Source organism: Grampus griseus (assembly GCF_964374135.1).
Source record: "Grampus griseus genome assembly, chromosome: X".
NCBI classification, from domain to species: Eukaryota; Metazoa; Chordata; class Mammalia; order Artiodactyla; family Delphinidae; genus Grampus; species Grampus griseus.
This window is the reverse complement of record NC_138999.1, coordinates 92316569-92460747: the sequence shown is the minus strand read 5'-3', so window position 1 is coordinate 92460747 and position 144179 is coordinate 92316569. Positions and strand designations below refer to the sequence as shown.

At 37.1% G+C, this 144179-nt stretch overlaps 1 protein-coding gene across 1 annotated transcript; it reads left to right on the top strand.

The window, feature by feature from the left end:
• Positions 1-37001: 37001 nt before the first annotated feature.
• Positions 37002-106698, top strand: RBM41 (RNA binding motif protein 41; the record flags this gene model as incomplete). Its single annotated transcript, XM_082680943.1, has 8 exons — positions 37002-37219; positions 39397-39513; positions 40076-40268; positions 40962-41166; positions 43048-43119; positions 77353-77756; positions 98778-98925; positions 100915-106698. The coding sequence occupies 8 exons, from the start codon at positions 37002-37004 to the stop codon at positions 101079-101081; spliced, it is 1524 nt and encodes a 507-aa protein (XP_082537069.1). The 3' UTR covers positions 101082-106698.
• Positions 106699-144179: the final 37481 nt, after the last annotated feature.

Genomic DNA, 144179 nt, shown 5'->3' with positions numbered 1-144179 from the left:
ACAGCGTGTGACCTTTGGGAACTGTTTTTCCCACTAAGCATAATTCCTTGAGATAAAGTTGTCATGTGCATCAATAGTTTGTTCTTTTTTATTTCTGAGTAGTATTCCATGGTATTATAGATGTGCCATCATTTGTTTAACCATTCACCCATTGATGGACGTCTAGGTTGTTTCCAGTTGGAGACTATTATGAATAAAGCTGCTATGAACATTTATGTACAGGTTTTTGGTGAACCTAAGTCTCATTTCTCTGGGATAAATGCCCAGGTGTACAGTTGCTGGGTGATATGGTAGTTGCAAGTTTATTTTTTTAGGAAACCGCTGTAAATCTTTTCCAGAGTGGCTGTACCATTTTACCTGCCCAGCAGCAATGTATGAGAGATCCACCTTGTCCACACTGTTGCCAGTGTTTGGTGTTGTCACTATTTTTTACTTTAGCCCTTCTAATAGATATGAAGTGGTATCTCACTGTGGTTTTAATTTGCATTCCCCTGATGACTAATGACGTTGAACATCTTTTCATGTGTTAATCTGCCATCTGCATGTTTTCATTTGTGAAGTGTCTTTTCATATCTTTTGTCCATTTTCTACTTGAATTTGTTTTTTGACTGAGTTTTGAGAGTTTTATGTATTCTAGATACCTGCCCTTTGTCAGATATGTGGTTTACAAACATTTTTTCTAACTCTGTAATTTGTCTTTTCATCTTTTAAAGAGTATTTCACCAAACAAAACTTAATTGATGAGGTCTGATTTATCAATTTTTCCTTTAATGAATTGTGCTTTTAGTGTCAAGTTTAAGAACTCTTTGCTTAACCCTAGGTCCCAAAGATTTTCTCCTAATTTTTTTCTAAAAGTTTTATAGTTTTACATTTTATATTTAAGGTTGTGATCTCTTCTGAGTTAATTTTTATATAAGGTGTGTGTTTTAGATTGAGATTCTTTTTTTTTGGGTGGGGGGTCTATGGATGTCCAGTTTTTTCAGCATCATTTGTTGAAAGGCTATTTTCTTCCATCGTATGGCTCTTTCACCTTTGTCAAAAATCAATTGGACGTATTTGTGTCAAATGCTTTTTCTGCCTCAATTGATAGGATCTTTTAAGATTTTTGTTCTTTAGCTTCATGATATGGTGAAATATAGTCAATGATTTTCAAATGTTGAACCATCCTTGCATATGTGGAATAGATCCCACTTGGTCATGATGTATAATTTTTTAATACATTTTTGGATTCAGTTTACTAGTATTTTGTTTGTGGGCTTTCATATCCAAGTTCATGAGAGATATTGGTCCGTAGTTTTGTTTTCTTTCTTTTTTAAATTCTGTCCTTGGTTTTGATATCTGAATGTTACTAGCCTTATAAGATGATCTGGGAAGTATTCTCTTCTCTTCTATTTTATAGAAGAAATTTTGTAAAATTTGTGTTAATTCACTAAAAGTTTGGCAGAATTCTCCAGTGAAACCCCTTTTTAAGGAGCTTTTAAATTATAAATCAATTTCTTTAGTGGTTCTAGGACTATTCAGGTTATGTTTCATCTTCCATGAGTTTTAGTAGTATGTGGTTTTCAAGGAATTGGTCTGTTTCTTCTAAATTGTGGAATTTATGAGTGTAAAGTTGTACATATTTCCTTTTTGTCCTTTTAATAGCTATAGGCATACTCCCCTATTTCATTTCTGATATTGGTGATTTGTAGCTTTCTTTTATCAATTTTATTCATCTTTTCCCAAAGGAGTAGCTTTTATTTCATTGATTATTCTCTATTATTTTCATTTTCAATTTCATTGACGTCTACTCTTTATGAATTTTTGCCTTCTGATTGCATTGGTTTTATTTTGCTCTTTTTTCTTGAGGTATGAACTTAGATTATTGATTTGAGACATTTCCCCTTTTGTAATGTAAAGCATTTAGTGCTATAAATATCCTTCTTAGCACTGTGTTAGCTTTGTACTACATCTTCTATAATGTTGTATTTTCATTTTCATCCAGTTCTATGTACTTAAAAAATTTCCCTTGTGAATTCCTCTTTGACTCATAGATTATTTAGAAGTGTGTTAATATCCAAGTGTTTGGATATTTTCTTGTTTTTTATTTTTATATTGATTTCTAATTTGAGTCCATTATGATTGGAGAGCATGCTCTGTATGATTTCAGTTCTGATATATTTGTTCAGATTTGTTTTACGAGCGGGGATATGGTCTTTCTTGGTCAGTGTTCCATGAGCACCTAAAAATTGTTTTCTGCTCTTGGGTAGAGTGTTCTATATATGTCAATTAGATTCTGTTGCTTCACTGTATTTTCAGATCTGTATCCTTGCTGCTCTAGTGCTTCTTTTCAGTTGTGGAAAGTGGCTTTTTGAATTTCCCAACTGTAATTGTGGATTTGACTATTTTTCTCTTTAGCCCTATCAGTTTTGCTTCATGTATTTTGGGGTCCTGCTGTTTGGTTGGTACATATTCAGGATCATTAGCTTTCCTGGTGCTTTAATTCCTTTATTACTATGTAATGTTCCTCTTTGACTCTGGTAATTTTCTTTGCTCTCAAATCAACTTTATCTGATATTAATATAGCCATTTATTTTTAACAATTAATCTTGCATGTATATCTTTTTCCATCCTTTTACTTTCAACATGTGTTCTTGTATTTGAAGTGAGTTTCTTATAGACAGCATATTGATGGATCATAATTTTTATCCATTCTGCCAATCTCTCTCTGTTAGTTGGTATATTTAGCACATCTACATTTAAGGTAATTATTGATGTGTTAGGGCTTAAGTCTGCCATTTTATTATTTTGTTGTTGTTGTTTTTTGTTACCTCTGTTTTTTGTTTTCTGTTTCTCTTTTTTTAAACTTCCTGTGGGTTATTCAGACATTTTTTAGGTTTCCGGCTTGTTCTGTTTATAGTGCTTCTGAGTATATTGCTTTGTATAGTTTTCTTACTGAGTGCTCTAGGTGTTGCAATATACATATGTAACTTACAACCATCTAGCCATAATGACGTTTTACCACTTTGGGTAAAGTGTAGAAACCTTACTTCCGTTTAGTTCCCTTTATGCTTCTTACCTTTTAAGTATAGTCGTCTCAGGTATTTCCTCTATGTACTTTGAACACCACATTCCATGGTGTTATACTTTTTTGCTTCAACCATCAAATATGATTTACAAAACTCACGAGGGGTAGAATAGCCTATTATATTTACCCTTTTCCAACCATTTAGCTGTTCTTCTTTCCTTTATGAAATTCCATGCCTTCTTCTGTTTTCAGTTCCTTTCTATTTCGCCAATATTCAAGGGTAGTTTCGACAGCAACAAATTCTCTTTAGTTTGCTTTGCATAAAAATATCTTTATATTCCCTTCATTTCTCAAGGACATTTTCACCAGATATAGCAGTTGTGGTCAACAGTTTTTTTCTTCAGTACTTGAAAAATGTTGTGACACTTGCTTCTAGCCTCTATGGTTTAAGATGAGAAATCTCCTGTCATTCAAATTAGGGTTGTATTTTAAGTAATGTGTTGTTTCTCTCTGGCTGCTTTCAAGATTTTTTTCTCTATTTTTAGTTTTCAGAAATTTAAGTATTATATGTCTTAGTATAGATTTCTTTGAATTATTCTCTTTGGGATTTGCTCAGCTTCTTAAGTCTTTAGGTTTATATCTTTTGACAACTTTGGGAATTTTTCAACCTTTATTTTTCAGAATACTTTTTAAATCTCATTCTGTCTTTTTTTGTCTTTGTATAATTCTCTGATGATAAGTATGTTACCTCTTATTACCATCCTCCAGTTCCTTGAGATTTTTTTCATTTTTTGTCTCTATTCTCTCTCTGCTGTTCTGTAAGTTCTATTAATTTATCCTCAAGTTCACTTATTCTATTCTCTGTCATCTCTACTCTAGTATCAAACCCTTCAAGTGAGCATTTATTTCAGTTATTTTTCTTTTCTTTAATTTCCATCTGATTGTTTTTCATAACTTCTATTTCTTTGCTGAGGTTTTCTTTTTTTTCATTTGTTTCCCCAGACTTCATAATTGCTTGTTGGAACATTTTTTTGATGGTTGCTTTAAAATTCTTTTCAGATAATTCCAACATCAGATACCTCTCAATGTTGGGATCTCTAGGTTGTTTTCTTCTCTTTTGAGTTGTCATTTTCCTGGTTCTTGATATGATGGGTAGTTTTCGATTGTATCCTGTACATTTTATCTATTATGTTAGGAGATCTTGGTCCTATTTAAATCTTTGTTAATTAGGGAATCCTTTTGTTAAGGTGTAGTGCAAAAGTTGGGTACGTTTGTATGTTCAGCTTCCCACTGCACCCTGCCCACACCACCTCAGCCAAAGTGGTGCAGTGACTCACACTGCCTCAGTGCAGATGAAAGGTGTGGAAGTTCAGTTCCCCCTCCGCCCTGCTGACTCATTCCCCATGAAAGTGGGGGCATTGCATCGTACTACTTCATTGCCTCTAGTGGGGTTATAAGCTCAACTCCCATCTGGGCCCCAGGGCTCCCAGAACAAGAGGAAGCGGGGGACTAACTCATATTGCTTAGTTGCTGCAGAATTTCAGCTTCCTATTGGGCCCCACTGACACAGGCGGAGGGGGGAAGCAAGATGTCAACTACTCTGCCTCATATCACTTCATTCAGCCTCATTGATGGTGGGTTGGTATGGAAGCTTAGCTCACTACTGGGTCCCACTGACATAGGCTCTGGGAGACGGGGGACAAGAGTGCTGACTGAGGCTCTGGGAGAAGGGGCACAGAGTGCTGGCCCTGCTTTGCCCTGCCTCAGTCAGTCTTAATTTTTCCAGTGGATATAGAGGTTAAGCTTTCCACTTAGCCTTGCTGACATAGGGGTGGTGGGAGGTGGAGTCCTTATTAGCCCGAGTTGCATTACCTTGTTCAGTTTTAATGATGCCAGGTGGGTATACAGGTTCAGGTCTCCATTGGCCGCCACTGACACTGAAGACAAGGGGTGAAGCCTCATGGTAACTAACACTGTCTCACTCTGCCTTATTAAGTCTTGTTGCTGCTGAGTGGGGATTTAGGTTCAGCTTATCATTGGACCTCGCCAACAATGCCCTGGTGGGGTAATTGGAACACTGCCTGCCTCTGCTGGGCTGGGAATTGATGATCAGCTCTCCACCCAGCCCTCCCGACACTGCCCCAGCAGGGAATCAGAGCATTGCCTGGTTCCGCCAGTCCCTTGATGGAAAATAAGGTATCTGTTCAGCCTATTTGATACCACCTGGTAGGGGAATCAGAGTTCCCCTTAGTTCTGCCCAGTGGAGGGTGGAAGATCAGCTGCCTACTGTGCCATGGATACTGCTTAGATGGGGAGTGGATCACTTTGACTAAGAGCTGAGGGGAGAGGGAATCCCATCTCTTTGGCCGCATAAATGCAGAATGGAGCTTACGTCATGCTGAGTTGAGGGAGAAGGAAGGGAGCAGTTTGTGGCACAGACTTTAGCTGTTCTTACTGAAATTTAGTAGATATCTTAATAAATTGTTATTTGCTGTATTCCATTAAGATAATTTCCAGAGAGTTTGAATGGTTGTTTTTAAAATAATCTTTACCAGTTATGGTGGTTTTGTTGGGGAGCAGGTCTGAGAAACTCCTCATGTGCTGTTTTCTTCTTTAAGTCCTCATATGTTGCACTAAAGTATAAAAGAATCTGATCATACTTTTGAAAGTATGATCATATGATCATACTGTATCCTTTTTTTTAGTGAAATCATAACTCCTGTGATGACATATGGTCAGCTGAGTGGTCTGGTAAACAAATGGAGCCTTGAGTTAGAGGATCAAGAGAAACACTTTCTTCACCAGGTCACCCAGGTCAATGCTTGGGACTATACATTGATTGAGAATGGTGAGACGGTAAGAAGATATTCTCATTAATCTACCTGCATTGTACAAGTACTTTCAGATGAACACAGGAGAATAGACCTGTGTTTAGTGGTTAATTTTTCCTTCCAATATTGGTGATAAACTTAAAAATATTTTCTGTAGGTAATAAGTGCCCTGAATTAGGAACTCTTTCATACTTGAAGTGTATATGAGAAAAAAAATACTACTTTAAAATTACAATGTAAATTCAAATATTTACACTATTGTATTCTTATTTTCCTTTATAGATTATTGCTTTACATGGAGAAGTGCAAAAGGTGAAACAGGATCAGAAAAGGTAGAATCTTAGATTCCCTAGGTTGAAAGATTAAAGATCTATTTCTTTGTCCAGTTGTTTTTCCTTGTTATAGTTTATTGACATTTATTTTGTCATTCCACATTCCTTTCGTCAGCCCTTCTATTGACTTGTTATTTTTTTCAGGCTGGAGGAAGAATTGTATTTTATCCTGTCACAGCAGAAAGAACTAGAAGATCTCTTGACCCCTTTAGAGGAGTCTATAAAGGACGAGAGTGGGTCTGTTTGTCTGCAGCATACAGATGAGGAGCGTGAGAGGATGTAAGCAACTGAATAAAGATTGAGGAATGGGGCAGGACTTAGCTACCAAAAAAGGGAAAAAATGGTATTGAAAGGCAGGGAATAAAATAATTGGTAGAAAAGTGCAAGTTCTGGTAGTTGCCATTTATCACCTTATTTGACTATTATCTTTTCAGACTGCTTGAAAATGAAGTAATCATTCTGGCAATTTTGTTTTATAGCATTTTGTACAATGTTATTAATCTCAAGCTTATACATGACCACTTATATAAAGTTTTTATATTTGTCAAATTTGTTCTTAAATCAGAAATACCAATTTTATATATGTGGTGTCATGATATTGTGGAATATTTATGATCTCCTATTTATACCAACTCTTTTAAACCTAATGTTCCTTCAGTTGCTTCAGTGATAAATCCATTTCCTATTTTAAAGGCAATTAGTTAATCTGGGGGCAAACTGCATGGCTTTTAAACGTTGAATGATTTTGTCAATGTCTTGGGCTGGATATATTTTATTTGTGTGTGATTTAGTCTTCACCTTTGGTCAATATATTGCCAATGTTCCCACAGTAACTCTATCTCTTTGGACCTGAGATTTGTTAATCAGGCCAAATTATAAAATGCTGTTAGGAGAACTTGTATGAATGGCTACATAAACTAGATTGAGGTTAAATCTGACTCATTTTATCAATGGCTTATTAGTGAGTCAAGACTGAGCTTATTTTTTAAAACCTTGCAAGTTAGCTTTTTTGTAGGTGCATTAAATGTGATAAGTACAGCTAATCTGTATGGACCCTAGTTCTGTTTCTGCTTTTGTATTTCAGCCTTTGTGAATATTTCTTTCCTTTGCATTGACTATTCTATGCATTCTATCATTTTTGGGGGGAAACATAGATTTACATTTTCAGCCATGAGATCCTAACTGTAGGTTGAAGAAATAATTGAAACATTAGGTTCTTTCCAATTGCTTTTAGGTAGTCAGATTTACATTGTGTTGGAATCTTTACTAGAATCTTCAACAATCTAGGCAACCAATTACCTATAAGTACTTTGGGACAGAAAAGCAGTAGATGGTTATCAATAAATCTAATTGAATTATTTAATATTTATAGACGTTAAGATTGAAAAATCCTCTGGTCACTTTAATTCTTATAAACATATTCATTGACTAGGTTAAGAGTGTGTGTGTGTGTGTGTGTGTGTGTGTGTGTGCATGCACAAATAGTTGGTGTGGAAATCTTGAGAATTTAGTCAACTAATCAATTTGTTGTGAACTTAGCAGATTTATCTGCCTTTGATTATTGTGAATCTCATTTCTTAAAATATCTTTTGTTGGATGATGGAGGATATTTGTATAAGTTTTTACTTTGAAAATTTATGTATTCAAAATTGTTGAAGACATCTCAGCATTTACTAAATATTGCCAAACACCAAATAACTTCTCACATATCTAAGTGACCTATGGGTTTATTCTGATACCTAAAAAGAAAGTAAATAGGTGACTGTAAAAATGACAAGATGGATAAAAGCCTTCACCTATGGAGTCTTTTTAGAATATGGTCATGAATGCTACATCCATTAAAATGAGAAGGTAGGGGAACTGGGACAAATCCAGTTGGTGGTATCATTCTTTGTATGTCAGTAACAGTGCATAGTGGAGAAAACATTTCTGGTTAATCCCTTTATTTTACCTACCTTTTCAGTTACCAGTTAGCAGAAGATGTATATGCTCGGCTGAAACGAACGGCCCAAGATCTCAAGGACATTATTGAGTACCTGAATACATTTGGAAGTCCTGCTGACACTACTGGCCCGGTGTGTTAACTGTTTTATCTATTTAGGCAACCAGAATTTAGTATGAAATTAGCATTCTGTCGTTCCTTTAGCTAGTTACCTTCTCCTGTCCACTGTAGTGCTCCTTACCTGCCTCCAGACATATGAAGCTTTTGGGTGTAGTTAGTGGGGCAGGAAATATTTAGGAGCAGAAAAGGTTGTAAGTTTTTTTGGTTATTCCCAGGAGGGTAAAAGAAATTACTGTTCTCCCAAAATTTTCAGGGTTTTCTCTCTGTTCTTCCTATAAGTATGTCCTTGTTCTTTTTTTTTTTTTTTTTTTTTTGCGGTATGCGGGCCTCTCACTGCTGTGGCCTCTCCTGTTGTGGAGCACAGGCTCCGGACGCGCAGGCTCAGCAGCCATGGCTCACGAGCCCAGCCGCTCTGCGGCATGTGGGATCTTCCCGGACCGGGGCACGAACCCGTGTCCCCTGCATCGGCAGGCGGACTCCCAACCACTGCACCACCAGGGAAGCCCTGTCCTTGTTCTTATTTTTCTGTTCACTTACTCGTTAGCTAGTTTATCCTTCCTTTTACATATTAATCTATATATTCATATAACTGTAAGTGTGTATATATACATATATCTGTATGTATATACATGTTTGAGTCTGTTAGGTATATCCAGGCGATCCTTAACTTATAATTAGGATATATCTCAAAAGTTTGATAAGTCAACTATAAGACTTAAAAATATATTTTTCCATAGATATTTGTTAAGTATGCTTATTAGGTTTCCACCTGCCTTGTGGAATCCTAGTTAACTCATAATGTAAATTTATTGTAACATGAGAAAATACAGCAGAGACTCCAATTAGAGAGTTGAGATTTTTGAGTTAATTTGGAGGTAAGGAAGGACTGGTTTATTTTCGTTTTTCTATACTCTAATTAAAGAGCTTATTTCCTCAACCTTTCGCTATTGTCTTAGCTGCTAAATGGAGTCCTCCCTTTCCCCTCTCCCACCCCATGACAGTGACGGTTAGAGGAATCTCCCCTTGTGGGAGCTTCCATTGTACTTTCTATCGGTTGATTATAATTAGGAGTGGAGCCAGGAGCTGGATAGGCGAGGATGAGTGACCTATCTGTAAGTAGTAATTATTCTTTAGTGAGCTCTTTGTCAATTATACATAGACAGTTCTTTATCTATATACATATTACTAGCTTTTTTAATTAGAAAGAGAGCATGGTATAGTTGAGAAAGCACTAGAATTTTATTCAAGTCACTTAATCTCTCTGGGTCTTAGCTCCTTTTGCAGAATGTCAAGGGTGGACTAAATGATCTTGAAGTCTCCTCCAGCTATAAAAATTATGCCATTCCCTACTTTGCGTGAATCTAAAATTGAATAATTACAAATATAAATTAGTCTGGGATTATACATGCTACCATCTTCCTGTGTTCAGGCAGATGCAGGAGTTGACAATATAGGTTTTCTTTTTAGTGAAAGATTAGATCACCATTGTGATTCTAAAATTCAAAATTGTTTTGTTGTCATAGAACTTTGATGCATAGATAAATACATGCATACTTAGACATGAAGCAGAGTTGATGTCTAATCTCTCTGTGTTGAATTAATATAAAATGAGTGTTCTGAACAGAGTAAGTAAAAGGAGACTGTAATCCCATCCTTATCCTTTTTCTCTGCTTAGCCTTGGATTGTTTTATTTTATTTTAGTAGTGGGGAGTAAATGATTTGAGTCTTTTGTTTTTTGTTTTTACTGGCAAGGGTGATTGAGATGTTTAAGATGAGTGAATTAAAGGATAATTGCTTCTTGATAGCAGGACAAAAGAAGCAAGAGATCAGCAACAATTCATCTCTTTTCTCAGATAGCATAAATCATTGGACAGGAAGCAGAGAAAACATTTGTTGAACAATAATATTCTTGTAGATAATTAAGTGTAACCAGATCAACAGAGCTTTGTTATTGTGGACCATACACCAGGGTAGAAAAATACCAAGTATGTTCAACAGTATTCACGATGATGAGACTTACCTGTTTATTTTCACCATTTTTGAGGGGAGATAGGAAAGACCACCTAATTTCTAAAATTTTTATTAAGCAAGTTCATATTATGGTATATGATATTCAGCCTCATATTTTTATAAAAATTCATTGTTCCAACTACAAATTATATTTCTGTTTGTTATATTAAGATACACTGAATTTGCTGTTTTTATTACATACTGTTTAAGTGTGGTAACATTTTCATTTCTTCTTGTTTTCAGTATTGTCCTGGACTTTGCCAGAGTATTTGTCAAAAGTGTTCTAACATTTTTAAAAGGATTAGTATTTTTGTTACAAAGTTAATGCATATGCTTATTCCATGTATTAAGCTCGGGAAATATGGAAATCTGTAAAGAAAAGTAAAACACCTGTGTTACCAGTACTATGCTGATATATTAGTGTATTTCTTCCAAGTATTTTTGCTATGCTGGTAAAAATACTTATTTTCTTTTAAATAGCTTCGGAAACATACCTATATAAAGTTTTGGATTCTGTCTTCATTTAATATTCTTTCATAGTATTTTCCCAAAATTTTAACCATTCTTTGAAAATATGGTTTTAATGACTCTATAACATTTCATTAGAGATGACTTTACCATAATATATTTAATCATTTTTTATAGATGGAGATATTGTTTCAAATTTTTACCACTGTGAAATTAACCTGTAATGACCAGTTGTGTGTTTAGGTTTCATTACTTCCTCTGGATAGATTTCTAGAAGTAGAATATACTGAGTTAAAAGGTACGAATGTTTTAAGACTTTGGTATATATTGCAAAAATTTACATTTTGAAGGGCTGGGTCAATTTATATCACCATAGGCTGTATATGAATGTACCTATTTCCCCCACACACTTGACAACTGAGTATTACCGTTTATTAAAAATTGCTATTTGGAAATCTTGCCACTTGTGACAACATGGATGGACCTTGAGGGCATTATGCAAAGTAAAATAAGTCAGATAGAGAAAGACAAATACCATATGATCTCACTTAAATATGGAATTTGAGAACAAAAACTAAAACTAAACCAAGCTCATAGATACACAGAACAGATTGGTGGTTGCCAGCGGCTGGAGGTAGGTGGTGGGCAAAATGGCTGAAGGGGGTCAAAAAGTACAAACTTCTAGTTATAAAATAAATAAGTCATGGTGGCTATAGTTAATAATAATACTGTATTATATATTTGAAAATTGATAAAAGAATAGATTGGAAAAGTCCTCATCATAAAAAAAAACTTTTTTTGTAACTGTATGGTGGATGTTAACTAGACTTAATGTGGTGATCATTTCACAATATATATGAATATCAAATCATTACTGTATACACCTGAAACTAATATAATGTTACATATGTCAGTTATACCTCAATAAAAAAGTTGATTACCTTTTTTAAAAAGGTAATATTTTAAAAATTATTATATGAAGTTCTTGTCCTGTCAAATGTCTCTTAATGTTCTTTACTTATTTTTGTACTATAGAAGTCAGTGTTTTATTGAATTATAGAAGTTGAATTCTTGACAGTTACAAAATAGATTGAACTAATATATAGATGTAATGAACATTACAAATATAAAATAGCAAAAAAAAACCCATGCAATTAATATTTAGCACATTCTCAGTCAATTTCTTACCAGAAGAAATGAAAATAACTTCCTAATTTCAATTTTTTATGTTTTTTTTAATTTACCATATCAGAAAAATCATAATCTAAAAATCCTGTGTGTGTTTTTAGCTCCAGCAGATCTGCAAAATTCTGAATGCTCATATGGACTTTCTACAATGGATTCATCAGACTTCAGGTGGGAGTTTATTTGTACCCCAAGTTATCTGTAAGTAGAAAATGTGATACAAGTCAGGTTTTGTGCACCATGACCACACTCAAATAAGAGCTCAGTTGTAGGGGTATTAACACATGGTATGTCTATATTAATTCTGAAGAACCGTAATTGCTTATTTTTATAAAATGAAACACAGGAAGGATAAACTAGAAACTGATGAAAATAGGGGATGTTTAGGAATGAGGTGGAGGAGATAGGGATAGAAACAGTGCTTCTGTTATTTATACAATTTTGACTTCTGGACCATATAAAAGTTTAAATACTCAAAAATTTAAATTAAGCCAAAAATAATGGGAAGAAAGACAAATGCTAAAATTGAATACAAAATGAAAACAAATAAATCTGTGTAACTAATCTATAACATAAACGTGCAGCTCAGATAACTTTTGTACATAGTGTTCTTGATGATGCATCCTTGGTAGGATGTAATCTTAATGATAAAAAGAACTGCAAAGAAATCTTAAGCTATCTTAGTAAGCTTATCATTAGTTTCAGAATTATACTATGTATTATATATGCATGTGGTATAATATTACTACCATTATATATATTATAGTAGAAAGCAAATGCACAAGTATATTGATAATAGAAACCAAGATTTTCATTGAAAGATAAAAGAGATATATTTTTCTTCCTTTCATATTTTTATTATAAATTTGAATTGCAAACATCAGTATGAATTCCTATTTCCTTTTTCTGTACATGGAAGGGGCCAAGAAGCAATGACACATCCTGATAGCAGTGAGCACATCTAACACCTAGATCTTGGTTTCTAAATACCATTACGATTAAAAGGAACCTTGGAGAAATATCTGATCTCAGGTCTCAGGCAGGGAAAGTACAGGGTGAGTTTGGCACTTTTCATGCCAGAAAACAAAGATTGTTCAACGACTTATGAGATTATATCAGGATACAAGATTGTGCTTTAATGGGCTTCTACTGGCCAAATCAGGTTTCAGCATCAAAAAGAATAATGACAGTGATGGATTATAACACATGGAGGGAGAAAAACTCATGAGTCCACAGTGATACTCCAAAAAAAAAAAAGAGAGAGAGAGAGAGAGAGAGAGAGAGAGAAATGGAAGGTACAGGGAAAAGTCTTTATAGACCCATGGCAGCTAATAATTATAGAAGGAATGATAGGATTAGAGAACCACCATTAAAAACACTTTCAACAGAATACATTTATTAAGCTTTCCCTGATCTTGAGTACTCGGCCTCATTTATAAAATGTTTCAACTGTCAGTCATTTCTTGGCAGAAAAAATATACTAGCAGGAAATGAACCAAATATAAATTGCAAGTTACTGAATTATTTTTAAAATTTTATTTAGGTATAATTTATATACCTCATTTTAATTTAATTTATATACACTCATTTTAATTGTACAATTTAATGAGAAAGCCACCATGTTGTAGCCCCAGCTCAATGATTGAATGATTCAGGCAAGGGTCATCAAGGGATGCTAAAACCATTGAATTTAAAATTGTTGGGGAACAGGATATTTGCATAGTCTCAAAAATATTACTCTACACATTACTTAAAAATTACAAAGGAGCAAATGTACCTTTGCAACAGTGCTGACAAGTACCACTTCAATCAAGTGATCAAATCTAATATCACCAATAGTGGGATAATGACATTGTTTGCCTCTTGATCTGACATGAGAAGTGCACAATATCCCATATGTAGTATTCTTTTTAAAAATGTTTGACCTGAGTCTAATAATAAGAAAATAATCAGACATTCTATGTGTGAGACATTCTGGAAGAAAATGTAGTGTTCTTACCAAAAATGTTTAACTGAATCAAGTCACAAGAAAATAATCAGTCTATGCATGAGACATTCTGAAAGATAATTGGCTTGGACTCTTGAAAAATCAGTCATGGGAAACCAAAAAATTCAAAACAAAAAAATTGAGAGGATTTTGTAGATTAAAAGAAATATAACAATCAAGTCTACCATATTAACTTTGATTAGATACTGGATTAAAGCCAAGAAGACATTATTTAGAACAATTGGGGAAATTGAATTTGGACTACACATAAAATATTAAGGAATTTTTTATTTTCTTATATGTCTTACTGTGGTTATGTAGGAAAATATTTTTATTCTTAGAAGCTGCATGCTACGTTATTTAGAGAAGTGTCATATCTCTAGTTCTGTTTCAAGTGGTTCAACCAAAATCATTTGTGGAGAGAAAAAGATGGAGCGATTTGTGGCAAAATGGTAACAGTGGGTTAATCCAGGGAAAGGGTATATAAGTTTGTGACTTTTACTATTCTCTCAACTTTTTAATAGATTTAAAATAAAAATTGGTAGAAAGTGATTTTTATAGACTTTTGCCTAAATATGGAATATATTGAGACCTCAGTAATTGAGACAAATGGGGGCTAGTTAGCCAATCAGAGTTACTACTTTTAAAGATGTAGTATGAAAATAATACAAATCTTGTTTGGCTTTATAGATTCCTCATTCTCTACATTAATAGAGGTCATCAACCATGAACTTCCTTTGCTTCTTTCCCTTCCAAACATACCTATATCATCATCATCCATCTTTACTTCTTTCTTTCCTGTGTTCTATTGCTTTCTAAACTGTGTTTTGAATCATCAGAGGGAAGTTAAATTCTATATTGCTTTAGTATTAATTACCTGAGAGGGAGAGGTTTCTGAGTCAGACAGATATGGATTCAAGTCAAGGTATTACTACTTAATAGTTGTGTGAGCTCAACTGTTACTTAATCTCTCTGAGTCTGTATCCTTATTTTAAAAATGAGGGCCAATATTTACCTTTTAGGGCTTTTGTAAGGATTAAAGGAAGCAAAATTGAACTTTCCTTGAGCAGTGCCTGGCTCATGGTTGGTGCTCAGTAAATGACAGAAGCAGAACTGGTTGTCAGAGTTTACTGTACATAGGAGGGGCGGGGTAGGGAGAAGGACAAGAATGGTCATATGGTTCAAAAGGTAGCTATTAAATGAGTCTAGAGAAAGCAGTTCCGCATAGATTATCATTGAAAACCACTTACCTAGAGAAGTTGTTAAGGACAGCTGAGATGTGGGAGAATGTCAGTGGCTAGAAAACACTGAGGAATGAGATCATACAAAGTTTGACTCAGTTGTATTCCTCTCTGTTGCATATTTTCCTACAATGAGCGATGCTTCTTGGATAGAGTTGGGGGGGATGTCAAAATGTAATTAGGTAAAGAAAGATTATAGTGATTTTTTTTTCTCTTGGCTGAGATCCTCTTTGTCATAAATGAAATCTCAAGGCTCTCAGCCAGTGTTTTCCTACTGATAAAATTAAGGTTGTTAGTGCTACAAAGAACTTACTTTATTATGTAAATGAAGAAACTGTGGTTCAGAGAAGTTAAATGACTTCCCTAAGAACACACAGTTAATTAGTGGCAGAGCTAGGACCAGAATCTAAATTTCCTAATTATCAGAACAGTATTCTTTCTACTGGTATGCTCTTAAAACAATTCTAATGTAGGCATCACTGGATATAAAAACAAATCTTAATCATTTACCTAACAGTAGAGGACATGGGTTTTCAAAGTATGATAATGGTAGTACTTGAGTAGGATGTAAGTTCTAGGTGTCTGAGTAAAGTTTCAGTCAACACAGGGTAAAAAGGGTAAGACAATGGAGAGTAATGATTACTTGGAGGTACTTTTCTGCTAAAATTTGAGTTGAGATGGAGGGGCAATGAGAGCTCATACAGGTTCCCAAATTAGATGGGGAAGCCATGATAATGGAAAAAAGCCTGGTGATTCTTGATACTGTGGGCTCCTTTTTTGCTGTTCCCACAAGGAACCTTTCCTTTTCATATCAGGAAAAGACATGATCAAGGAATGGAGAGTGGCAGGATTTAATCATGCTAAGAGAAGGGTTTTTTTGTTGTTGGTTTATTTTACTTTTTAATAATTAAGGGGTCATGTCTGCTGAAATGGTCTGTGGACTGAGAAGTTTTAAGGTTAAACTTCTTAATGAGTCTCTTTATTCACATCCAAATAATAGTTATAAAAAAACTAATACATGTGTTATTTTAACAATAGAAATAATGTAATTTTTTAATTAAAGAGAAATCTCTAACAGTAAGGTTTGTTTTAAATAAAAATGGTTTTAAAGCCAAAATCTCTATCTTGGAAGGTTTCTGGGAAATATTTTTATGATTTGATATCTTTAATGACAGTACAAATTTTTTTCTGCTATAAAACATAACTGTTATGCTATGTACTTAACTTAAAAATCAGCTTATCTTTAAAAGTGATTTGAAAATCATACACTACAGTTTATATGTTAAAATATTACACTGTCCAATCAACTTTTCAATATCTATGAGTAAGCAGAGAACCAGGCCCCTTTTTTCCTCTAACCCATATAGAGAACTGACTGATGGAACCAAACTAGGAAGAGATAAGTTTAAGGGTATTGAATTAAGGGAGTGTCTGAACATGTACTGCTGTTGACCAGTTTTAAAATTTGATACTTATCCATTTTTTAACATTTTCTTTGCTTCTTTTCCTCATGATTAATATAGCTAATTGAGAGTTAATAGTAACTATAGTCAAATACTAGTTTCCTCTCTTGTCTTTCTCTTTATACAAATTTACGGCATTATTTCGAGGTTGGCTTGATGGCAACGCTGCAGTCACACATCTGTCTTCTCAGTTGGCAGTCATTGAAACTGCAGCAACTCCAGCTCTGCTGGGACCACTTATGACAGAGTTGAAAGTCAATCTGAGCCAATTTGTTATTCATTTTAAATATATGGAGCTACTTCTTTTAGAGGAGGGAGGTAGGACTGAAGGGTAGGCGTTTTTTGTTTCTTCATATACCAAACCTTGTCATGTCCGTTAATATTTATCAAACACCATGATAAAGGGGTGGGCAGTGGAAAATCTTATGCAAGTCGTTATTTGAAAGTTCCTTGAGTATTTTCATGGCATTTGTTTCTTTCATGAAGTGTCCCAAAGCTTCATGACTAAAATGTATTTCATCCATAATCATTGCAGTCTCCTATGGGTTAGAGCCCCATAATTATTTAATAGCTGCTCACAACATTTAGACTGCTATTTATGGCAGAAGGAGAAGAATCTTCAGAGTAACTAAAAATGCCATAAGGAATTTTGCGGTATTTCTACAATATAGTTCTATTAGCAGTGGTCTGTGAACACCTTATTTACTTTTGGCATAAAACATACTTAGTCGTCTAGCGTGACTCTACTACCTTGCATAAAACGCCTTCAGAATCATTTTAGAGAAGCAGCTTTTTGTGATACGTCATAATCATACTTCATTTTCACCCAATGTTAATATTTATTGTTTGCGGGATTATTTTAAATTAGATTTTTCAGGGCCGGGCATGTTGTTATCTTTTTTTAAAAAATTGAGGTATATTTGACATATAGCATTATATTAGTTTCAGGTGCACAGCATGATTCAATATTTGTATACATTGCCAAACCATCACCACAATAAGCCTAGTCAACATCCATCACCTTACATAGATAGAAAAAAAAAATTGTTTTTCTTGCAGTGAGAACTTTTAAGATCTACTCTCTTAGCAACCTTCAAGTATGCAATACAGTATTATTAACTATAGTTACCATGCTGTATTTTTTAAGAAGCTTTGGTCCAGATAAGAAATGCTTTAAAAAATTTTTTTATTAATTACTTTCAGCCCTCTCATATCTGAAGAGTATCTAATGCCGACATGCCAAAAGATGCCTTTGGATTCCAATCAAAGTGTCTTCTTCCTAGTTCATCTTTTATAATAGAATCTGATTTACTGATTAAGCTGGTTTCTTTTACCTCTTCTTTTTCTGAAGTTCTTTGGGAAATCTTGGTGACATTGGTTGATCGATGAGGTCATCTCTTATGTTCTGGAGTATAATGTTCCACTTTAGATACTTGAGAGGCTCTTGATCTGTCAGAGATGTGGTAACAACACAAAGACTCACTTTAAAGGTCTGTTAAGCTCAACAGAGACAGGTACTTACTTGCTTCTTCCCATTGCAGTTAACTGAAAGGTATTTTATTTCTTTTCATTGTTTAATGAGCTACCTGCTCATCTCTGCTCCTCTTTACAGACAAAATAGATTTATTATCACCCATTGTTCCTTAATTCTAAAGAATTTCTTGTAGGTTAGATTAGGATACTGAGATTAAAAATGATCAAGACTTCGGCTTCTGTTAGGAAAGAGTGCGTGATGGTTAACATTCTCAGAGCTCCTCTTCCCAAACTTCCTTTCTATATGTAAATCCAGATTTGAAATACACTCAATACATCTGCAAAATTAGATTTCTCACTAATCCTCCTTATGTACATTTTGTGCCCAAGTGAATTTCCTCAAGCTGGAGAGTCTCCCCAGATGAATTATATGTAACATGATTTAAATCACTCCCAAATAGCGGAATTTATATTGTTTGTGAGGTATACAGATTTTTCTCCAAAGCAATTTTCTTCCTGTTAGCGACTAAAAACTATAAATATACTGAAGCCTTGCTATAACGCAGTTTTGGGGCCCACGCTCTGTGGCTACCTCATAGATAAAGTGGCCTGATAGTATTTCACCAATGAAATCTCCCCAGTTGGGATTCAGATAGGCCTGTCTTATTTTGAGCACTTCAGTGTTTGAAGGGACAACAAACAGTGTTATGATGTGGTGCCAGATAGTACTTTTTATTTAAAAATTTCCCAGCATTTGACAAACAGATGCACTGTAACAGAAAAAGCGCTCTTAGATGGGAGTCTGAAGATATGAGTCCTAGTGTCAATTTTCATTAGTTTTGGCCTTTGGAAAGCCACTGAACCTTCTTGAGTTTTTAGTTATTCTCTTCATCCTAGGATATTGTGGGAATCAAATAAGGTAATATGCATAGACATTTTGAAAACTCAAGTGCCGTATAATGGAAAGTGTTATTTTAGATACAGGTCAAAACCAGAGAGTAGTGACTCTCGATACAAAGCACCTACTATGTGCCAAGGTGCTGTGTTAATCAGCGTAGGAGGTGTAAACATCAGTGGCATGCACCTCTGCCTCGAAAAGGTTCAAAGTGCATGTGTAGGGAGCAGTAAAGAAAGAGAAACCTATCTTTAGTTGGTTCCCTAGAAGAGCTAGAATTTGAAATAAGACTTGAACAGTAAGTAACATGTCAACAGGATGACTGCCTGAGAACGACTTCAAATGCAATAATTCTACTATCTTGTCCCCCTCCTGCCCATGCCTCCAAGAACTCACAATACCTTCACCATCTTTTATTTTTATTCCTTTCCTTTAAATGTATTTTTTATTAATTTTGTGTGAAGGGTAGTGCTATATACAAGAAGAGTGTCCTGTCATCACCAACTTTTTTTTTAAACATCTTTATTGGAGTAAAATTGCTTTGCAAAGTTGTGTTAGTTTCTGCTGTATAACAAAGTGAATCAGCTGTATGTATACATATATCCCCATATCTCCTCCCTCTTGCATCTCCCTCCGACCCTTCCCATCCCACCCCTCTAGGTGGCCACAAAGCAACCAGCTGATCTCCCTGTGCTGTGCAGCTGCTTCCCACTAGCTACCTATTTTACATTTGGCAGTGTATATATGTCCATGCCACTCTCTCACTTTGTCCCAGCTTACCCTTCCCCCTCCACATGTCCTCAAGTCCATTCTCTACGTCTGGGTCTTTATTCCTGTCCTGCCCCTAGGTTCATCAGAACCATTTTGTTTTTAGATTCCATATATATGTGTTGGCATACGGTATTTGTTTTTCTCTTTCTGACTTAGTTCACTCTGTATGACAGACTCTAGGTCCATCCACCTCACTACAAATAACTCAATTTCATTTCTTTTTATGGCTGAGTAATATTCCATTGTATATATGTGCCACATCTTCTTTACCATTCATCTGTTGATGGACATTTAGGTTGCTTCCATGTCCTGGCTATTGTAAATAGTGCTGCAGTGAACATTGGAGTGCATGACTCTTTTTAAATTATGGTTTTCTCAAGGTATATGCCCAGTAGTGGGATTGCTGGGTCATATGGTAGTTCTATTTTTAGTTTTTTAAGGAACCTCTGTACCGTTCTCCATAGTGGCTGTATCAATTTACATTCCCACCAACAGTGCAAGAGGGTTTCCTTTTCTCCACACCCTCTCCAGCATTTATTGTTTGTAGATTTTTTTGATGATGGCCATTCTGACTGGTGTGAGGTGATACCTCATTGTGGTTTTTTTTTTTATCATTGTAGTTTTGATTTGCGTTTCTCTAATGATTACTAATGTTGAGCATCCTTTCATGTGTTTGTTAGCAATCTGTGTATCTTCTTTGGAGAAATGTCTATTTAGATCTTCTGCACATTTTTGGATTGGGTTGTTTGTTTTTTTGTTATTGAGCTGCATGAGCTGCTTGTAAATTTTGGAGATTAATCCTTTGTCAGTGGCTTCATTTGCAACTATTTTCTCCCATTCTGAGGGTTGTCTTTTCGTCTTGTTTATGGTTTCCTTTGCTGTGCAAAAGCGTTGAAGTTTCATTAGGTCCCATTTGTTTTTGTTTTTATTTACATTTCTCTAGGAGGTGGGTCAAAAAGGATCTTGCTGTGATTTATGTGATAGAGTGTTCTGTCTAAGTTTTTCTCTAAGAGTTTCATAGTGCCTGGCCTTACATTTAGGTCTTTAATCCATTTTGAGTTTACTTTTGTGTATGGTGTGAGGAAGTGTTCTAAATTCATTCTTTTACATGTAGCTGTCCAGTTTTCCCAGCACCACTTATTGAAGGGGCTGTCTTTTCTCCATTGTATATTCTGGCTTCCTTTATCAAAGACAAGGTGACCATAGGTGCGTGGGTTTATCTCTGGGCTTTCTATCCTGTCCCATTGATATATATTTCTGTTTCTGTGCCAGTACCATAATGTCTTGATGACTGTAGCTTTGTAGTATAGTCCGAAGTCCAGGAGTCTGATTCCTCCAGCTCCATTTTCCTTTCTCAAGATTGCTTTGACTATTATGGGTCTTCTGTGTTTCCATACAAATTGTAAAATTTTTTCTTCTAGCTCTGTGAAAAATGCCGTTGGTAGTTTGATAGGGATTGCATTGAATCTGTAGATTGCTTTGGGTGGTATAGTCATTTTCACAATGCTGGTTTTTCCAATCCAAGAGCATGGTATATCTCTCCATCTGTTTGTATCATTTTTAATTTCTTTCATCAGTGTCTTATAGTTTTCTGCATCCAGGTCTTTTGTCTCCTTAGGTAAGTTTATTCCTAGGTATTTTATTCTTCTGGTTGCAATGGTAAATGGGAGTGTTTCCTTAATTTCTCTTTCAGATTTTTCATCATTAGTATATAGGAATGCAAGAGATTTCAGTGCATTAATTTTGTATCCTGCTACTTTACCAAATTCATTGATTAGCTCTAGTAGTTTTCTGGTAGCGTCTTTAGGATTCTCTCTATATAGTGTCATGTCATCTGCAAACAGTGACAGTTTTACTTCTTCTTTTCCAGTTTGGATTCCTTTTATTTCTTTTTCTTCTCTGATTGTTGTGGCTAAAACTTCCAAAACTATATTGAATAAGAGTGGTGAGAGTGGGCAACCTTGTCTTGTTCCTGATCTTAGTGGAAATGGTTTCAGTTTTTCACCACTGAGAACAATGTTGGCTGTGGGTTTGTCATATATGGCCTTTATTATGTTGAGGTAAGTTCCCTCTATGCCTACTTTCTGGAGAGCTTTTATCACGAATGGGTGTTGAATTTTGTCGAAAGCTTTTTCTGCATCTATAGAGATTATCATATGGTTTTTACCCTTCGATTTGTTAATATGGTGTATCACATTGATTCACTTGCATATATTGAAGAATCCTTGCATTCCTGGGATAAATCCCACTTGATCATGGTGTATGATCCTTTCAATGTGCTGCTGGATTCTGTTTGCTAGTATTTTGTTGAGGATTTTTGCATCTGTGTTCATCAGTGATATTGGCCTGTAGTTTTCTTTCTTTGTGACATCTTTGTCTTGTTTTGGTATCAGGGTGATGGTGGCCTCGTCGAATGTGTTTGGGAGTGTTCCTTCCTCTGGTATATTTTGGAAGAGTTTGAGAAGGATAGGTGTTAGCTCTTCTCTAAATATTTAATAGAATTTGCCTGTTTAGCCATTTGATCCTGGGCTTTTGTTTGTTGGAATATTTTTAATCACGGTCTCAGTTTCAGTGCTTGTGATTGGTCTTTTTATATTTTCTATTTCTTCCTGGTTCAGCCTCAGAAGGTTGTGCTTTTATAACAGTTTGTCCATTTCTTCCAGGTTGTCCATTTTATTGGCATAGAGTTGCTTGTAGTAATCTCTCATGGTCCTTTGTATTTCTGCAGTGTTAACTGTTACTTCTCCTTTTTCACTTCTAATTCTACTGATTTGAGTCTTCTCCCTTTTTTCCTTGATGAGTCTGGCTAATGACTTATCAATTTTGTTTATCGTCTCAGAGAACCAGCTTTAGTTTTATTGATCTTTGCTATTGTTTCCTTCATTTCCTTTTCATTTATTTCTGATCTGATCTTTACGGTTTCTTTCCTTCTGCTAACTTTGGGGTTTTTTTCTTTCTTCTTTCTCTAATTGCTTTAGATGTAAGGTTAGGTTGTTTATTTGAGATGTTTCTTGTCTCTTGAGGTAGGATTGTATTGCTATCAACTTCCTTCTTAGAAATACTTTTGCTGCATCCCATCGGTTGTGTGTTGTCATGTTTTCATTGTCATTTGTTTCTAGGTATTTTTTGATTTCCTCTTTGATTTCTTCAGTGATCTCTTGGCTATTTAGTAGCTTATTGTTTAGCCTCCATGGGTGTGTATTTTTTACATTTTTTTCCTGTCATTGATATGTAGTCTCATAGCATTGTGGTCAGAATGATACTTGATACGATTTCAATTTTCTTAAATTTTCTAAGGCTTGATTTGTGACCCAAGATATGTTCTATCCTGGAGAATGTTCCATGAGCACTTTAGAAGAAAGTATATTCTGTTGTTTTAGGATGGCATGTGCTATAAATATCAGTTAAGTCCACCCTGTTTAATGTATCATTTAAAGTTTGTGTTTCCTTATTTATTTTCATTTTGGTTGATCTGTCCATTGGTGAAAGTGGGGTGTTAAAGTCCCCTACTATGATTGTGTTACTGTCGATTTCCCCTTTTAAGGCTCTTAGCCTTTGCCTTATATGTTGAGGTGCTCCTATGCTGGGTGCATAAATATTTACAATTGTTCTATCTTCTTCTTGGATCGATCCCTTGATCATTATATAGTGTCCTTCTTTATCTCTTGTAATAGTCTTTATTTTAAAGTCTATTTTGTCTGATATGAGAATTGCTACCCCAGCTTTCTTTTGATTTCCATTTGCATGGAATATCTCTTTCCATCCCCTCACTTTAAGTCTGTATGTGTCCCTAAGTCTGAAGTGGGTCTCTTGTAGACAGCATATATATGGGTCTTGTTGTTATATCCATTCAGCCAGTCCTTGTCTTTTGGTTGGAGCATTTAATCCATTTACTTTTAAGGTAATTATCGATATGTATGTTCCTATTACCAGTTCCCAATTGTTTTGGGTTTGTTACTGTAGGTCTTTTCCTTCTCTTGTGTTTCCTGCCTAGAGGAGTTCCTTTAGCATTTGTTGTAAAGCTGGTTTGGTGGTGCTGAATTCTCTTAGCTTTTGCTTGTCTGTAAAGGTTTTAATTTCTTTGTCGAATCTGAATGAGATCCTTGCTGGGTAGAGTAATCTTGCTTGTGGGTTTTTCCCTTTCTTCACTTTAAATATGTCCTGCCACTCCCTTCTGGCTTGCAGAGTTTCTGCTTAGCTGTTAACCTTATGGGGATTCCGTTGTATGTTGTTTGTTGCTTTTCCCTTCCTGCTTTTAATATTTTTTCTTTGTATTTAATTTGTATTTAATTTGATGGTTTGAATAATATGTGTCTTGGAGTGTTTCTCCTTGGATTTATCCTGTACGGAACTCTCTGCACTTCCTGGACTTGATTGACTATTTCCTTTCCCATATTAAGGAAGTTTTCAACTATAATCTCTTCAAATACTTTCTCAGACCCTTTCTATTTCTCTTCTTCTTCTGGGACCCCTATAATTAGAATGGTGGTGCATTTAATGTTGTCCCAGAGGTCTCAGAGAGTGCCCTCAATTCTTTTCCATTCTTTTTTCTTTATTCTGCTCTGCGGTAGTTATTTCCACTCTTTTTCTTCCTGGTCATGTATTTGTTCTTCTGCCTCAGTTATTCTGCTATTGATTCCTTCTAGAGAATTTTTAATTTCATTTATTGTGTTGTTCATCCTTGTTTGTTTGTTCTTTAGTTATTCTAGGTCCTTGTTAAATGTTTCTTGTATTTTCTCCATTCTTTTTACAAGACTTTGGATCATCTTTACTGTCATTACTCTGAATTCTTTTTCAGGTAGACTGCCTATTTCCTCTTCATTTGTTTGGTCTGGTGGGTTTTTACCTTGCTCCCTCATCTGCTGCATATTTCTCTGTCTTCTCATTTTGCTTATCTTTCTGTGTTTGGGGTCTCCTTTTCTCAGGGTGCAGGTTAGTATTTCCTGTTGTTTTTGGTGTCTGCCCCCAGTGGGTAAGGTTGGTTCAGTGGGTTGTGTAGGCTTCCTGGTAGAGGGGACTGGTGCCTGTGTTCTGGTGGATGACGCTGGATCTTGTCTTTCTGGTGGGCAGGGATGCGTCCAGTGATGTGTTTTAGGGTATCTGTGAACTTAGTATGATTTTAGGCAGCCTCTCTGTTAATGGGTGGGGCTGTGTTCCTCCTTTGCTAGTTGTTTGGCATGGGGCATCAAGCACTGGAGCTTGCTGGCTGTTGGGTGGAGCTGAGTCTTAGCGTTGAAGCGGAGTTCTCTGGGAGAGCTCTTGCTGATTGATATTACATGGGGCCAGGAGGTCTCTGATGGTCCAGTGTCCTGAACTCGGCTCTCCTACCTCATAGGCTCAGGCCTGACACCAGGCCAGAGCACCGAGACCCTGTCAGCCACATGGCCAGGTACGTGGGAATTTTCTTGCCTTTTGGGAAGTCTGTGGTCTTCTGCCAATGTTCAGTAGGTGTTGTGTAGGCATTGTTCCACATGTAGATGTATGTTTGATGTGTTTTTGGGGAGGAAGGTGATCTCCACGTCTTACTCTTCCACCATCTTGAAGGTCTCCCCCAACACCACCTTAATGTATCAGTGGTGAGATCAGGATGAGAATTCTCATGGCAGAGTGGAGAGCTTCGTATGTTTCTAGAAACACTGTTCTTCCCACCAGATCACAGTTAACAGTAAGAATTCAAGTATATTTATTCTGAGTGTTACTTTAGTTTCAATAACCTGGGAATCTTCTTAAAAGTACCTATGATAAGTGGGAGGACAGTGTTCTCTCTCTCTCTCTCTCTTTTTCCCCCTCCTTCCCTCTCTTCCTTTCTTCCTCCCCCCCTTCCCCTCTCTCCCCCTTCCTACCTCCTTATTCCACTTTTTGAATGAGAAATAAACCTTAATTAGGTTAAACTTCTGAGATTTCAGGGTTGCTTTTTTTGGGGGGGGGTACATGGGCCTCTCACTGTTGTGGCCTCTCCCGCTGCGGAGCACAGGCTCTGGATGCGCAGGCTCAGCAGCCATGGCTCACAGGCCCAGCCGCTCCGCGGCATGTGGGATCTTCCCGGACCAGGGCACGAACCCGTGTCCCCTGCATCGGCAGGCAGACTCTCAACCACTGAGCCACCAGGGAAGCCCCAGGGCTGCTTTTAAACAGCAGCCTAACCTAATACTGAAGTATATTCTACAGTAACTAAAACCTTAAAATCTGTCTTTGGCTTAGCAGGCATGCAACAATGAGGAAACCCATATTGGAAGCTGAAACGATGGCCAACCATATTAAGCAGTGAGAATAAATGTTAAAACTCTTGCCTCACATAAATTGGGGGTCATATTATGTGCATACTCAGCAGGCACTTCTAGAAGAAATTGGGAATCAAAACCTTATTTGTGTGGGTTAGTTTTTTATACTAATTGAAATTTTTATTGAGGTAATTGTGGATTCACATTTAGTGTAAGGAATAATATAGGTCCTGAAGAAATAATATAGAGTTCCTATTTATAATTTACCTAGTTCTCCCCAGTGATAGCATCTTACAAAACTGTAGTACTGTATTGCAACTGGGGTATTAACATTGATAAAATTTGTCTTGTTCAGATTTCTACAGTTTTACTTGTGTGTGTGTGTGTGTGTGTGCGTGCGTGTGTGTGTGTGTGTTTAGTCATATACAATTTTATCACATGTGTAGGTTTGTATATCCACAACCATTGTAAAAATACAGAATAGTTCCATTACTACAAGAATTCCTCATATTCCCCTTTTATTGCCACACCCACCTCCCTCCCACCATATCCCCCCTACTCCCTGCCTCCTAATTCTTGGCAACCACTAATCTATTCTCCCTTTCTAAAATTTTGTCATTTCAAAATACTATATAAGATGAAATCATATAGCATGTAACCTTTAGGGGTTGGCTTTTTTTCACTCAGCATAATTCTCCAGAGATTCATCTAAATTGCTATGTGTATCATTGGTTTGATCCTTTTTGTTGCTGAGTAGTTTTCCATGGTTTAGATGTACTACAGTCTGTTTACACATTTACCTGTTGTAGTACATCTTAGATGTTTCCAGCTTTTGGCTACTTATGAGTAAAGCTTCTATGAATGTTTATGTACAGAGTCTTGTGTGAACATAAGTTTTCATTTCTCTTGGATAGATGCCCAAGAGTGCAATTCCTAGGTCATATGGTAGTTGCGTCTTTAGTTTTATTTTAAAAACGGTTACACTGTTTTCCAGAGAGACTGTACCATTTTACATACCCACCAGCAATGTATGAGTAATCTAATTTGTCTGCATCCTCAACATTTAGTATTTTCACTTTTTTTTTCATTTTAACCATTCTGCTAGATGTGTAGTGAGATCACTGAAGTTTTAATTTGCATTTTCCTAATGGCTAATGATGTGGAACATCTTTTCATGTGCTTATTTGTCATGAGTATATCCTCTTTGATGAAATGTCAGTTCTTGCCTTTTGTCCATTTTCTAATTAGATTTTTTTTACTGTTGTTTTGAGAGTTCATTATATATTCTAGATACTAGTCCTTTGCTAGCTATGTGGTTTGCATATATTTTCTCCTACTCTGTACCTTGTCTCTTCTTAACAGAGTTGTTCACAGGACAAAAGTTTTTAAAATTAAGTCCAGTTTATCAATTTTTCCTTTTATGGATCATGCTTTTGGTGTGAAGTCTAAGAACTTTTTGTGTAGTCCTATATACCCCCAATTTTCTCCTCTGTTTTTTCCTACAAGTTTTATTGTTTTATATTTTATATTTAAGGCTGTGATCCATTTTGAGTTAATTTTTGTATAAGATGTGAGGTTTAGATGAAGCTTTTTTTTTCCTCTATGGATATCAAATTGTTTTCTGGGATCTCTATTCCGTAGATCTATATTTCTTTCGCTCCACCAATACCACACTTTCTTAATCAATGTAGCTGTATAGTAAGCTTTAATATCTTGGAGAGTAATTTCTCCCACTTTATTTTTCTCCATCAAGGTTGTTTTAGCTATTTTAATTTCTTTGCATTTCCATGAAAATTTGCTGGGATTTGATAGGAATTACATTAAATTTATAGATCAATTTGGGGGAAAATTGACATCTTTACTGTGTTGATTCTTCTCATCCATGAACATAGTATGTCTCAATATTTATTTAGGTCTTCTTTGAGTTCTTTCACCAGCATTTTGTAATTTTCAGCACCCACATCATGTATATGTTTTGGTTTTGTCAGACTTATACCTAAGTATTTCATTTTATTTGTAGTGATTGTAAATGATATTGCGTTTTAAATTCTAGTTTCCACATGTTCATTTTTAGTACATAAAAACACAATTTTATATGTTGATCTTGTATGCCTGCTGAACTCACTTCTAGGAGTTTGGTATTTTGGGGTTTTGTTTTGTTTTTGATTCCTTGGGATTTTCTACATAAGTAGTTACATCATCTGCAAAAAGGGACAATTTTGTTTTTTCCTTCCCCATCTGTATGCTATTTATGTCTTTTTCTCACATTACACTGGTTAGAACTTCAGAACCATGTTGAATAAGAGTGGTGAGAACAAACATCTTTGCCTTGCTTCTGAGTTTAGTCTTTCACTGGAAGTATGATTTTAGGTATAGGTTTTTTTGTAGATGCTTTTTATCAAATTGAGGTAATTCCACTCTTTTCCTGACTTTTTTTATCATTAACTTTTATTATTAATGAGTACTGGATTTTGTCAAATGCTTTCTCTACATCAATTGATATAATCATATGACTTTTCTTCTTTAACTTGCTGATATGGTGGATTACATTGACACATTTTTAAACATTGATTCAACCTTACATTTATGGAATAAATTCTACTTGGTCCTGGTTTCTAGTTCCTTTTATATGTTATTGGATTTGGTTTGCTAGAATTTTCTTGAGGATTTTTAAGTGTTTGAGAGATTTTTTTTAATTGTTATTTTATATTGGAGTATACTTTATTTACAATGTTGTGTTAGTTTCAGGTGTACAGCAAAGTGATTTAGTTATACATATGCATATATCTATTCTTTTTCAGATTCTTTCCCATATAGGTTATTACAGAGGTTTGAGTTGATTTTTGTTCATAGTTAGTGGTAGGGGGTCAACTTCAGTTACATGTAGATATGCAGTTGTCCCTGTATTATTGGCTGAAAAAGACTATGCTTCCTCCCATTGTATTGTCTTGGCACCTTTGTTAAAAATGAATTGACCATAAATATAAAGTTTTATTTGTGGACTTCATTTCTGTTCCATTGATCTCTATGGCTATCCTATGCTAATACCATGCTGTCTTGATTACTGTAGCTTTGTAGTGTGTTTTAAAATTGGGTGGTGTAATTCCTGCAATTTATTATTCTTTTTCAGATTGCTTTGGCTATTTTGGGTCCTTTGTCTTTCCATGTAAATTTTAAAGCTTGTCTATATCTACAAAAGTAGCCTTCTGGAATTTTCTTAGGCATTGCATTGAATTTGTAGATCAATTTGTGGAGAATTGACATCTTAACAGTATTGAGTCTTTCAATCCATGAACATGGAATATCTCTTCATTTTTTTAGATCTTCTTAAGTTTCTCTTAGCAATGATTTATAGTTTCCAGTGTACAAGTCTTATAGTTCATTTGCTAAGTTTATTCCTGAGTGTTTTAATTCTTTTTTATGCTACTGTGAATGGAGTTGTTTTATTAATTTCACTTTCATATTGTTCAGTACAATTACTTTTTTAATAATGTCAAATGTATATGGCATAGTTCCCATCAAATTTTGACTATTACTAGCATTTTACTTCTAGTATGATGTATAATTTAATAGGCCTGCAGGGACAATCACTGACGCATATCATGGGACCAGAACTCTGGGCAGTTAAGTGCCTAGGTGCAGTTTCTGCCCTTAAGGAATGAAACTCCTGAAAAATGTAAAGTATGTTAATACAGAGATAGTCTTGAGAATTCAATTTGAAACCATGACAAAATATTTATGGTAAGCCTCTCTTAATAATGCTGACTTGTGTTTTTCGACATTTCATTGATTTTTAAAAATGTTTATAAAAGTACTCTTTTGCATTTAATATGTATCAATCAGCAAATTAAGTAGTTTGTGCTTATGTTGACACTTTTGGCCTCAAGTTAATGGTTTGTTGTAGTGCTCATTTGTGTTTCTGTCACATTGAAAAATGTTATTCAGGGGTAAAAAATTGGTCCCTGCAGTTAGTTATTACAACAGAAAGGAGTTGTGTTTTCCCAGACTGTTCTCCTAGCCTTTCAGTAGACAACCATCATTTAAATCACTTGTTCTTAAAAGGTGTGATCTTACGGAATGCCTATATGTCATAAGATAGAATGAGGTATTATACTTCAAAAACTGCAAAACATTGGTTCTTTTCCAATTGGCTGAAGAAAATTAAAGTATATTGTTCCACATTTTTTAGTTTTTCTCTTGTGAAGTTTTCCGTAAATTTTTGGCACCAGTTATTGCTTATCAACCAGTGAGCATTAATGAATACTAAAACAAATGACCAAATTTATTTGTGCACATTAACAGAAAAACTCAGATTATCACACTTACTTCAACAGCTTATTTTTACTGCAGAAAGTTACTGTTTTATATGGTGAAACTAATGGTATTTTGTGTTGTTCTGCCCCTGAGCAAATTAAGGACCACCAAGTTAAATAAATCATTAGAAAGGAACTGAAATGTGAAAATATTCAGTGTACTACTTTGCTTATAGGCAGCAAAGACCTACCAAAATCCACACATTCAATTTCATGACTATCCTGTATGACACCTTTAGGCTGTAATGAGTAAAAAGCAGTTAACACTTCTCTTCAACAAAATACAAATGTCAGGTAGACTGTTACTTCCCTGAAAGCTAGGGAGAGCCAATCAAGAACAGTCTTGTGCAATAGTTTCCAACCAGACAGAGGCATGTTTTTCTCTTCCTCTGTATTTTCTAATACTTAAAGCTATTAAAATTGACATGTATGGGACTCCCCTGGCTATCCAGTGGTTAAGACTCCGCACTTCCACTGCAGGGGGCACGGGTTCAATCCCTGGTCGGGGAACTAAGATCCTGCAAGGCGCATGGCATGGAAAAAAAAAAATTGACATGTAAAGTTTTGTCAATCATAGGTTGAAGGGAGAATGTAAGTTATGTTCCTGGGATATTTTGTCCTCTGAGTAATGATGTGTGCCTTTTCCCCTTATAGGCATGCTGCAAAGGAATGTAGAAGAGATAGAAGTTTTCGAGCATCGTCATTACAGGGAGCAGGAATGCAATGTCAGGATTGCTTTTGATTGAATGACCCTATCTTCAGCATGCTGTTTTTGGATTATACATTACCTACAAATTTTGATGGTGTTTGTTAGAGTAGTATTTACAGTTAATATTTAATCTTTGGTGGCAATAAAGGCTGCATGTATTTTTCCCCCACTTAAATATTGTGCTGTTGGCAATGATACTGTAGTTTGGCTTTTAGTATTAGCAACTCAAAACTATATCAGCTCTTCTGTCTAGACAGCAGCCTATTTGATGTTGACTCTGTGTGTGCAATTCATGGCTTACTCTGCTAGATTCCATATCTTACCGGCAGCACGCATTGTCCTTTTCACTCCAGCCAGATCATAAAGAAATGTTTGCCAAAAAATAGATGCCAACCAGTCTTGACTGGGTGCCTGTTAACATTCAACGTATAGTGTTAGCTACTGTAAAGTTTCTCTCGTCAAAAGAACTTACTGTCTACTTTGAGATGTACTTAATGCCTGTCTGTATAAAAAAACAGTATAGACAATACAAGGAAGTGTGTTATGAAGTACAGAAAGTATGCTATAGAAATTCAGAGAAGGGAGGAAGAGTTAGGATGGATTTGGGACTTGATTTAGGTTATTTAAAAAAGGGTATGGTTCAGGCAATTGGTTTATTTTTGATGTCCAGATAATCTGGTGTTTTACTTGGTTTTAGCATATGATTTATAGTTGTGGGTTTTGTGTATTTGTTTATCTGTTTTTCAAGAAAAAGCATTGTTCTTAGCTTGGAAACAGTCTGATTTCTTGTGTTTCATGTTTTACCTAAGTCATAAATAAAGACAAAGCTCTGAAAAATAAAAGTATAACACTAAAATAAACTACTTAAAAGTTTTTGAGTGACTAAAGCTTAATTGCCTGTAATTCCTGAGCTGAATTTCTGTTGTAGTGACTGAACATGAGCATCCTGAAGGGTACATATTATGGAAAGAATATATTTTTGAAATGAGTATTAGTGATTTACATCACCTTATGAGTAAACCAAATATCAGAACTTACATGGCCTCTTTCTTTCCTACCCACACTTCTCAAAGTAGCAGCTTCTAATCAGGTAAGTTTTCATTACCTCTCAAAATTACAGAGACCATTTAATTTTATGGATGATTTCTGTAGGTAAACAGCTTTTGAGTATTATCTTGAGTAATCTTTAATGTTTGAATACAATATTATTATCCTAGATAAAGACATTTCCCCTATTGTTTTTGGCAATTCAACTCTTGTAGTCTGTGAATACGTTAAGTTCCACATTCAGTAAAGAGAACATAGTATATAGAAGGAAATACTGGATTTATTCTTGTCCCTGCTTAATTAACTGCACAGATAATTTCATTTGGAGCATTATCTTTTGTCTATAACATGAAAGAGTTGGACCATATGAAGATTTTCCCAACTGGAAGAAACTAGTTTTCATTTCTCACAAGTTTTTTGATTCCTTTATGTCTTTTCACTACCAGTACTTGCTTACTGTAAACTTCCTCAGTAAAATAAAGAAAGAGGAGGCTACAGTACTCCTATTGACTTTGCATTGGGAGTTCTAATATTTTTTTTCCAGGACATAAAAGAGGCATGTGATACAGAGTAAAGTAAGTCAAAAAGAGAACAACAAATACCGTATGCTAACACATATATATGGAATCTAAAAAAAAAATGGTTATGAAGAACCTAGGGGCAGGATGGGAATAAAGACGCAGACCTACTAGAGAATGGACTTGAAGATATGGGGAGGGGGAAGGGTAAACTGGGACAAAGTGAGAGAGCGGCATGGACATATATACACTACCAAACATAAAATAGATAGCTAGTGGGAAGCAGCCGCATAGCACAGGGAGATCAGCTCGGTGCTTTGTGACCACCTAGAGGGGTGGGATAGGGAGGGTGGGAGGGAGAGAGATGCAAGAGGGAAGAGATATGGGGACATATGTATATGTATAACTGATTCACTTTGTTATAAAGCAGAAACTAACACGCCATTGTAAAGCAATTATACTCCAATAAAGATGTTTAAAAAAAAGGCTAAAAAAAAAAAAAGAGGCATGTGAATGGCAAGTGACTTCCAGGTCAATGCAGTAATACTGTGGGTTTACTGGTAGATCTCAGTGTACTGTTTGGAGCCTTGGACTAAATCGTTTTTAAGGTTCCTTCTGACTCTAGTTCTAACATGTGTCTAAAAGACATGGCATTGTTGAACAGATATTAATTAAAAGATCAGAAATAACCTATTCTTGCAAGTAATTTTAAGGCTACATTTATGTTAGGTACTGGAATCTTGAGACCCCTCTCCCCTACAGCCATTGTTAAAGACCAACTAAGATATTAGCTGAAGGAGAATTCTTAAATTTGTCATGCTGACACTTTCCCAGTGCTTATCTACTTTTTTTGTCCTCTGAAAAAGACAGCATTTATGCTATCTCATTTGGAGGATTTGAAAGACATGCACAGTTGTTTACTCTTAATATTAGATGAGTGATGCTATCCCTCTTCAAGAGAAGATTTTTGGTTTTAGCATCTTCTTTCATATCTGGAAATTATAATTGCTTCGTAATGTATTCATCAGAAGTGTGCTGTGAACAAAGCACCTAAAAAGGACAAAGCCTGAAAATATGTCTATGTTAAGGAGGAACTTGTGGCTTAATTAAACTAACCTTGTTAAATTGTCAGAAAGACACATGAGGCATATTTTTCAGTTTGTCATAAATTCTGGGGGCGAAATTGTGAAATTACCTCGTGCTAAGATCTCTGTGCCCATGAATAACATCTAGAAATCTCAAAGCTTTTAATATACTGTCTGATATCCTTTTGAAGTGGGGAGAGGATGCTGTGGGGAAATGGAATAGCTGTTATTCCACAGGTAATAAATTTGGCAGAGCTAGAAATAGCCTGGTTTTCCTTCTAGCGCAATTTTCTGAATATTTGTCCCTTGGTACCTACCACTCGGACTGGCTACAGTTATACACAGGTACATAGAGTACTTCCTTATGACCTTGCTTTGTAGTTGTAATTCCACTCCATGTATGTCTTTTTAGCCATTCATTCTCCACTCATCCCACCTAGTGGATTTGTAATGTAGTGTGTATCACTTCAGTACCAATAGAATGTATGTTTTATAGGAAGCTGTATACAAGTCTGGTGTGGTGGTCAGTGTAGTAATCTGTTCCACCCTTTGCCACCTTCCCAGGGGACAGACACACTAGCAACTTCGGTGTATTCTTCCATTTCCTTGTTGATCAATGTGTCAATTGGACAGTTTGGTTGAGCAGCAGAATTCAGCCCACCACCATATAGGATTTACTTAATGCAGGTTATGTTATGACCCACACTTTGTTTTTGCTTAGATTCCATCCCTGTTCTGTGCCAAACCCACAAAATGGTGCATGTTAGAGCTGCATTCATTCACCTGGGTGCTTCAAGAGCACAGTCATTTGCATATGCTAGGTCTTGGGTAACTCTAGTACTTTCCATGACATTCTCATCTGTTAGAAATTCTCAGGATAGGAAGTATGATGTCTTCCAGTAGCTGCTGTTTGGTCTTATCCTCTAACTTGAGTGTGGCAATACAGACAGTTTGAATAAGTCTGAACCTACTGGATAAACTTGGAATATTTGCTCATAGATGACCACGCTGCAAGTGATTTTAAAACCATTCTTTTGGGCTTCCCTGGTGGCGCAGTGGTTGAGAGTCCGCCTGCCGATGCAGGGGACATGGGTTCGTGCCCTGGTCCGGGAGGATCCCACATGCCGCGGAGAGGCTGGGCCCGTAAGCCATGGCCGCTGAGCCTGCACGTCCGGAGCCCATGCTCCGCAACGGGAGAGGCCACAGCAGCGAGAAGCCCGCGTACCGCACAAAAAACAAAAAACATTCTTTTGTATAGTACTTTATAGTCACCCTATTCTGAAGAATTATTCCCATTTTACAGATGAGGAAACTGGCCTAGACCAGTTAAAGAATCTTAATGAAACTTACATAGTCTTGTAACTTGCCAAACAAAAGTTCAAGTCCAGGTTGCCTACTATGTTATATTGTCAATAACTGTGGGAACTGAGAATCCAAGCAGTGTGACCCCCCCCAAACCCATGATCCTTTTCTTCTTTGGCTCTTTGTGATATAAGAAGGGTTCTCTTTAATTAAAAAATATATTGACTAGGTAATATAATCATGTGGTTCAAAATTCAAGAAGATAAAGTGAAAAGTTTTATCCCTCACCATCCAGTTCCCTTAACCCGGAATCATTTACTTATCACTGTCTTATGTTTTCCCAGAGGTATTTTATTGCCTATACAAGCAAACACATACATATATTCCTTCTTTTTTAAAAACTAAAATGGAAGAATACTATACACATCGTGCTGTACCTTGCTTTTGCACTAAATATATTTTAGAGATTGTTCAGTAGCAGTCCATAGAGAACTTTGTCATCTTTGGTACTGCTGCATAGTTTTCCATTGAATGGATGTATAACATTCATGGATATTTAAGTTGTTTCCAATATTTTGTTATTATACACAAGGTTGCATGACTAATTTTATATATATACAAAATTTTATAATATATATAGTTTATAAAATTGTATAGCCTATAATTAGATATGTACACATAAAATTAATTTCTTGAGGATACATAGTATTGAGGATAAGTTGAATTCTTGCTTTAAATTGTGCATTTATGATTTAAATTGTATCCTCAAGTTGCCTTCCACAGAGGTACCAATTTATGTTTCTACCAGCAGTGTACTGAGAATGCCTGTTTCCCCTCAATCTCAACAAAACAAGTGTGTTCTCAAACTTGTGGATCTTTACTAATCTGGTGGGTGAAAAATGTTATTTTAATGTACTTTTAGAAAATAAACTTTATTTTTTAAGAGAAGTTTTAGATTCACAGAAAAGTTGCATAGTACAGAGTTCTGTATTCCTCCACTCAGTTTTATTTAGTGTTAACATCTTAAATAACTCTGGTATATTTGTCACAGCTAATGATAGATGTGATAATGATAATGATAGATAGATTATTAACTAAAGTGCATAATTTATTGATATTTCCATATTTTTTTACATAGGGCCCTTTTCTGTCCCAGGATCCCACATTACATTTGGTCATCATGTCTCCTTTGATTCTTTTGTGACAGATGCTCAGACTTTCCATGTGTTTGATGACCTTGACAGTTTTGAGGAGTACACATCAGGTATTTTATAGTCAGTGTACTTTGAAATTTACATGTCACTTGTGAGATTAAACATCTTTCTTTTCATGTACTTAAGGACATTTGTATTTCCATTTCCGGGAACTAGGAGCCCATTCTCTTAACCACTGTGTTCTACCACTCTCTTGATTCATTGTAATTATCAATAAAAACATTCATGGGCCTGAATACACGTGGGTTTCTGATTCTCAGGATAGGAAGTACAATGTCTTAGCCTCTGTTAGAGACAGAGGAGAACCATTTGTGCTAGTGACGTGGTCAAACTTGAGTCTGATCACTCTGGTAACACTGCAGAGGATGAACCAGAGGCTCGACTGGAAACAGCAGGTAGGTGGGATGCAGGATAAGAAGTCCTTGAAAGCAGAAGCAGGGTTGATAGGGACACATTCGAGGGAAATTAGAGGGGCCAGGATTTGGTGATACTGGATGAGAGAGTCAAGAAGTCAAAGGCGACTCCTAGGCTTATGAGCTGGATATTTTGGATGTTACCTTTAACCTATACAAGAAATCCAAGAGAAATACTTGAACAATTCACAATATACCGGTTGCTCAGTACGTACTCTGGGTTCCTAGCTATGCGAGACTACAATTCCCAGAGCCCTGCGCTCCACCACAATCCCCTTAGAGTCGGCCGCGCAGAGTTCTGGGACTCGAAGTCCGCGGCCTATTTACCCAAGTTAGAGCTAGGGGCCTGTGGAAACATGAAGAGGTAAGGGCTTGTCTGAGAGCAGACGGCGAAGGGAGGTCTGTTCTATCTTTTAACTCTTCAAGTGGCTTTTGTTACTTTGGGTTTGGGGTTATGTCACGTTCTGGGGACGCGGTTTCGTGTGAGCGGGAAGACAAAGGAGGAGGGAAAAGGGGAGACGGGCTGGACAGGCCTGTAGGGCGAAGTTCAGGAAGGGCCGCCGCTGCTGCCGGTCCCCGTAGGCATGTCCTCCCGGCACAGGCACCTAGGCAACGGCGCCGGCCCCGGGACGGATGCCGTGACTCCTTCCTATTTCAGACGGACCTACCCAGGTAAAAGGGTCTTGGCCGCTTGATGAAACCGGCCTGCGCCGGAGAAACGCGGGCCAGCTCCTCCCTGTCCCGCCCTACCTCCACCCCATTCTCAGAAAGGGGCCCAGGGTGGGCGCGTTTATTCGCAGTGTTTGTGTGTTAAAGAGGACTTTCTCGGGCTCAGAGACCATGTAGTATTTTCAGGTCTTAAAGTAAGCAAGTGATACTTTGTTGTTACAAATTTAGAAGCAGGGTGCCAAACCGGTTCCACGTACTGTAAGAAAAGAAAGGCACCGCTGCGAGCGGTTCCCCCTACTGGTTCTGCAGGAAATGGCAGCTTTAACGTGGCTGGTCTTTGTTGAAAGCCTGAGCTTACAATTATTGACAGTACACAAAGCCTTTTTAAAGGATCCTCATTAAATTAGTTTTGTATTCATTCTGCAAGTAGAATAATCACTCTGGAATAGAGCGGTGCATTTAAATTCTTACTGGTATAATGCTCTCCTGCACTGTCAAGTTTCTGCCTCTTTTTCAAAAAAAGTTTCTGATTTTCCTTGTCTCAAAATGACTTTTAAAAAATGTTTATGATATCTTTCATACATGCAAAATAATGTATATATACAGGTTAAGGAATAATAATAGACTCGTACTCACTACAAGCTTTAGAAACAGAACATTACCAGTATCAGTAGCATGGATGCTGTATCATTTGATAACAGCAGTATCATCGATACGGTATTCATAGAACATTACCAGTATCAGAAGTCCCTTGTGTGCCCTTCCCTGAGTGCTTCTCTTCCCTCCCTGAGGGGATCACTAGCCAGCATTTTGCGTTAATCATTCCCTTGCTTTTTTCTTTTTAAATAGTTTTATCACATACGAATTTGTATCTAAACAAAGTGTTGCTAGTGTTATCCAATTTTCAACTCTACGCAGACACATATTACATGAATTTTTTCTGTGACTTGCTTTTTTTCACTCCACATTTCTTTTTGAAATTCATGTGTACTGATGTATTTAGCTATGGTTTATTCATTTCAAAGCCACTTTAAACTTAGCAGGAACTTTCAGAATTCTAAACAATAAGTAACGATTAAGATACTGAAAATGAATTTTTGAAAACCCTGGGCCTATGGATACTTTAGAATTTCCCAAAGTTGGTATAAGTCTGTCTAAAGCATGGGAATCTTGCTTATAATTATGGGAGATACATCTTTTACGTCTCATCATAACCCCAGTAGTAAAGGGCTATTTTTTAAGAAAGGTATTTAATATTTATTTTCCTCATGGAATTAACTCACTTTGCTTGATAAATTATAGTTTCCTAACTAGTTCTTCTGGTTTCTTTCTTACTATTCCATACTATTCCATAGGCTTATTATAACCACATTCATTTTCCTAAACCATCGCTTGTACCATGTCACTTAACTACCTAATAAATTGCTTTCTACTACGTGTACATTAAGGTCCAGACCTCTTAGTTGGTGTATTTAAGGCCATTCACAGTCTGAGTCTAATTACCCTTCCGACATGATCTCCCATGAATGCCAGCTAAATTGAACTTCTTATTATCCCCCAGAACGTATTTCTGTCTTTTCATACTCGTTCTCCCTGTTCTTTCCTTCATCATACTCAATCCTTCAAATGCCAGTGTAAGAATTACCTTTCCCAAGTCTTCATTTACTACCTTGCCTCCCAATTATCTTTCTTCTGTGAACTACTGATTTGGCATATGCTTCATAAAGAAGATATAAAAGATATAAAATCTTTCTTCCTCTCTCTCTCCCTCTGTCCCTCTCTCTCTCCCTGTCCTTTTCCCTCTCCCTCTCTCTCCCTCCCTCCCTCCCTCTCTCTCTCTCTCTCTCTCTCTCTCTCCCTCCCTCCCCCCCTTCCCCTCTGCCCCGCACATGCACTCAACACATACGTATCTGTTACCTTCCCCTAAATAAATTGCAAGTTTTTTGATGATAAAGACTCTGTCTTGAATATCTTTGACTCCATCAGTACCTAGCACAGTGCATTCATTGTGTGTAAACAGGTATTTAGTTAATGTTTGTGGAATGAATGATAAAGGACAACAAATAGAGAAGTGTCTTTGAACAAATGGGATCACTAATGGTAGATAATATAGATAAAGAATATATTTTGAGATTAACTGTCTCTTCTACTTTCCACATATATTCTTGTATCTATTCCAGGGTAAATAGCTGTGTGAAGAGTGATGAGCATGTCCTGGAGGAGCTGGAAACAGAAGGGGAGAGGCAGCTGAAAAGCCTCCTTCAGCATCAACTTGATACCAGTGTCTCCATTGAGGAGTAGGTATTGGTTTTGCAAACAGACGATCATAGACCCTCACCTCCAGGTGACAGACGCCTCTTGAAGTCTGGATGTAACACTCCTCTCCCAGCCCGCTTTCCTTGGCAAACTTCTACTTATTAGGCAGGGTTTTACTTCTGTGTCTCTTCCTCTAGGAAGCCTCCCATATCCCACTCCGTCTGGGCTAAGTACCTTTCCTGTATCTTCCTTTAACATACATAGCACTTATAATCCAGTATTATCATTGCCTGTTTACTTGCCTCTCTTCTACAGTTCTTCCACAAAAGCAGAAACTGTTTTTATCTTTTTTACTGTTTAATCCTCAGTACCTGGCACAGTCTCTGATGCGTAGTAGGTACCCAATAAATAAATATTTGATTCAGTCATTAGTCCTGGATTATTGGTGGAGTTCCATATCATTACAGTGGTGCTTCAGCCTAGAAATAGTATGTGAGAGAGAAATTGCCACTGAGTTTCATTGTGCCTCTTAATGGCGAGCCCCATTTCTGTGAATTGTGGTAACCTGAAGATGTCCTTACTCTCTTCCTGCTTGTTTTGCAGATGTGTATCTAAGAAAGAGAGCTTTGCTCCTGGTACTATGTACAAGCCCTTTGGGAAGGAAGCAGCTGGGACTATGACTTTGTCCCAGTTCCAGACACTGCATGAGAAGGACCAGGAGACTGCTTCTCTCAGGGAACTAGGGCTTAGTGAGACAGAAATCTTGATTTGGAAGAGCCATGTTTCAGGTGAAAAGGTGAGTGGGGCAAATTTTTTCTGGAGAACAAAAAGTAAGATCTTTTCATTTTGGTACTGAGAACCTTTTCATTTTTAGTTCTCACAACACTGAGCTTTGTGTCTGAATCTTCTTTGGTTTTTAGGATAGGGACCTTGGTAAAAGAGAAGCTGCTCCTTGACTTTTTTTTTTTTTTTTTTTTGCAGTACGCGGGCCTCTCACTGTTGTGACTTCTCCTGTTGCGGAGCACAGGCTCCAGACGTGCAGGCTCAGCGGCCATGGCTCATGGGCCCAGCCGCTCCGTGGCATGTGGGATCTTCCCAGACCAGGGCACAAACCTGTGTCCCCTGCACGGCAGGCAGACTCTCAATCACTGCGCCACCAGGGAAGCCCCTGCTTCTTGACTTTTTTCCCCCTAAACAAATGGGATTTTATTTATTTTTTTTAATTTTATTTATTTATTTTTGGCTGTGCCATGTGGCTTGTGAGATCTCATTTCCCTGACCAGATGTTGAACCCGTGCCCTCGGCAGTGAAAGTGCAGAGTCCCAACCACTGGAGCGCAGGGTATTCCTGCTCCTTGACTTCTTAGCTAACATGTCTGTAAATGACCATTTCTGGGCCCTGATCATTTTCTTTCTTGTTTAAGGCATCAGATTGTCACTTTTAGGGTGTGTCCTCTGTGATATATGCCGTCTCATTTCTCTTATTTCAGAGGGCGAGACTTAGGGCAACCCCTGAAGCGATACAGAACCGTCTTCAAGATATTGAGGAAAGAATCTCAGAGCGTCAGCGCATCCTTTGCCTGCCACAGAGATTTGCAAAGAGCAAACAGCTGACCCGGCGAGAAATGGAAATAGAAAATTCTTTATTTCAGGGAGCTGATCGTCACTCCTTCCTCAAGGCTCTTTATTACCAAGGTATGTGATCGCCACTGACTTGATATGTTCTTTCACTGACAGGAAGATTTAACATCAGGGCATTAACTATGAAGAGTTAGTGAAGGGAGTAGGGGAAAGATGAACTATTGCTACTCTTGAGGAATGTATAGTCCCTTGAGAAAGACAAATATGTACCTAGTTAGTTGCAGTACAACATGAAAATTGCTATTGTAGAGACGTGAATAAAATGCTGAGGGGACACAGGGATAGAACATCTAAGTCTAACTGGGGGAGTCAGGAGTTGACAATTGTACCAAGCCTTGACTGATCAACAGGCACTTGTCAGGTAAATAGTGGGGAGAGGGCATTACAGATAGTGGGTGAGTAGGAATAGGATTGTGAAAGAACCTGGTGTGTCTAGGGAACAGTGAAAAGTTCAGTGTGGCAGGAAGTATAGGACACAGTGAAGACTGACAGGAGATGACGCTGGAAAGGTAGGTGAGGCTAGATTGTGAAGGGTCTTTAGGTAGAACTATAAACTAGCACAAAATATATAGATAAATGGTGTGTGTCTTAACCAGAAAGAATGGGTTTAACAGGTAAGTTTTGCTAGGCACCGTGGAAGGTATGCAGAAGTTTAAGAAATGGTTCCTGACTTTGTGCCAATTGCTGGTTGGAGAGAGAAACATAACATTTAGTAACAATGCTAGATACAGTTGTTAAGGGCTGTAGGAGTTCAGAGGAGGGAAAGGCCACTGTGCATTGACTGGCATTACTGAACATGGCCTCTCAGAGGAGGTAAAATTTAAATGTTCTTATAATACCACCAAGTCTTCAGGAGAGGGAAAGGCATTTCACTAGCAGCAGTTGTCGCAAGCACTATGGCATGTTTGGAGTTGTCATGAGAGACAAGGTTAGAAAGGAAGCTAAAATTTTTGAACTTTATTTGGCAGGTAGTATAGACCTATACAGAGTTCGTTATTCAGTTAGTCATTTTGGATATGGTTAAAGGTCTTTGAGCCAGGGGTAACATGATAAAAGCAGTATTTGAAAGTGATTAATCTAGTGGCCAGTAAGTAGGATGCACGAAAGGGAGAACTGGAAGCAGAACAATTTAGGAGGCATTACAGTCATTTCAGCAGGAAGAGCTGACTAGGATGATGGCAATGGAATTGGAAAGAGAAGTAGGTATGATTATAAGAGACATTACAAAAGAAGAATTGGTAAAACTTGTTGACTGAGAATGAAGGTCAGTGGAGAGAAATGTGTCAAAGATAGCCCAGGTGCTTCAACGCTGTGTAATTTAACAGTCGGCAAAATTAAGGAAGCCTTTATGGGGAAATTTTGAGGAAAGATGATGAGTTTGATTTTAAACATGTTAAATTTGTGAGACCGCAGGATCATCAAATGCAGATATCGAGGAGGCTGTTGGAAATGCAGCAGTGAAGCTCAGGGGAGAGGGCACAACTAGATCCATAGAATTGGGGCTCATCTATGCTTAGACCATAGGTAAAGCCAACAGAATGAATGAATGATTTGTTAGAGACAGAGAGACCATAGACATGGAAGAGCAGTGGTGAAGGAAGGAAAGAAAGAATGAACAAACAGCCTTTGGTGGAGAGACATTTATAGCATACTGATTAAGAACATGGGCTCTGGAGGCAGACTGCTGGGAACATCCTGGCTCCCCCCGCTTACTAGCTATAAGATGTTGGCAAGTTACTGCTCTATGCTTCATTTTCTTCATGAGAATATTAATGAGAATATTAATAGTAGCTATGTTTTAGGGTTGTTAGGAGAATTAAGAGAGGTAATACATGTGAATCACTTAAAGCAGTACCTGGTATTTGGGGTGGGTGGGTGGTATATGAATCTGTTCTGTTTCCTATCTTTGAAACTCCTTGCTTTACACCTTCACAGCATACCACAAAAAGACAAGTGCAGACAAGTACATGACCTCAATGAAGAGGAAGATAAAATTAGGCACAAAAGGCAAGTCGAGAGTTTTCTTACAGTGTTAGATTTAGGAATGTAACCTAGGGTCCCAGACTTCTAAGTTGAGTTCTTATTTAATTCCATATTCAGTATATGACAATGTTTATAGGACATGATCCACAGGGAGCATATTATCCTGATACAGAATATTAAAGAGAGGAGTTAGTAGAAGTTGTAATAAAGCTTTTACATTTAGTGTTGTTGATATTTTTCTCTATACCTTTAAGTTATTATACCAGACATAAAATGACCTTAATGAATTTTAGATCCTATTTTGTAACTAATTCTGAATACTTTTATTAATCAGTAACGTATAACTATTGATGATGATATAATAGCTAATATTTTACTTTTGAAATGAACTTAAAATAAAATTGCCTGTTTATTTGGGGGGGGGGGCTATGTGTACAATTCTGTGAATTGTAAATCGTGTAAATCACATAGATTCATGTAACCACCACCACAATCAGGATAGAGAACAGCTCTATGGCCCTCAAACTTCCTCATAGTATCCATTGATAGTCACTCCCAACTCCACCCATAATCCCTGGCAATCACTGATCTATTCTCCATCACTGTGATTTTGTCTTTTAGAGAACGTCATATGAATGGAATCATACAATATATAATCTTTTGAGAGTGACTTCTTTCACTCAGCATAGTGCCTTTGAGATTCATCCAAGTTGTTGTGTGTATCATTCATTTTGCCGAGTAGCATTCCATTGTATGAATGTTCCAGAGTTTGTCTATCCATTCACCCATTCAAGTGCATTTGGGCTGTTTCCAGGTTGTGGTGATTATGAATAATACTGATATGAATACTCTTGTACAGGCTTTTGTGTGAACATAAAATTTTTATTTCTCTAAGGTAAATATCTAGGAGTGGGATTACTGGGTCATATGGTAAGTGTTTGTTTAACTTTATAAGAAACTGCCAAACCATTTTCCAGAGTGGCTGAACCATTTTGCATTTTCACCAGCAATGTATGAGAGTTCCAGTTGCTCTACATCTTTGTCAGCATTTGGTATTGTTGGTATTTATTTTAGTTATTCTAATAGCTGTGAAGTCTTATCTCATTGTAGTTTTAATTTGCATTTCCTTAATGGCTAATGATGTTGAACATCTTTTCATATGCTTATTTGCCATCCTTATATCCTGTTGCTAAAGTGTCAGTTCAAATCTTTTGCTGTTTTTTAACTGAGTTGTTAATTTTTTCCTGATGACTCTTGAGAGTTGTTTATGTATTCTAAACACAATTCTCTGTTGGATATATGATTTGCAAATATTTTATCCCAGTGTGTAGCTTGCCTTTTCATTCTCTTAACAGTGTCTTTTGCAGAGCAAACTTTCTTTTATTGTGGTAAAATATACCTAACATAAAACTGACCATTTTAACTATTTTTTAAGTGTATTAAGTATATTCACATTGTTCTGCAACAATTGTAAACATCCATCTCCAGAACTTTTTCATCTTCCCAAATGGAAACTTTTTACCCATTAAACACTAACTCCCCATTCTCCCTTTCCCTCATCTCCTGCCAACCCCCATTCTGCTTTCTGTCTCTGTGAATTTGAATCCTCTAGGTACCTCATGTAAGTGGAATCATAACAGTGTCTTTTTGTATCTGGCTTATTTCACTTAGCATAATGTCTTCAAGGTCATCTATGTTGTAGCATGTATCAGAATTTCCTTCCTTTGTAAGGCTAAATACTATTTCATTGTATGTATCTACCACATTTTGTTTATCCATTCATCTGTCAATAGACCCTTGTGTTGCTTCTACCTTTTGGCTATTGTGAATAATGTTGCTGTGAACCTGGATATACAACTATCTGTTCCAGTCCCTACCTTCAATTCTTTTGAATATATACACAGAAGTGAAATTGCTGGATCATATGGTAATTCTATGTTTAATCCTTTGAGGAACCACCATACTGTTTATAGAGGCTATACCATTTTAAATTCATACCAGCAATGTACAAGGGTGTCTTTTGCCCATTTTTTAGATGAGTTGTTTATTTGTTGTTGAGTTGCAGTTCTTTATATATTCTGGATATTACTCCCTTATCAGATATATGATTTGCAAATATTTTCTCCGATTCTGTGGGTTGCCTTCTTAGTCTGTTGATAGTGTCCTTTGATGCACAAAAGTTTTTATTTTTGATGAAGTCCAATTTGTCAGTTTTTTTTTTTGTTCCCTGTGCTTCTGGTGTTATATCCAATAAATCACTGTCAAATCTAATGTCATAAACCTTTTTTCCTATATTATCTTCAGAGAGTTTTATAGTTTTCGCTCTTATGTTTAGGTCTTTGATCCATTTTGAGTTAACTTTGTTTATGATATAAAGGGTCCAAATTCATTTTTGCATGTTTGATATCCAGTTTTTCCAGTACTACTTGTTGAAACGACTGCCTTTCCCCATTGAATGGTCCTAGCATACTCTCTGAAAATCATTTGACTATAAATGAAAGAGTGTATTTCTAGGCTCTCCATTCTATTCCATTGGCATGTATGTCTGTCTTTATGCCAGTACCACACTGTTTTAACTACTGTAGATTTGTAGTAAGCTTTGAAATCAGGAAGTGTAAGACCTCCAACTTTGCTCTTCTTTTTCAAGATTGTTTTAACTCTTTGGGTCCCTTGAGATTCCATATGAATTTTAGGATGGATTTTTCTTTTTCTTTTTTCTTTTTTTTTTCGGCCATGCCGGGCAGCTTGTGGGATCTTAGTTCCCCAACCAAGGATCCAACCCAGGCCCATGGCAGTGAAAGCACTAAGTCTTAACCACTGGACCACCAGGGAATTCCTGGATTTTTCTATTTCTGCAAAAAACGTCATTGGTATTTTGATAGGATTGCTTTGAATTTGTAGATCACTTTGGGCAGTACTGACATCTTAACAATATTAAGTCTTCAATCCATGAACATGGAATGTCTGCATTTATTTCATTTATTTGTATCTTTAATTTCTTTCAGCAACATATTGTAGTTTTCAGTGTACAAATTTTTTTGCATTAATGCAAATATTTTAAATTTTGATACAGTCCAGTTTACGCATTTTTTCTTTCATGGATTGTGCTTTTTTTATGTCTAAGAACTCTGTCTAATACCAGATTATGAAAAAGGATTTATTCCTTTACTTTCTCTTTTTTTTAAACCTTATTTTTTATTTTTATTTTAAATTTTTGGCTGCATTGGGTCTTCGTTGCTGCACATGGGCTTTCTCTAGTTGCGGCGAGCAGTGGCTACTCTTCGTTGCAGTGCGCGGGCTTCTCATTGTGGTGGCTTCTCTTGTTGCAGAGCACGGGCTCTAGGCATGCAGGCTTCAGTAGTTGCAGCACGTGGTAGTTGTGGCTCACGGGCTCTAGAGCATGGGCTCACTAGTTGTGGTACACGGGCTTAGTTGCTCTGCAGCATGTGGGATCTTCCCGGACCAGGGCTTGAACCCGTGTCCCCTGCATTGGCAGGCAGATTCTTAACCACAGCACCACCAGGGAAGCCCTATTCCTTTATTTTCTTCTAACAGTTTTATGGTTGTATATTTTACATTTAGATCTATGATCCACTTTGACTTACTTTTTACATAAGGTGTGAGGTTTATGTTAAAGTTCACTTTTTTGCTTATGAATGTCCAATTATTCCAGTACCAATTGTTGAAGAGAGTATTCTTTCTTCATTTACTTGCCTTTACATTTTTGTCAGAAGTCAGTTGACCATATATTTGTGTTAATAATTAACATGATAGTTAATGGTGAAAGACTGAAATCTTCCTTCCAATACCAGGAATAAGGCAAAGATGTCTACTCTCACCACTTCTATTTACAGTGGAATGAAATTAGAAATCAATAATAGAAGGACGTTTAGGAAATTTACAAATATGTGGAAATTAGACAACACTCTACTGAATAACCAAGGGATCAAAAAGAAGTTAAAAGGGACATTAGAAAATACTTTGAGATGAATGAAAAAAAAATAACAAAACTTAAGGAATGCAGTAGAAGCAGTACTTAAGGGGCTACCTAAAGCTGTAAATGCCCATATTAATAAAGGAGAAAAGTCTCAAATTTATAATCAAAACTTCCACCTTAAGAAACTACAAATCTTTGTCCAAACCCACAGAATATACAATACCAAGAGTAAATGGTAATGTAAACTATAGACTTGGGGTGATTATGATGTGTCAGTGTAGGTTCATCATTTATAACAAATGTCCCACTCAGGTGAGAGATACTGATAATGAGGGAGGCTGAGCATGTGTGGGGGCAGGGGAACATGTGGGAAATCCCTGTAACTTCCCCTCAATTTTGCTGTGAACCTACAGCTTCTCTAAAAAAATAAAGTTTAATGAAAACAAAACTACAAAAAGAAGAGCAAACTAAACCCACATCAAGCTTAAGGAAGGAAATAATAAAGATTAGAGCAAAAATAAATGAAAAAAAGAATTAAAAAATAGAGAAAATCAAGAAAACCATAAGTTGGTTCTGTGGAAAGATCAACAGAATTCACAGTCCTTTAGCTAGACTTACCAAGGAAAAAAGGGAGACTCAAATTTCTTGTACCCTGTTCTACTTTGATTCTTTTTTGCATGGAATATCTTTTTCCATCCTTTTACTTTCAACCTTTTTTTTTTAAAACAAAACAAACCAAAAAAAAGTGTGTCTCCTGTAGACAGCAAATAGTTAGATCATGTTTTCTTTTTTAAATCATTTTTTAATCCATTCTTCCAATTATGTAGAGTGTTAATTTATATTTAATGCATTTAAGTGGAGTCTGTTGTTAAGGTAGGATTTACATCTGCCATTTTGCGATTTATTTTCCGTATGTCTTGTATCTTTTGTTCCTCTATTATTCAGTTTATTCCTTCATGTTAAATAAGTTTTTACAGTATGTCATTTTAATTAACTTGTTGCTTCTGTTACTTTCTGTTACTCTTTTAGTAATTGCCCTGGGAATTATAATTAACACCTTAGCTTAAACAAATTTGTATTAAAGTGCCAACTTAATTTCAATAATATTAAAAAACTTTGTTCCTTTTTAGCTCTGTTCTCTCCTTCTTCCTTTGTATTATTATTGTCATACAAATGACATCTTTCTAGATTTTAAGCCCACCAACAGAGTTTTATAGTTATTGCTTTACACAGTTATCTTTTAAGTCAGATGGAACAAGAGTTACAAGGACAAAAATGTTTATAGTGTCTTTAATGTTTACCTATGTAGTCAAATTTACTAGTGTCTTTGTGTGAATTTGAGTTACTGTTTAGTGTCCATTTATTTCCGTCTGAAGGACTCCCTATAGTTTTTCTCATAGGGCAGATCTTCTACTGGTGAACTCTGTCAGTTTATGTTTATCTTGGGATGTTTTAATTTCTCCTTTAGTTTTAAACTATAGTTTTTTGCTGGACATTGAATTTTTGGTTGGCAATCTTTTTCTTTTAGCAGATAAAATATGTCATCTCACTGCCTTTTGGCCCCTTGTAATTTCTATTGAGAAGTCAACTAATAATCTCAGGACCCCTTGTCCATGGTGAACCTCTTTTTTCTCACTGCTTTCAAGATCCGTTTTTCATCTTTTGCTTTTGACAGTTTGACTACTTGTCTTAGTGTCTCTTTGGACATACTCCACGTAGGTATCTTCGTGTTTATCCTACTTGGAGTCTGTTGAGGTTCTATGATGTATGGATTAATGTTTTTCATCAATTTGGGGAAGCTTTCAGCCATTAACTCTTCAAATATTCTTTTTACCCCTTCTTCTTCTTCTGAGATTCCATTATGCATGTGTTGGTATGCTTGCTGGTCTCCCATAGGTCCCCAAGGCGCTATTATTTTTTCTTCATTCTTTTTTCTTTCTGCTCCTCAAATTTAGTAATCTTCGTCAGATGAGGTAGTTGACATATCTTCAGGTTTGATGATTCTTTCTTCTGTCAACTCAGATCTCCTGTTGAGCCCCTTTAGGGTATTTTTCATTTCAGTTATAGTACCGTTCAACTCGAAAATTTCTATTTGATTCTTTATTATAACTTCTATCTTTATTTTTATTCTCTGTTTGGTAAGATATTCTGAAATATTCTTTTATTTCTTTATAAAATGATTTCCTATAACTGTTTGAATAACTTATGATAACTGATTTAAAGATTTTTCCTGAGAAGCCCAATGTGCTTCCTCAGGGGAGTTTCTATCAGCTCTTTCTTTTTTCCTGTGTATGGACCATACTTTCTTGGTTTTGGGGGGTTTCGTTTTGTTTTTCTCAGTGTCTTTGTCTTAGTCATCTCAGGCTGCTATAACAAAGTACCATAAACTGGGTGACTTATAGACAACAGATATTTATTTCTCACAGTTCTAGAGGCTGGAAATCTAAGATCAGGGTTCCAGCATGAACAGGTTCCGATGAGAGCCCTCTTCTGGGTTGCAGACTGCTGAATTCTTGTTGGATCCTCACATGGTAGAGAGCAGAGAGAGGAACCAAGCTCTGATGACTCTTATAAAGGCACTAATCCCATTCCTGAGGGTTTCACTCTCAGGACCTCATCTAATCCTAATTACTACTCAGACATCCCCATCTCCTTTTATCATCACACTGAGGTGTAGGGATTCAAGATACGAATTTTGGGGGGACACAAATATTCAGTCCATTACAGTCTTATAATTTTTTTTGTTGAAAATTAGACATTTAAAATGATATTATGTGACAACTCTGAAAATCAGTCAACCCCTCCCCACCCAGTGTTTGTTGTTGTTGCTATTTGTTTGTTTAGTGATGTTCCTGGACCAATTCTGTCAATTTTGAATTCTTTGTCATGTAAAGCCACTGAAGTCTGTCCAGTTAGCATAGTGGCCCACTAATGATTGGAGAGTTTTTCTTAAATGTCTTGAATCAAGAACTCTACCAGCCTTTACCAAGGCGCTGTGTGTGTCTGCGTCTGTGTGTGTGTGTCTGTGTGTATCTGTGTGTGTGTGTGTCTGTGTGTATTGGGTCACTCCTTCAGTGCTCAGGCGGCCAGTTTGCAACTTGGTCTTCAACTTCACTTCCTGCTTATGCAGAGCCTCAAGATCAGTCATAAGTGAGAGATTAGTGACTTCTCAGGCCCTTACTTTCCTTGGCATATGCATAGCCCTGCACGTGTACCTTACCTTCTAGAGTCCCAGGAATGTGTCTGAACATTTCAAAGCCCCCTATGGATATCTCATTCCCTATTTTTCTTTCTTTTTTTTTAAATTGTGGTAAGAATACAACATGAGATCTACCCTCTTAACAAACTTTTAAGTGTACAATACAGTATTGTTAACTATAGGCATAATGTTGTACAGCAGACCTTTGGAACTTAAGTCATCTCATATTATTGAAACTTTATAACCATTGAATAGTAACTCCCCATTTTCCCCTTTCCCCTGGCAACAACCATTATACTCTTGGCTTTGATATTTGTGATGTCAATTCTTTTGGATAAATACTCAAAAGTGGGATTGCTTTATCATATGGTATTTCTATTTTTAATCTTTTGTGGAACCTTCATACTGTTTTCCATAGCAGTCATACTATTTTACATTCCCACCCAAAGTGTACAAAGATTCCATTTTTCCAGATCCTCACCAACGCTTGTTATCTCTTATCTTTTTGATAATAGCCATCCTTACAGGTGTGAGATGATATCTCATTGTGGTTTTGATTTGCATTTCCCTGATGATTAGTGATGTTGAGCACCTTTTCATATACCTGTCGGCCATTCATATATCTTCTGTGAAGAAGTGTCTATTCAAATACTTTGCCCATTTTTTAATCAGCTTTTATTTTTATGCCATTGAGTTGTAGGTGTTTCCTATATGTTTTGGATATTAACCTCTTATCAGATATGTGGTTTGCAAATACAGTTGACGCTTGAATAACACAGGGCTTAGGGGCACTGACCCTTCGAGCAGTCAAAAATCCATGTATAACTTTATATTCAGCCCTCCATATCCATGGTTTCACATCTACAGATTCATCCAACCACAGGTCTTGTAGTACTATAGTATGTATTTAGTGAAAAAAAAATCTGCATTAAGTGAACCTGTGCAGTTCAAACTGGTGTTGTTAAAGAGTCAACTGTATTTTCTCCCATTCTGTAAGTTGCCTTTTTACTCTGTTAATTTTTTCTTTTGCTATGCTAAAGCTTTTTAGTTTGACGTAGTCCCACTTCTCTGTTTTTGCTTTCGTTACCTATGTTTTGGAGGTTATATCCAATAAATCATTGCCAATACCAATGTCAAGAGGCTTTTCCCCTGTGTTTTCATCTAGGAGTTTTAGAGTTTCAGGTCTTATTTTTAAGTCTTTAATCCATTTTGTTTTGTTTTTGTGGTACGTGGGCCTCTCACTGTTGTGGCCTCTCCCGTTGCGGAGCACAGGCTCCGGATGCGCAGGCCCAGCGGCCATGGCTCACGGGCCCAGCCACTCTGCGGCATGTGGGATCTTCCCGGACCAGGGCACGAACCTGTGTCCCCTGCATCATCAGGCGGACTCTTAACCACTGCACCACCGGGGAAGCCCAATCCATTTTGAATTGAGTTTTGTGAATGGCATAAGATAAGGATCCAGTTTCACTTTTTTGCACAAGGATATCCACTTTTCACCATTTGTTGAAGGGACTATCCTTTCCCCATTGTGTATTCCTGGCACCCTTGTCAAAGATCAATTGACCATACATGTGTAGTTTATTTCTGGGCTGTCTATTCTTTTCTACTGGTTCATACATCTGTCTTTAAGCCACTACCATACTGTTTTAGTTGCCATAGCTTTGTAGTATATTTTGAAAGCAGGAAGTGTGATTTCCCTATGTTTCGTATTCCTTATGTTTCCTTTTAAGTTTTTTTTTTGTCAGCCTCTTGTTAGCTCCAACTGATAATGCCATCTCAAGCAGCTGCAGTGTTAAACAAGCCCCACTGATTGGTTTTGACATGATCTAGGGATGGGCTGTTCCACAGAGTGAGATATGAACCAAGTCAAAGACAAACCCTCGGAGTGTAGCTTTTCATTGAGGTGCTAGGAAAGTCAAACAGTGACAGTTCTCTGAGGATGGTGCTTTTGGGGAGCACCAGAACTGCTCTGCTTCCTCTAGTGTCAGTTAGGCTGCTGTTTTTCACAACTATCATAGTGGCTACTGAAAAACTGGAGAGAGGGAAATGGGATTGTGGAAGTTAAAGTGCCACAAATCTTACTATTCTGACTGCTACTCAGCTGTTTTTCTTGAATAACTGTTCCTCATATTGTTGCAAGCCTTTACTTAATTTCCAGACTTATCAAAAGTTTGATTTTGACAACTTTTGCCGGTGTTCTTTTTGCTTTTATGGAGCAGCAGATTTTCAGAGGTCCTTACTCCAACATTCCAGAATTGCTTTCTCTCCATTTTACTTTTATCCTATCTATATTGTTGTATTTGAAAGTGAGTTTCATATTTTGAAAAAAGCGAGTTTCTTAAAGAATGTAGGTGGGTCCTTTTTTTTCACTTCTTTATTGTGATGTATTTTACATACCATAAAACTCATTTTAAATGTACAATTCAGTGGTTTGTAGTAAATTTAACAGAGTTGTTCAACCATTACCACAGTCTAATTTTAGAACATTTTCATCACCCCAGAGATTGTTTTCAGTCACTGTTTCTACTTCCAGCCCAGGCAGCCACTGGTCTACTGTCTGTCCCTATGGATTTGCCTATTCTGGACATTGCATATAAATGGAATCATATAATATATGGCCTTCTTTAACTTAACACAATGTTTTAATTATGTCTAGAACTAGTACTTTTCCCAGTACTGAGGGATTTCCCAGTACCAATGGGCTTTGTGTGTAAGCTGAAGACATCTTCAACAGTCAGCTAAGCAGTTGATAACTCCATTGTAGCCTTTACTCCCTGCTTGCGCAGAAACTCAATATTAGTCAGTGGTGAGAGCTTACAGATTTTTCAGGTCTTTCCTGAGCACACACAAAGCTCTGGCCATGTGGACAGTCCTGTGCACATGCATGGCCTTCTAGATTCCTAGAAATATGTCGGAGCTTTTCAGAGCCCCCTAAGGACATTTTATTCCCTAGGATTTCCTTCTAAGCTTTTTGGTTAACCTATTGTTTGTCTCAGCTACACCACCTCAGCTAGCCAGAAAATTCAACAACTGCCTCTGATTGTTTTTGACAGAAGGTCTCGGGAAAAAGGCTGTTAGCACTGGATGAATTTTGAGCTGAGTCAGATAAAGAGAATGTTGCTTGTGTGATCTTCCAGGGAACCACTAGACAGATCAAGTAATGACAGTTCTCTGGGAATGGGGCTTTAAAGGAACTCCAACTCTGTTCTTTCTTCTTCAGCGGTTGCCAGGCTGCCGATTTCACTGTGATTTGGGGTTGTTGGTCTTCAGGGTTACTAACGACATGAGAGAAAGGGATGAGAAAAAGGCAAGTTAAAATGCCACAAAACTTATTATTCTGATATCCAGCTATGTTTTTTCAATAAATGTTTCCAAGATTGGTTAGTTTTCAGAGTTCTGAAAAAGTTGATTCTGACATTTCTGCCAGTGTTCTCATTGCTTTTATGGCAAGAGAAATTTAAGAGGTTCTTTTTTTTTTTTTTTGGCTGTGCTGGGTCTTTGTTGCTGCGTGCGGGCTTTCTCTAGTTGCAGCAAGGGGGGCTACTCTTCGTTGCAGTGTGCGGGCTTCTTATTTTGGTGACTTCTCTTATTGTGGAGCATGGGCTCTAGGTGTGTGGGCTTCAGTAGTTGTGACACGTGGGCTCAGTAGTTGTGGCTCGTGGGCTTTAGAGCACAGGTTCAGCAGTTGTGGCACACGGGCTTAGTTGCTCTGCGGCATGTGGGATCTTCCCGGACCAGGGCTTGAACCCGTGTCCCCTGCATTGGCAGGCGGATTCTTAACCACTGTGCCACCAGGGAAACCCCAAGAGGTTCTTAACTCTGTCATTTTCACTGACGTCCCCTTTCTTAACAGCATTTTCTGAAGCTTGAGAGTTTGTGATTTTGGTGAAGTCTAATTTTTTTTATGACTTCTGCTTTTGGTCTTGTAACTAAGATTTCTTTCTAACCCAAGATCACAAAGATTTTCCTCATATGTGTTCTTCTAGAAGATTTATGGTTTTAGCTCCTCATACATTTAGGTCTATGAACCATGTTGAATTAATTTCTGAATTACACATATGGTGTAAGGTTAGGGTTACATTCATCTCTTTGCACATGGATATCCAATAGTCCTGCCACTTTTCATTGAAAAGATGATCCTTTCCCAATTAAACTGTCTTGGTACTTTTTTAGAAAATCAATTAACCATAAATGTATGTGTTTTTAAACGTTTTCTCTTTATTCTTCTACTTGTTTTTTACCCTGTTTACTTTTCAGCAATTTGATTATGCTGTGTCTGGGCATGAGTTCTTTGTTATTTCAAATTCTAAGTTTCTTACCTATTCCAACTGCTGCTTTGTAGTTTTCATTGTCTTCATGTACTCCATGCAGTCTCTCTAGGTTTTATAGCTGTATTCAGTGGGAGAGGCAAAAGTGTACTTACTTAATCTTACCTGGAAACAATTCCTAATAGGGGGCTTATTTGTGCTACTCCTTATGCTAAGCATTTTGCACATTAACTCATTTCAGCCTTAGCCCTATAAGGTAGTGGCTGTATTACAATTAATGAAATTGAGCTTCTGAGGGGATAAGTGACTTTCTCAAGGTCAGTTGTTAAATAACCATGCTAGGACTTAAATCTAGGTCTGTTCTTACATAAAAGTCTGTGCTCTTGATCATGGCATTTATATATGTGGTTTGAAAAGATTTTTTGCCTTTTTAAGTGTGATTTTACTATATCTTGAGATAACTGTGTGTGTGTGTGTGTGTGTGTGTGTGTGTAATACATATCCCATTTTCTAAACTTAAATCAGTGGGAAAACAACATATATTATCTCTGGAAATATACTTCCTCTGAAATCTTAAACTCCAGTATACTACTCTTAACCACAACCTTTCTCTTATCCTTCTGACTCTCACAACTCTCTTACACTCATTTTACCATTTCTTCAACCCTGTTGAAATCTCCAGTTCCTTGACCTTTTAATTTTTTCCCAATCTGTCATCCCCTTCCTGTCTCCTCTTCCTTCCACATCTCACTTAGACTCCATCATCCATTATTTACCCAAGTTCTTGCCACTGAATCATTCTCCTTGCTTCCTTGTCTGCGTATCATACCCACCCAGCAAATCCTCTACCCAGAATCAATCCAACTAATTGCCTTCTTTATTTATTTATTCATGGCTTTTGAGCACTACTAGAGAAAAATAGTATAACTTTGTTGATTAGTGCCTCTACAAATTCCTCATTGCTGGTATTGTCTAGAACCTTCTTCTTTCTTCAGCAATCTACCTCCTAGTCCCTGGTCAGCTATTTCATTCCTTATAAATGCTATTTTAGATCTTCATTACTCTTTCCTATCCTACTGTTTCATTATTTTTAGCAGATAGTCTTCTTTCCTCTTTCAAAGAAAACAATGCCATCAGTAAGAACCTTCATCCACTTTCTGCCTGACTTTCTGATAACTTCCATATCTTAGCTATCATTTTCTTCAGTCTCAACTCAGTGCTAGGGACATCCTTTCTGCCTAAGGTTAATCTTTATTCCTTTGTGCTGGATCCTACCCCTCTTATCTCCCCAGGGACCTTAGTCAGTTATCCCCAGTATTACTTCTTTCCTTTCAAGATTTTAACATGATTTGTACCATTTGCCAGTGTCCATGGTGTATGTACTCCTACCATGAACTATCTTTAAAAAATGATAAAAACAAAAAATGCCCTTCAGTTGTTTTGCTACTTGAGCAAACAGTACATTTAGATTCTCTGCCTTCACTATATACCATAACGAGTAGCAATTGGTTTAAAAATGAAGTATAAAAATTGAAGCCCTAAAAAAGATAGGATTAAACTACATATGTTAATATTTTTGATATCCAAATGGGAAAATATTTTTCCAATATTTAATGAAAAATTTTAAACACAGAAAATTTGAAAGAATTTTATCACAAGCACCCAGTGATAACTGACTAGATTATAACATTAATATTTTACTTATTTATCACATCTGTCTATCCCTTTATCCATCTATCAAACCATCTTACTTTATTGATGTATTTTGAATAGATTGCCAGTGTAAATATATGTCCGCCTAAATATGTCAGTATACATATTGTTGACTAGAATTACATATTTACATTTTTTTCTTTTGATATAAAATTTCCATGCAATGAAATGCACACATCTTAAGTATTCATTTGCTGACTTTTAACCAATGTATACATCTTTGTAGTGATGTGTTGGTAAATGTTTAACAGCCAGCTCTCCAGAAAAAGAGACTCTTATATGTATCATTTGCCAGTTTTCGTGATGTACACATTCCCACCATGGCCAGTTTCAAGCTACCAATGTGTTATCACTGAACATGGAGTCGGGAAGTGATGCACACAATCATTGGGCCATGTTCAACACACCACTGCATTTGTGTAACCTAACCCTTATTAACACATAGAAGATTACCCTCACCCCAGAAAGTTCCACCATACTTCTCAGTAATTCCCATCCCACTCTCCTAGAGGCAACTAGTGTTTTGATTTTTTTATGCTATAGATTAGTTTTGCCTGTTCTAGAACTTCAGATAACCAAAACCATACACTATATATTCTTTGTGTAAGGCTTCTTTAACTCAGCATAATATTTTTGAGATTCATTGATATTGTGTGTATCAATAATTTTTCCTTCTCTATATAAAATAAAATTTCTTGGAAGACTTTTCTAAAATCACTGTATTATTTTTCTAGTGCTGCCATAACAAATAACTACAAATCTAGTGGCTTAGAACAACAGAATTGATCCTTTCACGGTAGCTAGAAGTCTGAAATCAAGTTGTTGGCAAGGCCATGTTCTTTCCGAAGGTTCTAGAGGAGGATAGTTCCTTGTCTCTTCTAGCTTCTGGTGATTGCCAGCATTCCTTGGTGTTGCAGATGCATCATTCCAGTTCTTGCCTCTGTCATTGCATGACAGTCTCCTTGTGTGTCTATGTTTCTGTGTCTTCACATAGCCTTCTTATTAAGGACACTAGTCTTTGAATTTAGGATCCATCCTAATGCAGTATGACCTCATCTTAACTAATTACGTCTGCCAACACCCTATTTCCAAATAAAGTCACATATTCAGGTGCTGGATGGACATGAATTTTGAGCGTACACTATTCAACCCAGTATAGTCAGCCCTGTGGCCTCCACAAATTCATATCTGTCTCACGTGCAAAATATATTCACCTCATCACAACATCCCCCAAAGTCTTAACCTATTTCAGCATCAAGTCTAAGTCCCAAATCTCATCTAAATATCAACTCAAAAAGTCCAAAATCTTATTATCTAAATCATCTAAATGAGGTGTAAGTGAGACTCTTGAGTATGTTCCATCCTACGGCAAAATTCCTTTCTGTCCAGAGACCTATGAAACTAGACAAGTTGTCTGCTTCCAAAATACAATGATGAGACAAGCATAGGGTAGGCATTCCCATTCTGAAAGGGCAAAAAGGAAGGAATAAAGGGGTTACTGTTCTAAAGCGAGTTAGCAGCCCAGCAGGGCAAATTCCATTAGATTTCAAGACCTAAGAGTAATGCTCTGGCTTCAACGCTCTGTCTTCTGACGCCAGGGATAGCCTTGCTCTCTGGGTCCTCTGGGACAGCCCTACCATCTTAGCCTACCAGGGCAGCTGCAGCCCCACCCTCTCTGGCTTTTGCACTTGTGACTTCATTTTACCTTCCTTCATTTTACTCTGTCTCTGTCACTTTTACATCAGGCTGGCACTGTTTCTGCTGGTATAAAATCCTTAAAAACCTTGTCAGTCTCTTGTGTATGTCAAGAGATCCACACGGTTAGATATGAGGATTCTTCACAGATCCTTTCTGGATAACCCCTTGTCTATTCCTGGCTTCTGAGGTGGTTGATTTGATCCATGCATCACACACCTAATCTCTTCAGTGAAAGTTTGTCCAGCCACACCATTGGCCCTTTTTCCAGAGCATGCTGTCTAGGTAGGCTGAGAATTCTCCAGATCATCAAGTGCTGATTCCTTTTTAAGCAGATATTTACTCAATTTAACTCTCTCCTCTCTCATTTTATTATAAGCATCAGTGAGAAACCTGGCTACATCTTTCACACTTTGCTTGGAAATCTCCTCAGCTAAATATCCAAGTTCATCATTTATAAGTTACACTTTCGACCCAACAGCAGAACTCAATTCAGCCAAGTTTCTGCCACTTTATGATAAAGATTGCCTTTCTTACAGTGTCTAATAACATGTTCATCATTTCCTTCTAAGGCCTCACCAGAAGCACTTTTAATGTTCATATCTCTACCAGCATTTTGTTCATGATGATATATGTATTCTCTGAGATGATAGAAGCTTTCTCTACTGTCCTCTTTACTTCCTTCTGAGCAGTCACCAGAACTGCTATTAACATTCATATTTCTGGGAGGGGGAAAGGTAAGCTGGGATGAAGTAAGAGAGTGGCATGGACATATATACATTACCAAATGTAAAATAGATAGCTAGTGGGAAGCAGTCACATACCACAGGGAGATCAGCTCGGTGCTTTGTGACCACCTAGAGGGGTGGGATAGGGAGGGTGGGAGGGAGACGCAAGAGGGAGGAGATATGAGGATATATGTATACATATAGCTGATTCACTTTGTTATACAGCAGAAACTAACACACCACTGTAAAGCAATTATACTCCAATAAAGATGTTAAAAAAAATCTCAAGAAAAAAAATTCATATTTCTACCAATGGTCTCTTCAAGGTAACTAGTCTTTTGCTATCAAGCACCTCAAATTCTTCTAGCCTCTATCCATTACCCAATTCCAAAACCACTTCTACAGTTTTAGGTGTTAGTTTCCCAGGGCTGCTGTAACAAAAAACCACAAACTGGATGGCTTAAAGCAACAGAAATTTATTCTTTCACAGTTCTGGAGGCTAGTTCAAATCAAGGTGTTGGCAAGGCTGTGAGGATGAATCTGTTCCATGCCTCTCTGCTAGCTTCTAGTGGTTGCTGGCAGTCCTTGGCTTATATATGTTTCACTCCAGTCTCTGCTCCTATCATCATATGATATTCTCCCTGTGTGTCTGTGTCTCTGAGTCTTCACATGGTCTTCTTAAAAGGACACCAGTCATTGGATTTAGGGCCCACTCTAATCCAGTATGACCTCGTCTTACCTAATTATATATGCAAATGCTCTATTTCTAAATAAGATTACATTCTGACGTCCTGGGTGGACATAAATTTGGAAGGGATAATGAAAAGGATCATGACAAAGAGTACTTAAAACATATGTTCAGTCAGATCAATAAATAAAACCTTGCTAATACTCCAAGAGTCGCCATATGCCCTTCAGAAATCACAATCCCTGTTAATTTTACTTACCCCTATGCTATAATCACACAACGCATTGTTACTATTATTATTTTGAACACTTATTGTTTAGATCAACTAAGAAAATGAAAAATAATATTTGATTTTACCTTATATTATTGCTTATTTAATACTCTTCCTTTCTTTATGTAGATCTAAGTTTTGCCCCTATATTATATTCCTTCTCCCCAAAGAACTTCTTTTAACATTTCTTGCAGAGTAAGTTGTTTTTGTTTGTCTGAGAAAATCTTTATTTCTCCTACACTTTTGAGGGATAATTTTTGCTGGATATAGACTTCTACACACCACTATGTATAACAACAAGGATTTACTATATAGCACAGGGAGCTATATTCAATATCTTGTAATAACCAATAATGAAAAAGAATCTGAAGCTATATACCTGAAACTAACACAATATTGTAAATCAACTATAGTTAAATAAAAAAATTGTAACTATGAAAAAAAAATGATATCACAACCCCCTGCCCATCAGATATAACCAGTGTCCAGACTTGTGATAGTAATTTCTATGTATTTCTTTGTATTTTTACCACCCATACGTACAGCACTAAACCGTGTTCAGTTTTACCAGTTTTTAAGCACTATACCAATGAATTTTACAATATGTATTCTATTGGGTCTTTCTTTCTACTTAACATTATATTTTTGAGATTTATTCATATTGAAATGTGTAGCCATAGTTCATTCCTCTTCATTGCAGTATAGTATTCCTTTATCTGAACATACCAACCTTTATCCATTCTACTGTGGTTGGACACGTGAGTTGTTTCCATTTGTGTGGGTATAAGTATCAGTGCTGCTACTGTGATCATTCTTGTACATGTATCCTGGGACACATGTGCAAGAGTTTCTCAGGGTCTAAGAGTGGAATTGAGGGGTGAAGAGTTCACACATCTTCAGCTTTAATAGATGTAAACTCTCTTTACATCTATTAAAGGGATTGTCCCAAGTTAAAATTCCACCAACCATGTGTGAAGGTTCAGGTTGCTCCATATCCTTGTCCATGCTGCGTATTGTCAGACTCTAATCTGATGGGTATTTGCTTATATTTCATTGTATTCTTCTTCCCTTTCTTAATAATTAGCATTCATTTATATTGCTTTTTATTTTCTTAGTCTTTAGTAAAGTGTTGTTTTCCATGCCTTCTATTTTTAAAATTTCAAACATGGAGAAAAATTGAAAGAATAGTACATCCATACCCCTCACCGACATTCAACAACTGTTGACATTTTGCAACATTTGCTTTACATCTCTTTTCATCTACATGAGAATGGTTTGTGTGTGTGTGTTTGTGTGTGTGTGTGGTTTATCACTAAACTGTTTGAAAGTAAGAGACATTAAGAAGTTTTACTCCTAAATACTTGATTATGTATCTCCTAAGAATACAAAATGTCTCCTATATTATCACAGTATTATGATCTTAAGATATTTAATATTATCACACTAATATTATCTAACATAGAGTTTGTAATTAGATTTCTCAATTTTAAATCCAGGATGCAATCAGGCATCACACATTGCATTTACTTTGCTTTAGAATAGTTCTGTTGACTCTGCATGTGTGTGTGTGTGCATGCGTGTGTGCGTGCACCTGCACATATCTGTCTGTGTGTCTGATTTTCAGAACATTGATATTTTTCAGGAGTCCAGGTCTATGTTGTTTGTTTCATTGTGATTTTAATTTCATTTTCTTGATGAGGTTGGAAACCTTCTCAGACATTTATTGACCATTTGGATAGCCTCCTTTGTGAAATGGCCGTTCAATTCTTTTGCCCTTTTAGCAAATGTAGAAATGTCTGTTTCCTGCATGAATGTCTTTCCATCTGTTTTTATCTGTGTCCAGATGCAGTCTTGTTTCAGAGGTCACTCTAGGTATGCATCAAAGCAGTAGTTCAGCCCCAAAGCCCTATGGTAGATATGGCAGATCTCAATGATAACTACTTACCTTCAGTACTGCTACAGAGAAGAGGGAGGTAGAAAAGTGTTGTGATTATATGTCATGAATAGTCTTATCTCCAAACTTCATCTCTAATCTTACATGCATTTCTTATAAATTTAAAAAAGTTCTTTATCATTGTGGATACTTGCTCTTTGTTGGTTATATGTGTTGAAATTGTCTATTCCCATTCTTTGGCTTATCATTTCACTGCCTTTATGGTTTCTTTTCATGAATAAAAGTTCTTCTTTTTTTTTTCCTCCCGGTACACGGGCCTCTCACTGTTGTGGCCTCTCCCGTTGCGGAGCACAGGCTCCGGACGCGCAGGCCCAGCGGCCATGGCTCACAGGCCCAGCCGCTCCGCGGCATGTGGGATCTTCCCAGACCGGGGCACGAACCCAGGTCCCCTGCATCAGCAGGCGGACTCTCAACCACTGCGCCACCAGGGAAGCCCTCTCATGTGATTTTGATTGAGATTCCATCAAGGAAATCATTTAAGGACAATTGACTTGTTTATAGTATGAATCTTCAAATCTTGGAATGTAAATATGGTATATATTTTCATTCATTTAATTGTTCTTTAATGTATATTTTCTGTTTTCTATTCTAACATTTTGTGAAACTGAATAGGTTTTTTTCTTAATTTTTAAACAGCTTTATTAGGTATATAATTTACATATAATGAAATTCACCTATTGTGTTCAATTAGGTGCATTTTACTAAATTTATTGAATTATCAATCATTACTACATCCAATTTTAGGACTTTTCCATGACTGCAAATTCCCTTGAACCCATTTGTGGTAAATTACTCCCATGTCTACCCTAAACCTTTGTCTCTACAAATTTGTCATTTCTAGATATTTCATATAAATAGAATCTTATAATATATGATCTTTGAAATTTTGCTTCTTTCAGGTAGCATGATGTTTTTGAAGTTTGCTCATGTTGTAGCATGTATCAGCAATTCATTCCTTTTTGTTGCTAAATAGTTTTCCGTTGTATAGATATACCACATTTTGTTTATCCCTTTACCACTTGATGACACTGGGTTGTTTCCACTTTGGGGCTGTTATGAACAATGCTGTAAACATTCATGTCCAGGTTTTTGTGTGGATATGTTTTCATTTCTCTTGAGTGAATAGAATTTCTGGGTCATACAGTAACTCTATGTATAAACTTTTGAGGAACTGCCAAACTGTTTTCCAATGTTTCCAACTGTTTTCCAAGTAAAATGGAGGCACCATTTTACTTTCTCATCAGTGATGTATGAGCGTTCCTACTTCTCTACATCCTTGCTAACACTTACTATTGCATATTTTTTTATTCAGCTATTCTTGTGGGTGTGTACTGTTATCTGATTGTAGTTTTAATTTAAATTTCTGTAGTAACAAATAATCTTGATACTTTTTCAAGTGTTTATGAGCCATTCGTATGTCTTTTTTTGATGAAATGTCTATTCAAATCTTTTACCCAGTTTTTGATTGGGTTGTTTGTTTTCTTAGTATTGAGTGGTAAGTGTTCTTTATGTATTCTGAATACAAGTCCTTTACAAGATATATGCTTTGCAATTATTTTCTTCCAGTCTGTTTCTTTTTGTTTTCTTAATGGTGTTTTTTGAAGCACAAAAGTTTTTAATTTTAATGAAGTTCAATTTATTAATTTGTTCTTTTATGACTTGTGCTTTTGGTATCATATCTAAGAAATCTTTGCTTAATTCAAGGTCAGAAAGATATTCTCCTATGTTTTCTTCTAGAATAGTTTTAGCCTTTACAATTATATTTATTATTAATTTTGAGTTAATTTTTCTGTGTGAGATAAGGAATCAAAATTCATATTTTTGTATGTGGATGTCCAATTGTCCCAGCATTGTTAATTGTAAAGATTATTATTTCCCCATTGAATTTTCTTGGCACTTTTGTAGAAAAATCAGTTGATCACAAATGGTAGTGTTTATTTCTGGACACTCATGTTGATTCCATTGATCTATATGCGTACACTGTATATATGCCTATCCTTATGCTCTGAATCTCTTTACCTTTATAGTAAGTTTCAAAATCAGATAGTGTAACTCCTCCAATTTTGTTCCTTTTTCTCAAAATTGCTTTGGTTATTCTAGTTCCTTTGTATTTCCATGTAAATTTTAGAAGCAGCTTGTCAACTTTTTTACAAAAAAAGCCTGCTGGAGTTTTATACAGATTGTGTTGAATCTGTAATTCAATTTGGGGAAATTGCTGTTTTAATAATATTGAATATTCTAATCCATGAATATGGAATGCATCTTCCTTTATTTTGATTTTCTATAATTTATTTCAGCAATGTTTTGAATTTTTCAGATTATATTTACTTCTTTTACTAAGTTCTAAATATTTTATTCATTTTGAGGATATTATGAATAGAATTTTTCTTATTTCATTTTCTGGTTGTTACATGTAAATATATAGGAATACAGTTGTATATCCATCTTGTATTCTGTGACTAAACTCTTTTATTAGCTATAGTAGTTCAGTGCATACCTTAGGATTTTCTACATAGACAATCATGTTGCCTATGAATAAAGACAGTTATTTTTTCCTTTCCTATCTGGTTCCCAGTCTAAGGGGGAAAACATTCAGTTTTTAACCATTAACTATGATCTTACCTCTAGGGTTTTTGTGCATGCTCTTTAGCAGTATATTACTTTCTTATGGGTACTGTAATTACCATAAATTTAATGGCTTAAAGCAACACAGAATTTTTCTCTTACAGTTCTAGAGGTCAAAAGTCCTAAAATCAAGATGTCCACAGGGCTGCATTTCTTCTGGGGTTCTCTAGGAGAGCCTTTTCCAGCTTCTGGAATCCACCTGCATTGCTTGGTTAATGGCCCCTTCCTCACATTACTCCAACCTCTACTTCCATCCTACCTCTCCTACTGTTTCTGACTCTTCTTCCTCCTTCTTATAAGGACCCTTGTAAATTACATTGGGATCACCTGCATAATCAGTGACTTAATCACATCTGCAGAGTTCCTTTTACCGTGAGACATTTTCACAGATCCTAGGGTGTAGGATGCAGGCATCTTTGGTGCCTACCACATGCACGTAGAGGAGATTCCCTTCTATTCCTAATTATTTGAGGATTTTTTGAAAATCATGAATGGGTGTTGGATTTTTTGTACTACTTTTTCTGCACCTACTGTAGTGAGCATGTGGTTTAAAGTTTTAATCTGTTAACATGACATATTTTACTAATTGATTTTTAGATGTGAAAACAATCTTTCATTCCTGGGATAAATACACTTATAAGTGTATCATGATAATCATTTTTATATGTTGCTGGATTAAGCTTGCTAATATTTTGTTAAGGATTTTTGTGTCTGTTTTCATGAGGGATATTGGTCTGTGGTTTTCTTTTCTTGTGATGTCTTTCCTTAGCTTTGGTTTCGGTGTAATAATGACATAGTAGAATAAGTTGGAAAATATTCCCTCCTCCTTTATTTTCTGAAAGTGCTTGTGCAGGGTCGATATTATTTCTTAAATATTTGATAGAATTCACAAATGAAACCATCCGTACCTGGACTTTTCTTTGTGAGCAGTTTGTTGATTACTAATTCAGCCTGTATATCTTATAGGTTTTTCAGCTGTTCTTCTTGAGACTGCTTTGTTAATTTATATCTTCCTTTGAATTTGTTCATTCATCTAAGCTTTCTCATTTGTTGGCCTAAAGTTATAATTAATGTTCCCTTTTAATCATTTCCATTTCTATAGGGTCAGTAATGATGCCTCCCTTTTAATTATTGACTTTAGTCATTTTTGTCTTCTCTCTTATTTTCTTGGTTGGTCTAGGTAAGGGTTTGCCATTTTGTTAATCTTTTCAAAGAACCAGCTTTTGGTTTCATTGATTTTTCTCTACTTTTAATGTTTTGTGTTGCACTGATTCCCTAATCTTTATTATTTCCTTCCTACTCCTTTGTATTTAGTTCGCTCTTTTTCTACTTTCCTAAGTTGGAAGCTCAGATTATAGATTTGAAAACATTCTTTACTGATATAAGTGTTTAAAGCTTTGTACATTGTTTTTTGTTTGTTTCTTTTTGTTTTTTGTTTTTGGCCAGTGACAACATCACGCACAGAGTGCATGATGCATTTTATTTTTTTTTATTTATATTTGTTTACATCTTTATTGGAGTATAATTGCTTTACAATGGTGTGTTAGTTTCTGCTTTATAAAAAAGTGAATCAGTTATACATATACATATGTTCCCATATCTCTTCCCTCTTGCATCTCCCTCCCTCCCACCCTCCCTATCCCACCCCTCCAGGCGGTCACAAAGCACCGAGCTGATCTCCCTATGCTATGCGGCTGCTTCCCACTAGCTATCTACCTTACGTTTGGTAGTGTATATATATCCATGCCTCTCTCTCGCCTTGTCACAGTGTACCCTTCCCCCTCTGTGTATCCTCAAGTCCATTCTCTAGTAGGTCTGTGCCTTTATTCCTGTCTTACCCCTAGGTTCTTCATGACATTTTTTAAAATTCTATATATATGTGTTAGCATATGGTATTTGTCTCTCTTTCTGACTTACTTCACTCTGTATGACAGACTCTAGGTCTATCCACCTCATTACAAATGGCTCAATTTTGTTTCTTTTTATGGCTGAGTAATATTCCATTGTATATATGTGCCACATCTTCTTTATCCATTCATCCGATGATGGACACTTAGGTTGTTTCCATCTCCAGGCTATTGTAAATAGAGCTGCAATGAACATTTTGGTGCATGACTCTTTTTGAATTATGGTTTTCTCAGGATATATGCCCAGTAGTGGGATTGCTGGGTCATATGGTAGTTCTATTTTTAGTTTTTTAAGGAACCTCCATACTGTTCTCCACAGTGGCTATATCAATTTACATTCCCACCAACAGTGCAAGAGGGTTCCTTTTTCTCCACACCCTCTCCAACATTTATTGTTTGTAGATTTTTTGATGATGGCCATTCTGACTGGTGTGAGATGATATCTCATTGTAGTTTTGATTTGCATTTCTCTAATGATTAATGATGTTGAGCATTCTTTCATGTGTTTGTTGGCAGTCTGTATATCTTCTTTGGAGAAATGTCTGTTTAGGTCTTCTGCCCACTTTTGGATTGGGTTGTTTGTTTTTTTGTTATTGAGCTGCATGAGCTGCTTAAAAATTTTGGAGATTAATCCTTTGTCAGTTGCTTCATTTGCAAATATTTTCTCCCATTCTGAGGGTTGTCTTTTGGTCTTGTTTATGGTTTCCTTTGCTGTGCAAAAGCTTTGAAGTTTCATTAGGTCCCATTTGTTTATTTTTGTTTTTATTTCCATTTCTCTAGGAGGTGGGTCAAAAAGGATCTTGCTGTGATTTATGTCATAGAGTGTTCTGCCTGTGTTTTCCTCTAAGAGTTTGATAGTTTCTGGCCTTACATTTAGGTCTTTAATCCATTTTGAACTCATTTTTGTGTATGGTGTTAGGGAGTGATCTAATCTCATACTTTTACATGTACTGGTCTAGTTTTCCCAGCACCACTTACTGAAGAGGCTGTCCTTTTCCACTGTACATTCCTGCCTCCTTTATCAAAGATAAGGTGACCATATGTGCGTGGGTTTATCTCCGGGCTTTCTATCCTGTTCCATTGAGCTATCTTTCTTTTTTTGTGCCAGTACCATACTGTCTTGATTACTGCAGCTTTGTAGTATAGTCTGAAGTCAGGGATCCTGATTCCTCCAGCTCCGTTTTTTGTTCTCAAGATTGTTTTGGCTATTCGGGGTCTTTTGTGTTTCCATACAAATTGTGAAATTTTTGTTCTAGTTCTGTGAAAAATGCCAGTGGTAGTTTGATAGGGGTTGCATTGAATGTGTAGATTGCTTTGGGTAGTAGAGTCATTTTCACAATGTTGATTCTTCCAATCCAAGAACATGGTATATCTCTCCATCTATTTGTATTATCTTTAATTTCTTTCATCAGTGTCTTATAATTTTCTGCATACAGGTCTTTTGTCTCCTTAGGTAGGTTTATCCCTAGATATTTTATTCTTTTTGTTGCAGTGGTAAATGGGAGTGTTTTCTTGATTTCACTTTCAGATATTTCATCATTAGTGTATAGGAATGCCAGAGATTTCTGTGCATTAATTTTGTATTCTGAACTTTACCAAATTCATTGATTAGCTCTAGTAGTTTTCTGGTAGCATCTTTAGGATTCTCTATGTATAGTATCATGTCATCTGCAAACAGTGACAGCTTTACTTCTTCTTTTCCGATTTGGATTCCTTTTATTTCCTTTTCTTCTCTGATTGCTGTGGCTGAAACTTCCAAAATTTTGAATAAGAGTGGTGAGAGTGGGCCACCTTGTCTTGTTCCTGATCTTAGTGGAAATGCTTTCAGATTTTCACCATTGAGGACGATGTTGGCTGTGGGTTTGTCATACATGGCCTTTATTATGTTGAGGAAAGTTCCCTCTATGCCTACTTTCTGCAGGGTTTTTATCATAAATGGGTGTTGAATTTTGTTGAAAGCTTTCTCTGCATCTATTGAGATGATCATATGGTTTTTCTCCTTCAGTTTGTTAATATGATTTATTACATTGATTGATTTGCGTATATTAAAGAATCCTTGCATTCCTGGAATAAACCCCACTTGATCATGGTGTGTGATCCTTTTAATGTGCTGTTGGATTCTGTTTGCTAGTATTTTGTTGAGGATTTTTGCATCTATGTTCATCAGTGATATTGGCCTGTAGTTTTCTTTCTTTGTGACATCCTTGTCTGGTTTTGGTATCAACATGATGGTGGCCTCGTAGAATGAGTTTGGGAGTGTTCCTCCCTCTGCTATATTTTGGAAGAGTTTGAGAAGGATAGGTGTTAGCTCTTCTGTAAATGTTTGACAGAATTCGCCTGTGAAGCCATCTGGTCCTGGGCTTTTGTTTGTTGGAAGATTTTTAATCACAGTTTCAATTTCAGTGCTTGTGATTGGTCTGTTCATATTTTCTGTTTCTTCCTGATTCAGTCTTGGCAGGTTGTGCATTTCTAAGAATTTGTCCATTTCTTCCAGATTGTCCATTTTATTGGCATAGAGTTGCTTGTAGTAATCTCTCATGATCTTTTGTATTTCTGCAGTGTCACTTGTTACTTCTCCTTTTTCATTTCTAATTCTGTTGATTTCAGTGTTCTCCCTTTTTTTCTTGATGAGTCTGGCTAATTGTTTATCAATTTTGTTTATCTTCTCAAAGAACCAGCTTTTAGTTTTATCGATCTTTGCTATTGTTTCCTTCATTTCTTTTTCATTTATTTCTGATCTGATTTTTATGATTTCTTTCCTTCTGCTAACTTAGGGGTTTTTTTGTCCTCCTCTCTCTAATTGCTTTAGGTGCAAGGTTAGGTTGTTCATTCGAGATGTTTCCTGTTTCTTAAGGTAGGATGGTATTGCTATAAACTTCCCTCTTACAACTGCTTTTGCTGCATCCCATAGATTTTTGGGTCGTCGTGTCTCCATTGTCATTTGTTTCTAGGTATTTTTTGATTTCCTCTTTGATTTCTTCAGTGATCACTGCGTTATTAAGTAGTGTATTGTTTAGCCTCCATGTGTTTGTATTTTTTACAGATCATTTCCTGTAATTGATATCTAGTCTCATAGCGTTGTGGTTGGAAAAGATACTTGATACAATTTCAATTTTCTTAAATTTACCAAGGCTTGATTTGTGACCCAAGATATGATCTATCCTGGGGAATGTTCCATGAGCACTTGAGATAAATGTGTATTCTGTTGTTTTTGGATGGAAAGTCCTATAAATATCAATTAAGTCCGTCTTGTTTAATGTATCATTTAAAGCTTGTGTTTCCTTATTTATTTTCATTTTGGATGATCTGTTCTTTGGTGAAAGTGGGGTGTTAAAGTCCCCTACTATGAATGTGTTACTGTCGATTTCCCCTTTTATGGCTGTTAGTATTTGCCTTATGTATTGAGGTGCTCCTATGTTGGGTGCATAAATGTTTACAATTGTTATATCTTCTTCTTGGATCAATCCCTTGATGATTATGTAGTGTCCTTCTTTGTCTCTTCTTATAGTCTTTATTTCAAAGTCTATTTTGTCTGATATGAGAATTGCTACTCCAGCTTTCTTTTGGTTTCCATTTGCATGAAATATCTTTTTCCATCCCCTTACTTTCAGTCTGTATGTGTCTCTAGATCTGAAGTGGGTCTCTCGTAGACAGCAAATATATGGGTCTTGTTTTTGTATCCATTCAGCCAATCTGTGTCTTTTGGTGAGAGCATTTAGTCCATTTACATTTAAGGTAATTATTGATATGTATGTTCCTATTCCCATTTTCTTAATTGTTTTGGGTTCGTTATTGTAGGTCTTTTCCTTCTCTTGTGTTTCTTGCCTAGAGAAGTTCCTTTAGCATTTGTTGTAAAGCTGGTTTGGTGGTGCTGAACTCTCTCAGCTTTTGCTTGTCTGTAAAGGTTTTAATTTCTCCATCAAATCTGAATGAGATCCTTGCTGGGTAGAGTAATCTTGGTTGCAGGTTTTTCTCTTTCATCACTTTAAATATGTCCTGCCAGTCCCTTCTGGCTTGCAGAGTTTCTGCTGAAAGATCAGCTGTTAACCTTATGGGGATTCCCTTGTGTGTTATTTTTCTCTTGCTGCTTTTAATATGTTTTCTTTATATTTAATTTTTGACAGTTTGATTAATATGTGTCTTGGCGTATTTCTCCTTGGATTTATCCTGTATGGGACTCTCTGTGCTTCCTGGACTTGATTAACTATTTCCTTTCCCATATTAGGGAAGTTTTCAACTATAATCTCTTCAAATATTTTCTCAGTCCCTTTCTTTTTCTCTTCTTCTTCTGGAACCCCTATAATTCGAATGTTGATGCGTTTAATGTTGTCCCAAAGGTCTCTGAGACTGTTCTCAGTTCTTTTCATTCTTTTCTCTTTATTCTGCTCTGCAGTAGTTATTTCCACTATTTTATCTTCCAGGTCACTTATCCGTTGTTCTGCCTCAGTTATTCTGCTATTGATCCCATCTAGAGTATTTTTAATTTCATTTATTGTGTTGTTCATCGTTGTTTGTTTCATCTTTAGTTCTTCTAGGTCCTTGTTAAATGTTTCTTGCATTTTGTCTATTCTGTTTCCAAGATTTTGGATCATCCTTACTATCATTATTCTGAATTCTTTTTCAGGTAGACTGCCTATTTCCTCTTCATTTGTTAGGTCTGGTGGGTTTTTATCTTGCTCCTTCATCTGCTGCGTGTTTTTCTGTCTTCTCATTTTGCCTGTCTTACTGTGTGTGGGGTCTCCTTTTTGCAGGCTGCAGGTTCGTAGTTCCCGTTGTTTTTGGTGTCTGTCCCCAGTGGCTAAGGTTGGTTCAGTGGGTTGTATAGGCTTCCTGGTGGAGGGGACTAGTGCCTGTGTTCTGGTGGATGAGGCTGGATCTTGTCTTTCTGGTGGGCAGGTCCACGCCTGGTGGTGTGTTTTGGGGTGTCTGTGGACTTATTATGATTTTAGGCAGCCTCTCTGCTAATGGGTGAGGTTGTGTTCCCGTCTTGCTAGTTGTTTGGGATAGGGTGTCCAGCCCTGTAGCTTGCTGGTCGTTGAGTGAAGCTGGGTGCTGGTGTTGAGATGGAGATCTCTGGGAGGTTTTCGCCGTTTGATATTATGTGGAGCTGGGAGGTCTCTTGTGGACCAGGGTTCTGAATTTGGCTCTCCCACCTCAGAGGCACAGTGCTGACTCCTGGCTGCAGCACCAAGAGCCTTTCATCCACACGGCTCAGAATAAAAGGGAGAAAAAGTAGAAAGAAAGAATTAGTAGAAGAAGAAAAAAAGAAAGAGAAAGAAAGAAAGAAAAAGGAGGGAGGGAGGAAGGAAAAGAAGAAAGAAAGAAAATAAAGTAAAATAAAATAAAGTAATATAAAATATAATAGTTATTAAAATAAAAAAGTAAATATTAAGAAAAAAAAGGGACGGATAGAACCTTAGGACAAATGGTGGAAGCAAAGCTATACAGACAAAATCTCACACAGAAGCATACACTTACACACTCACAAAAAGAGGAAAAGGGGAAAAAAATCATAAATCTTGCTCTCAACGTCCACCTCCTCAATTTGGGATGATTCGTTGTCTAAAGGAGGGAAGGAAGGAAAGAAAGAAAGAAAGAAGATAAAGTAAAATAAAATAAAGTTATTAAAATAAAAAATAATTATTAAGAAAAGAATTTTAAAAAAACCAAAAACGGACAGACAGAACCCTAGGACAAATGGTGGAAGCAAAGCTATACAAGACAAAATCTCACACAGAAGCATACACATACACACTCACAAAAAGAGGAAAAGGGGAAAAAATCATAAATCTTGCTCTGAACGTCCACCTCCTCAATTTGGGATGATTCGTTGTCTATTCATGTATTCCACAGATGCAGGGTACATCAAGTTGATTGTGGAGCTTTAATCCACTGCTCCTGAGGCTGCTGGGAGAGATTTCCCTTTCTCTTCTTTGTTCTCACAGCTCCGAGGGGCTCAGCTTTGGATTTGGCCCCGCCTCTGCGTGTAGGTCGCCGGAGGGCGACTGTTCTTTGCTCAGACAGGACGGGGTTTAAGGAGCCGCTGATTCAGGGACTCTGGCTCACTCAGGCCGGGGGGGAGGGAGGAGCACAGTTGCAGGGCGGGCCTGCGGTGGCAGAGGCCGGCGTGACGTTGCACCAGCCTGAGGCGTGCCGTGCGTTCTCCTGGGAGAGTTGTCCCTGGATCCTGGGAACCTGGCAGTTGCAGACTGCAGAGGCTCCCTGGAAGGGGGCGTGTGGATAGTGACCTGTGCTCGCACACAGGCTTCTTGGTGGTGGCAGCAGCAGCGTTAGCGTCTCATGCCCGTCTCTGGGGTCCGCGCTTTTAGCCACGGCTCGTGCCCGTCTCTGGAGCTCCTTTAAGCAGCGCTCTTAATCCCTTCTCCTCGCGCACCAGGAAACAAAGAGGGCGGAAAAAGTCTCTTGCCTCTTCGCAGGTCCAGACTTTTCCCTGGACTCCCTCCCGGCTAGCCGTGGTGCACCAGCCCCTTCAGGCTGTGTTCATTCCGCCAACCCCAGTCCTCTCCCGAGCCTCAGCTCCCAGCCCCGCCCGCCCCGGCGGGTGAGTAGACAAGCCTCTCGGCCTGGTGAGTGCCAGTCGGCACCGATCCTCTGTGTGGGAATCTCTCCGCTTTGCCCTCCACACCCCTGTTGCTGCACTCTCCTCCGTGGCTCCGAAGCTTCCCCGCTCCGCCACCCGCAGTCTCTGCCCGCGAAGGGGCTTCCTAGTGTGTGGAAACCTTTCCTCCTTCACAGCTCCCTCCCACTGGTGCAGGTCCCGTCCCTATCCTTTTGTCTGTTTTTTCTTTTCTCTTTTACCCTACCCAGGTATGTGGGGGGTTTCTTGCCTTTTGGGAGGTCTGAGGTCTTCTGCCAGCGTTCAGTAGGTGTTCTGTAGGAGTTGTTCCACGTGTAGATGTATTTCTGGTGTATCTGTGGGGAGGAAAGTGATCTCTGCATCTTACTCTTCCGCCATCTTCCCAGAAGCTCCTCTGTACATTGTTTTATCTGTATCCATAAGTATTATGTTGTGTTTTCATTTTCATTTAGTTCAGAGTATTTTAAAATCTCCTATGGAAGTTCTTTGACCTATGGATTATTTAGAAGTGTGTTGTTTAATTTCCAGATATTTATATTTTCTCAGATTTCTTCTAGCAGTATATCTCTAATGTGATTCCATTATGGTCAGAGAAATACTTTGATTTCAGACTTTAAAATTTTTTTGAAGCATACTCTCACCTTGGAACCCTCACTCCAATATCAGGATGATAGATTACTTCACTTCCTGTAAGGCTTCTCTCAAATGTCACCTTCTCAATGAGACCTACTCAGACCAACAGTAAAATTGCAACCAACACTACCACCACCTTCTAGCCCTTCCAGTTATCCCTTATGCTGCTGTACTTTTTCTTTTTCATAGCACTCATAACCTTCTAGCATACCATATAATTTACTTAGTTCTTTGAAGATAGGGATCTTTGTTTTATTAATGTGTCCCAAGAACCTAGAATACTACCTGGATCATAATAGTCACCGAATAAATATTTTTGAGTATATACATTAGTATATTCATCCACTTGGTCATATGTAACCAAAATTTGTTCACTTTTGTTGTAATATAGGATTTCATTATATAAACTTACTACAATTTTATAATTGATTCTTCTTAGGTGGATACTTATATTTTTGCTAGTTTCAGGCCTGTTATAAATAGTACTGATCTAAATATTCTTATTATTGTATTCTGGTGCACTATGCCCAAATTATTCTAGGGTATATATGTAGGAGTGGAATTGATGGGTCATATTATGAGCATATATTCAGCATTAGTAGGTAATGTCATGGTGATTTGCACTGTGGCTGCACATTCCTACCAGCAATGTATGGGGGCTCCATTTGCTCTACAGCCTCACTGACATGTGGTATTGGTATTCTTTTTTATTTTTTGCCAATATGGTATTCCCTTCTTAATTAGTATTTCCCTAAATTCTAATATTGAGCACTTTTGCATATATTTATTAGCCAGTGTATTTCCTCTTTTGTGAGGCACCTTTTTCTGTCTTTTGCCCATTTTCCTAATGATTGTGTTCTTTATCAGTTATTTGTATAGCAAATATCTTTTTCCATTCCGTGAGTTTTCTGTTTAGGATATTTTGATGAACAGAAGCTTTTAATTTTAATGTAGTTGAATTTGTCGATATATTCCTTAATGGTTAATGCTTTTTGAGTCTTAAGAAATCCTTCCATAAATATTCTTATACCTTGCTGGTGGAAATGCAGAATAGTACAATTCCTACAGAGTGGAATTTAGCAATGTATAGAAAAATTACATACACATTTGCCTTTTATCTCAGCAGTGCCACTTCTTGGAATCTATTTCAAATATATACTGAGAAAATACAAAATCCTGTATGCAGAAGGCTGTTTGTCAGGGCATTATTCACAATAGCAGAAAAGACTGGAAACAACACCGAGGTGCATCAGTAAGGGAGTAGTTGAATAAACTATTGTACATCCACACAATGAAGTACTATGCAGCTATAAGAAGGAAAGGGAAGAGCTCTATACATTAATATGGAATTATCACCAGGATATATTGCTAAGTGCAAAAAAGTAAATTGTAGAAAGTGAAGTAAGTTACCTTTTACGTAGGACAGGGGGTGTAATGAATTTTTTATATATATATATATATATATATATATATATATATATATATATATATACACACACGCACACACACACACACACATACACATAAATATGTGTGGTGTGTTTGTGCCTATTTGCTTATATTTCAAAAAATAAACAATGGAACCATAAATCCAAAACCTAATAAAATTATAACTTATGGAGAAGGAAAGGAGTGGGATGAAGGGGACAGAGGTGGAAGTGAGACTTCTGTGAAGGTACTGTATAACACAGTTTTCACTTTAGACCCATGTAAATGTTTTGTGTAGTTTAAAAATTTAATCAAAAGGGAAAAAAGATCAATCCTTAACATTTGTAAACAGCCTGAAGCAAATGAGCCTAACTATGAATAAAGTTGGTAGCATAACCATATAGAGAAAATAATTATTTAAAATAACTTCAAAACAGTATTTGTATATTCCGAATGGGATATATTTTAAGGTCAAAAGTAACTGCAAAGAATTATAAAACTGTATTAAGTAGTTTTGTTGTTGATAGTCATATTAGTATTGTTGATAACCATATTAGTATTGTTACTGACACTTAAAAGTTCTATATATTGTAGGAAAAAGCTAATAAATAATTTTGTTAATATCATTAGGAGCCAATATCTTAAGCACATGTGAAAAGAGATACAAGTCAAAAATCAAGGAGTTTGAGTTAAAACCTTGTAATCTTAAATTTGAAGTGGAAATACCAGTATGAATTTATGATTTATTTTTCGTAAAAATTTTCCTACCTTTGTTCACTGAAAAGGCCTAGAAGCAACAACAACTCAACATTTATGAACAGAACTAGCAACGTATTGTGGTTTCTAAACACTATTTCCCACTAACAGGAGCCAGTGGTCCTTAGAGAAATATTCCAGCTTTGAGTCAAGAAATATGCAAGATGAGCTTAAGACATCTTGCTGTGCCAGAAAACTGGAAAGCAATACAGGAGCCAATTTTAAGGGACTTTCACTAGTCCTGAGTGGGATAATTTGACTACTAAAAAAAATGACTACATTTAATTGAAACACATCAAATATATGAAAATACAGGTCTCACAATTATACTAAAAATAATCATTTTTAACACTTTTAAAGTACCAACTTGGGCTTCCCTGGTGGCGCAGTGGTTGGGAGTCCGCCTGCCGATGCAGGGGGCGCACGCGGGTTCGTGCCCCGGTCCGGGAGGATCCCGGGTGCTGCGGAGCGGCTGGGCCCGTGAGCCGTGGCCGCTGGGCCTGCGCGTCCGGAGCCTGTGCTCTGCGGCGAGAGAGGCCACAGCAATGAGAGGCCCACATACCGCCAAAAAAAAAAAAAAAAGTACCAACTCATTACTTTTATAGTTGGTAAATAATGGGAAGCAAATCAAGCATTTATCCTGCTTTTGCTGTATGAACTGTATGTAGGGAAACCACATAGTTGATGACGGTAAGTCCATTATAGAATTCCAGATAATAAATACAGAAGAAATAATAGAAATAATAAGTACAAAATAAATAATAGAATTAGGGGAGCCCCGTTTTACAACTCTTAATAAATTAATGGATTTAGGCAATGGTCATCAATAGATGCAAAACCCCTTAGGTGAAATGTGAATGGGAAAACTTCATAATGGAAAGATCAGACTAATACCACCTGAATCCACTGATCAATTTTAGCATCACTAGAAAGGGGACCACTAAACATTATGTGCCTTATGACATGATGTAATAGGAAATACACATCTATATAATATAAGGAGGATTCTTGCCTAAAAATATTGAACCCAAATCTAAATCAGCACTATCCAATTCACCTTTCTACAATGATGTAAATGGTCTTTATTCTGCCCATTATGGTATCCACTAGCCACATGTGCTTGTTGAGCATTTGATATTCCTAATTTAACAGAGGAACTGACATTTTAAAAATTAATTTAAATAGACTCATGTGGCTAGTGGCCACATTGAAAGCATAGCTCTAGTTTTAACTGCCAGTTTGTAAGAAATAGAGGGGATTGAGGAACAAGTTAAATAATATGAGGAGCAGCCAGTCAAATTCATTTGTTCTATGAACAAATGATGTGGTTTCTCTATAAATCAATGGGATGGGGAGGAAACAGGTTGGAGGGGTGGGAAAGAAGGGGCACTGTTTGTTTGTTTTTTTAATGAGGCTTAAAAGATATAACAGCCAATGGCTGGTTTAGATCCTAAACCAAGTGTAAAAAGATATCTTTGAGAAAATCAGGGCCATTTGAATATGAACTCAGTAGTAGATAATGCTAAGGAATTATTATTAATTTTGTGAAGTGTGATAATGCCATACTAACATTTTTCAAATGTCTTTATCAGTTAGATGCATGTACTTGCATGACCCTGAGAGTGAGCACCTCAAATTTTGTACCCCAGGTGCCTCACTTGCCTTACCATAAGCCCAGCCTTGCCCAAGATGCACTGTAATAACATAGCTATATATTATTGTCATTTTTCACAGGTTGTAAACACCTGCCCCAGCAGAGTTTCATTATCTGAGATTCAAATTTTAATTTTTATTAATTTGTCAAAGGTTGTATTGGTAGGCTTTGTAGAACTTCCCTATCTCTTTGTCTTGATCCAGATGAATCCCAAAAGAAGAACAAAGGTGATCCCATGAACAACCTGGAAAATTTTTACCAAGAGATGATAATGAAAAAACGTCTTGAAGAGTTCCAACTAATGAGAGGTGAACCCTTTGCTTCCCACTCACTGGTCTCAGCTACATCAGTGGGAGATAGTGGCACAGCTGAGAACCCGTCATTACTCCAGGACAAGGGAAAACAGGCAGCACAGGGTAAAGGTCCCAGTCTCCATGTGGCAAAAGTTATTGATAATTCACCTGAGCAGTGTTGGACGGGGCCTAAGAAGCTGACGCAGCCAATAGAATTTGTCCCAGAAGATGAGATCCAGAGAAATCGTTTGTCAGAGGAAGAGATCCGAAAAATTCCTATGTTTTCTTCATATAATCCAGGGGAGCCAAACAAGGTATAGGCCAAACCAAGAAAAAAAAATGGGTTTTTTTTATTTACTTCTACCTAAAGTAATACTTTTATATTAGCTTTGATTATACCAAAGAATCATGACATAGGCACAGTGATTGTGTTTTTCCTTGACCTTGACTATTCATTCTCTGCTATATAAGTAGCTCTGACTGTATAAGTAACATATTTCCTTATGATGTTCTTTGTGGTTTTCTAAGGTCTTAAGCTACTCTTAGACTTTTAAAGAAATCTTGATCAGACTCTTGATGGACTCTAGTCCATACCCACTAGAAACCCTCAACTGAAAAAAAGTGACCTCTAATTTCCTAGGCTACTAATAAATCAAGTAGTATTCATAGTACCACCATATCTGGTAGCCATGGTGCCTCGTTGTGAGTAGGGTTTACTATTACCACATGAGTTTTCTCTTCAGAATGCTCCACCTGGCTTTTATATGACATATGACTTAAGTTGCTGATAGCTAAGCAGCAAAGTGAAAGCACAGGGCCTCTAAGCCTTGAGGAATTGGCAAATATCTAAGAAAAGTTGTAAATAATCCTTGTTTTGTTGATCATATCATTATTTCACATTCATGGTATGTGTTACATATAGAATTGAAAATTTCATTATCATGTCACTCAAAGAAGCAACACAAGCCCCTGGAGTATATACTTGATTGTGTCTAATTTAAAAAACAAAACTAAAAAAATAATGTTAGCTTCTGGCTGTCCCTGAATTTTTACAAAGGCATCGTAAGTAAGGAATATTAAAGCAGTTTCCTTTGAATGATTGCATTTCTAATATATTCTTGATGTTCAAGGGTAGCTTGATTTTTATTTATTTTTTATTATGAAATATTACTCATTATAAAAAGTTACAGAGAATAATATAGCAAAAACCTTTGTACCAAGCCAGCCATCTTTATCAATTCTTGCCTTTTTTTTCTTGGCCATGCCACGCAGCTTGTGGGATTTTAGTTCCCCTGACCAGGGATTGAACCCAGGCCCTTGGCAATGAGAGCGCAGAGTCCTAACCACTGGATCGCCAGGGAATTCTCTATCAATTCTTAACAGTTTCCATATATGCCTAATTAAAAAAAAATAAGGCCTTATGGAGACGCCTGAAGACTTTCGTGTATCCCTCCCCAATCCCATTCCTCTTTCTCCTTTCCAGTGGTAACCACGATCCTGTATTTGCTATTTATTGTTCCCATCCGTGTTTTTATATTTTTACTATATATCTATATATTCATAAACAACATATAGTTTTACATATTTTTTAAATATATAGATGATATCATACTGTACATACCCTTCTACAACTTGCTTTTTTGACTCAATATACATGTTTTTGAAATTTATTTCTAAAGATATAAGGAACTATGTAGCGTTCCGTTGTAGAAAGATACTATAATTCATTTATGCATTCTCCTGAAGATTTTTTCTTTTCATTTTTTTCTGTTATAGACAGTTCTGCAGCAAACATTATTGTACATATCTCCTGTTGCATATGTACAGGAGTTTCTCTAGGACAGGTTTTCAAATTTTAATTTACTATTAGTAGGTCACAACCAGCAATTTTTTAAAGAAATGAAATAGAATAGAAAACATCAAAGTGCATTCCATAGAGTAGTAAGGATGATTATTGTTTCTTGAAGCTTTTGTTTAATATGTGTGTGTGTGATATGTATGTGGGCCAGAATATAAAATGCATTTCTTCCTATACATCTCAGTCAAAAAGGCCAGAAAAATATTGCTCTATTGCAGTGATTCTCAAATGTTAGTGTGCAGCGGAATCACCTGGAAGACTTGTTAAAACACAGATTGCTGGGTTCCGCCCTCAGAATTTTTTGTTCTATACATCTGGAGTAGGGCCTGAGAATTTGCATTTCCAGTTTCCCAGGAGATACTGATGATGTTGCTGGTCTGAGAGTGACATTTTAAGAATCACTGTTCTGTATTACATATCTAGGAGTGGAATTCCTGTGATATAGGGTATGTGTATCTTCACCTCCATGAGCAGGGTTTAAGAAATCTCTTTTACATCTTTGCTAAGACTTTAAAGTTTTTGACTTTTTATTTTTGCCAGTCTAATGTGTTTGAAAGGTATCTCATGGTTTTAATTTGCATGTTCCTGATTTCCAATGAAGTTATGCATGTATTTATACATTCATTAGTCTTTCAGGAACCTTCTATGAATTGCCTGTTCTGTTTCTTTGCCCATTATTTGATTATTTAGTTTTTAATATTATTTATAGATTTTGATTATTTAGTTTTTGATATTATTTATAGATTTTATTTTAAAATTCTGGATACAAACCCTTGCTGCACCTGGTGAGTAGCTTATATTTTTAACATTGTTTCTGATTTCTTTTGTTAAGCAGAAGTCTTTCATTGTAACGTAATTAAATCATCAGTATTTTATTTGATGGTTTGTGCTTTTTGAGACATTTTAAGGAAATCTTTCCCTACAAATCAATAAGAAAAAGAGAAACAACCCAATAAAAATGGCCAGAAGATATGAACAGGCAATTCACAGGGGAGAAAACATGAATGGACAATTAACTTATAAAGTCTCATTAGTAATCAAAGAAATGCAAAATAAACTACAATGAGATACCATTTAACACCCAGGATGTTGGCATACATTTAAAGGCCTGACTGTGCCAAGTATTGGTGAACGTATGGAACAGTAAGAACTCTTAATATACCGCTGGGTGAATACAAATGAGTACAGCCACTTTCAAGAACATTGTGGCAATATCTAGTAAAATGAAAGATGCTCATACACTGTAAGTCAGTAATCCCACTTCTTGGTATCTATCCTAGGGGAACTCTTACACACGCACATTAGATGTTATAAGGATGCTCATAGTAGCATTGTTTATGAACAACATACATGTTCATAAGCAGGAGAATGGATAAAGCATGGTATATTCATAAAATAGAATACTATACAGAAGAAAAAATGAATGAAATAGAACTACAGGTATCAACATGGATGAAACTCAAACAATATTGAATCAAAAAAGTTTGTTGCAGACTTTGGGTTTCAGTGCCAACATGTAAAGTGCTTAGAAGTCATCACTGCTCTCTTAGAACAGGAAGAACAGCTGAACGAACTAAAAATCAATGACTTTTCTTGGACCCATCGGGGATTTGACATCAGAGAGCAAACTGCAATCCTGAAATCTGGAGAGACAAGCAATTACAAAGAGTGACAGCCCAGATCTGCTTATCAGGAGCAGAAAGCACTAGAGCCATAAACTGGTAGGAACACTTAAGTGGTAACTTTGACAAATTGCAGGAAGCAGAGTGTAGATTAGTGTTTGAGTAACAAACACCTGGGGGCCACAGTCTATGGGGGTCCCCACATTTTCATGACTTTTACCTTCAGGAACTCCACTGGGTTCTCAGTGTGAAGAGCCAAGAAAAAGTCTCCTGCTCCTGGCATGGTGACAGGAAAAGTAATCAACTTGAAATACAACCAGATCTTCTACTTAACAAGGAGCTATCCAGCAAGTAAAACAACTTTACCAAAGCCTTCTCTAGTGTGGGAGAAGGGAAATTATCCAACTCCAGGCTCCTCTAGCCTTACTGTCTCATCTAAGAGAAAGAGAATAAAAGCTGTGAAATACTTGTGAAGGTTACAGGCTGGGTACATGGGCACAATAAAAGACTGAAACTTAATTATAGGATTGCAGAATGTTTTCCCATACCCCACACCTTACTACCACATCAGCAGGGCTTCAGTACGTTAACTGTGGATTACAGTCGAAAGACCTGCAAGACTCAGACTCTAAGACGTTTTTAGGGAAACCCAAAGAAAACAAGGGAGACAAAAACAAGGACGTTAGAGGAAATTGAAAAACCTCTGACACCTACAGCTAGAGTAAACATTAAACACAGCCCAGCTTCTAGCCAGATTAACATAAAACCTCACATTAATGACTTGTTTATCTCAGTTTCTATTATGTTATGCATTGTGTCTGGTTTTCAGCAAAAAAGAAATGATAAGGCATGCTAAAAGAAAAACCACAGTCTCAAGAGACGAAACAAGAAGCATCAGAACCAAACTGAGATACAACGTAGGTTTTTGAATGATCATATATATGGAATTTAAAATAACTATAATTAATATGATAAAGAGTCTGTTAGAAATAGTACACAACATGTAAGAACAAATGGATAATGTAAGCAGAGAGATAGAAACTCTAGAAAGATGCAAGAAATCAAAAACACTATAACAGAAATGATGCCTTTGGGAGTTCCCTGGTGGCCTAGTGGTTGGGATTCTGGGCTTTCATTGCCATGGCCCAGGTTCAATCCCTGGTCAGTGAACTGAGATTCCCGCAAGCCATGCGGCATGGCCAAAAAAAAGAAAAAGAAATAATGCCTTTGATAGGCTCATGAGCAGACTGCATACAGCCAAGGAAAGAATTAGTAAGCTTGAAGTTACGTCAATAGAATCCTCCCAAACTGAAATGAAGAGATTACAAAAAGACTTTAAAAATGTAACGGGGCTACCCTGCTGGCACAGTGGTTGAGAGTCCGCCTGCCAATGCAGGGGACACGGGTTCGTGCCCCGGTCCGGGAAGATCCCACATGCCGTGGAGCGGCTGGGCCCGTGAGCCATGGCCGCTGAGCCTGCGCGTCCGGAGCCTGTGCTCTGCAACGGGAGAGGCCACAACAGTGAGAGGCCCACATACCACAAAAAAAAAAAAAAGTAACAGAATATCCAAGGACAATTTCAAAAGGTGTAACATACACATTATTGGAATAGCAGAAGAAGAAAGGAGCAGAAGAAATATTTGAAGTAAGAATGGCTGAGAATTTCCCAAAATTAATGACAGACACCAGACCACAGATTCAGAATCCAAGCAAAGAACACAAAGTAGGATAAATACCAAACAAATACACCTAAGCATATCATGTTCAAACACAGAAAACTGTGAAGACCAAGAGAAAATCTTGAAAATGGCCAGAGAAAAACTCTCTACCTATAGAAGAACAAAGATAATAATTATACTGGATTTCTCATCAGAAACCATGCAAGCAAGAAGAGAGTAGAGTAAAATATTTAAAGTGATGAAAGGAAAAACACCCACCTAGAATTCTGTATCCAGGAAGAACAATCATTTAAAATTGGAAGAAAAAATAGTTTATCAAACAAACAAAAACAGGGAATGTACAACAAACTAAATTAATATTGGATTATAACCCAAAGTATAGAATATCTATGAGTCAATACTGATAATAAAATGACTGAATGAATCAATAAATGGGGGAGAGGAGACAAATATCCCATAAAGAAGAATTCTAAATAGTTTATGTAGATGCTCCACCTCAAGGAAGGGAAGCATAACTGCTGACTTCTTAGTTTTGAGCTACTCTTAGTGACTTCTTTCCAAAGAGTACAGTATGGAAATACAGAAGAAAAAAAAAAGTAATGTTGCAGTGTAGAGACCCAGCAAACACTGCCTCAGGTGATTGAAGCGAAGATCAATCATAAATCATGTTGATAGTATGTGTGTTTGATATGATGTGATAAAAATTGTACTTTTTCTCTGTAGTCTTCCTCCTAGTAATCCATAACCACAATATAACCATAGGAAAACGTCAGAAAAATTCTAGTAGTGGGGACTTCCCTGGTGGTCCAGCAGTTAAGAATCCACCTGCCAATACAGGGAACACTGGTTTGATCCCTGGTCCAGGAAGATCCCACGTACCGTGGAGCAACTAAGCCCGTGCGCCACAACTACTGAGCCCACGCTCTAGAGCCCGCAAGCTGCAACCACTGAGCCCACATGCCACAACTACTGAAGCCCGCGCTCTGTAGAGCTCATGCGCCACAACTACTGAGCCCATGTGCTGCAACTACTGAAGCCTGCATGCTCTAGGGCCTGCGTGCCACAACTACTGAGCCTAAGTGCTGCAACTACTGAAGCCCGCATGCCTAGAGCCTCTGCTTTGCAACGAGAGAAGCCGCCACAATGAGAAGCCCATGCACCACAACGAAGAATAGCCTCCCCCTCACCACAACTAGAGAAAGCCCACGTGCAGCAATGAAGACACAGCACAGCCAAAAAATAAATTAAAAAAAAATTCTAGTAGTGGAGCATCCTACAAAATACCCAACCAGTACTCCTCAAAAATGTCAAGATCTTTAAAAACAAGAAAAGCCTGAGAAACTGCCACAGCCAAAAGGAGACTAAAGACATATGAAAACTAAATGTACTATGATATCCTGGATGGGATCCTGGAACAGAAAAAGGACATTAGGGAAAAACTAAGGAAATCTACATAAACTGTGGAATTTAGTTAATAATAATGTATCAATATTAATTAATTAATTTAAAGAAACGTACCATAGTAATGTAAGATGTTAATTATAGGAGATATTGGGTGTGGGGTGTATGGGAACTCTTTGTACTACTCAGTTTTTCTATAATTCTAAAACTGTTCTAAAAAATGAAGTATTTTTTAAAAATTTAAACAGGTAGCTGCAGAAAATGCATACAGTATAATACCATATATATAAAGTTCAAAAAATACAAAACAACACTGTTTGTTGCAGAGGGATACCAGGAAGAGCTTCATCTCCTGTTATCACTTGGAGTTTCTGTTTTTCTCTTTCACAGAAATATTTATCTTGTTTTTGGGCCTAGCTGTATCTTTGTGTGTATCTTTGTATATATGAATATATACATATATATATATATGTTGTGGACATATACATACATACATACCCATGTGTATGTATGTATGTATGCATGTATGTGTGTATATTTTTGGAACAGAGAAGATGCATCCAAGCAAGAAGTGACCGAGCCACCTTGACCAGAAGTCCTCTTGATTTTTTAAAAAATGTTCATATCAAAGGGAATAATCTTAGTATGGATCTTTCCTACTTGGTGAGAAACTTGCAGTATTTTTCACATACCTCTCCCTTTCTCTGGTTATTTAATTTGGTGATGCTTTCATAATGAGTATTTCAGAGCCAAAATTCTGCATCACCTGAAATTACTTAAGTGAATCACAAGTCAGTTATTCTATGCCCTTGCCTTTAAGATATGAGTGTGGTTAAATGCTAAATATGTGAACATCCAGCTTCAAAGGCTTTGAGACATAAAGAGTCTACTGCTTATTGCAATGTTTAATATATTTACTCATGTTTCAATGGTAAGTCATTTAAGCAGGCTCTGTTTTCTAGCTCTTTGCTTTTGCTGCTCCTGTCTGAATTTTTCTCAAGTTTTTTTTAAGCTATAGAGCATATAACTTATGCTAGCCAATGTGTCTCTTTTTTTCTCCTCCAGTGCAATAAAATGCACATAACCTGAGATCTACCTTTAACAAAATTTCAAGTGTACATTACAGTATTGTAAACTGTAGGCACAGTGTTGTACAGATCTCTAGAACTTTTCATCTTGCATGACTGAAATTTATACCCACTGAACAGCAACTCCCTATTTCCTGATCCTCCCAGGCCCTGGAAACTACCATTCTACTTTCTGCTTCAATGACTTTGACTACTGTAGATACCATATATAAGTGAAATTTTGCAGTATTTGTTCTTCTGTGACTGGCTTATTTCACTTAGCATAGTGCCCTCGAATTTCATCCATGTTGTAGCATATGACAAGATTTCCTTCCTTTTTTCTAGCTAAATCATATTCCACTGTATGTATATACCACACTTTTTTATTCATTCATCTGTGGTGGACATTTAGGTTGCTTCCACCTCTTGGCTGTTGTGAATAGTGCTGCAGTAAACATGTGAGTTCTGATATCTCTTCAAGATTCTGATTTTAATTATTTGGATAAGTAACCAGAACTGGGATTCTTGGATCATATGGTAGTTCTATTTTTAATTTTTTGAGGAACCTCCATACTGTTCTCTGTAGGAACTGCACCATTTTCCATTCATACCAAAAGTGCACAAGGGTTCCAATTTATCCACATTCTCATCAACATTTATTTTCTGAATGTGTTCTTTGAAGAAATGCCTATTTAGGTCTTTTGCCCATTTTTTTCAAGTTGTCTTTTGCTGTGAGTTGTGGTAATTCCTTATATATTTTAGATATTAACCTCTAATCAGATATATGGTTTCCAAATATTTCTCCCATTCCGTAGGTTGCCTTTTCACTTTACTGACTGTTTCCTTTGCTGTGCAAAGTGTTTTAGTGATGTAGTCCCACTTTATTTTTGCTTTTGTTGCCTGTGTTTCTGCTGTAATACCTAAGAAATCATTGCCAAGGCCAGTGTCATGAGGATTTTCCCCTATATTGTCTTCTGGAAGTTTTAGAGTTTCAGGTCTTATGTTTAAATCTTTAATCCACTTTGAGTTGATTTTCGTGTATGATATAAATAAGAGGCCAGTTTTATACTTTTGCATGTGGATATCAACTTTCCCAACGCCATTGGTTGAAGGGACTATCCTTTCCCCATTGTGTATTCTTGCCCCGCTTATTAATCAGTTGACTGTATATGTGTGGGTTTATTTCTGGGCTCTCTATTCTGTTCCATTAGTCTACATGTCTGTCTTTATGCCAGTATCATACTGTTTTGATTATTGTAGATTTGTAATATATTTTGAAATTAAGAAGTGTGAGGCCTCCCCAGTTTTGTTCTTACTTCTCAAGATTGCTCTGGCTATTTGGGGGTCTCTTCTGGTTCCTTATGAATTTTAGGATTGTTTTTCTATTTCTACAAAAAATAACATTGGGATTTTGATACGAATTGCATTAAATCTGTAGACCACTTTGGATAGTGTGGACATTTTAATAATATTGTCTTCTAGTCCATGAACATGGCACATCTTTGAGTTTATTTGTGTTGTCTTTAATTTCTTTGAGCAATGTTTTGTGATTTTCAATGTACAAGTCCTTCACTTCCTTGGTTAAGTTTTTCTTCAATTGAAGTATGTTTGACATACAAAAAAAGCTGTACATATTTAATGTATGCATCTTGGTGGGTTTGAAGATAAATATACAACATGAAACCATCACCAGTACAATGCCCTAAACTTAACCATCACCTCCAGGAATTTCCTCCCTCCATTTTTTCTTTTGATAAGAATATTTAACATAAGATCTATCCTTTTAACAAATTTTTAAGTATCCAATACAGTATTGTTAACTATATATACTCTGCTGTACAATAGATCTGTAGGACTTACTCATCTTGTATAAGTGAAACTGTATACCCTTTGATGAACACCTCCTCAATTACCCTTCCTCCTAGCCCCTGGTAAACACGATTCTATTCTCTGCTTCTATGAGTTTGACTATTTTAGATTCATGATATATGTGGGTCATGTAGTATTTGTTCTTCTGTTTCTGGTTTATTTCATTTAGCATGTCTTCCAAGTTCACCTACGTTGTAGCAAATGACAAGATTTTATTCGTTTTTAAGGCTGGGTAATACCTTGTTGTATTTGTACACCACATTTTCTTTTTATCCATTCATCTGTCAATAGACATTTAGGTTGTTTCCATGTCTTTGCTATTGTGAACAATGGTGCAGTGAACATGGGAATGCAGATATTTCTTCCAGATTCTGATTCCAGTTCTTTTAGATATATAGCCAGAATTGGGATTGCTGGATTATGTGGGTTCTATTTTTGATTTTTTAATGATCTTCCAACTGTTTTCCATTGTGGTTGTACAAATTTACATTTCCACCAACAGTGTACAAGGGTTAAAATTTTTCCACATCCTTACCAACACATCTTTTTTTTTTTTTTTTGCTTTTGAGTTTCAGGGATCCCTTATATATTTTAGATATTAACCCTTCATTAGATATATGATTTGAAAATACTTTCTCCCATTCTGTAGGTTGCTTTTTAACTTTGCTGATTGTTTCTTTTGCTGTGCATATTGGTTTGAATTGATGTAATGACACTTGTCTGTTTTTGCTTTTGTTGCTTGTGCTTTTTCACAGCATATCTAAGAAATTATTGCCAAGACCAGGGTCAAGATTTTTCTGTTTTCTTCTAGGAGTTTTAGAGTTTCATGTCTTATTTTTAAGTCTTTACTTCCTTTTGAGTTGGGTTTTGTATAGGGTATAAGAGAAGCATCTAATTTCATTCTTTTGTACTGGATATCCAGTTTTCCAAACACCATTTATTAAAAAGGCTATCTTTTCCCCATTGTGTATTCTTGCCCTCCTTGTCTAAGATCAGTTTATGATAAATGTGTGGTTTATTTCTAGGCCCTCTATTCTATTCCATTGGTCAATATGTCTGTTTATTTTTATGCTAGTACCTTACTGTTTTGATTACTGTAGTTTGAAATCAGGATATGTGACACATCCTACTTTGTTCTTCTTCCTCAAGATTGCTCTGTTGATTTGGGGTCTCTTGTGGTTCCATATGAATTTTAGGACTTCTTTTATTTCCATAAAATTTGTAATTGGTTTTTTTTTTTTTTTTTTTGGCTGTGTTGGGTCTTCTTTGCTGCGCACGGGCTTTCTCTAGTCGTGGCGAGCAGGGGCTACTCTTTGTTGTGGTGTGCAGGCTTCTCATTGTGGTGGCTTCTCTTGTTGCAGAGCATGGGCTCTAGGTCCTCGGGCTTCAGTAGTTGTGGTGCAAGGGCTCTAGAGTGCAGGCTCAGTAGTTGAGGCACACAGGCTTGTCACTCCGCAACATGTGGGATCTTCCCAGACCAGTGATCGAACCCGTGTCCCTTGCATTGGCGGGCGGATTATTAGCCACTGCACCACCAGAGAAGTCCCTGTCACTGGGATTTTGATAACAATTGCATTGAATCTGTAGATCACTATGAATAGTATGTACATTTCAACAATATTAATATTTCTAATCCATGAATATGCAATGTCTTTCCATTTATTTGTGTCTTTCAATTTTTTTTAAATGTTTGTTTTTTTTTTACTGAAGTATAATTTACAATGTTGTGTTAGTTTCTGGTGTACAGCAAAGTGATCAGTTTTTTATACACACACACACACACACACACACACACACACACACGTATACAGTTAGTCCCCTACATACAAACCTTCAAGTTGTGAACTTTCAGAGATGCAAACGTGTGTTCACATGTCCAGTCATGTAAGTTAGTTCACATGTCTGGCGTACATTGTCACATGCATGCATCCTCTACAAGTGATTATGTTTTTGTGTACTTTACAGTAGTGTATAGAGTACAGTAGTACAGTATCTTTATTTTAAGCCCAGGATGTCCGGAAGCAAGCATAAAAGCAGTGGTGATGTAGCTGGTACTGCTAAGAAGTGCCAAGTGATAACAATGGAAACAAAAGTGAAAATAACTTGAGAGAGTGGAGTGAGGCAAAACAATGGTAGATGTCACTCGTTCTTATAACATGAATCTTTCAACCATCAGCATGATTTTGGAGAACACGGACAAGATCATGTAACATGTGAAGTCTCCTGTGCCAATGATGTCAACAATAGTATCAAAGAAGTGTGGAAAAGTGATGGAGGAGATGGAGAAACTTCTCAGTGTGTGGATGCAGGATCAGCATCTGTGTCGAGTCCCACTCAACTTAATGCTGATTTAAGAGAAAGCTAAAAGCCTTTATGAAGACTTGAAGAAGAAACACGGTGAAGAATCCAAGGGCGCATCTTTTAATGCCAGCCATGGCTGGTTTCATCAGTTCAAGGCTAGAGCCAACCTTCACAACATAAAAGTAAGTGGCGAGGCAATGAGTGCAGGTAACAGTAGCTGCCCGGGAATTTCCTGAAATGTTTCGAGAAATTATCGATAAAGGTATGTATTTACCCGAGCAGGTTTTTAATGTGGATGAGTCAGGACTGTACTGGAAGAGGAAGCCAGACCGAAGTTACATCAGTAAGGAGGAAAAGTTGATGCCAGGCTATAAAGCAGCAAAGGATAGGCTATCTCTGTTGTTTGGTGGCAGTGCTTCCAGCAATATGAAGCCGAAGCCTCGCTTAGTTTATCATTCAGAGAACCCAAGAGCCCTTAAAACATAGCCAAGGGCTCTCTTCCTATTGTGTGGAAGAGTAACCCCAAAGCCTGGGTTGCACAGCCATTTTCCAGGACTGGTTTTTCCACCAATTTATCCCGGAGGTAGAGAAATATTGCTTGGAGGAGGATGTTCCATTCAACATTCTTTTGCTGCTCAACAATGCTCCAAGCCAACCCCCATTCATGGACGACTTTCATCCCAACATCAAAGTACAGTAGTGCATATGCCACTGAATACTACATCGCTCATCGAACCTATGAACCAGGGAGTTATAGCAACATACAAGAAATATTATTTACATCACACTTTTCATCAGGCAGTAAAGATGAGTGACAAATCAGGAACAACTTGGCGACAATTTTGGAAGGACCATGACATCTACAAGGCCACAAAGAAACATTGACTCTGCTTGGCGTGAGGTTATGGCCGTCACCATGAATGGGGTTTGGAAGAACCTTGGCCCACAGTTTGTTCACGGTTTTCGTGGATTTGAGAAGGTGGATGAGGAGTCCAAAGAGGCCTTCAGCAATGTAGTGACCCTCAACGAGCAGCTGGATGGAGCTAGATCTGCAAGAGGACGACTTCATTGAACTCCTTGCTGTGCAGCATGAGGAGCTTACTAATGAAGACCTGGTGGAATTGGAGGCCCAGAGAAAGGACGAAGAGAGACAAGAGGAAGAAGTAACTGAAGAACCGAAAAGATTCACGATGCAGGAAATGGCAAGGGGATTTTCTTTATTTAAGGAGGCATTGTTAGTTTTTGAGGCATAGGACCCAAACGTAGAAAGGTACACAAAGGTTGCTGCAGCCGTTCAGAATGCAATCCAGTGCTACCGTGTCATCTATGATGAGAAGAAAAGAGCTACTACCCAGACATCACTAGATCATTTTTTTTAAGAGGGTAGATAGAATTGAGTCCAGCAAGGAACCAGAACCTGTGCCATCAACGTCAGGCGTGAGTGAAATTGCAGCTTGCCCTCCATCTCCTGTTGCTGATGGTCCTTCAGCTCTACCATCTCCCACCTCCTCTCCCTCCTCCAGTCAGTAACTCTTCTTGCCTGTTCACTGGATGCCAGCCTGTGTATGCCAGCTGTTGTACTGTACTACTGTACTTTTCAAGGTACTGTACTGTAAGGTATAAAATGTTTTCTTAATTTTTTGTGTTTGTTTTTTATGTATTATTTGTGTGAAAAGTATTATAAACTTATTACAGTACAGTACTAAATAGCCAATTGTGTTAGTTGGGTACCTAGGCTAACTTTGTCAGACTTATGAACAAATTGGACTTAGAACACACTCTTGAAATGGAACTCGTTCATATGTAGGGGACTTACTGTATATAATTTTTCAGATTATTTTCATTATAGTTTATTACAAGTTATTGAATATAGTTCCCTGTGCTATAGAGTAGGATCTTGTTGTTTATCTGTTTTATATATAGTAGCTTCTATCTGCTAATCCCAAACTCCTAGTTTATCCCTCCTCCCTGCCTTTCCTCTTTGGTAACCATAAGTTTGTTTTCTATGTCTGTGAGTCTATTTCTGTTCTGTAAATAAGTTCATTTTTATCATATTTTAGATTCCACATATAAGTGATGTCATATGATGTTTGTCTTTGTCTGACTTTCTTCACTTAGTATGACAATCTCTAGGTCCGTCCATGTTGCAGCAAATGTCATTATTTCATTCTGTTTTGTGGCTAGGTAGTATTCCATTGTATATATATACCACATCTTTTTCCATTAATCTGTTGACGTATATTTAGGTTGCTTCCATTTCTTGGCTATTGTAAATAGTGCTGTTATGAACACTGAGGTGCGTGTATCTTTTTAAATTAGAGTTTTCTCCAGATATATGCCCTGGAATGGGATTGCCCGATCATATGGCAACTCTGTTTTTAGTTTTTTAAGGAACCTCCATACTGTTCTCCATAATGGTTACACCAACATACATTCCCACCAACAGAGTAAGAGGGTTTCCTTTTCTCCACACCCTCTCCAGCATTTATTATTTGTAGACTTTTTGATGATGGCCATCCCAACTGGTGTGAAGTGATACATCATTTTAGTTTTGATTTGCATTTCTCCAATAATTAGCGATGTTGAGCATCTTTTCATGTGCTTATTGGTCATCTGTATGTCTTCTTTGGTGAAATGTCTATTTAGGTCTTCCTATTTTTGATTAGGTTGTTTGTTTTTTTGTTATTGAGTTTTATGAGCTGTGTGTATATTTTGAAAAGAAGCCCTTGTCAATTGCATCATTTGCAAATATTTTCTCCCAGTACGTAGGTTGTCTTTTAGTTTTGTTCATGGTTTCCTTTGCTGTGTGAAAGCTGATAAGTTTGATTAGGTCCCATTTGTTTATTTTTGCTTTTATTTCTATTGCCTTGGGAGACTGACCTAAGAAAACATTGGTATGATTTATGTCAGAGAATCTTTTGCCTGTGTTCTCTTTTAGGTGTTTTATGGTATCCTGTCTTATATGTAAGTCTTTAAGCCATTTTGAGTTTATTTTTGTGTATGGCATGAGGCAGTTTTCTAACTTTATTGATTTACATGCAGTTGTCCAGCTTTCCCAACACCACTTGCTGAAGAGACTGTCTTTTCTCCATGGTATATTCTTGCCTCCTTTGTCAAAGATTAATTGATTGTAGATGTGTGTGTTTATTTCTGGGCTCTCTGTTCTGTTACATTAATCTATATGTCTGTTTTTGTGCCAGTACCACGCAGTTTTGATTACTGTAGCTTTGTAATTGTCTGAAGTCCGGGAGGGTTATGCCTCCTGCTTTGTTCTTTTTCCTCAGGATTGCTTTGTCAATTCTGGGTCTTTTATAGTTTCTTATAAATTTTAGAATTATTTGTTCTAGTCTGTGGAAAATGGCATGGGTAATTTGATAGGGATCACATTAAATCTGTAGATTGCTTGAGGTAGTATGGCCATTTTAACAATATTAATTCTTCCAATCCAAGAGCGTGGTATATCTTTACATTTCTTGAAATCATCTTCTGTTTCCTTTATCAGTGTTTTATAGATCTCAGCATATAAGTGTTTCATCTACTTGGTCAGGTTTATTCCTAAGTATTTGATTTTTTTGATGCAATTTTTATTTATTTATTTTTTATTGAAGTGAGTTACAATGTTGTGTTAAATACTGCTGTACAGCAAAGTGACATATATATATATATATATATATATATATATATATATATATATATATATATATATACATACATACACACACACATCCTTTTTCATACTCTTTTCCATTATGGTTTATCACAGGATATCAAATACAGTGGGATAGGATATTTGCTATACAGTAGGACCTTGTTTATCTGTAGCTTTATCCTTTTTTTTTTTTTTTACAAAGGAACTGTTTATTAACTAACATGTAATTCTACTAACTTTTCTATGTCTCATGGTCATAACCACTGTCAGGATGTTGTTAAGGCCACTGTGTCCCCTTTATGAGATCCATAAGAAGAAACTGCTGACTCGTCTTTTTTTTTTCTTTAAAACATCTTTATTGGAGTATAATTGCTTTACAATGCTGTGTTAGTTTCTGCTGTATAACAAAGTGAATCAGCTATGTGTATACATATATCCCCATATCCCCTCCCTCTTGTGTCTCCCTCCCACCCTCCCTATCCCACCCCTCTGGTGGTCACAAAGCACCGAGCTGATCTCCCTGTGCTATGCAGCTGCTTCCCACTAGCTATCTGTTTTACATTTGGTAGTGTATTTATGTCCATGCCACTCTTTCACTTCATCCCAGCTTACCCATCCCTCTCCCTGTGTCCTCAAGTCCATTCTCTACATCTGTGTCTTTATTCCTGTCCTGCCCCTAGATTCATCAGAACCTTTTTTTTTTAGATTCCATATATATGTGTTAGCATACGGTATTTGTTTTTCTCTTTCTGACTTACTTCACTCTGTATGACAGACTCTAGGTCCATCCACCTCACTACAAATAGCTCAATTTAGTTTCTTTTTATGGCTAATATTCCATTGTGTATATGTGCCACATCTTCTTTATCCATTCATCTGTTGATGGACACTTAGATTGCTTCCATGTCCTGGCTATTGTAAATAGTGCTGCAGTGAACATTGTAGTACATGACTCTTTTTGAATTATGGTTTTCTCAGGGTATATGCTCAGTAATGGGATTGCTGGGTCATACAGCAGTTCTGTTTTTACTTTTTTACGGAACCTCCATACTGTTCTCCCTAGTGGCTGTATCAGTTTACATTCCCACCAACAGTGCAAGAGTGTTCCCTTTTCTCCACACCCTCTCCAGCATTTATTGTTTGTAGATTTTTTGATGATGGCCATTCTGACTGGTGTGAGGTGATACGTCATTGTAGTTTTGATTTGCATTTCTCTAATGATTAGTGATGTTGATGATGTAATTTTTAAAGGGATTTTTTTTAACTTTCCCTTTCTGATATTTCATTGTTAGTATAAAGAAATTCAACAGATTTCTATATGTTAATCTTGTATCCTGTTACCTTGCTGAATTTGCTTATCAGTTCTAGTAGTTTTTGTATGGAGTCTTTAGGGTTTTCTATATATAGTATAATGTCATCTGCATATAATGACAATTTTACCTCTTCCCTTCCAATTTTGATACCTTTTGTTTCTTTTTACTGTCTGATTTCTGTGGCTAGGACTTCCAATCCTATGTTGAATAGAAGTGGTGAAAGTGGTCATCATTGTCTTGTTCCAGATTTTAGTAGGAAGGCTTTTCACTGTTAAGTATTATGTTGACTGTGGGTTTGTCATAAATAGCTTTTCTTATGTTGAGATATGTTCGCTCTGTACCCACTTTGATAAGAGTTTTTATCATGAATGGATGTTGAATTTTATCAAATGCTTTTTCTGCATCTGTTGAGATGATCGTGTGTTTTTTGTCTTTTCTTTTGTTGATGTGGTGTATCACATTGATTAATTTGCATATGTTGAACCATCCTTGTGACCCTGAGATGAATCCAACTTGATCATGGTGTATGATCCTTTTTATGTGTTGTTGGATTTGGTTTGCTAATATTTTGTTGAGAATTTTTTGCATCTATGTTCATCAAAGATACTGGCCTGTAATTTTCTTTTATGGTAGTGTCTTTGTCTGGATTTGGTATCAGGATGATGGTGTCTTCATAGAATGACTTTGGTAGTGTTCCCTACTCTTCAGTCTTTTGGAAGAGTTTGAGAAGGATTGATATAAGTTCTTCTTTGTATGTTTGGTAGAATTCCCCAGTGAAGACAACCAGTCCTGGGCTTTTTTTTTGCAGAGAGTTTTTTTAAATTACAGATTCTATTTCACTTCTAGTGATTTGTCTGTTCAAACTATCTATTTATTTTTGATTCAGGTTTGGTGGACAAGTTTCTAGAAACTTGTCCGTTTCTTCTAGGTTGTCCAATCTGTTGGCATATAATTGTTTATAGTATTCTCTTATGGTTTTTTTGTATTTCTGCAGTATCAGTTGTGATTTCTCCTCATTTATTTGGGTTCTCTCTCTTTTCTCATTGAGCCTGACCAGAGGTTTGTCAGTTTTGTTTACATTTTCAAAAAAACAGCTCTTGGCTTATTGATTTTTTCTCTTGTTTTTTGATATCTATTTTATTTATTTCCTCCCTGATCTTTATTATTTCCTTCCTTCTGCTGACTTTAGGTTTTGTTTGTTCTTCTTTTTCTAATTCTTTTAGGTGGTAGGTTAGGTTGTTTATTTGAGATTTTTCTTGTTTTTGAGGAAGGGATTTATCACTACGAAGTTCCCTCTTTGGACTGCTTTTGCTGCATTCCATAGATTTTGTATGGTTGTGTTTTCATTGTCTTTTGTCTCAAGGTATTTTTTAACTTCCTCTTCGATTTCATTGTTTTTGACCTATTGCTTTTTTAGTAGCATGTTTCATGTCCATGTAATCATTTTTTTTCTCGTTTCTCTTTCTGTGGTTGATTTCTAGTTTCATGCTGTTGTGGTCAGAAAAGATGCTTGAAATAATCCCTGGCCTCTTAAATTTGTTGAGGCTTGTTTTGTGTCCTAGTATGTGGTCTGTCCTAGAGAATGTTCCAGTGTGCACTTGAAAAGAATGTGTATTCTGGTTGTTGTTGTTGTTTTGTTTGATTTGGTGGTTTTTGTTTTTGTTTTTTTTGGATGCAATGTCCTGAAAATATCAATTAAGTCTGTCTGTTCTGTTGTGTCATTTTGTTGCCTTATTGATTTTCTGTCTGGAATATCTGTCCATTGATGTCTTTTGAGATGATTTGTGATTTTTATCCTTCATTCTGTTAATGTGTTGTATCTTATTGACTGATTTTCATATGTTGAACCATCCTTGCATCACAGGGATAAATCCCATTTGGTCATGATGTGTGATCCTTTAAATGTGCTTTTGAATTCAGTTTACTAGTTTTCTGTTAAGGATTTTTGCATCTGTATTCATCAGGGATATTGGCCTGTAGTTTTCTTTTCTTGTAATGTCTTTTTCTGCTTTTGGTCAGGGTAATGATAGCCTCATAAAATTAGTTTGGGAGTGTTTCCTCCTCTTCAGTTTTTTGAAAGTGTTTGAGGAGGATTGGTATTAATTCTTCTTTAAATGTTAGGTAGAATTCACCTGTGAAGCCATCTGGTCCTGAGCTTTTCTTTGTTGATTACTGAATCAATTTTATTGCTAGTTATATATCTATTCAGATTTTCTATTTCTTCATGATTTTGTCTTGGTAGGTTTTATGTTTCTAGGAATTTATCCTTTTTTCTAGGTTATCCAATTTGTTGGCATATAATTATCAGAGTAGTCTCTCATAATTCTTTTTTATTTCTGTGGCATCCATTGTAGTGACTCCTCTTTCACAGCTAATTTTATTTGAGTCTTCTTTTTTTTCTTAGCCTAACTAAAGGTAGTCAATTTTGTTGATCTTTTTAAAAAACAGCTCTTAGTTTGGTTGATTTTTTTCTATGATTTTTCTAATCTCTATTTCATTTATTTCTGTTCTAATCTTTATTATTTCCCTCTGATAACTTTGAGCTTAGTTTATTCTGTTTTTTCTAGTTCCTTGAAGTATAGAGTTAAGTTGTTTGAGAGCTTTCTCCTCTTTTAATTTAGGCACTTAATGCTATAAAATTCCCTCTTAGCATTGATCTTGCTGCGTCCAATAAATTTTGGTATATTATGGTTTCATATTCATTTGTCTCAAGGTATTTTCTAATTTCCCTTTTGATTTCTTCTTTGACCCATTAGTTGTTCTAGAGTATTTTTGTTTAGTTTCCACAAATTTGTGAATTTTCTAGTTTTTCTTCTGCTATTGAAAGTGAGGTATTGAGATCTCCTAGTAATATTGTGTTGCTTTCTGTTTCTTCCTTCAGTTTTCTCAATGTTTGCTTCATATATTTAGGTGCTCTGATGTTGGATGTATATATATTTATAGTAGTTATATCTTCCTGGTGAAATTGACCTTTTTATCGTTATATAATATCCTTTTTTGTTTCCTTTGAAAGTTTTTTACTTAAAGTCTATTTTATCTTATATAAGCATGGCCAACCCTGCTCTTTTTTGGTTACAACTTGCATGGAATTTATTTTTCTATCCTTTCATTTTCAGCCTATGTATGGCCTTAAATCTAAAGTGAGTTTCTTGCAGACAGCACATAGTCAGATCTTGGTTTTTCTTTGTTCAGCCACTCTATGTCTTTGATTAGGGAGTTTAATCCATTTATAGGTAAAGTAATTATTGATAGGGAGGACTTACTATTGCCATTTATTCGTTGTTTTCTGTATTGTAGCTCTTTTGTTGCTCTTTTTCTTTCTTGAGGTCCTCCTTTGTATTTCAGTGAATTTTTGGTAGTGAAGTGCTTTTTTCCTTTCTCATTTTCTTTTGTGTATCCTCTATAGGTATTTTCTTTATAATTACAATGGAACTTACCCAAAACATCTTATAACAATCTATTTTAAGCCGATAAGAACTAAGTTCAGTCACACTTAAGAGCTCTTTTTTGTTTTCTTGAATATTTCTTTTTTTAATAGCATCCCATTCATAATAGATAGAATATTTTCTCTTATTTCTCTGAGGGTATTAGTGATGGCTTTTTGAAGTGTTTTTTTTTTTTCGTCCTTGCATAGTTTCTGTTTTCTCCCATTTGCTTTCATTTCTTTGTTTGCTCTGTTCTCTTTCACATTAGAGGCTTTTCTCAGATGCCTGATAATCTGTGCTCATATTTATGAGTAGGGGCCAAAAACAGATTGGAAGCTCTGAGCAAATGAGTGATCCTTATTGACTTTGAGCTTCACTTAAAGTCATCTGGCTTGTCCATTTCTTGGAGAAATTCCACATCCAAAATCAGCATTTTTAGATCTTTCTTCTTGGGGTAATCAGATTCCCCAGAGAAGACTTCAGAACTCTTGCATGGGAGGGTACCACCAGCATTGTGGGAGCCTAATGGGAGGAAGTGTTTGGGGTATCCTCATCATTCAGAATGCATTATTTCTCTTAATCTCCTAGTTTTTAGGAACAGTATTCTCATCCTCAACTGTATCTAGCTCTCCCTGTGTTCAGAGAATGAACCTCCAGTATTCACCAAGATTGGGAGTGGTCTTTACCCAGTAGCATATTATAGGGGAGGTGTTTAAAGATCTAATCTATTTTTAAAGAGTTTTCAACCTACCCACCTTATCTTAACCCCAGCTCTTTACATCCATTTCCAGAGACACCTGAATATATCAGTTCCTAAAATGTTTGAGGATTCTTAGGTGTAGATTGGGTTAGTTCCTGGCTTTCCCCACTGCTGGTTTAAGATTCAGCTTTCTTGAGTACACTCGTTCAGTTATTTTCCAGCTTCCAGAATATTGTTGCTATTGCCTCCTTTCCTTGTTCTTCCTTACCTTGTCAGTTTGTATTAAAAAAAAAAGTCTCTATAGTTTTTGGAGAGTTTTCTGGAGGGATTGAAATTAGATGCATGTGTTCAATCCACCATCTTTATCTGAAACTAACTAATTCCTACCACAATTAAATAGTTGCCTTACCTCCCTAATGTGTTATTTCTGGTGATCCTTGGTTTATATTAGGTGTTATACCTGAAGAACCTTAGCCCTCGGGTGACCGAAAGAGATCTTGTCTCATTATTCGCTCGGTTCCAGGAGAAGAAAGGACCTCCAATTCAATTCCGAATGATGACTGGACGAATGAGGGGGCAGGCTTTTATCACTTTTCCCAGTAAGTAGTTTCATCTGGATAATTACTCAGTTGTAGCATAAGTTCATTAGTGACTACTTATCCCCTCTCTTGTTTAGGTATAGCGCTTTGATTTCTCTACAGCACATGAGAAGTATGTGCTTGGCCAAGCACATGGGAGGAAGGGAAGAGAACTAAGGAAAACATGTTTTTAATTTTTCTCTACTTTCCCTTCTGTGCTTCCTCTCCTCCTTTGACAGTGCACGGCCACTTTATACCTTTGTCCTCACTTTTCCTCAGTCTTGGCACTTCCTACTCACGCCATCAAAATTTACTTTCCCTTTGCTGAAAATAGTATTTCTAGTCCAAGTTATAATTATGTTAATTATTAATATATTGGTATTCTGATCAGAACACTCGTACTTGCATTATGCCCTATTCCTTTAGGACTAAGAGACTGCAAGATATTATGCTATTATGCTATATTATGCTAATGCATTACTAATTCATAATTAACTAGTAGGTGATATATTCTTTTAACTATTGTTTGCATCTTAATACATGATTTCAGTATCCTAAGCCAAAGGGAGAAATAATACAGGCATATCTCAGAGATATTACAGATTCGGTTCCAGACCACTGCAATAAAGTGAATATCCCAGTGAAGCAAGTCACATGAATATTTTGGTTTCCTAGCACATGTAAAAGTTATGTTTGTACTATACTGTAGTCTATTAAGTGTGCAGTAGCATTTTGTCTAAAAAAACAATGTACATAACTTAAAAATACTTTCTTGGTAAAAAATGCTAGCCATCATCTGACAGTGCAAGGTTGCTAGAAACCTTAAATTTGAGGGAAAAAACTGCAATATCTGCAAAGCATAATAAAGCAAAGTGCAGTTAAAAAGTTATACCTGTATAGGAATTTCAGTTCCTATGACAGACCAGACTTTCTTTTTTTGGTGGAGGCTGGGTAGGAGCTGTGCCTTTTATTATCCCTAAAGTATCATCATTTATATACAGCCTAGTAATCTATTTAAAGGGAAGTGCTTTTATACATGAGCAGTGCCAAACTCCTCTGCATTCTTTTCATACAGCATTGTACCATCTTTCCTATCTCATTGAAGGTTTGTGGATCCTCAACGCTAGTGATTTTTAGTCTTTTCAAGTGTGAGAACCCTTTTTAAACTTATAAAATTACTTCATGCACCCCCACCTAATATGATCTATTAATTGAAAACATATGTAATAAAAAGGCTTTATACACTAAGTACTTCTAAATAAATAACCATTTTAGTAATTATACATGCATTTGAAAATTTGTAGTGCATACATATATGAGACATAAATTGGTTCAATCTAAAAACATTGCTTGTCCACTTATGATTTCACAGACTCTAGGCAGTAATTCCATTCCTTCCTAATTTCCCACATCCAGGCTCTGAGACCCATAAATCAAATCCTCCTGCTATATGCTATATACTCTTACACCTCAAGCTTCCATATGCCTGCAAGCATTCTTAAACTTACTTATCCTAATGAGGGCTCCTACAACCACTCTCCTACAACCACTCTCCTACAACCACTCCTACAACCACTCTCTGATCAAAAGGAAAAAGTAGCAAAATGTCCTCAATACCATGATAACTTCTTTTATTTGTCTTCCCCATTTTGAAAATGATTTCATTCTTACAGTACCTATAATCTGTTATCTAAGATAGAGGTTTGTGTATTATTAGTTATAGCTTAACCCTCTTTAACACACTGTCTGTATCCTTGTTTCTTTACCTATATCATTGAATTAGGAGAAGCTCTCAAACATCCATTTTAAGATTTTATTGTTGTTATTCTTAGCCATTAGTTTAATCTTGCTGAGTTATTACAAATTTGAGATTGTAGAAAACCCAATAAAATCAAATAATTACGTGGCCTTATAGCCTACACTGAACTCCAAGGCAAAACAACATAAACTAGACTTGGAATAAAATCGATTAAGCCACATATAAACTGATGTTTTTTCTTTCTCTTTTAGATACAGAAATAGCATGGCAAGCATTGCGTCTAGTAAATGGATATAAACTACGTGGGAAAATATTGGTGATAGAATTTGGAAAGAACAAAAAGCAGCAGTCAGATCTCCAGGCTGCTTCTCTAATATCATCTACTACAGATAATACTACAGAAATCAGTGGCAGCTAGAAGACATAAAGATTGTGAGTCCCAGGAGGTCTTTCTTGCATCAGAATCTAAGATCTAGGATTTGTATATAGATAGCAATTTATTTGGAATTGAAGAAGAGAAGCTAACTGAGGGAGAGAAAACTGAATTAAAATCCCTTTCAGCTTTTGGAAAGAATTGGTAGAAAACATTTTCTATAATCAAACACTCTCTGGGATAGACAATATAATGAGTATGGAGGATAGGGAATAAAGAGTATCATTTTCTCAGGATAAATTACAGTAGATTACTTCCAAGGGTTTTTTTTTAATCATTATAATTTATATGAGGTCTTAAATATTTGTCCCTTGAGATAACATTCTTTCAAGACTGGCTCCTATATATACAAAACTAAAAAATGAATTAAGTGTTGAAATATTTATTTATAGAGCCCATTTGTCCCTAAATTTATTTTCCTAGTAAATAAATGACCAAGACTCCAGGCCTAAACATCAGCAAATGCTCTTGAATGAGACCTATCAGCAGTAACAGTAGGTAGTTTTCATAAGTTAGTCAACATATTTAATGGACATTTCCCTATTAAGTTATCACTGTCTTCAAATAGCTTTATATTTTTTCTAATGAAAGAATTTAGATCAAAACATTAATGTTCTCATAGTCATTTAAGCTAGCTACCATTGAGTAATGATTGAATTAAAAGCAATAAACATTGAATCATTGTCTATTACATGTTAGAGATTAGATATATTAATTTTAGAAGAGGAACATACTAGCAAAGAATAACTAAAGAGGGGTAGAAATAAAGAGCTCTCTAGAAGAGAGACAGCCTACCCCAAATCCCCCAGTTGTTTGTTTGTAGTTGCTGGAGAATAGAAAGATGATATGATATAGAGGAAGTAGTACAAACTTTGGAGTCAGACCTGTTTGAACTTCACAGCCATACTTACCACTCTGTGACTTTGGCAAGTCACTTAATCTGAGCCTCAGTTTTCTCATCTATAAAAATGACGATAATAATACTACTTACCTCATTGGGTTGTGATGTTTAATGGGATAATTGTATCCAGGTTGAAGATCAGAAAGAAAAAATAATGAAAATTTAATGGGGTAAAGAACCATTAAGCACTCCAACATACTTGTAATGGGAATATCAGAGAAAGAAAGGAGCAGAAAAAATATTCCAATAAATAATGGCTGTAAAATCCCAAATTTGATGAGAAACATTATCTACACATCTGAGAAATCTCAATGAACCCCAATTAGGATAAATAAGAAGAAATCAACAAACATACCATAATAAGAATGCTAAAACCCAAAGACAAAGAGAAACTTTTGAAAGCAACATGAGACAACTGAAGCAACTTACAAGGGAACCTCAATAAGAGTAATAGATGACTTCGCATCAGAAACAATGGAGGTGGCAGTGGGAAAACATATTCAAGTGCTGAAAGAAAAAGACTGTCAATATAGAATCCTATATTCAATAAAGCTGTTTTTCAAAAATGAAGATGAAATAAAGACATTCCCACATAGTCAAAAACTGAGAGACTATGTTGCTGTCAGGCCTGACTTACAGGAAATGTTAAAGGAAGTTCTTCAGGTGGAAAGCAAGTGACCTCAGACGGTAATTTGAATCTACACATCCAAAAAATTAGCATGGGTAAAGGTAATTGTGTAATTATAAAAGACAGTCAAAATACATTTTTCCTTTCTTAATTGATTTAAAAAGCTATTTTATAAGACAATATGTATATAGTTGCATTGTTGGATCTATAACATATAAAACTGTAATATATTTACCAATAACAAGACAAAGGAAGTGGGTGGAAACAAAGCTGTATTGGATTAAAGAAATGACTCTAAAATGGTAACTCAAATCCATAGGAACAAATGAAGAAAATAAGAAATGGGAAATAAGGTTAATATTAAAAAGTTGTAAATATATACTTGTTCTTTCCTTCAGCTTCTTTAAAAGACATAAAATTATATTAAGTAATAATTATAATGATGTATTGTTGGGTTTGTAATATAGAAATAATAATAACAATAATACCACAAAAAGTGAGAAAAGGAGTAGGTTTATATAGCAATAAGGTTTTTATATCTCATTGGAATTTAGTTAGTATATAGCTGAAGCCAATTAAGTTAAGATGTGTATGGTAAACCCTAGAGCAACCACTAAAGAAATAACTAAAAATATATAGTGAAAATATTAAAGACGTTTAAATGTTTTATTAGAAAACATTCAAAGCAAAAGAAAGCAAAAAGAGGAATGGAGGGCTTCCCTGGTGGTGCAGTGGTTGAGAGTCTGCCTGCCGATGCAGGGGACACGGGTTCGTGCCCCGGTCTGGGAAGATCCCACATGCCACGGAGCAGCTGGGCCCATGAGCCATGGCCGCTGAGCCTGCGCGTCCGGAGCCTGTGCTCCGCAGCAGGAGAGGCCACAACAGTGAGAGGCCCACGTACCACAAAAAACAAACAAACAAACAAACAAAAAAGAATGGAGAAACAAAAGCTTGAGACATATAGAAAAGAAACCGTAAAATGGCAGTCGTAAGTCCACCTATGTTAATAATAAATATGAATGGATTAAACAGTCCAATCAAAAGGCAGAGATCATCAAACTGGGAAAAAAAAAGACTTACCTCTATGCTTTTTATTGGATTCACACTTTAGATTTAAGGATACAGACTGAAGGTTAAAGGATAGAGAGAAATATCAGGCAAATGGCAACTATAAGAAAGCTGGAGTGGCTATACTATTATCTAAAGTCTATTTAAAATGGACTTTAAAACAAAAAATGTCACTGTAGATAAAGAGTGACATCTTATATTGATAAAAGTCAATCCATCAGAAAGATATAACAATTAGAAACACATATTAACCTAACAACAGAGTACCAAAATACATGAATCAAAAACTGAAATGTGGCTTCCCTGGTGGCGCAGTGGTTGAGAGTCCGCCTGCCGATGCAGGGGACACGGGTTTGTGCCCTGGTCCAGAAGGATCCCACATGCCACGGAGCAGCTGGGCCCGTGAACCATGGCCGCTGAGCCTGTGCATCCAGAGCCTGTGCTCCGAAACGGGAGAGGCCACAGCAGTGAGGGGCCCGCGTACCACACACACAAAAAAAAACCTGAAATGAATGGAGAAATATAAAAGTATACAATAAGAGTTGGGGAATTACGTACCCCATTTTCAATAAGATCTAGACAGAAGATGAACAAGGGAATAAAAGACTTGAACAATGCTATAAATCAACTAGACCTTAAAGAGACTTATGGAACACTTCACCTAACAAGAGCAGAATACACATTCTTCTCAAGTGCACATGAAACATCTCCAGGATAGACCATATCACATACCATAAAACAAACCGCAATAAATTAAAGTGGATTAAAACTATGCAAAGTATGTTCTCTGACCACATGGAATGAAGTTAGAAATCAGTAACAGAAAGTTGGGAAACACAAATATGAATTAGACACACTTTTAAATGACCAGTGGGTTAAGGAAGGAATTACAAGATTAATTTGAGATGCGTGAAAATGAACACACAAAATGCCAAAACTTCTGGGATACACCTAAAGCAGTGCTTAGAGAGAAATGTATAAGTACAAATGCCTATAATTTAAAAGAAGAAAGATAACATATCAATAACCTCACTTTACACCTTAAGACACTGGAAAAAGAGACTAACTAGAAAAAGCAGAAGGAAGGAAATAAGAGATTAGATAAATGTATAGAGAATAAAAAGTCAACAAAACCAAAAGTTGGTTCTGTATAAAGACCAACAAAAGTGATAAACCTTTCAGTAGGTTGACCAGGAAATAAAGGAGATTCAACTTACTAGGATCAGAAATGAAGGCGGGAACATTGCTACCAACCTTATAAAAATTTAAAACAAAAATTATGAAGGAACACTATGAACAATTTTATGCCAATAAATTAGGTAACTTACTTGAAATACAAAAATTCCTAAAAATACATGAATTACTGAAACCAATTGTTGGTGGGGGGGGGGGGACAAAGAAAATCTGAAGATAACCTGTAACAAGTAAAGTGGTTAATTAGTAATTTTTTAAAATACCCATAAAGAAAAGCATAGGCTCAAATGGATTCTTAGATTAATTCTCACAAACATTAAAGAAGAATTAATACAAGTTCTTCACAAACCCTTCCAAAAAGTAGAAAAGGAGGGAACACTTCTGATATATGCTACAACGTGGAAGAACCCTGAAAACATGCTAAATGAAAGAAGCCACTCCAAAAGGCTATATATTATATGATTCTAAATATACAGTGACAGAAAGTAGATTAGTGGTTGCTTAGGGCTTCAGGTAATAGCTGAAGTGTATGGAGTTTCTTTAGAACTTGATGAAAATGTTCTAAAATTGTGGTGATGATTGTACAACTCTGAATATACTACAAATCATGAATTGTACACTTTAAATGGGTGAATTTTATCTTACCTGAATTATATTTTAATAAAGTCACACACACATACAAATACTGGTTATAACCTAAATGTCCATCAGTATGAGAATGGATAAATTATGGCACATCCATTTAGTGGAATACTATACAGGCATTAAAATAATGGATATATCTATTAATGCATTCTGACCTGTATGATGTCCAGGATTTTGTAATAAGTTAAAAAGTTATATATATGTGTGTGTGTGTGTGTGTGTGTGTGTGTGTATACATATATGTACACACACACACACATATATATATGTATATATATATAATACTTTTTTATAAACAAAAGCATTTGTGTATGTATGGTATATGTATATATAGATATTTCTGAATAAACTTAGGAAAAAGCTGGGAAATACACATACCAAACTGTAAACCTTTTAGAGGTGGGATTGGATAGGCTGAAAGGGGACTTGCTTTATAAAATTTTTCAAGTGTGATTTGGGCTGATTTTTACTTTTTTCAGTATTTTTTTAAATAAAGAAAATTTTAATATTCTACCAGTGACTTGGCTTCCAGAATATTTGTCAGGCCTGCTCTGAGGATATCATCTAACTATACTCAGGACAAACATCTATTCCTTTGATATACTGCTCACTTAGGATTAACTCCAATTTTAAATATAGTTTAAAGGACAAGAAGTAAGTTATACTGGTATAACCTCTTGCACATGTTACCCAGGAGCATACTTCTAAGCTGGACTTTTCAGAAGAAACTTCTTCCTGTTGGGTATAAAATCTCACCTCTGCCCTTTACTAGACCTGCAGACCATTAACAATAGAGGAAAATAAAAATGGAGGATGTCCCTCAACTGGTGCATAGATAAACTGTGATATATATCCATACAATGGAATACTACTCAGCAATAAAAACTATTATGAACTATGATACATGCAACAACTTGGATGAATCTCAAATGCATTTTGCTAAGTAAAAGAGGCCAAACTCAAAAGGCTACTTACTGATAGATTCCATTTATATAACATTCTGGAAAGGATGAAACTATGGGAACAGAACAAATCAGTGGGTGACGGGTTAAAAATGAGAGACTGATTACAAAAAGGTAGCATAGGAATTTGTTTTATAATGGAAATTATCTGTATCTTGATTATAATTACATGAGTGTATGCATTTGTCAAAACTACTAGAATTGTACACCAAAAAGGATGAATTTTACTGTATGTAAATGTTTAAATAAATGTAACTTATAATGGAAGAAAGAAGTTTCTCAAAGTCATTTCCATAAAGTATTGTTCCTATTCTGTGGTCTTTTGATCACTATTGAAGACTTAAAGTCACTTGGCTACTATTCCTTATTTTCTGTCCACAGGTCAGCAGAAATCATCAGTTTAAAAAAATCTATATACACATATACACACTAACCCACCATAAAAAAAATCAAAAGACAAACTGGAAAATAATTTGCCACACACAGGAGCTAATTTCCTTAACATAGAATGCATATAGTTTTCTTAATATACAAAAGTCAAGAATCCAACTAAAAAGTGGGTAAATGAAAATTTATAGAGAAACTGAAATATAAATGCCTGATAAACTAAGAAAAATGTTCAGAGTAGTAATACAAATTAGGAAAATTAGCTCTCTTTTTTTGCTGCATCTTTTTTAAAAAACCTTTTTAGATTTATAGAAAAGTCACAAAAATAGTAAAAGAGTTCCTATATATCCTTCACCTAGCTTCCCCAATGTTAACATCTTACATAACTATAGTACAGTTATCAAAACTAGGAAAATAATTTTTTTTTTTTGGCTGTGTTGGGTCTTCGTTGCCGCACAAGGGCTTTCTCTGGTTGCAGCGAGCAGGGGCTACTCTTCGTCGCAGTCCACAGGCTTCTCATTATGGTAGCTTCTCGTTGCAGGGCACGGGCTGTAGGTGTGTGCGCTTCAGTAGTTGCAGCACACGGGCTCAGTAGTTGTGGCAGGTGGACCCTAGAGCACACGGGCTTCAGTAGTTGTGGCACACGGGCTCAGTAGTTGTGGCTCACGGACTCTAGGGTGCACAGGCTTCAGTAGTTGTGGCACATGGGCTCAGTAGTTGTGGCACGCAGGCTCAGTAGTTGTGGCACATGGACTTAGTTGCTCTGCAGCATGTGAGATCTTCCTGGACCAGGGCTCGAACCCGTGTCCCCTGCATTGGCAGGCGGATTCTTAACCACTGCAGCACCAGGGAAATCCCAGAAAATAATACTGATGCAGTACTATGAACTAGTGTGCAGACCTTATTTGATTTTTTCTGTTTGTCCCACTAATGTTCTTTTATGATCCAGGATTCCACATTGCATTTTATTATCATATATCCTTAATCTGTCCCTAATTGTGACAGTTCTCACTGGTCAGTTATTTTATAGAATGCCCCTAACTGGGGTTTGTCTGACATCTTCTCAGGATTAGATTGAGGTTATGCATTGTTGGTGAGAATACCACCGAAATGGTATTGTCTTTTTTAGTGCATCATATCAGGAGATACCTGATGCTGACATGTCTTAATACTGGTGATGTTAACTTTGATCATTTGGTTAAGATACTGTCTGCTATGCTTCACTATAAAGTTACTATTTTCCTCTTTATAATTAATGAATATCTTGTAGGAAGATACATTGAGACCATTCAAATATTCTGTTTCTCATCATACTTTTGCCCACCAAATTTAGCATTCATTAGTGGTTCTTATGGTGACAATTACTGCTGTGGTGTTTACCTAATGGTGATTTTCGGTTTCTTCCATTTTATCTATATGTATTCATTGAAATTCTCTGAGGAAGATGTCCCTTCTCTCCCATTTATTTACACATTGACTTATAACAGCATAGACTAATGGATGTTTATTTTATTCTATGACTTATAACCTAATACTGTCATTGTTTTGTTGTTCAAATTGTTCCAGCTTTGACCATTGGGAGCTTCTATGTCATTTTGACATGTCCCCATTTTTTGATTACTTCCTTATTTTCTGGCACTACAAGATGTTCCAGTCTCATCTTATGTATTCCCTACCCCAGTGATAGAATCAACCATTTCTACATGGTGCCCTAGTTCCGTTTATTGGAAAAAACAGTATTTAGAAACCAAGATCTGGGCACTAGATGTCATGTTTGTATAACCTGTCCGAAGGTTAATATTACAAAGATTGATAACATCAAATGTTTCCAAGGGTATGGAAAATAGACACTCTCATACACATTGGATGAGAGTATAAATAAGTATAACCCTTATAGGAGGACAATTTGGCAGTATCTTTTTTTTTTAGGTAGTAAAACATGGCAGATTTATTCACAAAGCATGGATGTATAAACAAAATAAGTCTACATGGCCTCTAAACTAAACAATTTCAGCAAGGAAATAATCTTTCATAAGAAACTTTTAGTGTAAATGAAGAATAGTTTGTCTACCCAGAAAAAAAAAAAAAACCAGAATACAGGAAAAAGGAAAGATTTTAGCACTAAATGTAGGCAACCCCCGATTTTTTTTCACACACACACACACACACACACTGTATTTTATTTTTACAAGAGATAAATAAACTGACACCAAGCATTGTAAATGGATGACCACAACAAAAGCAATGATTGCAATAATCAAACACAAAACACACTCATACTGTCATAATATTGACACTCAGTCCAGTAATCCTCCACTGTAACAGCTCCTTTACTTTGCAGTGAAAATTGATTTATATATTTCTTGCCTCTGAATCCTTGTGGGATTTTTTTTATTCAAACAGAAAGTCACAAAAATTATAATCATCCTCATCAGTTCACTCAGTACCATGTAATTAATTTTTTTTTCATCTTGATCTTTTGTTAGCCCTTTTATGAATTCATCAGTTTTCCATTAGAGTTCTGAAAATGCTTATTCATTCAGTTCAGCAGTATAGTCAGTTACCAGAAACCTGTACTTGTCAGAGTCTTTTCCATGAGTTCCTTGAAGATGAAACCCTTTTATAGGAACATTTTTGCAAAAGCATCAAAGTACACCCAGAACTGTCTGTAAATGACCAAAGACTTAAAAATGACCACGGTTAAAGATTTGATGAAAGTTCATAATAATGCAATTGACAAGGAAATTTAGTTATTTCTGATACACATTTTAAAGTAATAACTAGAATTATGACTTATAACATTATACCAGAACATATAAGATTTTTAGGAATTTCATGTAATTTCTGAAACATTTATATTAACATATTTCCATACAAATAACCCAAAGACAGTTTAGTATTAGTTGGGGTTTTTTTTGTTTGTTTTTTTATACTGCAGGTTCTTATCAGTCATCAATTTTATACACATCAGTGTATACATGTCAATCCCAATCGCCCAATTCAGCACACCACCATCCCCACCCCATCATGGTTTTCCCCCCTTGGTGTCCATACGCTTGTTCTCTACATCTGTGTCTCAACTTCTGCCCTGTAAACCGGTTCATCTGTACCATTATTCTAGGTTCCACATACATGCATTAATATATGTCAGTATCTTTTAAAAATTGAATTATGAAGATCTAGAAAATCTACTTCTAGAAGTCCGTTATACAGAAATACTTATAAATATGCTCAAATATATATATATATATATGCACAAGAATATTGTTTGCAGTATTATAATAAGAAAAACCTTGAAACAACTTAGAAGTTCCTCAATAGGGGACTTATTAAGTAATCAAATTGTAGCACAACCATATGATAAAATATCATGTTGGCATTAAAAGGAAAGAGACTGATCTATGCATATTGATATGGACCTTTGCTTCATATATTTTTTTAAATTATTTATTTGGCTGTGCCAGATCTTAGTTGCGGCATACGGGATCTTTAGTTGTGGCATGCGGGCTCTTAGTTGCAGCATGCGGGATCTAGTTCCCTGACCAGGGATCAAACCCAGGCCCCCTGCATTGGGAGCGTGGAGTCTTAACCACTGGACCATCAGGGAAGTCCCTGCTTCACATTTCATTGAGATAATAAAAGCAATCTCATGAGGACTTCATCTTTTTATCACCAAATCTACTGTCTACTTACATTTGTGCCTACATTCTAGCTTCTTCCATTGTGGTTAAGAGTGTGGGATCTAATGCCATGTTCAAATACTGACTATAATTTACTAGCTGTGTGACTTTAAGTTATTTAAACTTGCTATGCCCTAGTTTTTTCATTTTTAAAATTAATGAGGGTAGTAATAGTATATAACAACATAGGGTTGTTTTGAGGATTCAATGAATACCTGTAAGGTTTTGAATAGTATCTGGTACATACTAAGAGCTCAATAAATGTAAGATTATCATTACAGTGAAGTACCCCTGCTCCTATCAAAGGCCATCCCCTTTATTTATACTTTGGATTCCAGTCCCCTGATTTCTCAAGGCTTAACACAAGTAATTATACTGTCTGTGTCACCAATCTATTATTCCCATCAGCATATAAATATGTTATCGTATGTCCCATTTATTAAAAAAAAAACTTACAATACTTCACATTCCCAAACTATAGCTCCATTTCTCTATTCCACTCAGCACAATTTCTTGAAGTTCCCTATAGTCATGGTCTCCACTTCCATTTTCTCCTAAATCTGTTTCAATAAAGACACTGTTCTTTACTACGTCTTTGGTAACACCTCTCCCATCCATCTTGCAAAATCAATGGTAACTTCTCTGTCCTCATCTCAAACGTTCAGCTGCATTCAATGCAGTTTACCACTTCCTCTTTCTTGAAACACTCTTCTCTTTTTAAAAAATGTATTTCAGGTGTACAGCATTATAATTTGATATCTGTATATACTACAAAGTGATCACCACCACAAGTGTAATTATCATCCATCACCATACAGTTGACCTCCTTCACCTGTTTCACTCACCCCTCCAACCCCTTTCCCCTCTGGTAACCACTAATCTGATCTCTGTATCTATGAGTTTGTTTTTGTTTTATTTTGTTTGTTCATTTGTGTGTGTGTGTTTTTTTAGATTCCACATATGAATGAAATCATACAGTATTTGTGTTTCTCCATCTGACTTACTTCACTTGGCATAAGACCTTCAAGATCCACCCGTGTTGTCACAAGTGGCAGGATTTCATTCTTTTTTGTAGCTGGCTAATATTCCATTGTAGGTATATACCACATCTGCTTTATCCATTCATCCATTGATGTACAATTAGATTGTTACCATATCTTGGCTATTGTAAATAATGCTTCAATGAACATAGAGGTGCAGTTATCTTTTTGAATTACTGTTTTCATGTTCTTCAGATAAACACTCAGAAGTGGAATAGCTGTGTCATATGGTACTTCTATTCATAAGTATTTGAGGATCCTCCATACAGTTTTCCATAGTGGCTGCACCAATTTACAGTCCCACAAACAGTATATGAAGGTCCCCTTTTCTCCACATCCTCTCCAACATTTGTTATTTCTTGTCTTTTCAATAATAGCCATTCTAACAGGTGTGAGGTGATATCACATTTTGGTTTTGATTTGGATTTCCCAAATAATTAGTGATGTTGAACATCTTTTAATGTGCCTGTTGGCCATTTGTATGTCTTTGGAAAAATGTCTGCTTAGATCCTCTGCCCATATTTTAATTGGATTGTTTGTTTTGTTGTTGTTGAGTTACATGAATTCTTTTTGGATATTAACTCCTTATTGCATATGTGATTTGCAAATATCTACTCCCATTCATTAGGTTGCATTTTCGTTTTGATGATGGTTTGCATCACTGTGCAGAAGCTTTTTAGTTTGATGTAGTCCCTTGTTTATTTTTGCTTGTTTCCTTTGTCTTTGGAGTCAGATCCACAAAAACATTACTAAGACCAATGTCAATGAGTTACCACCTGTGTTTTCTTCTAGGATTTTTATGGTTGCAGGTCTTACATTCAAGTCTTTAATCCATTTTGAGTTAATTTTTGTGTATGATGTAAGATAGTGGTTCAGTTTAATTCTTTTGCATGTGACTGTCCTGTTTTCCCAACACCATTTATGGAAGAGACTATCCTTTCTCCAGTGCATGTTCCTTGATCCTTTGTTGCAGATTAATTGTCCACACATCTGTGGGTTCATTTCTGACCTTTCACTTCTGTTCCATTGGTCTTTGTCTCCGTTTTTGTGCCAATACTATACTGTGTTGATTACTGTAGTTTTGTAGGTTAGTTTGAAATCAGGGAGCATGATAGCTCCAGTTTCATTCTTCTTTCTCAAGACTGTTTTGGCTATTCGGGATATTTTGTGATTCCATATAAATTTTTAGAACTTTTTTGTTCTAGTTCTGTGAAACATGGCATTAGAATTTTGAAAGTGATATAATTGAATCTGTAGGTTGCTTTGGGTAGTCTGGACATTTTAACAATATTAAGTCTTTCAGTTTGTGATCATGGAATATCTTTTCCCTTTATTTGTGACTTCTTCAACTTCTTTCATCAGTGTCTTATACTTTTCAGTGTATAGGACTTTCACCTCCTTGGTTTAGTTTTTTCCTAGGTATTTTATTCTTTTTGAAACAATTGTAAATAGGGTTGTTTTCTTTCTGATAGTTCATTATTAGTATATAGAAATGCCACACATTTTTGTATATTGATTTTGTATCCTGTGACTTTACCGAATTCACTGATTAGTTCAAACAGTGTTTTGGTGGAGTCTTTAGGATTCTCTCTATATAGTATTATGTCATCTGCAAATAGTGACAGCTTTATTTTTTCCTTCCCAATTTGGATGCCTTTTATTTCTTTTTATTACCTAGTTGCTCTGGCTAAAACTTCCAATACTATGTTGAATAAAAGTAGTAAGAGTGGGCATCCTTGTCTTGTTTCTGACCTTAGAGGAAAAGCTTCCAGCTTTGCACCATTGAGTATGATATTAGCTGCAGGTTCATTATATATGGTGTTTATTATGTTGAGTTACAGTCCATCTATACCCACCACTTTGTTGAGAGTTTTTATCATAAATGGATGTTTAATTTTGTCAGATGCTTTTTCTACATCTATTGAGATGATCATATGATTTTTATGCTTCATTTTGTTAATGTGATGTATCGTGTTGATTGATTCACAGATGTTGAACCATCCTTGCATCCCTGGAATAAATCCCACATGATTGTTGTGTATGATCCTTTTAAAGCACTGTTGGATTTGGTTTGCTAATATTTTGTTGAGGATTTTTGCATGTATGTTTATCAGTGATGTCAGCCTGTAATTTTCTTTTTTTGTGGTGTCCTTATCTGGTTTTGGTATCAGGGTAGTGCTGGCTTTGTGAAATGTGTTTAGAAGTTTTCTCTCCCCTTCAATCTTTTAGAAGAGTTTGAGAAAGAATGAATGAAAACATTCTTTGAATGTTTTATAGAAGTCATCAGTGAAGCCATCTGGTCCTGGGTTTTTGTTTGTTGGAAGCTTTCTGATTACTGTTTCAATCTCCTTACTAGTAATCAGTCTATTCGGATTTTCTATTTCTTCATGATTCAGTCTTCAAAGGCTGTATTTTTCTAGGAATTTATCCATTTTTTCTAGGCTATCCAATATGTTGGCATATAATTGTTCATAGTAGTCTCTTATGATGTTTTGTATTTCTGTGGTATCAACTGTAACTTCTCTTTCTTTCCTGATTGTATTAGAGTCCTCTCTTTTTTTTCTTGGTTAGTCTAGCTAAAGGTTTGCCGGTTTTGTTAATCTTTTCAAAGAACCAGTGCTTAGTTTCATTGATCTTTTCTGATTTTTTTAAGTCTCTATTTCATTTATTTCCACTCTGATCTTTATTATTTCCTTCCTTCTACTAATTTTGGGCTTCTTTTGTTCTTCCTCTTCTAGTTCCTTTAGCTATAAAGTTATATTATCTATTTGGGATTTTTATTGTTGCTTGAGGTAGGCCTGCATTGCTATCACTTCCCTCTTAGCCCTACTTTTGCTGCATTCTCATAGATTTGGGTATGTTTTATTTTCATTTTCATTTGTCTCCAGATATTTTTTAAATGTACCCTTTGATTTCTTCAATTACCCATTGGTTGTTCAGTAGCATGTTGTTTAATCTCCACATTTTTTGTAATTTTTCCTGTTTTTTTCTTGTGATTGATTTCTAGTTTCATACCATTCTGGTTGGAAAAAATGTTTGATATGATTTCAGTCTTCTTGACTATATTGAGACTTGTTTTGTGACCTAACGTGTTATCTACCCTGGAAAATGTTTCATGTGTACTTGAGAAGAATGTGTATTCTGCTGCTTTTGGATGGAATGTTCTTTATATATCTATTATGACCATTTGCTCTGTTGTGTCATTTAAGTCTGATGTTTCCTTATTGATTTTCTGTCTGGATGATCTACCCATTGATGTAAGTAGGGTGGTAAAGTCCCCTACTCTTCAATTCTCCCTTTAAGTCAGTTAATATTTGCTTTATATATCTTGGTGCTCCTCTGTTGGGTGCATTTATAAATGTTATATCTTCTTGCTGGACTGACCCATTTACATTACATAACACCCTCCTTTGTCTTTTGTTACAGCCTTTGTTTTAAAGTCTGTTTTGTCTGATACAACTACAACTATTCCAGTTTTCTTTTTATTTCCATTTGCATAGAATATGTTTTCCCATCCCTTCACTTTCAGTCTTTGTGTGTCCTTTCTTCTGAAGTGAGTCTTTTGTGTAGATGGGTCTTGTTTTGTTTTTTTATGTTTTGGGGTTTTTTTTTTTTTGTAAAGCAATTGTACTCCAACAAAGATGTTAAATAAATAAATCATATTGGCTGAATAACAGACACAGGTGGCACACACCCATCATCTGCTGACACAGGGTAATGAACAAGCGTAATGTATTCCCCAGCTCACTGGAAGAGAAGGTTCTCGAGAAAAATGCTACCGCCTTATTTTGTATTCTAGTAATAATATACCTCGCTTGGACCCATAAAGGGAATTAACGACCAGCTCATCGGAATGGAAATTATAAAAAATAGCTTTAAAGCAGGGTTCAACAAGCCTTTTCCGTAAGGGGCCAGAGAGCAAATAGTTCAGGCTTTGCAAGCAAGACAGCCTCTGTCACATCATCATCTTTGCTTTTTTAGGTTTATTTTCTGTGTGTTTTTTTCCCCCCAACAATGCTATGAAAAATGTAAAAACCATTCTTAGTTCCCAGGCCATACAAACCATTGCTGGCCGACCCCTGCCTTAGACCATGGTAAGAAAGAATAGGACACTTGGAGTCCCAAGTCCCTCACAATTCAACCCAAGGGGCAAATCCCCGTCCATGTCTGATTTACCTCCTTCAGTCTCTCCAGCTCGTTTTGGCGGGCCTGTTTGGATATTTCCACTTCAGTCATCTGCTGTCCTAGAGTCTCATTCTCATCTTCAGCTTTAGCTCTCTTTTCCTCCACAGTTTCAAGTTCATGGTGCAACCTGACCGACACATATTTGGCCACCTTTAAGTCCTGCTCTCGACTTCAGATGAGCTCGCCGTCCACCTGCCCGGTCTCTGCCACCTTCAGGCTCTTCTGCTCAGCCTTCCTGAGGCAGTACTGCAGGATTCGGCAGTTTTTATTGGCGTGGTCCAGTTCCTGCCGAAGCTCCTGCAGCTGGTAAACATCTTCCTCTCAGTAACTGTCTCTCATCTCTTCCATTTCAGCACGGAGTTCATCCAACTCATCATTTAGTGTCGGCTGTGAGCCAGGCCCTGTTAGACACTCCAGCAGCTCGGGCAGCGGCATTGTTTCATTTCATCCTCATAACAAACCTGACTACGAATTACTTCTGTCTTCTTGAAGGATGAGGACACGGGTGTGGGAGGTGAAGTCAGTGCCGCAGCCAGTGCATGCTGGCTGGGACTCATACCCGAGTCTGTGCAGTGTTCAGTCCTACACGCTGTCGCCTCGGAGAACCTGGAGCTTGAGTGCCGCTTCGACCACTGGACTTGTTTTTTTTTTTTTTAATCCATTCAGCCACTTTATGTCTTTTGATTGGAAAATTTAGTCGACATACATTTAAAGTAATTATTGATAGGTGTATACTTATTGCCATTTAGTTAACTGTTTTCTGGTTGTTTTTGTAGTTCCTGTTTCTTTCTTTTTCTCGTTCTTTCTTCCCTTGTGATTTGGTCATTTTCTCTAGTGTTATATTTAGATTCCTTTCTCATTTTTTCTTGTGTATTTACTATAAGGTTTTTGTCCTTGTTGTCACTGTGAGGTTCACATATATCATCCTATGTAAATAGTAGCCTGTTTTAAGCTGGGAGCAACTTAAATTTGAAATACATTCCAAGGCTTTATCTTTTTTTCTTCCCCCACCACATTTTATACTTTCAATGACACGTTTTGCATATTTTATTTTATGCATACCTTAAGTAATTATTGTAATTTTAGTTAATTTTACTGCTTTTGTCTTTTAACCTTTATGCTTGCTTTATAAATGATTGATCCACTACCTTTATTATATATTTACCATTTCCAGTGAGATTTTTACATTCATATGTTTCCTTATTAATTAGTGCCATTTCTTTTTCAGCTTAAAGAAGTCCCTTTAACATTTCATGAAGGGCTGGTTTAGCGGTGATGAACTCCTTTAACTTTTGCTTATCTGGGGAACTCTTGATCTCTTCTTCAGTTCTGAATGATAATTCTTCCAGGTAGAGAATTCTTGGTTGGAAGTTTTTTTCCTTTCAGCACTTTGAATATGTCATGCCAGTCCCTTCTAGCATGTAAAGTTTCTGCTGAAAAACCTGCAGATAGCCTTATGGGGTTTCCCTTATACATGACAAGTTATTTTTCTCTTACTAATTTTACGATTCCTTCTTTATCCTTAACTTTTACCAGTGTATCTTGGTATGTTTCTTTAGGTTCATCTTATTTTGAGTTCTCTGGGCTTCCTGGATCTGGTTGTCTGTTTCCCTCCCCAGATTTGGGAATTTATCAGCCACTGTTTCTTCAAATAGTTTTTTTGTCCCTTTATCTCTCTTTTCTCCTTCTGGGACTTCTACAATGTGAATGTTATTCTTGATGTTGACCCTAAGGTCCCTTTAGGTATCTTTACTTTTTAAAATTCTTTTTTCATTTTGCTTCTCTGTCTGGGTGAGTTCCATTGTTTTGTCTTCCAGCTCACTGATTTGTTCTTCTGCCTCATCCAGTCTGCTATTGAACCCCTCTAGTGTATTTTTCATTGCAGTTATAATTTCTGTTTGGTACTTCCTTGTATTTTCTATCTCTTTGTTGAAGTTCTTACTCTGTTTATCCATTCTTCTCCCAAGTTTGGTGAGCATCTTTATGACCATTACTTTGAATTCTCTCAGGTAGATGGCTTTTCTCCATTTAATTTAACTATTTTTCTGAGATTCATCTTGCTCTTTCTATTGAAATATATTCCTCTGTCTCCTTATTTGGCCTAATTCTCTTTATTTGTTTCTATGTATTATGTAAATCAGCTATCTTTTCCAGTCTTGAAGGACTGGCCTTATTTAGAGGATGTCCTATAGGGCTTAGAGGCACAATCCAGAGCCAGGCACTGAAGTAGTGTCTCCTATGTGGGCTGAATATACTCTCCTTTTGTGGCAAGGCTGTAGCTACTGTTGCAGTCTGTTGGTGGGTGGGGCTGGCCCCTGGACTTACTGTGAAGCCTGGTTGCAGCTGCTACAGTACACTGGTGGCCATGGTTGCCCCCAGATTGGCTACAGGACTCAGCTGTGGCTAGTGCATGCACTGGTTGACATGGCTGTGACTTGGCTGGCTGTGAGGCCTAAGATGCAGGGGTGGGTGGAGCCTTTAATTGGATGTGCCCACTGGTGCTCACAGTGTAGAAGGAGAATTTCAAAATGGTGCCCACCAGCACTAGCATTAGCAAGGTAGCCTGAGATCACATCAATTGCTTCTGCCAATGTCCCATTTCCCATGTAGCATCCCAACTGATTTATGTCTCTCTGGCAGATGCTTCAGTATTTGTAAGTGGGTCCCCTTCACTTATGATTCATGCACTTCTTAAATCTGTTTTTTTTTTTTTGGAGGGGTTGGTTTTGGGGGTGGGTGCTGGTTTTGGTTGAGTGAGCCTGTGTATGGGCGCTTTTTTTTAAAAAAATCATCTTTATTGGAGTATAATTGCTTTACAATGGTGTGTTAGTTTCTGCTGTATAACAAAGTGAATCAGCTATACACATACATATATCCCCATATCTCCTCCCTCTTGCATCTTCCTCCCACCCTCCCTATTCCACCCCTCTAGGTGGACACAAAGCACTGAGCTGATCTCCCTGTGCTATGCAGCTGCTTCCCACTAGCTATCTATTTTACATTTGGTAGTGTATGTATGTCCATGCCACTCTCTCACTTTGTCCCAGCTTACCCTTCGCCCCCCTGTGTCTTCAAGTCCATTCTCTACATCTGTGTCTTTATTCCTGTCTGCCCCTAGGTTCTCCAGAACCCTTTTTTTTTAGATTCCATGTATATGTGTTAGCATATGGTATTTGTTTTTCTCTTTCTGACTTACTTCACTCTGTATGTGCATGGACCCTTTAAGACAGGGTTTTCCATTCCCTGTAGTTTTATGTTTTTCCTGGACATATTCCTCATTGGTTTTCAAAGCCAGGTGTGTGGGGGGCTCATCTGTCTTGGGCAGGATCTAGGGGTTGGGGTGCCTGATGTGGAGCTCAAATCCCTCACTCCCTAGGGAAACAATCTGTACTTTTGTGATCACTCCTAATTGTGGATCACTATGGCTGGGGTGTGCTTTTTTCCTTGGCAAGAACATATCTTTGTCTCTTCTACCCATCTCAATGCTGTCCTTTTATCCTTTGTTGTGAAGGCTCTGTTAACCCAGTTTTCAGGTCCCTTTATGGAGGAATTATTCTATATGAAGTTGTAGATTTGTTGTGTCCATGAGATGAGGTGAGTTCAGAATCTTTCTATGACATGATCTTGAACCCTCACCTCTGAAACATTCTATTCTCTTGACTTCTATAACACCACAATCCTGCTTTACTTCCTACTTCCTTTATAAATTCTCAGTCTCCTTTATGGCTTCTTCTATGCTTCTCTAAGTGTTATACTGCCCCTGGTCTCCTTCCCTAGCTTGTTCTTTTCTGAGTTTTTTTTCTCCCTGAAAGGTCTCAACTAGTTTCATGACTTATATTGCTATCTATAGGCTTATGACTCACAAATCTACTGTTTATTTCCAGCTTAGACCTTTCTATTGAACTCCAGATTCTTATAATCCAACTGACTCCCTGACAAGGCCACTTGAATGTCCAAAGCTATCTCAAATGTAACGTGTCCAAAATAAAAGTCTTGAATATTTATTTCTCCCAACCCGTCATTTTTCTAGTCTTTCCCTCATTAGTAAATGGGATTGCCAGCCGAATTCTAAGTACATTCTTCATTCCTCCCTTCCTCTCACTTTCCACATATATCCATAAGTAATCCTGGAGATTACTTCCAAAAGTTAATTTAAAAAACATACCAAGAATCACCCATTTTTCTCCAACTTTACTACTAATCCAATTCACCCTAGTCCAATTCATAATTGGATAGATTATGACATAAGCCTCCTAACTGGTGTCCTTTCTTCCACTGTTGCCTCTTTACAATTCAGTCTCCAAAGACCAAAGAGAGGAATCTTTTAAAATATAAATTTTATCCTGTAACTAATTGGCTTAAAACCCTTTAATAACATTTCACATTAGTTAGGAAGAAAATTAAACTCTTGTGAGTGATGTCACTGGAAATGGAGGAGCCGGGAAAGCCAGGGGTCTATCTTTCCACTAATGCAATGATTAAGCTGGCAAAAACTGTCAAAATCAACTTTTTTGAACTCTAAAATCTAATAAAAACTTTGAACTACCAGGGTGGTGCTTGATGAACAAAGAGTTTTAGTAAGATAGTGTTATGACACTTTTACCTACCTGATTACCATCCTCCAATCAACAACTCAGTGACAACCAAGGAATGGCCAGCTTACTGGTACCAAAGTGGGAAATGCAGAACTTGTTCTCAAAGAGTTGTGGGTTTGTGTTTTGACCTGCCTGATTGCTCACTAAGGGATCAGCTAAGGGACTTGCCTTTGTTTTGCCATCCCCTCTCTCCAAACTCTCAGGACTGGAGTCTCCACTTGGGCAGCAATTTTTTCCCCAATTAAAAAAAAATTGTAGTAAAACATACATAACATAAGATATGCCATCTTAACCATTTTTAAGTGTACAGTTCAGTGGTATTAAGCACATTCATATTTTTGGGACCATCACCATCCATCTCCAGAACACTTTTCATCTTGCAAAACTGAAGCTCTATAAACGATAATTCCCCATTCTTCCCTCCAACCAACCCCTGGCACTCACCATTCTATTTTATATTTCTATGAATTTGATGACTAAGTACTTCATATAAGTGGAATAACACAGTATTTGCCTTTTTGTGACTGGCTTATTCCATTTAGCATAATGTCCTCAAGCTTCGTCCATGTTCTGACATACATCAGAATTCCCTTCCTTTTTTAAGGCTGAATAATATTCCATTGTATGTGTATACCACATAATGCTTATGCATTCTTCCATCAATGGACATTTACATCACTTCCACCTTTTAGCTATTGTGAATAAGGCTGCTATGAACATGAGTGTACAAATACCTCTTCAAGGCACAGCTTTAAATTTGGGGGTTATATTCCCAGAAGAAGAATTGCTAAATCATATGGTAATTCATTTCTAACTTTTTGAGGAACCAACAAACGGTTTTCCACAGTGGCTGTACCATTTTACATTGCCATCAACAGGGTACTAGTGTTCCAGTTTCTCCACTTCCTTGCCAAAACTTTTTTTTTCTTTTAAAAAATATTTGTCAACTGGTGTAAGGTGGCATCTCATTGTGGTTTTTATTTTGAGTAGCAATTTTAAAAAACATTTAAAAGCATATAGCAGCTGCAGCTGCTTGAGGCAAGGTTGGGAAGAAGGTAGGAGTTGGGGGGGCATAAGAACTTTGAAAGCTCCTACATATATTGAGGGATCTAGAAGACCATGCATGCTCAGGAATAAACACATGCTCAGAAAAGACTACAGAGACCCTAAGTTGTCACCTTTGGCCGATCTTTAGCCTCTGTGCAAAGGGGAAATAAAAACTAAGGCAGAGTTGTAAATGCCCTGGCTAAGCATTGAAGGAGTGCCTCAACTTAGAGTAAATCTACAAAGACCAAGACACTATTTTTATTTGCTTTGTTTTGCTTTGTTTTGTTTCAGATATTTAAGGAAATCACTAAGCTAACAGAACAGAGACTTCAGTGACCACACACAACAAAGAACACAGTCATAAAAATAGCTTAGAAAATCACTAAGTAAACAACTAACACAAAACAAATGACAACAACAAACTATGGGGAGGGAGGAGAATTTGTTCTTCAGGGCTGTAATGTTATACTTTTCAAATTATCCAGTTTTCCACAAAAATTATGAAATATGCAAAGAAACAAGAAAGTGTGGTCCACAGGAAAAAAATAATGCAAACTTCCCCTGAGGAAGCCCAGAAATTGGACTTACTAGTCAAAGCCTTTAAAATACCAGTCTTAAATATGCTCAAAAAGCTAAGAAAAACCATGCACAAAGAAACAAAGGAAACAAGTAGAAAAATGTCTCACCAAATAGAGAATATCAATAAAGAGAAATTACAAAGAGAAACCGAACAAATTCTGGAGCTGAAAAGTACAATCACTAAAGGGGTTCAACAACACATATGAGCAGGCAGAAGAAAGAATCAGTAATCTTTAAGGCATAATGGTTGAGGGACTTCTGTGGTGGTGTAGTGGTTAAGAAATCACCTGCCAGTGCAGGGTACATGGGTTCAATTCCTGGTCTGGGAAGATCCCACATACCACGGAGCAACTAAGCCCATGTGCCACAACTACTGAGCCTGCACTCTAGAGCACATGAGTCACAACTGGTGGGCCCACACACCACAACTACTGAAGCCCACACACCCTAGTGCCTGTGTGCCACAACTACTAAGCCCACGTGCCACAACTACTAAAGACTGTGCACCCTAGGCCTGTATGCCACAATTACTGAGCCCATGTGCTGCAACTACTGAAGTCTACGTGCCTAGAGCCCATGTTCTGCAACAAGAGGAGACACTGCAATGAGAAGCCCATGCACCACAACAAAGAGTAGCCACAACTCACCACAACTAGAGAGAGCCCATGTGTAGCAACAAAGACCCAATGCAGCAAAAAAAAAAAACAAAACAAAAAACAAAGCAAAAAAAAACATGATGGTTGAAAATATATAGTCTGAGATACAGAAAGAATGGAGGAAAATGAAGAGAGGTAGAAAAGTCTAGGTAGAAAAAATGTCCTCTACCAAAAGGGAAGGATCTATTTTCAAATTTTGCCCTTGGGACTTGTAGTTAGAACTAAGCAGTATTATAGCCACAACTCAATGTCAACCTAGCTCAGTTCCTAACTGGTTTGAGATGATTAGCTCCATACTCATTTTCCTGACAAAGAAAAGAACTTACCCTCTCTGGGAGGAAAAAAACATTGGCATCAGACTCTATGGTCACTTTAGGCACAATGTTGACCATACAAAAAATTATGAGGCATACGAAGAAACAGGAAAATGTGACCCATATCAAGAGGAAGAACAGTCAATAGAAGTAGACCCACTGGTAATCCACATGTTGGATACACTCATACATGCTACAACATGGTTGTGCCTCAAAACATTATGCTCAGTGAAAGAAGCCTGACACAAAAGGTCACATAGTGTTTGATTATACGTATGTGAAGTACCCAGAATAGATAATACATAGAGACAGAAGGCATATTGGTGGTTGCTAGGGTCTAGGAGGAGGGGGGAATGGAGAGAGACTAATTCATGGGGTTTTATTTGGGGGTGATGAAAAAGTTTTGAAACTAAAGTTAGTAGTTTCAACATTGTTAGTGTACTAAATGCCACTGAACTATACACCTTAAAATTACTAATTTTATGTTTGTGTATATCCTGTCAATTAAAACAATTCCTTGAATGGGTTTACTAGCACAGCAGTCCCCAACCTTTTTGGCACCAGGGATTGGTTTTGTGGAAGACAATTTTTCCACGGCCTGGGGAGGGGATGGTTCAGGCAGTAATGCAAGTGATGGGGGTGAGGGTTCAGGCGGTAAGGCAAGCAATGGTTCAGGTGGTAATGCGAGCAATGGGGAGCAATTGGGAGTGGCAGATGAAGTGTCACTCACTAGCCTGCCACTCACCTCCTGTTGTGAAGCCCGGTTCCTAACAGGCTGCATACTGGTACCAGTCCACGGCCCGAGGGTTGGGGACCCCTGTACTAGCAGACTGAACATAGCAGATGAGAGGAATAGTGAACTTAAAAACAGTTCAATAGAAACAACCCAAACTGAAGCATAAAGAAAACATAATGGAAAGAAGAGAAAAAAGCATAATAAATATGTGGGAGATTGTTGGTCAGTTTAATATATATGTAAGTAGAATCCCAGAAGGAGAAGAGCAAGAGAATGAAGCAGAAAAAGAATATTTGAAAAGGTAATGTCTGATAATTTCCCCAAAATTATTACAGGCATCAACTCATAGATCCAAGAATCTCAGTGAACCCCAAGCAGTTTAAACACAACAAAACCATACCTAGGCACATCATAGTCCAACCTCTGAATCAAGGATAAAGGGAAAAACCTAAAAGCAGCCAGAGGATGGAAAAGGCAAGTTGTCTTCAAAGAAGTGAGAATAATATTAACAACATACCCCTCAATACAATGCAATCCACGGATGCCAATATATAGTGTAACCACATCTTTAAACAGCTATAAGAACTAGAGAAAGAAGAACAACAACAAAAAAAAAAAAACCCGAAGTTAGTAGAAGGAAAGAAATCATAAAGATCAGAGCAGAAATAAATGAAATAGAAACAAAGAAAACAATAGCAAAGATCAGTAAAACTAAAAGCTGGTTCTTTGAGAAGATAAAAAAAACTGATAAACCATTAGCCAGACCCATCAAGAAAAAAAGGGAGAGGATGCAAATCAATAAAATTAGAAATGAAAAAGGAGAAATCACAACAGACACTGCAGAAATACAAAGGATTATAAGAGACTACTACAAAAAAACTATATGCCAATAAAATGGGCAACCATGAAGAAATGGACAAATTCTTAGAAAGGTATAATCTTCCAGGACTGAACCAGGAAGAAATAGAAAACATGAACAGACCGATCACAAGTAATGAAATTGCAACTGTGATTAAAAATCTTCCAACAAGCAAAAGTTCAGGACCAGATAGCTTCACAGGTGAATTCTATCAAACATTTAGAGAAAAGCTAATGCCTAGCCTTCTCAAACTCTTCCAAAAAATTGCAGAGGAAGGAACACTCCCAAACTCATTCTACGAGGCCACCACCACCCTGATACCAAAACCAGACAAAGATACTACAAAAAAAGAAAATTACAGACCAATATCATTCATGAATATAGATGCAAAGATCCTCAACAAAGTACTATCAAACAGAATCCAACAACCCATTAAAAGGATCATACACCATGATCAAGTAGGATTTATCCCAGGGATGCAAGGATTCTTCAATATATGCAAATCAATCAATGTGATACACTATATTAACAAATTGAAGAAGAACCATCTCAATAGATGCAGAAAAAGCTTTGGACAAAATTCAACACCCATTTATGATAAAAAAGAAACTCTCCAGATATTGGGCATAGAGTGAACCTACCGCAACATACTAAAGGCCATATACAACAAACCCACAGCAAACATCATTCTCAATGGTGAAAAACTGAAACCATTTCCACTAAGATCAGGAACAAGACAAGGTTGTCCATTCTCACCACTATTATTCAACATAGTTTTGGAAGTTTTAGCCACAGCAATCAGAGAAGAAAAAGAAATAAAAGGAATCCAAATCAGAAAAGAAGAAGTTAAACTGTCACTGTTTGCAGATGACATGATACTATACATAGAGAATCCTAAAGATGCTACCAGAAAACTACTAGAGCTAATCAATGAATTTGGTAAAGTAGCAGGATACAAAATTAATGCACAGAAATCTCTTGCATTCTTATACGCTAATGATGAAAAATCTGAAAGAGAAATTAAGGAAACACTCCCATTTACCACTGCACCAAAAAGAATAAAATACCTAGGAATAAATATACCTAAGGAGATAAAAGACCTGTATGCAGAAAACTATAAGACACTGATGAAAGAAATGAAGGATGATACAAATAGATGGAGAGATATACCATGTTCTTGGATTGGAAGAATCAGTATTGTGAAAATGAATATACTACCCAAAGCAATCTACACATTCAATGCAATCCCTATCAAACTACCAATGGCATTTTTCACAGAACTAGAACAAAAAATTTCACAATTTGTATGGAAACACAAAAGACCCCGAATAGCCAAAGAAATCTTGAGAAAGTAAAATGGAGCTGGAGGAATCAGGCTCCCTGACTTCAGACTCTACTACAAAGCTACAGTAATCAAGACATTATGGTACTGGCACAAAAACAGAAATATAGATCAATAGAACAGCATAGAAAGCCCAGAGGTATGACGCACATATGGTCAACTAATCTATGACAAAGGAGGCAGGATATACAATGGAGAAAAGACAGTGTCTTCAATAAGTGGTGCTGGTAAAACTGGACAGACACATGTAAAAGAATGAAATTAGAACACTCCCTAGCACCATACACAAAAATAAACTCCAAATGGATTAAAGACCTAAGTGTAAGACTGGACACTTTAAAACTCTTAGAGGAAAACATAGGAAGAACACTCTTTGGCATGAATCACAGCAAGACCTTTTTTGACCCACCTCCTGGAGTAATGGAAGTAAAAACAAATGAGACCTAATGAAACTTATAAGCTTTTGCACAACAAAGGAAACCATAAAGAAGGTGAAAAGACAACCCTCAGAATGGGAGAAAATATTTGCAAACGAATCAATGGACAAAGGATTAATCTCCAAAACATACAAAAAGCTCATGCAGTTCAATATCAAAAAACCAAAACACCCAGTCAAAAAATGGGCAGAAGGGGCTTCCCTGGTGGAGCAGTGGCTAAGAATCCGCCTGCCAATGCAGGAGACACAGGTTCGAGCCCTGGTCTGGGAAGATCCCACATGCCGTGGAGCAACTAAGCCCGTGCACCACAACTACTGAGCCTGCACTGTAGAGCCCATGAGCCAGAGCTACTGAGCCTGTGTGACACAATTACTGAGCCTGCGCTCTAGAGCCCATGCTCCACAACAAGAGAAGCCACCACAATGAGAATACCACGCACCGCAAAGAAGAGTAGCCCCCTCTCTCCGCAACTAGAGAAAGCCTGTGTGCAGCAACGAAGACCCAGGGCAGCCAAAAATAAATTAATTAATTTAAAAATTTTTAAAAAAGGGCAGAAGACCTAAATAGGCATTTCTCCAAAGAAGACATATAGATGGCCAAGAGGCACATGAAAAGATGCTCAACATCACTAAATATTAGAAAGATGCAAATCAAAACTACAATGAGGTATCACCTCACACTGCTCAAAATGGCCATCATCAGAAAACCTACAAACAATAAATGCTGGAGAGAGTGTGGAGAAAGGGGAACCCTCTTGCACTGTTGCGTGAAATGTAAATTGATACAGCCACTATAGAGAACAGTATGGAGGTTCCTTAAAAAACTAAAAATAGAACTATGATATGACCCAGCAATCCCACTACTGGGCATATACCCTGAGAAAACCATAATTCAAAAGCACACAGGTACCACAATGTTCATTGCAGCACCATTTACAATAGCCAGGACATGGAATCAACCTAAATGTCCCATGGCAGATGAATGGATAATGATGTGGTACATATATACAATGGAATATTACTCAGCCATAAAAAGGAACGAGGGCTTCCCTCGTGGAGCAGTGGTTAAGAATCCGCCTGCCAATGCAGGGGACACAGGTTCAAGCCCTTGTCCGGGAAGATCCCACATGGCACAGAGCAACTAAACCCGTGAGCCACAGCTACCGAGCCTGCGTTCTAGAGCCCACGAGCCACAACTATTTGAAGCCTGCGTGCATAGAGCCCACACTCCGCAACAAGAGAAACCACCGCAATGAGAAGCCCACGCACTGCAACGAAGTGTAGCCCCCGCTCACCGCAACTAGAGAAAGCCCACGTGCAGCAACGAAGACCCAACACAGCCAAAAATAAATATTAAAAAAAGAAGGAATGAAATTGGGTCATTTGTAGAGATGTGGATGGACCTAGAGACTGTCATACAGAGTGAAGTAAGTCAGAAAGAGAAAAACAAATATTGTATATTTGGAATCTAGAAAAATGGTACAGATGAACCTATTTGCAAGGCAGAAATAGAGACACAGACGTACAGGACAAGTGTATGGACACCAGAGGGAAAGAGAGGGTGGGATGAATTGGGAGATTGGGATTGACATATATACACTAATATGCACTAATATGTATAAAATAGATAGCTAATGAGGACCTGCTGTATAGCACAGAGAATTCCACTTTGCTGTATGGTAGAAACTAACACAGAGCACCCAACATCCATTTTGGGGATGTTTGTTAGGAGCAGCCTGAGAGGGTCCCCTGTGTGTTTCATACATGTATTAAAAACCACAATTTTAAAAGTAAATTAAAATGTTAAATATTTTGGTAATAAACGGAGGAAACAAGTAAAAAAAAAAAAACTGTGATAAAACTACCACTCTGTAATTCTATGTCCAGTGAAATACCCCTCAAAAATGAAAGTGAAATAAAGATGTTTTTGCCTCATACCGGTCAAAATGACTGTCATCAAAAAGTCCCCAAACAGGGCTTCCCTGGTGGTGCAGTGGTTGAGAGTCCGCCTGCTGATGCAGGGGACATGGGTTCGTGTCCCGGTCCGGGAGGATCCCACATGCCGCGGAGCAGCTAGGCCTGTGAGCCATGGCCGCTGAGCCTGCGCGTCCAGAGCCTGTGCTCCACAATGGGAGAGGCCACAGCAGTGAGAGGCCTGCGTACAGTGAAAAAAAAAAAATCCCCAAACAATAAATCTTGGAAAGGTTTGTGGAGAGAAGGGAACACTCCTACACTATTGGTGGGAATGTAAATTGGTATACAGCCATTATGGAGAACAGTATGGAGGTTCCTTAAAAAACTAAAAATAGAGCTACCATATGCTCCTGCAATCCCACTCCTGGGCATATATCTGTAGAAAAACATGGTCTGAAAGGATATATACACCCCAGCGTTCATTGCAGCACTGTTTACAGTAGCCAAGACATGGAAGCAACCTAAATGTCCATTGACAGAGGAATGGATAAAGAAGATGTGGCACATATATACAGTGGAATATTATTCAGCCATAAAAAGAATGAAATAATGCCATTTGCAGCAGCATGGATGGACCTAGAGATTGTCATACTGAGTGAAGTAAGTCAGACAAAGGGAAATATTGTATGATATTGCTTATATGCAGAATCTAAAAAGAAATGATATAATGAACTTATTTACAAAACAGAAACAGACTTAGAGAACGAACTTATGGTTACCAGTGGGGAAGGGATAGTTACGGAGTTTGGGATTGACATATACACACTGCTATATTTAAAATGGATAACCAACAAGGACCTACTGTATAGCACAGGGAACTCTGCTCAATATTATGTAACAACCTAAATGGGAAAAGAATTTGAAAAAGAATAGATACATGTGTATGTATAACTGAATCACTTTGCTGTACACCTGAAACTATCACAACTTTGTTCATCAACTATACTCCAATATAAAATAAAGGGTTAAAAAAATAAAAAATAAAATAAAAAAATTTTAAAAGATGTTTTTGGACAAACAAAAGTTGTGAGAATTCATTGATAGAAGAGCTGCACTATAAAAAATACTAATTCTTTCAGGCTAAAGAAAATTATACTATTACTTTGAAGAACAGAACTACAGAAAAGAATGAAGGGCAGAAGGGGTATATATGTGGGTAAATATACAGATGGTCCCCAAATCAGGATAGTTTGACTTACGATTTTTGACTTTATGGTGGTGTGAAAGTGATAAGCATTCAGTAGAAGTCATACTTCAAATTTTGAATTTTGATCATTCCCAATGATCAAATGACTTAGCGATGTTTGATATGATACCCTCTCCTGAAGCTGAACAGTGGCAGCAAGGTCCACCTACAACCATTCTGTTTTTCACTTTCAGAACACGGGTTCGTGCCCTGGTCCGGGAGGATCCCACATGCCGCGGAGCGGCTGGGCCTGTGGGCCATGGCCGCTGAGCCTGTGCGTCTGGAGCCTGTGCTCCGCAACGGGAAAGGCCACAGCAGTGAGAGGCCCGCATACTGCAAAAAAAAAAAAAAAAAGATTGCAGTACCCAAGGAACAATGCCACTTTTCTATATTCCTTTAGGGAAGCAGAGCGATTTCCCCACAAAGGCATTAATTACTTAAATTTAAACTTCAACCAGAATGAGGGCTTGGGGTCTCATTTCAGTTGTGAAAATAACAGAAAAACGTTCTATGATACCATACCCTAAGTGTAAAAGTGCATTCAGCAGAGCTGTGGTCTAGGATCCTCATAGAACACTTCAAGCTACTTCCAAAAATCAAGTTCAAATCATCACTTTTTAGATTGCTGTAAAACAAAGTGTAAACTTTCTTTTTCCATTACTACTCAAACTGCTTCAACAAAGCAAGTCCTATATTCCTGAGGGAAGCATAGAAAGGATATCAGTGAAATTTAATTTTGTCAGAAAAGTAAATACAAAAGAAATTTCCAGTAAGTCATATTCCTCTGTTCTCTGGGAAATAACATATTCAGTGTCTGAATTTCCTGAAAAAGGCTCTGGACAGGTTGGGAAGCCACTAATCTGCAGGGAACCATTTGGTCCTTGGCATAATTTTTTCTGCATTTGAAAATGTATTATTAGTTATTTTAGTATAAAACTTATACATACCTGGGAAGGGAAAAACAGACTTTAATGTGGAGAACCTTGGGAAACACCACCTTAAGCAAGAGATCAATGTTTTTTTGTTTTGTTTTTAATTAATTAATTTATTTAGTTTTGGCTGTGTTGGGTCTTTGTTGCTGCACGTGGGCTTTCTGTAGTTGCAGCGAGCAGGGGCTATTCTTTGTTGTGGTGTGCGGGCTTTGTCGTTGTGGTGTGCGGGCTTTTTCATTGCGGTGGCTTCTCTTGTGCGCAGGCTCTTGTGGCTCTAAGTGTGCAGGCGTCAGCAGTTGCAGCACACGGGCTCAATAGTTGTCATGCATGGGCTTTAGGGAGCGTGGGCTTCAGTAGCTGTGGTGCGCAGGCTCAGTAGTTGTGGTGCATGGGCTTGGTTGCTCCGGGGCATGTGGGATCTTCCCAGACAAGGGATCGAACCAGTGTCCCCTGCATTGGCAGGTGGATTCTTAACCACTGAGCCACCAGGGAAGACCCAAGAGATTAATGTTAACATTAGCAGTGATAAATTATGTTGAATATCATGTACTCTCAATATAATGCAATGGGACATATCACTTCTATGGTATTTTTTTCCAAAAACTCATAACTCTAGTCTAATTAGGATAAAATATCAGATAAACACAAATTGAGGGACATTCTACAAAATACCTGACCAGTACTCCTCAAAACTGTCAAGGTCATGAAAAACAAGGAAAGAAACTGTCACAGACCTGAGCCAACTAAGGAGACATGGCAACTAAATGCAATGCGGTATACTGGATTGGATCCTGGAAATGAAACATGGAATTAGTAGAAAAACTGGTAAACTATTATTTAAGTCTGGAATTTAGTTAATAATGACCAGTATTGCTTTCCTAATTTTGACAAATATGCCATGGTAATATAAAATGATCACATTAAGAGAAACTGAAACTGTATACTATTTTGCAACTTTTCTGTAAATTATTCCAAAATAAAAAGGCTTATTTAGAAATGTACTACATGATTGTGGTAGAAAGAAAAAAATGAAAGAAAGAATAAAGAAGGGAAAGAAGGAAGTAGAAGATAGGAAGGAGGGATGGAAGGAAGGAAGGAAGGTGGAAAAGAACAAAACAATAATAAATATAAAGAGTAAAGAATTTTTAAAAATCCTCTAGAGGCAAACTATTATTAAAAAGTTTTTGTGTATAATTGCAGACTTTTATTCCATGCACCTAGGCATATTCAAATATATATGATTTTTTATACAGAGAAAGGATATTATACATGTCTTATAACTTGATTTTTCACTTAATACATAATGACTATATTTCCATTAATTCATACATTCAGTCAGCAAATATACAATGACTGGTAATTATTCAAAAGGAAAGAGTATGTGAATATGGCTTTTAGCACTTCTTGAAGGTATTATTCTGCAAGTCATGAGAGGTATCAGAAAAGGAAAGGGAAAGAGTTGAGTACATGGCAAGTAATTTTTAAAAGAGTGAATCTTTGACTAAGGATTCAGAAGGGGGGCGCAGATGTTACTTTATATGCCCAGATTCCTTGGGTATGAAGACACTTCTACAGCCCAAAGCCTAGTCATTTCACACGAAAATTTAGGCCCGTTCTTCGGACAGTTGGTGGGGAAAACAATTTAGCCTCCTGTGGATCATGAGGGATGAAGAACTGAGGATTATAGCTATTGCCATTATAAGTCTGCCTGAAGGTGAAACTCAATTTCTTATTCGCAAAATAGAATACTGGACTTTAAAATGGGCTGTTACAGAGAGTATTTTTATGTTGTGCCTTTTCAGATGTACTGCTGATCTAGGTACTTACCAATGCTAAGCTAAGTGCTATCAGCAGTAGCACTAATAAAACTTAATTTTATTATTCAATACAGTATTTTCTATAAATCTGGGGCCAAGATTAAGATGTTGATGCTGTCTATTATAACACATACCAACAGATTATTTAAACTATCTCCAATGAAGGGTTCAGGGCAATCTATAGCTCTCAAAGTGCAGGACACTTGAGTGAAAAATCACCAAAAGCTTGGGGCTGCCTCCAGAGACTGGGTCTATGGTGGTGATCAACTCTGTGGTCATGGCAGCTTGTCAATGTTCCAACTAGGAGGTAAGGACAATGGACAAAATGCACGCTAAAATGGAGAGTTAAAGGAAAAACCAAAGGTTTCCTAGAAAAAGCCTATATAAGCTATCTTCAGACTAATAAATACTTTGCTTGAAGGATAGCATAAATGAGTACTGGTTAATGGTATATTACATGATACCCTGTGCCAGGGCAATGGAAAAAATTGGTTATACCTCAAGAATGTTATTCCCATGGTTGTGAGAGTTTCTCATGATGGCATTAGCCACTTGGGGAAGGAAAGAACTGTAGACATAGGCTCTAGCTTGAGGCTGAAAATGACTAGGGACACCAGGGTCAAATGTGAAAATTCTCCCTGCATTCAATGAAAAATGTTGCCACCTCTTCTTACATAGGAGGATACAAGAGGAAGCCTGCAACCCAGAAGAGGGCCTCCTCACTCTACCATGCTGCACCTTGATTGGGACTCCCAGCCTCCAGAACTTTTGGGAGGTCAGAAATCTGAAATTAGTTTCACTGCACTAAAGTCAATGCATAGACAGGACAAGGATCTCAGTCCTATAGCTGCAAGGAATTGAATTCTGCCAGCGGTGAGCTTGGAAGAGAATTATGAGCCTCAGATGAGATAGCAGCCCAGACTGACATGTAGATTGCAGCCTTGTGGGACCCTGAACAGAGGACTCAGTCGAACTGTGCCTGACTAAAGACCCATGGAAATTGTGAGTTAATAAACAGGTAAAAAAAAATTCTTTTTAATGTTGCCAACACAGCAGCTTCCCTGGAAGCCATTCAAAGCCAAATACTCTTAGAGTTGGTGCCCTGAATTCCAAAACAGAACATAATAAAATGCGTTCCCAAAGAGACAAATCTTACTCTTAGCCAATCAGCCACATGCTCAGAATTCAGAAGAAAGTGCAGGAGAGTGTTTCCCTTGCGGGAGAACTGGAAGTAGCACTTCCACGCTCTGCAGCTCGCCTTGTCTGCTCCACTACAAGTGTGTTGAATCCTGTCTTGATTCTTAGAGCCACTCATATAGTCACCTAGGGAACCTCTTCCTTTTTTGGAGTATTATCTCTACCTTCATTCCTCCACAGGTCCCTCCTGCTCTTAAACCTCTGTGCTTTCGTCTTCTCAGCTCCTACATTTTGTTTGCTTTAGACTTTGACCCAGGTTGTTTGTCATTTGTTCCATCTAGTTTTTTCATGGAAGATGTAAAGATCTTTAAATCTGTGTAGAAGGAAGATAGGGTGAAGGAAGTCACCCCCATCAATCTGGCATTTGAACATAACTTCTGTGAGTTATCATGTTAAAAGAATCCCAGTCGGGCTTCCCTGGTGGCGCAGTGGTTGAGAGTCCGCCTGCTGATGCAGAGGACATGGGTTCGTGCCCCGGTCTGGGAGGATCCCACATGCCGCGGAGCGGCTGGGCCCGTGAGCCATGGCCGCTGAGCCTGCGCGTCCGGAGCCTGTGCTCCACAACAGGAGAGGCCACAACAGTGAGAGGCCCGCGTACCGCAAAAAAAAAAAAAAAAAAAAAAAAAAAAAGAATCCCAGTCTCTTTAGTCTATTTACAGTTGCATTTAAAATAGCCTTCTTCTTGGGACTTCCCTGATGGCGCAGTGGTTAAGAATCTGCTTGCCAACGCAGGGGACACAGGCTTGATCCCTGGTCCGGGAAGATCCCACATGCTGCGGAGCAACTAAGCCCGTGCGCCACAACTACTGAGCCTGTGCTCCAGAGCCCGCGAGCCACAACTACAGAAGCCCACTCTCCTAGAGCCCATGATCTGCAACAAGAGAAACCACCACGATGAGAAGCCCATGCACCACAACAAAGAGTAGCCCCCGCTCGCCACAACTAGAGAAAGCCCACGTGCAGCAAAGAAGACCCAACGCAGCCAAAAATAAAAATAAACAAATAAAATAAAATAGCCCTCTTCTATTATCGTACTTCCTATGTATTTGTACTCACATTCCTCCACCCGCAACACACACACCATTCTAAGATGGGACAAGTGAATAAAAAGACTAGATTTTACTGTTGTGAAATTATAATGGAAATTTTATGTTGGCTGCAGTTAGTATAGTATAATGAGCTCCCTGTCCACCCTCCATTTTGCACAATCCAGTGTCCATTTGCCTCCATTCATAAATTAGGAGAGGGTTTTGTTTTGTTTTGTTTTATTTTAATTATGGGGAGAGAACAAAAAGAGATGAAGAAAGAGGATAGAGGTGTTGATATAGAATGTGTCCCCAGCCCTGTGGACTGAGTGACCTCTTGTGGTTAGAGAGGCTGAGAAAGCTAGAAGTTGCAGGGAACATTCAAGAAAGGCTCTGGGGAATTCCCTGGTGGTCCAGTGATTAGGACTTGGTGCTTTCACTGCCGGGCCCAGGTTCCATCCCTGGTGGAGAACTAAGATCCCACAAGCTGCGCGGTGCGGGCGTGGCCAGAAAGAAAGCCTCTGAAACTCTGGGTACAAGCAAGTTGGCTTTAGAATCCAGACAACACAGTGTAACACAGAGTAGGGAGGCCCTTTACCTCTTCATGGGACCATGTACAGGTCTGATACACCAAAGACTGGGCATTTTAGAAGCATCTAGAGATAGCCTACTTGACACTATAGGTGGTGTCAGTGGTGATGCTTTTCTGAGTAGCTTTACAGGCAGCAAATGTAGACAAAGGGGATCCAGAAAAGGAGGAAAGAACAGAGTGCCTGCTGAGTGGAAACCAAAGCTGATAGATTAGTTTGTAGTCACATGTGAGGCACCCCCTTGCTGCAGTCTCACAGCACATATTTGAATTATATACATATACACATACACATACACACATATTTATGAAAATGTATTAACTGCATTAATGTGTATGTAGAAACACAAAAGAATCTATAGTTAAATATAATTCATAAGTGAATTTTGCAAATTCAGTGGGTAAAAAGTCAATGTGCAGGACTTCCCTGGTGGCACGGTGGTTAAGAATCCGCCTGCCGATGCAGGGGACATGGGTTCGATCCCTGATCTGGGAAGATCCCACATGCCACGGAGCAACTAAGCCGGTGCGCCACAACTACTGAGCCTGCGTGACTAGAGCCCGCGCTCCGCAACAAGAGAAGCCACCGCAATGAGAAGCCCACACACCGCAACGAAGAGTAGCCCCCGCTCGCCGCAACTAGAGAAAGCCCGCGTGCAGCAACGAAGACCCAACGCAGCCAAAAATCAATAAATAAAATAAATAAATTTATTTTAAAAATTCAGTGTGCAAAAATCAGTTTTATTTCAATATACTATCAAAAAGCAATTGTAAATGAAAAATTGAAAAAGATACCATTTACAGTCACATAAACTACCTAGGCATTAATCAAACAAGACTTCTACACAGGAAACTACAAAGTATTATTGAAAAAAGTTGAAACAGAAGAAAGCAAATGGAGGAATTTGCTAAGTTCATGGACTGGAGGATTCAATATTTTAAAGATGTCAGTTCTCTCCAAATTGATTTATAGATTGCAATCCAACCAATCAAAATCTCTGTACATTCTCCTCCTTCTCCTTCTCCTTCTTCTTCTTCTTTTCTTGTGGAAATTGACAAGCTGACTCTATAAAGCAGTGCAAAGAGCCAAGAACAGCCAAGACATCCCTAAAGAAGAGCAAAGAGGATTGATGCCATCAGATAGAGAAACTTATAAAAGTACATTAATAGTTTGGTCTTTTCAAAAGGGTAGACAAATAGAGCAATAGAACAGAGTCCAGAAATAAGCCCACACATATATGGACATTTGATTTATGACAAAGGTGACACTGCAGAGTAATGAGAAGTATTTTTTTAAATTAATCCTTCTGGGTCAATGGAATATCCATAAAGGATAAAATGAATCTTGACCTCAACCTCAATTTATACAAAAATAATTTCAAAGTGGATTGTAGATCTAAATGTGAAAGGTAAAACAGTAAAGCTTCTAGAATATAACATAGTAGAATATATTCATGAAATTGGAATAAAGATTTCTCAAATAGGACAAATAACACTAACCATTAAATGAAAAGATTTATAGATTGGAATACATTCAAATTTAGAACTCTGACCATCAAATTATATCATTAAGAGAGTGAAAAGGTAAGCCAAAGAGTAGGATATGTTTGCAAAATTTTTAACTGACAAAGGACTCATATACCAAATACATAAAGAACCACTAAAAATCAGTAAGAAAGAGAGAAAACCCTATAGATAAAATAGGCAAAAGACTTGAATAAACACTTAATAAAAGAAAACATTAATGAAGAACAAACATATTTAAAGGTGTGCAGCATCATTAGTCATCAGGGAAGTTTAAATGAAAACCACAATGATGTACCACTACACATCCACTAGAATGTCAGAATTAAAGGGTGATGATAGCAAATGATGTGATGTGGAGCAACAGAAACTCTCGTATATTGCTGGTAAAAAATGTAAATTGTTACAACCACTTTGGAAGGTCGTCTGGCATTCTCTACTAAATCTGAACATGTAATATTATACATGTATATAAAAGGCCTAGCACTGCAGTAACATTTCAATAAAATGATGTGTAAGATATATAGGAATAATCTTTCTTGGATAAAGTACTTTGAAAAGCCAGTAGGGTGAGGGAAAGATTCTATGGGGGCATGGATTTTTAACAAGAGTAGATTGTTGCTTTTTGACTTAACCACTAGTCTTTTGTTTAGCTAAGTGGGGCACCAAGATAAGGATGAGTTGAGTTTCTATGGATAATTGCGGTAGTATTGAAAAATAATTTCTGTGAAGGAGAAGAAAGGATTGATAACATGAGAAGAATTCTTCATTGAAAAACAGAGTGTTTGACAACTATCTGAAATTTCATAAAGATGCATGATGTAAACTCTTTCCCTGGTTCCCCCAATATATTTGGTAAAAAATCTATAGCCCCGTTTTATGAAACAGCATTTGGGAAGGTATAAGGAAGGTCATTACCAAGAATCAGATTTTACTGCTAGCCAGTCACTTTAGCACAGAGTCAAGGGGATGTGACGAACCTGGCTTTATTTTTCCCCATCAAATCATCAATGAGTCCAAAATTCTCCTTCAATGGGCATTAGGGAGTCCCACATTTCTCTCCCATCTCCTCCACTTCCAGGAGACCTTCTTAAGTCTTTCTCCTACCCCGTACATTTCCACTCTTGAATTCCCCACCTGAGAAGATTTTATATAGATGTTTTGGATTCTTAGAGGTCTGTGAAATAAACAGACCCTTCCCTGATATTGCCGACAGTTTGCTGATATGTTAATGTGCTACCTGTCTCAAGCCCATAAGAAGAGGAGAGAAAGAGAAGGTAGGGGAAGAAGACTCTTCCCTACCAGAAATGCAAATTTATTAAAGATGTGTGGGCTTGCATTTACTTAGGGGATGCACTGGTGGAACTGAAATAAGAGGGAGGGCTACTGGGGGATTCTGTCACATATTGGTGGCTATTGTTGTTATTCCAACCATATTTAGAAAGTAATATAACCCTCTCGTTATCGAAAAAAATGAACCTACAGCTTGGAAGTGGCCCTTTCTTCTTAGAGGCTTCAGCCTTGAAGTTGTCCTGGAAGATGTCATAGTACCTGTCCTTCCAGCCTTCAGCTGGTGGACATGAACGCAGATTTTGAAGATCCAAGAAATTCGGGAGTGATATAAGATCAGGAGAATCACTTTAAAAGGATCAGAAAGAATGTACTGCTCAGGGAGGTGCAGAGGCTATAAATTCAATGAAGGAGGGTTTTAATTACAAGATTGATGATAAAACCAACTGGCATTAAGCACATGGCAAAGGAAGTAGAAAGAAGAAACCAAGACCATTTGACGACAGCAGTTCGCTGTGTGCTTGGAAAGTAGCCAAGAGGAGCTTAAGGGAGACAATTCTGGGTCCAAGGTTGTTGTAAGGTGTTACTATTACATAGTGAAATTGTGGAAAGATTAGAGGAAGGTTACAGAGTAAGAAAGTGAAGAAAGGGAGAGTGCAAAGTCAGAAAAGAACAATGTCTATTGGGGAAAGAAAAACTTACCTTATAAATAACATGTATTATTGGGCTCCATTCTCCTGCTGTAGGAAAAAGCAAAAACAGCTCTGAAAATTTGCTGGTAAGGTACACCCAAATAACTATGACTGATTGTACTTGAAATTATACACACTATAAAGTGTGGTATAGAAATGTTTTAAGTGACAACTTATTCCCAAGGAACACCAGGCTCGTTAGGGGAAACAACTTTTCAAGACCCAAGTATGATCTCTGTCACTTAACTATATGTTTGGCTGTGATTTCCATTTCTAAATAATCATTGTACATGGATGGACAGGGTAAACATTGAATCTATATAATAAGTTGCCTGTCTTATAAACCAGAAAAGAGAATATTTAGTTCATTTTGATATTTAACATTCTCTGGTGGTTAGAAGAAATGACTTAACTGAAATTCCAATAGTTTAAAAATATAAGCATACATGTACCTATTCCAGGCCAGATATCTTAGTCAGTTTCTACTGACTACTTATAGGTAAATCATAGAAGGAAAGCCCCCCCAAACGTTGTGCACAGCCAGGTTAAGAAAAAGAATGGTTCATTCTCAGTGGTGAAACTTAGAAACTGGTGGTCTCTCCCTGCAAAATTCAGCCTTTCCAACCAGGTTTTAGTTTAAAAGAGATGCATTAAGCTAACTTTTGTGCTGAAAGAGAATAGTCCCTGTGGTGCTTAAGTACTCTGTGTTTCTTCCTGCAGAACATTCTTCAAAAAGACCTGGATCAAGTATGACTAATCTCTAACATTTTGGTGAGAGTAAGTTATTCCTGGTGACCTCCCCTTACAAATATCTGAGAGTAAGAGATCCCTGCTTCTTACCGCATTGTGTAAGTCCAATTCAATGGCAGGTGTACATGTATGTGTCGAGGCAGATACCCCCTCATGTACTAGTCATGATGTATTTTGATATTTTCTGCAGGTGTCTCTAGATGACATATTTAGATATTTTATGAATCATATTCTAACGAGCAGTACTTTGAGATATCACCACCTGATTAGAGTAATTTATTTATAGGTTCTTCATTATTTGGCAATTTGATCGAATCTACATATTTGCAGTGATAAACACGTATGTGTTCCAAAGAAAATGCTCACCAAGTATAAGTTATTTTTGGTAGGTTTGTACTAAGATAGATGTTGTAGAAATCAGCCCATTTCTGACTAATGAAGGCAAAATCTCTCCAAGTGAAGAGAACAGTGTCATCAGATACTTAAAAACAATTAAGTTCATTTAATTGAGTTTTAAGTTAAAAGTAATTGAGTTCATGGAGCAATAACATGTTGTTGTTGTTGTTGTTTTAAATATTCAACTGAAGTTTTTTCATTACTTTTAACTTAGTGTTTCTCCACACCAAACACAATTGAAAATATGTGTAAATTTTTCTCAAGAGAAAACAAAATCAATTTTGTCCTTTTTAATCCCTGAATGTATATGAAGTAGGGTAGGTCCCATTAGCCAATTTGCAAATGGGACATTTCTTTAAAATGGGCCTTAGTATTCACAAACTACTTCTCCTATTGAGTAATTCCATGATCCTCCTCACTGCAATTGATTAGACTCCAAGTATTATTGTTGATCTATGCTTCCTCCTTCAGCATAAGCAGTGCTTGAATTATCTATTAGGTCCTTGGGGGACTCTTAGATTTACAACAGGGTTGGGAGAAAACCGTATGGGAGTCAAAGCAATACACAGATGAAAGGACTCCCTCCCTACAAGGGGATATGTTGTTCTGTTCCACCCAGAAGGAAGGGGAAAATAGGTCTGGTTGGAGTTTTCACAGTAATAAGGGAGGGACCATTCAGAAATCTGCTGCTGTATTAAAATAAGTAATTCCTCTGTTGCTATGGCTTTATAATTTATCCAACAAACATCTAGAAAGATATCAGCATGTTCCAAAAAAGCTTAGAGAAGTTTTTTAAAGTTCTATATTTATTCATAAGGGAGATTTTGTTGCATTACATATGCCAATGTTTTATATTATCTTGAGGCCTTCAGAGACTCTGCTTAGAGTTAGCAAGCCTTCTGATATAGTTTTAATTCAAGTTCTGATACAAGTGTTTTCCCCTTTTCTGTGATCATGACTGAAGCCAGTGAAGAATGATGGATGCACACACACACACACACACACACACACACACATACACACATTCACACAAGTGAGTCAAGGGAACATGATTCTCCACTTTGATAATACCAAGGAGTTCTGCCAGCTTTGAGATTTTCTCATTTGGCTCTTAGGGAGGTTTTCCAACCACCGGCGTATACTTCAAAAGGCTCAGACAGTAACATACATGTAAATAGGTGGGGCCTATTAAGTAAGGTAGTTGGACAGCTCCTTCCAAGTGTAATTTCAGAGGGCATTTCATTCATTGATTGATTCATTCAAAGGAACAGACTTATGTAAAACCCAACGAGGTGCTGGAGACAATAATGGTCAATAATATGGACCTAGGCCCCAAAAGTCACTCAGACTAGTTGGCGAGACAAAGTAAACACTCAATTTTAATGCAGTATGATAATTACTAAAATGGTGGTGAGAGGAATGATACTAGGAATCCTCTTAGGATTGCTTGAAGATGAGTTACTTGGGATCCCTCTCCCCTCAGTGAAAGGGACTGCACATGACCTCAACTTCCTCCAAAGCCTTCGGGTATTGAGAAGCTGGCATTACCAGCAACTCCTAGGAAAACTGACACCTAAGCACAGGTCATTTGGTGTCAGATCTTGAGCTCTCTTTGCTCTTCTGACAAGGCTGCTCTCTCACTTGCTCTATAAAAAAGGGAGAGCAACAGGGGCCTGATTCCCTCTGCTAGAGCACAGACCCAGTGTGCCCAGCTGCATCTGGCCCTTGCACAGCTCTCCCCAGGATTTCAGTAGAACAGAGAGCTGTGCATCTGCTCCCTGTGTCCACCTGAGCGCTGCGTATGACATTTGAGGATTCAGTGGAAGCAGTTAGGAGAAGTTCCCACCGTGTCTGGATCATGGATGCTTCTCAGAGGCAGTGATGTCTAAATTAAAGCCATCAAGCTGCAAAGTTAATTAGGTAAGGAGGAGGAAAAGCAAGGTGAGAACACCCCAGGCAGAAGGAACCCCAGGCTCGCAAACTTGAAGATGAGCAAGTTAGTGTGTTAGGGAAAGTGACACTAGTTCATCATGGCAGAACTATCTTGGGAGGAGAAAAATGAAGAAAGATGAGACCTCAGAGGTTACCATGAATATGAATGAAGTCATAGTAAAGACTTAGGATTATACCTTAAAAGCAATGAGGGTATGCTTGTAAGTTTTTTTATTATTATTGGAGTAAAATTGCTTTACAATGTTGTGTTAGTTTCTGCTGTACAATGAAGTGAATCAGCTATATGTATACATATATCCCTTCCCTCTTGGACCTCCCTCCTACCCCCTCCATCCCACCCATCTAGGTCGTCACAGAGCACCGAGCTGAGCTCCCTGTGCTATACAGCAGGTTCCCACTAGCTATCTATTTTACACATGGTAGTGTATTTATGTCAAACCTAATCTTCCAATTCTTCCCACCCTCCCCTTCCCTCCCTGTGTCCACATGTCCGTTCTCTACGTCTATGTCTCTATTCCTGCCCTACAAATAGGTTCATCTGTAGCATTTTCCTAGATTCCACATATATGCCTTAATATACGGTATTTGTTTTTCTCTTTCTGACTTACTTCACTCTGTATGACAGACTCTAGGTCCATCCACCTCACTACAAATATCTCAATTTTGTTTCTTTTTATGGCTGAGTAATATTCCCTTGTATATATGTGCCACCTCTTCTTTATCCACTCATCTGTCGATGGACACTTAGGTTGCTTCCATGTACTGGCTATTGTAAATAGAGCTGCAATGAACATTGTGGTCCATGACTCTTTTTGAATTATGGTTTTCTCAGGGTATATGCCCAGTAGTGGGATTGCTGGGTCGTATGGTAGTTCTATTTGTAGTTTTTAGGGAACCTCCATACTGTTCTCCATAGCGGCTGTATCAATTTACATTCCCACCAACAGTGCAAGAGGGTTCCCTTTTCTCCACACCCTCTCCAGCATTTGTTGTTTGTAGATTTTCTGATGATGCCCATTCTAACTGGTGTGAGGCGATACCTCATTGTAGTTTTGATTTGCATTTCTCTAATAATTAGTGATGTTGAGCAGCTTTTCATGTGCTTCTTGGCCATCTGTATGTCTTCCTTGGTGAAATGTCTATTTAGGTCTTCTGCCCATTTTTTAATTGGGTTGTTTGGTTTTTTGATATTGAGCTCCATAAGCTGTTTGTATATTTTGGAGTTTAATCCTTTGTCCATTGCTTCATTTGCAAATATTTTCTCCCATTCTGAGGGTTGTCTTTTTGTCTTGTTTATAGTTTCCTTTGCTGTGCAAAAGCTTTTAAGTTTCATTAGGTCCCATTTTTTTATTTTTGTTTTTATTTTCATTACTCTAGGAGGTGGGTCAAAAAAGATCTTGCTGTGGTTTATGTAAAAGGGTGTTTTTCTTATGTTTTCCTCTAAGAGTTTTATAGTGTCCAGTCTTACATTTAGGTCTTTAATCCATACGGAGTTTTTATTTATTTATTTATTTATTTTGTGGTACACGGGTCTCTCACTGTTGTGGCCTCTCCTGTTGCAGAGCACAGGCTCCGGACGCACAGGCTCAGTGGCCATGGCTCACGGGCCCAGCCGCTCCACGGCACATGGGATCTTCCCGGACCGGGGCACGAACCCGTGTCCCCTGCATCAGCAGGCGGACTCTCAACCACTGCGCCACCAGGGAAGCCCGGAGTTTATCTTTGTATATGGTGTTAGGTAGTGTTCTAATTTCACTCTTTTACATGTAGCTGTCCAGTTTTCCCAGCAGGAAATGATTGATCTAAATTATGCTTTAGATAGACCACTCTGGCTCAAATATGGTTTAACGATTAAGAGGAACTAGATAGGAGATCTGATGTAATAAAAGAAAAGGAAAAAATTTTCAAGTTGTGATAAGTGATAAATAATAAATGAAAATAAAGCAGTGTGGTTGAGACTAGGCTTAGAGCTGAGTGGCAGGAAGGAGCCAACAACATGAAGATCAGGGTAAAAGCATTTCTTACAAGTATACCCTCATTGCTTTTAAGGTATAATCCTAATGAGTGTGGAATCACTTAGAACAGTGACTGGTACATAGTAAACACAATTTAAGTATTATCTTTTACTATGATGATGATGAGGAGGAGGAGGATTAAGCTTTTACTGAAGTATAACATGCATATGAAAACAAGCATAACTATTGTATGTCCAATCGACAACATGTCTGGTAACTGACAACCAGATGAGGAAACAGAACAACCCATACATAGAATCCTCCTTGTACTCTTTTCTGTCACTGCCTGCCCCAAAGGTAACCACTATCCTGGCTTCTAACAATTCAGATGGGTTTTTCTTGTTTTTGTACTTTAAGTGAAATAATACAGGTTGTGCTTTTTTGTGTCTGGCTTCTTCAACTCAATGTTGTTTCTAAGAGTCATCCATGTTTTGGATGTAGTTGTGTGTTTTCCATTCCCATTACTATAAGTTACCTTACTGTGTAAAT